The sequence below is a fragment of the Adiantum capillus-veneris genome, chromosome 24 (assembly GCF_014529385.1).
Source record: "Adiantum capillus-veneris isolate H3 chromosome 24, ASM1452938v2, whole genome shotgun sequence".
NCBI lineage: Eukaryota > Viridiplantae > Streptophyta > Polypodiopsida > Polypodiales > Pteridaceae > Adiantum > Adiantum capillus-veneris.
Window position 1 is genome coordinate 41,793,097 of NC_140954.1, and position 144,179 is coordinate 41,937,275.

At 41.4% G+C, this 144,179-nt stretch overlaps 1 protein-coding gene across 8 annotated transcripts; it reads right to left on the reverse strand.

The window, feature by feature from the left end:
- Positions 1–63,823: 63,823 nt before the first annotated feature.
- On the reverse strand, positions 63,824–101,586 carry LOC147426269 (uncharacterized). Of its 8 annotated transcripts, XM_086499202.1 has the most exons (6): positions 100,942–101,586; positions 99,212–100,521; positions 78,365–78,462; positions 77,165–77,357; positions 66,014–66,148; positions 65,185–65,862 (listed from the first exon to the last, which is right to left on the reverse strand). In XM_086499202.1, the coding sequence occupies exons 1-2, from the start codon at positions 101,281–101,283 to the stop codon at positions 99,274–99,276; spliced, it is 1,590 nt and encodes a 529-aa protein (XP_086355328.1). In that variant the 5' UTR covers positions 101,284–101,586; the 3' UTR covers positions 65,185–65,862; positions 66,014–66,148; positions 77,165–77,357; positions 78,365–78,462; positions 99,212–99,273. The 8 variants fall into 8 exon arrangements, with proteins under 8 accessions (XP_086355331.1, XP_086355332.1, XP_086355328.1 ...); XM_086499205.1 differs by lacking the exons at positions 77,165–77,357; positions 78,365–78,462 and adding an exon at positions 63,824–64,252 and having other exon boundaries at positions 65,785–65,862; positions 100,942–101,585; XM_086499206.1 differs by lacking the exons at positions 77,165–77,357; positions 78,365–78,462 and adding an exon at positions 63,824–64,252 and having other exon boundaries at positions 65,785–65,897; positions 100,942–101,585.
- Positions 101,587–144,179: the final 42,593 nt, after the last annotated feature.

Genomic DNA, 144,179 nt, shown 5'->3' on the forward strand with positions numbered 1-144,179 from the left:
ATCATTTCCTTGATAGTAGATTTTAGCTTCCAATAGTCGTTTAGGAATCCACCGCCATGTTTTCTTAAATTTCTTGGAGCGAGTGGGACGTTTCTTACATGGCTTCTGTTTTTTAGCATCAGCCTTGGTCGCTAAAGAAGATTTAGGGACCCCCTTGTATGTTTTCTTTGTTATATGAGGATGAGTTTTGTCAGAAGCTATATGCATTGCTTCTAGCATATTTAAGGGCACGGGCATTTCATCCCCCTCAGGTGTTACCCAGGTTGTCCCCCTGTTTCCCCAAGTGTCTATGGTTGCTGCTAGGTGGACCCAATCCACATTGTCCGACTCAGTCATCCCAGGTAGTACATCCATATAAGGAGAATCTTCCCCAACACAAGTGTCTGCTTTACACGTGTAACAATACTGCAATGGGGCCGAGTGAACTGTGGTGTCAGATCTATGATCAATTATGAACCTATTTCTTAGAGGACGTGCTCGACCAGTTACAAGACCCACTCGAATGACAGAATCTTCGAATTGCAAGTAGACATGGTTTTTAGACTAGTCATGCACCATTTTTGCTTCCCTCATGAAAGGACGTCCTAAGATCATCTCCGATGCCATAGTGTGTTTAGAGAAATCCAAAAAAATGAAGGTAATACTTATTTTATGTCCAAATACCTTGATCTTGAAATCTTCTAGCATCCCAATAGGTTTAACAATAGACCCATTGGCCATCTTCACTACTATAGTTGTGGTCGCAAGGTGAGGTCTCCCATAGTTTCCCAGCAATTTTTAGTCACAATGCTAACCCCAGCACCACCATCAAGGATTCCCTTCACAGTTAATGCCTTAGTGGTGATTGGTATGGTCGCATTGGATTCATCACCCTCAAAGTATTGTCCCAACTTGTTAACAGGTATCTCTATAACAAGGTTCTCATCTAGGTTGGGTTGTGGGTCTAAGTGTTCCTCCTCTATTGGCATCTCCCCAGCTGCATCCATCTCTGCAAATTGCGGTAGCCCAAACTTTAGTTCTTGTTTGAGGAAGGCTCGAAGAGCTGAGACTAGCTCAGGGTCTTTATATAGTTTGGACATGATGGTGGTTCTAACTTCTGAAGACATGAAATCCATCAATTTGGCAATGTTTAACGGCACCTTTTGGACTTCAGTCCCTTGACATGGGGAAGATGGGATCTCCATTTCTTTGATAGGATCAAGTAGTCCCTCTGTAAACATTCTTTCCATCAAGAAGTGAGTACGTCCACTTTGCCATGACTTTAAGTCACTTTCTTCTTGGATGACACTAGGTATGGCTAAGGGTCTATGGACTTGGTGAGGTTGTTGTTGCGTAGGGAACATGGTGTCTAGAATCTGGATCTGCCTAGGTGCTTGTTTTAGATACCTTTGGGTATCTTCTACCAAACTCCTTAATTGCTTGACTGGCTCGATCTCCTCTGCAGGGTTTGGGTAAGTTCCTATCTTCTTTTTGGATCCTGGCCATTGTGGCTCATGAAGATCTTCCTTGTTGGTTTCTATCTTAGTGGTCGTTTTGGTCTCCATGGTTTCACCTGAATCAGAATCCTCTTCAGTGTCGTTCATATATACGGGGTTGTCATGATTCCCTATGTTGGTCTTTGAACTAGGGTCTGACTTCGCTGCTTTTTGCGATCTCTTCCTTTGTGTTTTCTTCTTTTTTTGAGATTGGGCAATTGATGCCGTGTCTCTTTCCTCAAGAATATAATTTTGTTTTTGGAGCATCGATCGTGTGAGTATGTTTACTGGTACCACAGGTGTACTTTGTGATGGCTTCTCGGTAACTTCAATCAAGTTTAGTGCCGTGATCTTTGGTGCATTTGGATTATTTGTACATTGGGCAATCAAATGATCTATGCCACATCGATTACACATGAGTATCGGCATTGTAGACGTGCTCGCTTGATTGGTTTGCATTAGTGTGGCATTCTTTTGTAGCCTAATAGGACAATCGGCTACACGATGTGGACCTCCACACTCATAGCATTGAAGAGGTGGTCTCTTAGCAGTGTAATTAATATTTTGGCCTCTTGCCGCAAGAGCAGCTACTTGATATACATGTTTGACTTGTCCCCGATAGCCCTCCATGTGTATTGTGGACTTTCTTCAAGCACATCCATCCCATAGGCAATATTAGGATCTATATCTTCCTCACAGCCTTCCAAACAAGAAATAGATGACTCACAACCCACTTGATTCACAGAAGTGATTCTCGGATGTGGTGGTTGCGGTCCTAGCATTGGAGGTGGTAAGGGTGTTGTTTGAACAACATTTTCGGCCCTATGTGTTGTGCTGTTTGTTCAAGAGGTGGGGCCGGCATCAATGCAGGCACTCGAGGTGTGTCTGTCCATGCTAAGGTTGGTCTAGTGGCCATCGCGCGCTTAAATACTATGCAATCCTTAGCTTGATGGCCATACCTCCCATAGGCATTGCAGTTCCCATTGAATTTTACTCTAAAAGTAGGGCATTCACTAGTACTATGCGGTCCATAGCATACTGAGCACCATTGTTGCTCCCTTCTTGGATACATATGATTGTTTTATGGAGCACGATTGTCTCTAAGACTCTCTTGAATAGCCTTGGTGAGATCTATTAAAGTCATCTCAGATATCTTTGGCTTCTTAGCAATAGGCTTTAGGGTCATTGGCTGATGCCCTGATGCTTGCGAGCTAATAGATTTAGGCTCAACAGACACTCTTTCTCCTTGAATCATTAAATTATCCTCCAATTGGATCGCATTGGTGGTGACTGCTTCCCAAGTGGTGATACCTCTAATGACTAGGCCATTGTAGATATCCTCATGTCGTAATCCCTCAATGAATCTAGCAAGCAATTGATTATTATTGAAGCTTTCATTTGGATTACAACGAGAATTCAAATGCTTCAAGCGACTAATAAAGTCTCTCACCGACTCTCCTTCCTCTCGTTGGGCTTTCTGGAGCTGAGAAGCTACTCCCCAAAGCACTCCCTCTCGTATGTATTCTTTCAAGGACACTCTCCTAAGAGTAGGGTAAATCGTTTTTTCTTCCACCCTTAGGGTTCTATACCAATCCCCTGCCTTCCCACTTAAGGTTAGGCTTAAAGCATTGCTCTTATGTAGGTCATTGTGTTCTCCTAGAGAATCGTATATTTGTTCAAACACTTCGATATGCTTTCTCACATCCCCGTCTCCACTAAATTTTTGTGTGAGCTTGGCTATTTGTACTGCCTTACTTCTAGGTTCCTATCAGGCGTGCTACGCATATTCTCAACAATAGATCGACCAATAGCTCGAGCAAATGTTGCCAAGTCACCTAAGTGAGCAGGCACGTGGGTGAAGGCTCTCCAGAGACTACATGTGGAGTAGGTATTGGCATTGGGCTTGGCGCATAGGAAGCCCTTGGGTTCCACGTCGGGTACGATGTTGTGCCATGTGGTGGCCCAAAGTTCATATGTGTGGCCCTAGGCATAGCAGACGTCATATGTGACATGCTAATGCTAGCCGGTATGGTCCCATGGAAATAAGAACTTGGGTGTTGTGGTTGTGGAGCATAGGTAGTTGAAACCATGGGAGGAGTAGGGACTACATGAGTACGATGACCCATGGGTGTATACGATTGGTACACACTTGTAGGTACTGTTGCAGGCATTGAGCTACCATGTAGCGGTGCTTTACTAACAAATGAGGTCCATGGTGTGTTTCTTGGCATGCCCATCATTGGGGTAGGCATGGTAGCTATGGTGTCATCAAGGGAAAGATGAGCTAGACTTGGAAAGGTAAAGCTATCACTTGTGGGATCAGATTGCACTGAGACCCCTGGAGAAACAACATATGGAGGATCCATCGGACTTACCGAGGGAGTCTCCATTTGCGATAAGGTCGGTTGTTTAGCCTTTCCTGTATCGAAGAATCTCATGAGACCCGTTGAAGGCATGTTGATCCCCTTGTTTTGTCTTTCGAACTCAATGACCCTATGGATGACCTCACAAACTCTTTGTTATTGATCATCCACACTAGTAGCACCCATCGTGGATTGTAGGACATCTAACCAACCCACGTGATAGGTGTGACTTGTGTATAGGTCCGTCAGAGTTTCTGTTTGTAGTTTGTACTCCCACTTCTCATTTAAGAACGCTCCATCTATGATTGAGGTGCTAGGGGTGTCCTTTGAGCTAGATACAATGTTTCTTTCTAGGGGTTGGCCCTTAGCGGTTGCTAAGTCAGGAGCACTCGATTGCTCTCTTAGCAAGGATATTTGCATAGAGGCTTTCGCTTTTAACTCTCTTCGTTGCTCCGCCTTGTGTAAGCTCTCAATTTCCTTTTCCCTTGCTGCAAGGATATATCGCTCAACCTCTTGCAGTTTGGCAAGGCTTCTACCATCAGGTAATATGACCTCAGAGGGGAATAGCTCTGAAGAGTCAAGAGGTGCAGTGAATGAAGTATTCACTTGCACATTCTCTAAGGGCATAGGGTCTATGTTGGTCATGAATGGAGAATTTACTTCCCCACCCCCTCATTTACATCATTAGCTCCATGTTCGGAGCGAGTGGCTCTACTAAAGATTTCCTTCAAGCGGCTAAGCACGCTCGGCCCGGACCGTGGACCCATGTCATGCATGTCTTGGCTTGAGCTATCGGGATTAGGCATTGGGAAACCCTCCATGACGTCGTAGTCAGAGGAAGAGTCACTAGCCGCTATGTTCGGGTCTTGGTTTGTACTACCTTGGGTCCCCGCCGAGGGCCCAGAACCTAAGGTAGGTGGATATTGAGAACTCGCGTAAGTCGAAATTCTCTCTAGTTGCTCCGTCTCTAGCACACGACCAGAGTGCAGATGCATGTGCTTTTGACAACCTACAAGCATCGGTGAATAACCTCGAAGGTTAACCGCTTACTTTTTTAGGCGTCCGTTTTCACTCGTTTTTTTTAATAATGTTTTTAATATTTTTTAATGATCGGTTTTTTTGATTAAAGTGTGTGATAGCTCGAAACAAGCGTATCACTTAGAGGGCCGCTGTGTGCTTTACAACACAATCTTCGGTCATCTGAAGTTCCGTTGGTCCTCAAAAATTTGATTTTTAGCTACGTGGAAGCTAAAATTCATAATTTTAAAGAGCGATAGATGTATATGCCTGAGTGTGAGCTTGGGATTGGGTCTGGGAGATATTCCCAATCCCGATCCTACCTTTAATTTTTTTTTGGGATAAGGTCGCTGTTAGGAAATAAGACGTAGCTAAATAGATAATTGAGTAGATTACTTAATGGAGAGAGACAGATTTATATACACGAGATTATAGAGTAGAGAGAGAGAGAGAGAGAGAGAGAGAGAGAGAGAGAGAGAGAGAGAGAGAGAGAGAGAGAGAGAGAGAGAGTACACACGATATACGTGGTTCACCCAATGTGGGCTACGTCCACGGGAAAGCAGCCATTCAATGGCTTTAGTACTTCAAAACAAGAAGTAGTTTACAAAGGGATTATACCCTTAATGGAGCTCCCGCCTTGCTTCACTCTCACCACCTCACATTCACCTTGTTGCATCAACTTCACACTATATAAAATGTGTGTAGAAATGGACTCCTTTTATAGGCCAAAAGGGCTTCCCTCTCTTATGAGAGACAGCCATGTGTAGCTGCCCTTGTGCGAATAAGTCCAAATCGGACCCTCCAATCCGCCCATGTGTGGACGCCCTTGAGAAGACAAGTCCGCTTTTGAATTCGGCCACCGGCCATTAACTTCCGACCACTGGCCATTGACTTCCGACCACCGGCCATCGGCCATTGACTACCGGCCACCGGCCAACCGACCGGTTGTTTTCCGACCACTTTCCGGCCGCCGTCTGGCCATAATATTCCGGCGAAAAAAAAGTCTCGGGGGCCTCCGCCCTCGAGGCCTTTAAAGTTGCCCTTGATTCTTGTCCGTGAAAATTTTGGTTTCCGATGAGTAATTTTCCTTCACGCATGATGGCTTCTCCTCATAATGGGGGCCTTACAAATGTGCGCTTTTACCACAGAAAATTACAAGGGTAGATCAGGCTCCATACTTAACAATCTCCCACTTGGAGACTGATCTCCAAACCAAACCTGTGACTGCTTTCCATTCTGGCTTCTTATCCTTGAATGCCGATTGAAGATGAGCAAAAGCTCAACTTCTCCTTGTTGACCACCTTTGTAAACATGTCTGCAGGATTTTCACTTGTATGCACCTTTCCTAGCTTTAGTTGTCCCTCTTCCAAAAGAGTGCGTATGAAGTGATATCTCACCTCAATGTGCTTTGTCCTTGAATGAAACGCTGAGTTCTTCGCAAGATGGATAGCGCTTTGGCTATCACTGTACAAGACACAATTGTCTTGTTTGAATCCAAGCTCTTCTAAGAATCTGTGAAGCCACATAATTTCTTTGCTTGCCTCCGTCATTGCTACATACTCTGCTTCTGTGGTAGAAAGTGAAACCACTTTCTGCAGCTTTGAAGCCCAGCTTACTGTTGTGCCTCCAACCGTGAACACATCTGCATCAGCATACCCTTCTAGAAAAATATCAGTTCCTCCAAAATACAAAGCATTTGTTGTTGTCCCTTTTAGATACCTAATTATCCACTTCACAGCTTGCCAATGCTCTTTACCTGGGTTGTCCATGAACCTACTCACAACTCCCACTGCATGTGCAATGTCTGGCCTTGTCCAGATCATAGCATACATTAGAGAACCTACCGCTGCAGCATATGGAACTTTAGACATATAGGCTATCTCCTCTTGTGTCTTTGGACACATATCCTTCGTTAGTTTAAAATGACCAGCCAAAGGTGTAGAAACTGGTTTTGCATTTTGCATTGCAAACCTTTCTAGTACCTTCTTGATGTAATCTTCTTGAGATAGCTTTATTGTCTTCTTCGTCCTGTCCCTTGATATTTTCATACCAAGTATCCTCTTTGCAGCACCTAAATCTTTCATTGAAAAAGATTTGGACAGCTCCTATTTTAGGTCTTTGATGTCCTGCATGTTAGCACTTGCAATCAACATGTCATCAACATACAACATTAGGATGATGAATTTCCCATCTCCCAAATTCTCCGTGTAGACGCAGTGATCCGAGTTGCATCTTGTGAATCCATGATCCAACATCCATCGATCAAACTTCAAGTACCATTGTCTTGATGCTTGCTTTAAACCATACAAGTTCTTCTTTAATCTGCAAACCATTTTCTCCTTACCTTTTACTTCATACCCCTTTGGTTGAAGCATGTAGATTTCCTCCTCTAAGTCACCGTGAGGGAATGCCGTATTTACATCCATTTGCTCGAGATTTAGATCATGAGCAGCCACAAGGCTTAAGACAAGCCTAATTGAGTTCATTTTTACAATAGGAGAAAATATTTCATTGAAGTCAATACCTTTCTTTTGAGAAAAACCTTTTACCACAAGCCTAGACTTGTACCTTTTCTTCCCACCTTCTTCTTCCTTTAGCTTGTACACCCATTTGTTTTGAAGTGCCCGCTTACCTTTAGGCAACTCAACCAACTCCCATGTTTGGTTGCGATGTAGTGAGTCCATCTCCACTTGCATGCTCTTCGTCCATTCTTCTTTGGATTCATGTTGCATAGCTTCTTCATATGATTCCGGCTCTCCAGAATCTGAGATCAAGAGATGGTTGAAGGAAGGAACAAACCTTTCTGGAGGTCTACTTGCTCTTGTAGATCTTCGGGGAATAGGTTGAGGCTCCTCATTCGGTTGACGTTGTTGCACATTGTCACCGTTTGCAGTCCTTGAGTCTTCACCGTCCTCAAGCTCCATGTACTCATCACCTGTTTCTTTTGTTTGTTTTCTTTCCAATTAATCTTTGTACATATTTTGTTCGTTAAAAATTACATCCCTACTCCTTAAGATTTTACCATCTTCAGGATTCCATAGGCGATACCCAAAGTCTCCTTCTCCATAGCCAATGAAGAAACACTTTTTGGACTTTGCATCTAACTTTGATCTTAGGCTTCTATCTATGTGCATGAAAGCCTCACACCCAAACACTTTGAGAAATGCATAATTCACCGGTTTACCTGTCCATGCCTCTTCTAGAACTCCCCCATCCAATGCCGTTGAGGGTGACCGATTGATTAAGTACACAGACGTACTTACAGCTTCCGCCCAAAGCTCAAGCGGTAGGCCTGCATGTAGCCGCATGCTTCGTGCTCATTCCATGATTGTCCTGTTCATCCTTTCCGAAATCCCATTTTGTTGAGGTGTCCTTGGGGTTGTCCTTTGCCTCCAAATGCCATTGCTAGCACAAAATCTTTCAAAAGCTTGGCTGCAATATTCGCCTCCATTGTCGGATCTGAGGCATTTAACCTTGGTACCTGTTTCATTCTCCACAAAGGCTTTCCACCTTTGAAATATGAAAAATACATCGGATTTATTCTTCATGACATAAACCCATGTTTTTCTAGTCGCATCGTCTATGAATGTTACATAGTACAATGAGCGACCAAGTGATGGTGTACTTGCAGGACCCCAAACATCAGAATGAACCAACTCAAGTTTTTATTGTTTCTTTCATTTCCTGATTTTTGAAATTTTACCCTCTTTTTTTTACCATAAACACAATCTTCACAAAACTCTAAGTCCACTTCTTTCAAACGTGGTAGAAGCTTCTTTGTTTGAAGGATTTGCATTCCTTTGGCACTCATATGCCCAAGTCGGTAGTGCCACACCGCACTGTCAACTTCTGTAGTTGCTGCACAAGCTGAAGGTTGCGTGCTAACAGTACACAAGTAAAGTGTACCGACTTTTTCACCCTTGGCAACCACCAAAGATCCCTTTGAGATTTTCCACCGTTTGTTTCCGAATGCAATGTTGTGACCTTCATCGTCCAATTGTCCTGTAGAGATCAAATTTTTGCGAAGAGAAGGAACATGCCTAACATCTTTAAGCTTCCATTCATTTTCGTTAGCAGTTTTGACAGAAACTGTACCTTTGCCGACAATCTCACAAGCTTCATCATCTCCCAAGTATACATACCCAAAATTACCTTTGGTGTAGTCTTGGAAATGTTGCTTGTGTGGTGTCGCATGGAATGAAGCCCCGGAATCTACTATCCAGGAATCAGACACATTGTCTAATGAGAGAATTAGAGCATCTTGCTCTACTTTACCTGCCACATTGGCCTCCGATGTTGGCTTGTTGTCTTGAGACTCTGTCTCCTTCTTCTTCTTGGACCAGCAATCCTTCTTGACGTGGCCCTTCTTGCCGCAGTTCCAACATTCAAGAACTGACTTTGTGTGTGACTTGTTCCGCCTTGAGCGATCACGACCCTTTTGGTTTTTGAACCTCTCCTTAGGCCTTCCTCTTGTTTCCACTGATAGTGCAGCACTTGAAGATTCTCCTGTGCTTCTCCTTCGCATTTCCTCGCTTAGGAGAACACCCACAACATCATCAAACTTAAGAGTATTTGTGCCAGAGATAGAATTACTTATAGCCATCACAAGGCTGTCCCAACTATCCGGTAGAGATGATAGTATAAGGAGAGCTCGCACTTCGTCATCGAAATTGATTTTCACTGATCGAAGTTGACTTATGTTTGTGTTAAAGTCATTTAGGTGTTCTACAATTGAACCATTCTCTGCCATCTTTAGATTGAACAAGCGCTTCATAAGAAATACCTTATTGGATGCCGATGGTTTCTCGTAGAAGTCGTCAAGTGACTTCATCAAGTCCTCCGTGGTCTTCATCTCCGAAACATTGAAGGCCACCGTTGACGCCAAGCTTAACCGGATTGTTCCCAGTGCCTTTCGATCAAGGACAATCCATGCTTCATCTGCCATTGTTGCGGGCTTCTTCGCAAGACCGCCTAGTGGCAAATAGAGGTCCTTCTGGTAGAGATAGTATTCAATCTACATCTTCCAATGTTGGTAGTTTTTGCCGTTGAACTTCTCAATCTTGAGCTTCCCTTCCTCCGCCATAACTCCCACTCAATTCAAGGAATCCTTTCCTTGAGATAATTTAGCTACGAGAAAACCTTGCTCTGATACCAGTTTTTAGGAAATAAGACGTAGCTAAATAGATAATTGAGTAGATTACTTAATGGAGAGAGACAAATTTATATACACGAGATTATAGAGTAGAGAGAGAGAGAGAGAGAGAGAGAGAGAGAGAGAGAGAGAGAGAGAGAGAGAGAGAGAGAGTACACATGATATACGTGGTTCACCCAATGTGGGCTACGTCCACGGGAAAGCAGCCACTCAATGGCTTTAGTACTTCAAAACAAGAAGTAGTTTACAAAGGGATTATACTCTTAATGGAGCTCCCGCCTTGCTTCACTCTCACCACCTCACACTCACCTTGTTGCATCAACTTCACACTATATAAAATGTGTGTAGAAATGGCCTCCTTTTATAGGCCAAAAGGGCTTCCCTCTCTTATGAGAGACAACCATGTGTAGCCGCCCTTGTGCGAATAAGTCCAAATCGGACCCTCCAATCCGCCCATGTGTGGCCGCCCTTGAGAAGACAAGTCCGCTTTTGAATTCGGCCACCGGCCACCGGCCATTGACTTCCGACCACCGGCCAACCGACCGGTTGTTTTCCGACCACTTTCCGGCCGCCGTCCGGCCATAATATTCCGGCAAAAAAAAAAAGTCTTGGGGGCCTCCGCCCTCGAGACCTTTAAAGTTGCCCCTGATTCTTGTCCGTGAAAATTTTGGTTTTCGGTGAGTGTTTTTCCTTCACGCGCGATGGCTTCTCCTCATAATGGGGGCCTTACAAATGTGCAATTTTAAAACAGAAAATTACAAGGGTAAATCAGGCTCCATACTTAATAGTCGCCCCGGCCTGCGTGCGAGCACACACACACTCTATCTACCTACTTACAACTAATACACCTACTGTTGCACACTAACACACTTCATTAGCTCTCACAGATCTACTTCCTACTTACTGTACTTTATATTACACAAAACTAACAACCTTAATACTAACACCTTACATAGAGAAAAAAACACAGTACCTTTGAAAACTCCATTAACAAAGAAGTGCACAGTAGCAACACAAAATCCTTCTTCTCAACACACACACCCTCCTTCCTTACCTTTCCTATAATTAAAATTGCACCACAAAAGAAGCACAGAGTGCCATTCAAACTTAGTGTATGGCATTCCCCAGCAACGGCGCCAAAAATGTGCGCGTCTATCGCACGTGTCAATGCAAGGAACTTGCCAATACACTGTGTGCTAGCCACAAATGGGTCCAAGCACACAACAAGCCTAAACTAGTAAGCTCAAAGATGGCGTTGGTGGGTCACTCACCGCTCTACGCTTCCTGTCGTGGAGGATTCCTCGCCGCGAAGAAGAGGGAGACGCCGCTACCCCATGCTCAACTGCCTCTCCGTTGTCGTGCCGCCGCAATGCTCGATCGCACACACACACTCTCTCTCTCTCATGCATACACACACACACACACAAGGAGATCAAGAAGAAGAAGATGGAGATGGAGCAAGAGCACTCTTCAATTGCACAAATGAGAGAATGAGTGAATTTTAGGTTTAGTTGACTTTTATATGAGCTCGTCACATTCACACTTAGGCGCCCATGCTTAGCCAACTAATCCCTTGAATGTTCCAGTTAGAGTGCACCTCTCATCGGCGATCACTCTTACCCTTTTCCTATTGGATCGACAAGCCCGGTACCTGACTCTACCAAGTAAATAATACAACATCCGTCGTAGGTAATAGGGTGTCCGTGAGCCGTGAGGGTTAACAACATGGCATGATAGAAAGCCTTCTATTGACCACATACGTGTTTTTGGCTGTTTGGCATATGCTTTGGTGCCACAAATATAGTGCAGAAAATTGTATGATAAGGCTGTCAAATGTATTTTTGGTTGTTATAGTGCTGAAAGAAAAGGTTACAAGTTGTATCATCCGCAAACAAAGCGTATTTTGGTTTCACGGGATGTAGTGTTTGTGAAAGATTCTGCCCAACCCTTGTTGTCATGTACTAGAGACAGTAAGCTCACAAGACATTTATGACACTTTGTTGCCTCTTTTCAATGGTGGAAATACGAATGTAAATTCCAATGAGGTACAGCCTATGGGGGTTTCCAAAAATGTTATAGATCAGCCTATTACTGATGCAGATGTACATGATGTAATTGATGAGGAAAGGGCTGAAAATGAGCAGGCTAGAGGTATGCCAAAATGGATGGTACATACATTGCGTGATAGTAAATTGGATGCACCTTTGTGTAGTCGTAATCGTTCAGGCTCTCGCCATGCATCTTATGCATCAGATTGTTATGCTTTGGCTGTGTCTAGCTTACATGATGTTGAGGAACCTCTGTCTTTTGATGAAGCACAAAATTGAAAAAATTGGATGGCTGCCATGCAATCAGAATATGATGCACTTATAGAAAATGACACATGGACTTCATGTGATTTGCCTCTTGGCAAAAAGGCCATTAGTACGAAGTGGGTTTACAAGTTGAAACGCAAGCCGGATGGTGAGATCGATCGCCATAAGGCTCGACTTGTTGCAAAGGGTTATGCACACCAAAAAGGCATAGATTATGAAGAGAATTTTGCTCCCACTTGTCATATGACTACTGTGCGTTTTCTATGTGCATTGGTAGCTCATTCTGGTTGGGATGTACATCAATCAGACATTGTTACTGCTTTCCTGAATGGTGACATATTTTGAGGAAGTTTTGTAACACAACCTCGCGGTTTTTTCAAGAAAGGACAAGAGGACAAAGTGTGCACATGTAAGAAGGCTTTGTATGGGTTGAAGTAATCTCCTCATGCTTGTTATGAGAAAGCTACACTCATTTGGTCAAACAAGGCTTTCATAACAGTCCAACAGAAAGCACATTGTATGTAAAGCGTGAGGGTGATGTACTTCTCATTGTGGTTCTTTATGTCGATGATTTGCTGATCACTCGACCAAATGAAAGACATTGTTGAATTTAAGACTGATTTGAATTCTACTTTCAAGATGAAAGATTTGGGGTTGTTGCATCATTACTTGGGTATACAGCTTAAGCAGTGTGATGGTGATATTGCCTTGTGTCAGAAAAGTTACATAGAGACATTGCTATGTAAGTTTGGACTTGAGGATTGCAAACCTATTGCCACTCCCATGGAAATAGGTTTGAAGTTGAGTCTACATGATGATGGTGATCCTGCTGATGTCACTCTTTACCAAATTGCTGTTGGCTGCCTCATTTATGTATGCAACACGAGGCCGGATATTTAATTTGTTGTCTCACAGGTCAGCAGATTTATGCATAGCCTAGGGTCTAAGCATTGGCAGGCTGCCAAGAGGATTTTCCATTACCTTAGTGGCACTTTACATCTTGGCTTGTTTTATTCCAAGGGGGGATCATTGCTGCCAGACTTCCATGCTTTTTTGGACTTAGATTGGGCTGGTTGTTTTGACAACAAGTGTCCACAAGTGGCTTTTGTTTCATGCTTGGCAGTTCATGTATATCATGGTTGAGCAAGAAGCAACCTACTGTAGCCACTTCTAGTTGTGAGGCTGAGCACAGGGCAATCTTCACAACTACGGTTGAGTGTGTATGGCTCAGACGCCTAATGGCTGATTTGGGTGTTGGACAGGACACTGCCAACATACACTGACAGACAGAGAGCATTGGTAGTTGCGAGGAACCCAGTTTTTCATGCTCGCACAAAGCTCATTGAGATGCATTACCACTATGTCAGGGAGAGGCTCTCAACAAGAGAGGTCGGCTTGGCTTTTGTGCCAACAGAGGACAACCTTGCTGATCTTTTCACAAAGGCATTGTCTCGTGAGAAGCTTGAAGCTTTCTACAAAGCTTTGGGCTTACTCCCCTTTGTGGACTAATCATGTCCTCAAGGCATGGCACTTCCCTTTACTCATGTGCTAGCTCTCGTTCAACACATCACTCCAAGGGGGATTTGTTACCATATACATGTGGTAGTGATGTGTGTGAACACATTAGGACCATCGGGGCATTTTTCCCCTCTTTAGGAGCCTTTTTCCCCCATGCATTGTATAGACACCCATCACTCTAGGGCTATCTATCTTTCCATTGCACACTAAGTAACACACTCTCTATTGTGTGCCTTGAGCTTCCTTCGTCTTCTCCAAGCTGTGTGTGTTTCTCTGCAACCCTAATTCCAACAATGATGAATAACATGCAAGAAGCACCTATGAGGAACCAGGGCAAGGGATACCTTAACAGGGACAACCAATTAGGCCACAAAAATGGTGTTCAATTGAAGGTAAATGGACCAATCATGAGATCAATGAGTGCTATTACCGACCAAAGTATGATGGGAATGTTCAATATGTGCCTATGAGGCCACAAGGACAACCCATGTATAGATATTAGCCTTATATGACCCTAGCTCAAAGACCACCAATGGGTATGGAAAGACCTCAACCCGTGTTGGGTCAACAACCTCCATATCCTGGACATAATGCAGTGCCAGTAAAGTACATGCATCCTGAGGGAATCATATATGAACAAGCACTTGTGCCTATTACACCCTATGTTGAGCCTAGTCCATCCACAGTAATGGTAGAAGGAGAGTGGTATATTTCACATCCACCATCAATGGAAGAAACTACAACTTATACTACACCAGAGCTTGCAGCGATGTACTATGTAGCTAATCAAGGTCTTAGACCTCCGATGGTAAGACCCATGATTAAGCCAAGAACTGGAAATTGTCATAACTGTGGTGCAGATGATCACTATAAAAATGAATGCCCAAAGCCTGGCAAGAACATTACGCCAATTGAATCTTTTTGTATACAATGTTGCAAAAAGGGAAGACACTTCCCTAAAGATTGTCCAAAAATCCTTTAAACAAGGGTAAAACAGTAGTGAGCTGATACCTAGTAGCTCATCGGAGAGTAAACCTTTTGTTCGGAGCAAGGTAATCACCAAAGCCCAGGCAAAGAAAAAGAAACATAACTCCTTTGCTGACTCAGGGAATACTAAAATTTCTTCTCAAAAGACCAAGAGAAGAAGAAGTCAAAGGTATGAGATAAGAAAACAGAAACAAAGGGCTGAAATCGAGGAAAAGCCAAGAAACTATTCCAAGAAAAAGTAAAAGAAACTGGAAGTGAAATCAAGGAAACCACGGTGAAATCTGAAGGATCAATTTTGGTAGACAAAATTTTTGAGCCAATCAATGCAACCTTGGAAGCTTACCAAGCGGGACTTAAAGCAGACCAAAATATGGAAAGCAAATGGAAAAACTATCCTTCTCCAGATATGGAAGCAGCTAAGCTTGAAGCTTATCAAAATATGATAAGAATTACTCAAGAGATGTTGGAAAAACAAAAACCCAAGCTTGAGAGTATAGCAAAACCTAAGGAGCTTGTGGTAGGAACCAGTAAAGAGAAATCCGAAGTGGTGGTAGAACCCCACCTTGAAACTGAAAAGCTAGAACTCATAGTGTCTAATAGTGAAGATGCCTTAGATGGAATTCTATTCGTGGAAGAAGACTGGCCAAGACACTTATGGGGAGAAGTTAGAGAGATTGATAATGGGAGCTTAACTTTGAAGTCAGCTCCTATAGAGGAAGTTTGGTTAGACAATCTACCTCCTAATATGGACATGGATGTACAATCCTTGTATGGGGATTGTGGCTCTAAAGCTTCAGGACTGTCTAAACCAATGACTTTGAAAACACTACCCTCTAACTTGGGAGATAACGAAGACAAATCCATAGTGTGTTAAACCACTCAGGTGAAAAGAGCGGAACAGACCCTAGAGGTAGACAACATCCATTCAATAATGTCTACACCCATTCAATGCACTCTTACCTTAGGAGGACTGTTAAAAATTAGACCATATTTATGGAATGATCTACAAAAAACTCTAGAGAAGGTGGGGATAACATGGCTAATAACAAAAAATTTGAGAAAATTGAAACACGAATTGGATAACAAAGAGATTAGATCCGTCCCAATGAACAAAGTCGGAGAATACTACGAAGGGGAAGAAGGAAACACAACCCTTCCGATGAGATATAATGATATAGAAACCATGGCAATACTGGATAGTGGGGTAGGCATAGCCATAGCCACGGAAGCAATATGGGAATCATGGGGAAAACCATCCATTAGACAAATTCGAATGAAACTACAATTGGTTGATGAACACATCGAACAACCCATAGGGCTGCTTGAAAAAGGGATAGTTAATTCCCGTGGAATTGATTATCAACATACTTTTTCAATAGTGGACTTTGGAAAGAAACTCAATTATGGAATCATCTTGGGAAGACTTTTCATGCTACAAGTACAACTCATCCAGGATTGGGGAAACAATTACCTGTACTTGAAGCAAGTGGGATCAATAACAAGGGTTAATCTAAAAGATCACACTTATAGAGATGTTATGAAATTTCCCATACAAGAATTTGACTCAGTCTCTTCGGTTGAAACAAAGCTTCCATCTTGGTTAAACAAAGACACACGTATTTGGATGTGTGTAGCCTCAAAAAACTGGAGCTTAAAATGAGAAGAATGTATCTTAGAAAGGGATTGCACAGATGAAGCCTATATACCTAAACCCTTTCCGGAGCATTTGTTTGAGCCATTTGAGTGGACTCAAATTTTAGCAACAGTGGATGTGTGTGTAAATACGTCTAGGCCTACTCAATTTTGCAATGAGGACGGCTATGACATAATTCCCATACAAATGATCTCAACCCTTCACATTGAAGACAAAATTCAAAAACCCAAGGACTTAATGAAAGTTCAACAAGTCTTTTCAGACCTCTACTATGATGCAACAGACGAGTTAGAAGAACGTTTAGCTATCTCAGATAATTCAGGGTCATAAAAAGAACATGTGAGAGCTAAACTACTCATGAAAGGAGGGGAGGAAAAGTTTTTTGACTTTCCAAACCAAAAATCGAGAAGACAGATATGGTATAGAAGAAAAAGAGACACCAGAAACTTGACATCTAAACCCATGCCATCAGTCTCTAGAAGAACACAGTATCTGATGCAGATAGATGCACATGATTGTGTCAAAGACAAAATCACGGGTAGATATCCTTCAGACAAAAAGTAAGAAATATAAAAAACATCGAAAAAAACGAGAAAGAAAACTCAAGTAACACATAAATACCAGGACAAAGATTCAACCATGACACGAGTTGAATGAAAAAAGAAATATCAAGAGTTAAACAAAGCTCTAAAGGAGATGTACACCACGGAAATGGAAACCATCGAGGAGGAAGGTAAGGATGTAATGAGTGTTCCATCCCATTACAAGAAATATACTCTCCAAGATTGAAAGATCATAGTTGAACAACCTATCAGGGAACTAAGAAAACAGGGCGAGTCCTACGAAGGACTTAAAAATGCAAAAAAGATAGATGTGGTCAAACCAGGAGAAGAGCCTAGACCTACCTACATTGCAAACGACCTGACGAAAGAAGAAGAAGAGCTTTTGTTAAGCTTACTAAAAGAATACCGATATATTTTTTCTTGGTATTACAAGGATCGCAAGGGTGTTGATCCAGAAATCTGTCAGCATACCATACCTATGAGAGATGATGCAAAACCAAGCAGACAGAGGCCATATATTTATAATGAAACATTTGCCAGAAAGATCAAAGAAGAGATAGAAAATCTCAAGTGTTAACCCTCACGGCTCACAGACACCCTATCACCTACGACGGACGTTGTAACCTAGTGCGGATATTGTATTATTTATTTGGTAGAGTCAAGTACCGGGCTTGTCGTTCCAATAGGAAAAGGGTAAGAGTGATCGCCGATGAGAGCATGGGCGCCCAAGTGTGAATGGGGCGAGCTCATATAAAAGTCAACTAAACCTAAAATTCACTCATTCTCTCATTTGTGCAATAGAAGAGTGCTCTTGCTCCATCTCCATCTTCTTCTTCTTCATCTCCTTGTGTGTGTGTGTGTGTGTGTATGCATGAGAGAGAGAGAGAGTGCGATTGAGCATTGCGACGACGGCACGGCGGCGGCGAAGCGGCGGCTCCTTCTTCGCGGCGAGGAATCCTCCACAAAGCAAGCGTAGAGCGGTGAGTGACACACCATTGTCTTCTTTGAGCTTACGAGTTTAGGCTTATTGTGTGCTTGGAGCCGTTTGTGGCTCGCACACGGTGTATCGGCAAGTTCCTTGCATTGACACGTGCGACATACACATACATTTTTGGCGCCGTTGGCGGGGAATGCCATACATTAAGCTCGAGTAGCACTCTGTGCTTCTCCGTGGTGCAATTTCTATTGTAGGAAAGGTAAGGAAGGAGGGTGTGTGTGTTGAGAAGAGGGATTTGGTGTTATACTATGTGTTTTTTTGTTAATGGAGTTTTCAAAGGTACTGTGTTTATTTTGTGTGTATTAAGGTTGTTAGTTTTCTTTGTTAATGGAGATTTCAAAGGTACTGTGTTTATTCTCTGTGTATTAAGGTAGTTAGTTTTCTGTGTACAGTAAGTAGGAAGTAGATTAGTGAGAGTTAATAGAGTGTGTTAGTGTGTAAGAGTAGGTGTATTAGTTAGAAGTAGGTAGATAGAGTGTTGTGTACTCTCGCGCAAGCCGCGGCGACCTTATTCGTTTTTTTAAAAAAATAATAATAATAATAAATTTTAAAGGTAGGACTGGGATCGGGAATATCTCCTAGACCCAAGCCCAAGCTCACGCTTAGGCCTATGCCTCAGTCGCCTTTTTAAAAAAACGAATTTTAGCTTCACACGTAGCTAAAAATTGATTTTTTGACGACCAACAGAACTTCAGATGCCTGAAAATTGTGTTGTAAAGCACACAGCAGCCCTCTAAGTGATACGCTCATTTTGATCTATCACACACTTTAATAAAAAAATTCAAACATTAAAAAATATTAAAAATGTAAAAAACACGAGTGAAAACGGACGCTTAAAAAAGGTAAGCGGTTAACGTTCGAGGTTATTCGCCGACGCTTGTAGGGTGTCAAAGGCACATGCATCTGCACTTTGGTCATGTGCTAGACACGGAGAAACTAGAGAGAATTTCGACTTACGCAAGTTCTCAATATCCACCTACTTTAGGTTCTGGACCCTCAGCGGGGACCCAAGGTAGTACAAACCAAGACCAGAACTTAGCGGCTAGTGACTCTTCCTCTGACTACGACGTCATGGAGGGTTTCCGAATACCTAATCCCGATAGCTCAAGCCAAGACATGCATGCCATGGGTCCTCAGTCCAGGCCGAGTGTGCTTAGCCGCCTGAACGAAACCTTTAGTAGAGCCACTCGCTCCGAACATGGAGCTAATGATGTAAATGAGGGGGGTGGGGAAGTAAATTCTCCATTCGTGACAAACGTAGACCCTATACCGTTAGAGAATGTGCACGTGAATACTTCATTCACTGCACCTCCTGACTCTTCAGAGTTATTTTCCTCCGAGGTCATATTACACGATGGTAGAAGCCTTGCCGAAGTGCAAGAGGTTGAGCGATATATCCTTGCAGCGAGGGAAAAGGAAGTCGAGATCTTACGCAAGGCGGAGCAATGAAGAGAGTTAAAATCGAAAGCTCCTATGTCAATATCCTTGCTAAGACAACAATCAAGTGCTCCTGATTTAGCAACCGCTAAGGGCAAAGCCCTAGAAAGCAACATTGCATCTAGCTCAAAGGACACCCCTAGCACCTCAATCCTAGATGGAGTGTTCTTAAATGAGAATTGGGAGTACGAACTACAAACAGAGACTCTGACCGATCTATACACAGGTCACACCTATCACGTGGGTTGGTTAGATTTCCTACAATCCACAATGGGTGCTACTAGTGTGGAGGATCAACAACAAAGAGTTTGTGAGGTCATCCATAGGGTCATTGAGTTAGAGAGACAGAACAAGGGGATCAACATGCCTTCAACAGGTCTCATGAGATTCTTGGATACAGGGAAGTCTAAACAACCGACCTTATCACAAATGGAGACTCCCTCGGTAAGTCCGATGGATCCCCCATATGTTGTTTCTCCAGGGTTCTCAGTGCAATCTGAGCCCACAAGTGATAGCTTCACCTTTCCAAGTCTAGCTCATCTTTCCCTTGATGACACCATGGCTACCATGCCTACCCCAATGATGGGCATGCCGAGAAATACGCCATGGACCTCATTTGTTAGTAAAGCACCACTACATGGTAGCTCAATGCCTGCAACAGTACCTACAAGTGTGTACCAATCGTATGCACCTATAGGTCATCACACTCATGTAGTCCCTACCCCTCCCATTGTTTCAACTACCTATGCTCCACAACCACAATACACAAGTTCTTATTTCCATGGGACTATACCGGCTAGCATTAGCATGTCACATCCGATGTCTGCTATGCCTAGGGCCACCCATATGAACTATGGACCACCACATGGCACAACATCGTACCTAACGTGGAACCCAAGGGCTTCCTATGCGCCAAGCCCAATGCCAATACCTACTGCACATGTACTCTCTGGAGCACCTTCACCCACGGTGCCTGCTCACTTAGGTGACTTGGCAACATTTGCTCGAGCTATTGGTCGATCTATCGCTGAGAATATGCGTAGCACACCTGATAGAGAACCTAGAAGTAAGGCAATACAAATAGCCAAGCTCACACAAAAATTTAGTGGAGACGGGGATGTGAGAAAGCATATCGAAGTGTTTGAACAAATATACGATTCTCTAGGAGAACACAATGACCTACATTAGAGCAATGCTTTAAGCCTAACCTTAAGTGGGAAGGCAGGGGATTGGTATAGAACCCTAAGGGTGGAAGAAAAAATGATTTACCCTACTCTTAGGAGACTGTTCTTTAAAGAATACATACGAGAGGGAGTACTTTGGGGTGTATCCTCTCAGCTCTAGAAAGCCCAACGAGAGGAAGGAGAGTTGGTGAGAGACTTTATAAGTCGCTTGAAGCATTTGAATTCTTGTTGTAATCCAAATGAGCAATAACCAATTGCTTGATAGATTCATTAGGGGATTACGACATGAGGATATCTACAATGGCCTAGTCATTAGAGGTACCACCACTTGGGAAGAAGTCACCACCAATGCGATCCAATTGGAGGATAATTTAATGATTCAAGGAGAAAGACTGTCTGTTGAGCCTAATTCTATTAGCTCGCAAGCATCAGGGCATCAGCCAATGACCCTAAAGCCTATTGCTAAAGAGCCAAAGATATCTGAGATGACTTTAGCAGATCTCACCAAGGCTATTCAAGAGAGTCTTAGAGACAATCGTGCTCCGCAAAACAATCATATGTATCCAAGAAGGGAGCAACAATGGTGCTCAGTATGCTATGGACCGCATAGTACCGGTGAATGCCCTACTTTTAGAGTAAAATTCAATGGGAACTGCAATGCATGTGGAAGGTATGGTCATCAAGCTAAGGATTGCATAGTATTTAAGCGCACGATGGCCAATAGACCAACCTTAGCATGGACAGATACACCTCGAGTGCCTGCATTGATGCCGGCCCCACCTCTTGAACAAACAGCACAACACATGGTCCCTAGGGCCCAAAATGTTGTTCAAACAACACCCTTACCACCTTCAGTGCTAGGACCGCAACCACCACATCCGAGAATCACTTCTGTGAATCAAGTGGGTTGTGAGTCATCTATTTCTTGTTTGGAAGGCCGTGAGGAAGATATAGATCCTAATATCGCCTATGGGATGGATGTGCTTGAAGAAAGTCCACAATACTACATGGAGGACTATTGGGGACAAGTCAAACCTGCATATCAAGTAGCTGCTCTTACGGCAAGAGGCCAAAATATCAACTACACTGCTAAGAGACCACCTCTTCAATGCTATGAGTGTGGAGGCCCACATCGTGTAGTCGGGTGTCCTATTAGGCTACAAAAGAACGCCACACTAATGCAAACCAATCAAGCGAGCACGTCTACAATGCCGATACTCATGTGTAATCGATGTGGCATAGATCATTTGATTGCCCAATGCCCAATGTCCAAATAATCCAAATGCACTGAAGATCATGCCATTAAACTTGATTGAAGTTACCAAGGAGCCATCACCAAGTGCACCCGTGGTACCAGTAAACGTACTCACACGATCGATGCTCCAAAAACAAAATTATATTCTTGAGGAAAGAGACACGGCATCAATTGCCCAATCTCAGAAAAAGAAGAAAACACGAAGAAAGAGATCGCAGAAAGCAGTGAAGTTAGACCCCAGTTCAAAGACCAACATAGGGACTGGTGATGACCCCGTATATATGAACGGCGCTGAAGAAGATTTTGATTCAGGTGAAACCATGGAGACCAAAACGACCACTAACATAGAAACCAACAAGGAAGATCTTCATGAGCCACAATGGCCAGGATCCAAAAAGAAGATAGGAACTTACCCAAACCCTACAGAGGAGATTGAGCGAGTCAAGCAATTAAAGAGTTTGGTAGAAGATACCCAAAGGGATCTAGAACCAGCACCTAGGAAGATCCAGATTACAGACACCGTGTTCCCTATGCAACAACAACCTCACCAAGTCCATAGAGCCTTGGACATACCTAGTGTGATCCAAGAAGAAAGTGACTTAAAGTCATGGGAAGTGGGCGTACTCACTTCTTGATGGAAAGAATGTTTACAGAGGGACTACCTGATCCTATCAAAGAAATGGAGATCCCATCTTCCCCACGTCAAGGGACTCAAGGCCAAAAGGTGCCGTTAAACATTGCCAAATTGATGGATTTCATGTCTTTAGAAGTTAGAACCACCATCATGTCCAAACTATATAAAGACCCTGAGCTAGTCTCAGCTCTTCGAGCCTTCCTCAAACAAGAACTGAAGTTTGGGCTACCACAATTTTCACAGATGGATGGAGCTGGGGAGATGCCAATAGAGGAGGAACACTTAGATCCACAACCCAACCTAGATGAGAACCTTGTTATAGAAATACCTGTTAACAAGTTGGGGCAATACTTTGAGGGTGATGAATCCAATGCGACTATACCAATCACTACTAAGGGATTAACTGTGAAGGGAATCCTTGATGGTGGCGCTGGGGTTAGCATTGTGACTAAAAATTGCTGGGAAACTATGGGAAGACCTCACCTTGCAACCACAACCATAGTAGTGAAGATGGCCAAGGGGTCTATTGTTAAACCTATTGGGATGCTAGAAGATCTCAAGATCAAGGTCTTTGGACATAAAATAAGGATTACCTTTATTGTTATGGATTTCTCCAAACACACTATGGCATCGGAGATGATCTTAGGATGTCCTTTCATGAGGGAAGCAAAAATGGTGCATGACTGGTCTAAAAACCATGTCTACCTGCAGTTCCAAGATTCTGTCATTCGAGTGGATCTTGTGACTAGTCGAGCACATCCTCTAGGAAACAGGTTTATAATTGATCATAGATCTGACACCACAGTTCACTCGGCCCCATTGCAGTATTGTTACACGTGTAAAGCGGACACTGATGTTGGGAAGATTCTCCTTATATGGATGTACTACCTGGGATGACTAAGCCAGACAATGTGGATTGGGTCCACCTAGCAGCAACCATAGACACTTAGGGAAATAGGGGGACGGCCTGGGTAACACCTGAGGGAGATGAAATGCCCATACCCTTAAACATGCTACAAGCAATGCATATAGCTTCTAACAAGACTCATCCTAATATAACGAAGAAAACATACAAGTGGGTCCCTAAAGCTTCTTTAGTGACCATAGCTAGTGCTAAAAAACAAAAGCCTTATAAGAAACGTACCACTCGCTCCAAGAAAAGTAAGAAAATGTTGCGTTGGATTCCTAAACAATTATTGGAAGCCCAAGGGTACTATCAAGGAAATGATCAAATCTGGGTGCCAAAACGTAGACTGTGTTCTTATTGGTCACCTGACCCATGTGAGCCCAATCTTGTAGCTCCAAAACGAATCAGCAATTGCGGAAAGAAAAAAATCACAGAATGCTACACACACTCTCCAGAGCTAGTTTGGGTACGGAAGAAAGAACGATTTGTTCCACCTAGCTCAGGAACAGGGAAAGCAAATGAAGCTTCTTGCTCTTCATGTAGTTCCTATACGAAAATAGAAGCTTCGACACAACCTCCACCTACAATAGTGGACCTCCATGAAGCTACAAAAGAATCCACACCTCCCAGTGTTCAAGAATCACCTGATGAACCAATTCAACTTCGATCCTGGGAGAGTACCTTACCACCCTTGTAACTCGATGAGGCACCTAAGGTAAGAGAAAACTACTGGCAAAAATCCTCACCTATTACCAACTACAACGATTGGTTTCAAAGGGTGATGAGCTCATTTCAAACGGTATGATCTACCCAAGGAAGGGGGGAGTGTTTGTTGACACCCATCATTCACTTGCTTCCCTCTCAACCTTCCTCCCTGACCTCTTAATCTCCCAATCTTAGGGAATGTACATATAAAGCCTTATACTCACAAAAAACAGAAAAAAAGTAAAGAGCAAGAGCAATTAGCAAACGAGTATGCACAATAAAAGTCAAAACATTGACTCAAACCTACACATTTGCATTTGGTACACTGAAACAGAAACCTATGCCATAAAACACCTTTGATCCTCATCACTCGAGTGATGGAGGGTAGGTAGGATTAGTACGATAGGAGTGTTTCTATTAAAGAGTTGAGTGATTAGCAAAGTTCCTTTTTCCCACTGATGTGCCTCCTAGAGGTATTCTTGTGTTTCCTAGTGTGTGCTGGAACGTGTTGCTGTTGTTAGGATCTGAACCTTCATGGAATCTTTATCTCGACTCACTCTTCAAATCAAGTGCAATTATCAACGCAAACAGGTGTTTCTTGTCCATTAGCATTGTCCCTTATCTTTTTTGCATCTATGTTTGCTTGCTTTAATTGTGATTAGTAGCAGATTATTCATTGCATTTGCTTAGTATCAAACATTAAATTCAATGTAATTTTTTCGTCATAAGCACTTGTCTAGGTTTAAAAAGAAAGCAGCCCGACTAAGCTAGTTTGACCAAGTTAGGTGTTACAGATCTTCTCTTAATACCATGGGGAATGCCTTCCTAATAATGAATGGTTACTTAGGTTCTTAATCCGATTTAGGCAGCATTGTGTGAAATGTGCTAGGGCTTTCTAGTGGGCTTGACCCTATTGACCTTTAGCTTAAGTATTATAAAGGGAGTTTACTTGTGTGATGAGCCTGGGAGGTGTATCAGTGTTATATGACCCCCCAAAGTTACAAAATTAAAATGTTGAAAATGAACAAAAAATCAAAGTGCCACAATGTAAATTCTTAAGCTAGAAGAGAAATCTCAGCTTGATTGGGTACTTCACTCACATGTATCGCCTATGGTACTAGAGCCCTAGAGGTTCCCAGTGTGGGCGCTTTTCCTTGAAAAGCAAAAAACCCAAGGCATACAAAATAAGCACACACATCAAAATTGAATCACTGTGAAAAGACTTTGGGGGTCAAAGAAAAGGTAATCAGTCACGCGATGATTTCATGAGAAATTCCTTTTATCGTAGCTTAACTATAAGGTCTTCTAGGTATAGCCTCTAGTCAGCCCTCGAACATGAAATACTTGGCTCTCGCGATTAAACAACTTAATTGACCAGAGAAAATTAAGAAGCTTACCCATGGTATTAATAGTCGATCTCTAGTGCCTTTCGATCGTTAAATTAGCGATCCCAGACTTGTTTAATTTTTTACCTTTACATCTGTTTATGCATTTGATTATATTGCAATTTAATCTTTATTGCTGACAAATGGGTTAAAATTCTGTTACCAATCACATTGTCTGCCTATAACTGCATATGCTTTTTAATTCTATATGAGAATGCAATTACTCTGCCAATGTTGTTTGATTTTGTAGTGACTGAAGAAGGCTAAGGACATTCATCTCAAATGCTCGTCCACCTCGACGAACGAGCTTCAACTCAATAGCTTCCGAGGACGGAATCCACATCAGGAAGGGGGGCATGTTAACCCTCACGGCTCACGGACACCCTATCACCTACGATGGACGTTGTAACCTACAGCGGACATTGTATTATTTATTTGGTAGAGTCAGGTACCGGGCTTGTCGGTCTAATAGGAAAAGGGTAAGAGTGATCGCCGATGAGAGGCGCACTCTAACTGGAACATTCAAGGGATTAGTTGGCTAAGCATGGGTGCCCAAGTGTGAATGGGGCGAGCTCATATAAAAGTCAACTAAACCTAAAATTCACTCATTCCCTCATTTGTGCAATAGAAGAGTGCTCTTGCTCCATCTCCATCTTCTTCTTCTTCATCTCCTTGTGTGTGTGTATGCGTGAGAGAGAGAGAGTGTGTGTGTGCGATCGAGCATTGTGACGACAACACGGTGGCGGCGAAGCGGTTGAGCGCGGCGAAGCGGTGGCTCCTTCTTCTTCGCAGCGAGGAATCCTCCACGAAGCAAGCGTAGAGCGGTGAGTGACACACCATCACCTTCTTTGAGCTTACTAGTTTATGCTTGTTGTGTGCTTGGAGCCATTTGTGGCTCGCACACAGTGTATCGGCAAGTTCCTTGCATTGACACGTGCGACATACACGTACATCAAGTAAGCCGAATTCATTCATGAGGTTGAATACACAGACTGGGTATCTTCAATTGTGCTAGTACCCAAGAAAAATGGAAAATTAAGAGTGTGTGTCAATCTCAAGAAAGTGAATGCAGCTACCATTAGAAAAAACTTTCCTCATTTAATCACTGAGCATGTTTTAGAACGAGTTGCAGGAAAAGAAGCTTACAGCTTTTTAGATGGATTTCAGGATATAATCAACCTTTTGGGTTAGCTAATGCTCCTGCCACCTTTCAAAGATTGATGAGCCATGCTTTTAAGGAATATCTTCAAAATTTCTTGGAAGTATATATGGATGATCTATGTGTACATTCATTAATCCGGGCTGATCATTTTGAACACCTCAAAAGGGTATTCAAAAAATGTAGACTTTATAGGATTTTCTTAAATCATGAAACGTGCACATCAAGGAAAAATTCTTGGACATATAGTGTCTAAAAATGGCATAGCTACTAATATGAGTTATTGATGAATTGCCTAGACCGACAACAGCGAAAGGGGTTCAAGCTTTCATGGGACATTGTGGATATTACAGACGATTTATTTGCATGTACGCTATAATTGCAAAACCCATGTACAACTTAATTACACTCTTTGAATGGACCGATGAGTGTGAAGAATCCTTCATGAAGCTAAAGCAAGCTCTCACTTCAGCCCCAATATTGAAAGCACCAGATTGGAATAAGATATTCCACATACATGTAGATGCTTCCAATTTTTCCATTGGGTGTATACTAGCTCAACCAAGAGATGGAAAATTTGATTTTCCTATTTCTTATGCTAGTAGACAATTGAATATGGTAGAGAAAAACTATACAGCCATCGAAAGAGAAGGATTAGGAATGATCTATACCGTAAAAAAGTATAGACGTTACCTATTAGCCAACAAATTTGTGTTCTTTGTGGACCACTGAGCCTTGTTGTACTTGGTCAACAAGCCATGCAACACAGGAAGAATAGTGAGATGGTTCATCATTCTTTTGGAATTTGATTTCACTATAGTTGTGAAAAAGGGCACCACTCACCAAGAAGCAGATCATTTATCAAGGATTATTTCAGGAGAACCACCAAAAGGGGTAGAGGATTATCTACCAAATGCATATCTATTCTCTGTGGAAATGATACCCGATGTCAGGAAATATGGTTTCAATGATGGCCATAGCTCAAGTGGATTCGCAAAAACCACTTCCTATTACAACCAAATTAATTGGGCAATCAGCTATGTATCAATTACTAGCTGGAAGGCTATACAAAAGAAATCGGGATGGAATATTGCTTTTGTGTATTACTCCAGAAGAGAAAACCCAATATGTAAGTCAAGCACATATTACCATAGTTGGACTTCACTTTGCAAAAGACCAAACTATGCAACGGATCTTGAGACTTGGAGTATTTTGTCCTACCATGAGGAGTGATGTTCATTCATCTGGAAAAAAATATCCTCAATGCCAGAAACAAGCACCCATACCTCATGTAACTTTGTTCCAAATATCACTCGTTCCTAAGTGGAGTAACTATCTAGTTACTTACTTATCAAGCCGAACATTTCCTAAGTGTTAGAAAATAAGACGTAGCTAAATAGATTTTTGAGTAGATTACTTAATGGAGAGAGATAGATTTCACACACAAGAGATTATAGAGTAGAGAGAGAGAGAGAGAGTACACACGATATATGTGGTTCACCCAATGTGGGCTACGTCCACGGGAAAGCAGCCACTCAATGGCTTTAGCACTTCAAAAGAAGAAGTAGTTTACAAAGGGATTAAACCCTTGATAGAGCTCCCGCCTTGCTTCACTCTCACCACCTCACACTCACCTTGTTGCATCAACTTCACACTATGAAATGTGTGTAGAAATGGACTCCTTTTATAGGCCAAAAGGGCTGTCCTCTCTTATGAGAGACAGCCATGTGTAGCCGCCCTTGTGCGAATAAGTCCAAATCGGACCCTCCAATCTGCCCATGTGTGGCCGCCCTTGAGAAGACAAGTCCGCTTTTGAATTCGGCCACCGGCCACCGGCCATTGACTTCTGACCACCGGCCATCGGCCATTGACTACCAGCCACCGGCCAACCGACCGGTTGTTTTCTGACCACTTTCCGGCCGCCGTCCGGCCATAATATTCCGGTGAAAAAAAAGTCTCGGGGGCCTCTGCCCCCGAGGCCTCTAAATTTGCCCCTGATTCTTGTCCGTGAAAATTTTGGTTTCCAGTGAGTGATTTTCCTTCACGCACGATGGCTTCTCCTCATAATGGGGGCCTTACAAATGTGTGCTTTTACCACAGAAAATTACAAGGGTAAATCAGGCTCCATACTTAACACCGAGGATATGAGTAAACGTTGCCAAAGAGCAATTGAAAACTGAAGCAAGAGACTATGTTCTTATTGGAAACCAATTGTATCGAAGAGGGAAGGATCAACATATGTGTCTTTGTGAAAATGAAGATGAATATATTCCCATTATAGAACAAGCACATGCTGGATTAGCTCGAGGTCACTTTTCTAGTGAAACCACCGTGAGAGAAATCTTGATGGCAGGCATATGGTGGCCAACACTTTTTGTAGATGCCAAAGATTATGTTCAAAGGCGTGATGCATGTCAACGAGCAAAAATGCCAACCCGTGTAGATAGCATTCTTTTAAGACCAATGATGGGGGCTAGAGCTTTTGCAAAATGGGGAATATATTTTGTCGGGCCAATACAACCACTGGCTTATAGAACCCAAGCTCAATATATCATTGTAGCTACGGATTATTTGACCAAGTGGGCAGAGGCTAAGGCAACCCAAAAGAATGATGCCAGAACCACAGCCGCATTCTTGTATGAGAATGTGTTCGGAAGATATGGACTGCCAATAGAGATTGTCAGTGATAGAGGAACTGATTTCCTTAATGAGGTAATTGAGTATCTGCTTATTGAATTTATGGTCATCCATAACAAATTGGCTTCCTATCATCCACAAGCAAACAGACAAGGTGAGCACACAAATAAAATCCTTAGCTCGGTATTAACTAAAGTGGTTAGTTTAGGATGCATCGATTGGGAAATGAATCTCCATGATGCTTCTCTATGGGCTTATAGAGTTTCATTCAAGACCGCTTTAAATGCTACACCCTTTAACCTTGTTTATGGTCTTCATGCCATACTGTCGATAGAATTTCTATTGCCGACACTAAGGGTAGCTAAGGATCTTCAGTGGATTGGACATGAATTCTCAGAGAGGCTTGAAGATTTAGAAAAGCTTGACGAGCAAAGGCTAACAGCTGTAGCTCACATCTATGCACAAAAGCAAAAACAAAAACAGTTTTTTGATTCCCATCTAGTCACAAAAATCTTCAAAAAAGGGGACTTAGTTTTAGTTACTTCCTTAAACAACACATTCCCAAGTTTAAGAAAAAGAAAAATGGACCATTTATCATTGAAGATGTATCCCCAAGTGGAGCAGTTAAGTTGTCCACTCTAAATGGTGAACCAATGGCTAATTGGATTAGTGGATGCCGTTTAAAGAAGTACAATTTTCCACTAACCAATGAATTGCTAGAAAAGACATATGCAGCAAAACAGATAAAGATGAAATGATAGCAGGTCATTGATGAAGCACAAGAGGAAGCTCGGCTTTGAGTAGCAGCAAGCAAGAACACACATCCAAGTGTATAACAACTAAGGTAATTTTACTTAGGTGCACGATTACTTGTCTTCACAATATCTTGCAGGGCTAGAAAAATACATTTTCCCTAACCAGTGAAGCACAATGCAAGAGTGGAACACGACATGAGCACAAAAGTGGAGGGAGGGGATTTCTCGTGAGCATACACATCAATGGAACCACTCTTTGGCACGGAAGCATGCTCTTCTACTCTCTCTCTCTCTCTCTCTCTCTCTCTCTCTCTCTCTCTCTCTCTCTCTCTCTCGCACACGCGCAATGACCAAGCTGGAGGCAATAGGTGCAAAGGAGATGTGTAGCGAGTAGACAAAGAATAGGCAGAAATGACAATTTTTTAATGTGAATGGGCAAAAATGACCAAATATTTTTGAAAAATAGGAGGCTAGAGCCCTCCCCATCATGCACGTGCGCACGGATGATGGGGGGCTCTAGTCCCCTTTTTTTAAAATTGTGAAAACGGGCAAAAATGGTCGAATATTTTTTTTAAAAAATAAACTGGAGCTCCCTCATTGTCCGCGTGCACGCGGACGATGACAATGAGGGAGCTAAATTAATTTTCGTAAAAAGGAAGCCTCGAGTCACCCCACATCTGCATGCGCGTAGACAATGGAGGGGCCCCTGCGCCTTTAAAAAAAAAGTTTGATCATTTTTAAAAATCATTTTTGCCCTTTTTTACAAAGGTTTCATCCGTTACTGATGAACATGAGTTTATTCAAAGCGCACGAAGGATGAGGAGAGTCAAGTGCTACTTTTTTCAAAAACTTTTTGACCATTTTTACTTATTTTTGCCAATTGTTTTGCCCACTAGTAATGAGCATGAGATTATTCAAGACGGATATAATCTAGAATACTAAATGATATCAATCTATGAGGTTGTCTAAGAAGGCTCTTCATATTTCTCTTCGGGATGCTTTAGAATTGGTGGTGTTGGTAGCATCCCTACGAGTAGTTTGAAAAATGGCATTATCAAGCGCAATATGCTTGTGGCTTTTCCTCCAACTTGGTCTAAAAACTGAGGTGAGGTCTAAAGGCACCATGAATCCTTCTTAAAGATCTATTGTGATCTACTCTCACCGTGACAAAGATTGATGGGCTATCAAGTAAGGAACATGAGAAGGAGCCATTGTACCTATAGAATGATGATGCTACATTTACTAGGTTTTTCATATGATTTTGCAGAATATCTAACAAAGGTGACCAAGTCTGCTGCCAAGAACACATAACTTGCAGTTCATTACAAAGGTGTTAACATCCCTTGATTAGGTTTTACTTTTTCAGACATCAGTGACATGGTCAGTCAACTTGGCAAATGTCTCATGTGTGTTTTTGAGTACCCTCTAGTTTTGATGTAAGTACGACTTTGATAATGCTTATTGGTTTTCTCATAGTGTCATCTCTCTCTCTCTCTCTCTCTCTCTCTCTCTCTCTCTCTCTCTCTCTCTCTCTCACACACACACACACACACAATAACACACAATCCTAGACACACTCTTAATTTTTCTTATATCAAGGACCTCCCTTACAATGTATTTACAGCTTAACTCTTCCTACCTATTTCAATTTTTTCTAACTCTTCCTACCTTTTGACCTTTATTGGTGATAGTAATGTTTTTTAAAGATACTAATCATGGTGGTTTCCCTTGCTATGAGATGGTGACTGCCCTCCAGACATTTTTAACTATCTCCATTGTACACACTAGTTAGAGTTGACCAAAGAAATATCATTTTACTTTTGGTAACTTGGTGCCGCTTACTATAGACGATGGTTATTTGTGAATCAATGGTTTAAGGTAGTTCCTTGTGGCATGTAGCTTTATGAATGGTAATTTGGGGATTAAGACTATCAAAAATAACCTTACAATTATGTACTACTAGGGATGTTAGCTATGGAACTGCATATTGAGCTAAGGAATGTTCTAACAGGCCTACATTTTGCGATTGACCTTTGGTGGTCTGATTTGGAGATCCAAAAGAAAAAAATGTGCAATGTGGACTAACACTGAGTGGATGGCATGTGAAAAAACATCATCCTCATCACCATACCATTGGATGGATGGTGCCTAAGTACTAGGTTCAAAGTGCAAACCTATATGGCTAAGGGTGACAATGGGAAGTCATTAGAGGTGGTCAGTTGTTGTGATTGACAGAATACATGAAAATAATAGCTAGCTAGACATATGTAATGTGCCAATAGCCCTAAAATTGATTGATCATATTGAACACTATTAAAAATATGTAGCAAGAGAGGAAGGACATGATTTTGAGAGAGAGAGAGAGAGAGAGAGAGAGAGAGAGAGAGAGAGATTGAGAAATTTGTATTTCTAGGATCATAGGATAATACAAAGATTTTGTTTTGATTTTCAGATATACATGTGTTTTAACAACACAAATTGGTAGGTGATCATAAGAGAGAAAAATCTAACACATCATATTTTCAGTGTTTCATCTTGAGTGACTATTATGGGTTGTGTGTATTTGTGCCAAATCCTTTTTCAAAAGGCAAAGTTGGATAAGGTTGTGGCAAAGGACTCCATGCCTTATTTACATGAATTTTTTTGTCATAAAGTATGTTTCCATTCCAATGGACATGTTCCAATCAAAGTTGAGGTTAGCATGAAAATTGCATTGAGCTAGAGACAAAAAGCTCGAAAGCACTGCTATGATTACAAAAGCACGAAAAGAAAAGCTCACAAAAACTAAATCCCCGTTGTAGTTGTTTGGTTTTAACATGCATAATTTGTCGATTCGTTGCACTTTTTTAGCAAGAGGATTTCTCTTTTCAATATCGACCATTGATCCATTCAATCATTTAGAACTTTGTTCCACCACATGACCAAGCTTAAAACTGGACATTTTCATGACGGGGGAATTCTTCTCAAAGTCCACGATTTCTACGTATTTTTCCTTCTTCTTTTTTTTTTTTTGGGGGGGGGGGATTCTCCAAGCAAGGCATTGTCATGGGGATTTTAGGTCCACCACTTGTCCAAGCTACATTATAATATACCAAGGGGATTTTGATTTCAAGATCCATCACAGATCTAGCCCCTTCTTCAACACTATTTCCAATAGTTTGCCTTACGCATTGGCCATTAAAACTAAGTCCACAACTTTGTCTAAGCTACACTCTAATATAGCAAAGGGCTATTGGTTTCAAGGTCCACCACTTGTCCAAGCTACATTCTAATATAACAAGGGGATTTTGGTTCCAATATCCATCATAGGTCCAACCCCTTCTTCAACACTATTTCAAATAGTTTTCCTTACGCATTGGCCCTTAAAACTAAGTCCAGAACTTTGTCTAAGCTACAGTATAATATAGCAAAGGGCTATTGGTTTCAAGGTCCACCACTTGTCCAAGCTACATTTAAATATACCAAGTGTTAACCGCCAAGTCAGACAGTGAGTTAGCACTAGGCGACTAGGAGGCTTGGGGACTGCCCAATGCCACCTATCGCTTGGTGTTGACCTTGGTGTAACAGACGATGGACAATTCATGCACATGAGTCAATACTAGGCAAATAGGAAGCTTGGGGACTACCCAATGCTACCTATCGCTTGGTGTTGACCTTGGGAATAAAGACATTACAAGAGGCAGTAGAGTCGATACTAGGCGAATATGAGGCTTGGGAATTTCCAAACGCCACCTATCGCTTGGTGTTGACCTTGGTGATAAAGACATGATATGCGTCAGTGAAGTCAACATCGGGCGACTAGGAGGCTTGGGGACTACCCAACGCCACCTATCGCTTGGTGCTGACCTTGGCAAATAGGTGTTGTTACATCCACGAACTTTACATTGTTTTGAGTCATGGGCCGGGCTTGTCCGTCCAATAGAAAAAGGGTAAGGGTGATCGCTGATGATAGACGCACTCTAACAGGAACAATCAAGGGCTAGTTGGCTAAGTATGGGCGCCCAAGTGTGAATGAGGCGAGCTCATATAAAAGTCACTTAAACCTAAAAAACACGTATTCTCTGATTTGTGCAATTGAAGAGTGCTCTTGCTCCATCTCCATCTTCTTCTTCTTCATCTCCTTGTGTGTGTGCGTGTGTGTATGCCTGAGAGAGAGAGAGAGAGAGAGAGAGAGAGAGAGAGAGAGAGAAAGAGAGCGGGTGTGTGCAATCAAGCATTGTGACAACGGCACGACGGTGGCGGCGAAGCGGTTGAGCGCGGCACGGTGGTAGCTCTTTCTTCATCGCGACGAGGAATCCTCCACAAAGGTGAGCGTAGGGCAGTGAGTGACATACGCTTGCTCTCTTGAGCTTGCTAGATTAGTCTAGTTGTGTGCTTGGAGCCATTTGTGGCTTGCTCATAGTGTATCGGCAAGTCCCTTGCATTGACATGTGCGACAGACGTGCACACCAAGGGGCTTTTGATTTCAATATCCATCATAGGTCCAACCCGTTCTTCAACACTATTTTCAATAGTTTGTCTTAAGGCATTGGCCCTTAAAACTAAGTCCACAACTTTGTCTAAGCTACAGTCTAATATAGCAAAGGGCTATTGCTTTCATGGTCCACTACTTGTCCAAGCTACATTCTAATATACCAAGGGGCTTTTGTTTTCAATATCCATCACAGGTCCAACCCCTTCTTCAACACTATTTCCAATAGTTTTGCTTAAGGAATTGGCCCTTAAAACTAAGTCCACAACTTTGTCTAAGCTACAGTTTAATATATCAAAGGGCTATTGGTTTCAAGGTCCACCACTTGTCCAAGCTACATTCTAATATACCAAGGGGGTTTTGATTTCAATATCCATCACAATCCAACCCCTTCTTCAACACTATTTCCAATAGTTTTCCTTAGGCATTGGCCCTTAAAACTAAGGCCACAACTTTGTCTAGGTTACAATCTAATATAGCAAAGAGCTATTGGTTTCAAGGTCCACCACTTGTCCAAGCTAAATTCTAATATACCAAGGGGCTTTTGATTTTAATATCTATCACAGTTTCAACCCCTTCTTCAACACTATTTCCAATAGTTTTCCTTAGGCATTGGGACTTAAAACTAAGTCCAAAACTTTGTCTATGTTAAAGTCTAATATAGCAAAGTGCTATTGGTTTCAAGGTCCACCACTTGTCCAAGCTACATTGTAATATACTAAGGGGCTTTTGATTTTAATATCCATCACAGATCCAACCCCTTCTTCAACACTATTTCCAATAGTTTGTTGTAGGCATTGGCCCTTAAAAGTAAGTCCACAACTTTGTCTAAGCTACAGTTTAATATAGAGAAGGGATATTGTTTTCAAGGTCCACCACTTGCTCAACCTTGCTTCCATTGTAAGAAGCTAGGGCTACTTGTACGTTAGTGGGAAGGTGTTTTGGTTTCAAGATCCACCACTTGTACAACCTTGCTTCCATTGAGAAGCAAGGGTTGGACATTAAGAAGTAAGGTCCTCTAGTTGTCTACCTTGGGTATTGACATTAAAACTAGGTCCACCACTTGTCCAAGCTACACTCTAATATAGCAAAGGGGCATTGGTTTTAAGATCCACCATTTATCCAACCTTGCTTCCATTACTTGGACATTGGTAAGCAAGGTCCTACAACATCTCACCTCGAGAATTTGCCAGTAAAACTAGGTTCACCACTTGTGCAAGATACACTCTGATATAGCAAGGGTATCTAGTTTCAAGAACCACCATGTGCTCCACCACTTTTCCAACCTTGCTTCCATCAAAAGAAGCAAGGGTTACTCAGGCATTGGGAAACAAGGTCCTATAATAGTTCACCTTGGGAATTGGGCACCCAATAATAAGTCCACCACTTGTCCAAGGTGCATTGTAATATAGTGGGAGATTGTGGTTTCAAGATAGACCACTTGTCCAACCTTGCTTCCATTGAAAGAAGAAAGGACTACTTGGACATTGGCAAGCAAGGTCCTACAATAGGTCACCTTCAATACATGGCATTAAAACTAGATCCACCACTTGTCCAAGCTATGGTCTAATGAAGAAAAAGGATTTTGGTTTCAAGAACAACTAGTTGGACCACCACTCTGGACCACCACTCATTCCACATTGATTTCATTGCTTTCTTTTTATCTATTGGTGTATCAAGTGTGGTTTAATCACAATATATGATGCCACTTGTCCAATCTACCTAGATCTTTTACATGTTGTAACTTGGGGAGTTTGAACTTGAGATCTCCCACCAGCCCAAGCTAAGCCCCATAGATGCATGGATAGAAGCAAGGTCAACCACTTGTCCAAGCTAGACTTGATTGGGCTCATTTCTTTGAGACTAAGTGGAGTTATAATGCTTATAACCCTCATGTATTTTGTAAAATGAAAATTATAATTTTTTGTTCAAAGGGAATTTATTTATGACTATGAACTTGACAAGGCCATCTTTTTCACTTACAGGATGGATTTTGAATCTAGGGAGAAAGTGCATATTATACTTGATGATGAAATTGTTGGTGTTGGTTGTGTGTGTAGAACAGATCTAGATTCCACTTGTGGGGGTACAAAGATAGGACCAAGAAATGTATCTATACTAGTGGAGGAATGTTTGAAGGATGTAGTTCTACCTTTTCCTAGAATGGATAGTACATCTCTCCGCAGTTCATTATGGAGTGTCGTTCAATGGCCTAAGCTTCTCTTGTAGTCTTTCATAATAAATGATAATTTAATTGACAAAAATAACAGCTATAGTGGTGATGAACAAGGGAATCATTTTGATCTTCTAGTTACAGATGCAAGAACTATAACAAGCCCAAAATTTGAAACATTGATTCGAGAATCTTGGAGAAATTAGAGGGTCCTATTAAAGGATGACACAATGATGCAGATTGTGAATGAAGGGACCATCTTATATATATTTCCACATGATTATGTCAACTTTCAAGAACTTAGTAATGATTTTGTTGGTGTGCTTATTGAAAGGGCAAATACAATCACTGAAAATATGGTTGAAGTGGATAGCATCACTTTGCTAAAGTGGCCCATCAAGTAGACAACAATGTTGAATGGGAGCCCATTACAATGTTGTGTTCCTATTGATGGTATGTATACTAGATGTGAGGATGTATCCAACAATAATAATGTTGGAAAAAATCTTGATGGGAGTAACATTGTCCCTTTGTCAAGGAAGAGACGATATACTTTCATCAACAGGACTCAAAAAGCAAAAGTAGCACCAGCTTGTGCCTTTTATCTATCAAGCGAGTCAATTCAAAGGGTTTCATTCATTGATTGTTGTGGACAAAAATATTTTTAGTTTGCAGATCCTGATATGGTGACAGGGTTACGCAAAGAATTTTGGGGAGTCTCAGAAAGCACGCACTAACTATGTTTATAATGTTCTTTCTATTTGCTATCAAAAAGATGAGAAGATGCGATATCAATTCCGGCTAAATGGCTCTATTGTTTGTTGTAGATCATGGTATGAGCTACATGGAATACCAAAGACATCATTTTACCACTACAAGGAAAATTTTGAAAAATGGTGTGTACCAATATGTGTATGGGAACACATGTACATTGAAAAGAGGACTTCAACATACTAGTTTAGCAAGAGCATTGCTAAACGAGTTTGTGGATAACAAATTTGAGAAGATGCCACATAGAAGTAGAACACTTCTAGATGGCTCAAGAGAGACGCAATTAGTGATTCCATCAACATACAAACCAGTAGATATTTTAAGCGAAATCAACATGACACTTGACCAAATGGGCTGTGAGAAGAAGTTATCTCAGTCTTCTTTTGGTAGAATCTGGAACAAAAAAATACCCACATGTCACTTTAACAAAGACGAGTGAGTTCTCTAGTGCAATATTTGTAGTTCAATCAAAGTAAGGTTAGAAGCTAAACCTTCTCTTGAAAAGAGAGCTCTTCTCTTCAAAGAGTGAGAAATTCACATGGCACAACAGAAGAGATGTAGGAGCTTATATTATGCATGGTGCACATATTCAGAAACTCAACCACAAAAATATGTGTGTATAATTTATGATAAGATGGATCAAAAGAAGACTGCCATTTCTCGATTATGTATTGTTCCTAAGGGTGTGGATTTAGGATACAATATGCAGGTGGCATTGATAGGTATGATAACTCATGGACATGGAGAAGGTCATTACGGACACTTTGTCTTGAATGATTTGTGGCCAGCTGATCCAAATCTTAGAATTGGCTCAATTGCTAATTGTTTACATAACCCAAAGAGGATAGATAAGCATCCTCTTGGTGATCTTGTAACAAATGGTCTTTCAAGGAGTAGTGTTTCACTACTACTTGCTTTGAACTGAAGGGATGCATTGGACTACCACAACTTGTGTGATGGAAAAGAGCCCATTGTGCAACCATCAAAAATTGCAGAAGAGGAATTAAGGTCAACATTTTGAAAGCTACCGAAGAACTTGCTACTACAGGTAGATAATTGTGCAGGGGAAAACAAAAATCGATATCTAATTTCCTATTTGTCAATGCTTATTGCAAGAGGGGTTTTCAAAACCATCGGGTTAGGATTTTTTATGGCCGGGCATACACATGAGGACATAGATACCATGTTCAATAGGTTTTTAGAGAAGTTGAGGGTAACCCAAACATATACTTTTCCGCATTTGATGGATACATTAGGAAATAGCTCATCTTCATCTCCAACTCCATTTCTGCTTACAAAGGTCCCTTATTTCAAGCAATATTGTGATGGTTATCTTTGTGATGGACAAGACATACTTGTTGGCCATTCCAAACCACTTCAATTTAGGTTTTTTATGCAAGATGAGACACCAGTGATGCAATATAAAGCACATGTAGGTGTGTCAAGTTGGAGTGGAAGTATTCATCTTTGGAAAACATATACAAAAGGCAAACCAATGTTACCACATGGAGATTCACCTTTGGTACCAATGAGTATGTCAAGGCTCATGAAGAAGTGATTTGACGGCTGAAGAATTATATAAGGTTTTGGAAAAATTGAGGGAACAGTTCAAGTGTGCCACGATGTTAAAGTCTTGTGACAGATTATTGAAGTAAGGTAATTAATGAGATTGGAAAAGCAATTAAATCAGAGGGAGTCTTGTATGAAATTTTTTGGCCAAAAACTCAAGAATCTTGTCTCCTACAAAGCACTACAATGAATTTACAACAGGAAGCAGAAAGATTCCTTGGCCTTGAAGAGTTGAATGATCATTTTTGTGGTCCTCGACAAGATAGACCAAGGAAAGAGTTTGACCCTATGACTGATGTGCACCAAGGTGATTTTGTTATGTTAGTTCCAAGTGACACAGAAATCTATCCGGTTTGGCTTGCAATGGCTTTATCCGACATTGATAATGAGCCTACATCACCAAACTACATATAAATTTTGATTCATTATAGGGCACCTTGCACAAGAAAGAGCAAGATGATAGATGCTTAAGCTTACACTAACTGTTGGAAAGGTTTTTGAATTGTCAACTATAAGGACCCACAAGTGTGAAAAGCTGTAGATGCAATTGTTTGGTCATGGAGACCTAGCAAAGAAGGACCATTTCGTAGACTTAAGATCCCAAAAAGGCATCCTCTAAAAGCCAAATCAGGCCTTGATCATGCACATCAATCACACTTGGATCAGAGTTTGGATATGGTATCAATGTTTTAGTAGATTATGTGCAGCTTCTATTGTGACTATAATAGTCAATTTTGAAAGCAGGGTCTTTAGTTGTACCTTTCTTTGTTTTATTTGATCAATAGTATTTCTTCAAATTCATGTGTTGTGTGTACTCTTGACTTTTGGTGTTTATCAACACCACAATCCTATAAGATTTTCACTCTTTTTTTTACCAACCATACATCAATAGCTTATCTCATTTTTTTCCCACTTTAAGTAGAAAATTCCCAAATTACACGAATTCAATCAATCCCATAATGTGGGATTTCTACCAAAATACCTAATATGGTCTTAATAGATATCTGGTTTCAAGGTTTGAGGATTTGTTTGATTAACTAAAACACTCATCCCACTTTTTCACTCTTTTTTTTACCAAACATACGTCAATAGCTTATCTCATTTTTTCCCACTTTAAGTGGAAAATTCCCAAATTACACGAATTCAATCGATCCCATAATGCGGGATTTCTACCAAAATACCTAATATGGTCTTAATAGATATCTGGTTTCAAGGTTTGAGGATTTGTTTGATTAACTAAAACACTCATCCTACTTTAATAGAAAAAGACATCAATGTTTTAAAATGTTTAAGTCCAATTTTTTGTCTCTTTCTTTGTTCATTATCTTCATTTTGTACAATCATCTTAGTATGCATACAATGTTTTCATGTTTAAGGCAAGTATTTACTTCTCAAGCATCAAATTGTAGAGCATACTATTCTAAAATGGTGTATGGCTATTTGTTTTGATACCACACTTGCGACAGTAGAAACGCTTGCATTGTTGTGAATGCTCCTCCGTTTGTTGCAACTGCTATATCTACCATTGCAAAGGATGAGGCTAAAGCATTGTATGGCAAGCAACCTTATAATCAACTATTGAGACACTTGCAAAGTCAATTGATCTTCTCATGACGACCACCAAGGGCAGCAAGTGGAGTTGCAGAGGGACATTATCTCGTGTTGGATGGGATGTAAGTCACTTTTTACTTTTCTTGTAGTCTTTATAATTAAAACGATGTTCAATCTTTTAATTATGGCTATATTTCTTTTTAGGCTTTTCTTAGATTGACAAAAATGAGTGCAAGAGCAAGTTGGATTGCTAAACAAGTGCACATGGTGACATATTCTAATGAAGTTTATGATTCTTGGTTAGAAATCATTGAAACACTAGAGGAGGAGAACGTGAAACCCCCAACAATTACAACTAGATTCCTTTGCCGTCTTGGAATTAGAGGTAAAGACTATTTAGCAAGAAATTAAAGATGAGAAGATTCTATTGTCAAAGAGTGCAAAAGATGGTGATGTAACTAATATGTATGATCAAATTAAGCAATTCAGGCAAGACAAATTGATTCAAGATGCACTTCTTGAGGGCTTCAATGCTTTAAATGTGGTGTCACCATGCACAAATTGGAAAGAAGTTGCCAACATGTATAACATCAATGATACAGTTCATAAAACAATTTTGGTGCTATGTGAGGAACGGCTCAAATCTAGCTTGAAGCGTGGAATAAAGAAAACGGCTTTTCCAGATGAAGCAATAAAAATATATGCAGTTGCAGTTCAACTCAAGAGCAAAACATTGAGTCTAGAGATTTTCCATGGTCTATATATGTGGTGAGCCTACAGATGGAAGGAAATATCTACTTGAAGCGCCACTTCAACAACAAAATGCCTATCGGCTTATATGTTTTAAACTTTACAAAACACTATGGGGGTAGTTTGCAGTGGAGTGAGGAGACATTTAACAATGCTTTGGATTGGATCTTGGCTATTGGTGGAGGGTCAACAGATCATGGGTTTGTCTTTCTTGCATTTGTGGATTTCACTAAATTCGCAGATTGGCAATATGCATTTCAAAGATTGGGAGATAATTTGAGCTACCATCGTTGTGGTGCCTTGCATCACTTTCCATTAGCTCCTTGTAAAAGAGCAATTCAGTTCCTAGAAGTTGTTGCCTTCTTGGAACAAGGTAATGCTTTTGAAGAATTAAGAATAATATCAAAGTAACATCCCATGCGGATTGATTGTTCATTGCTTCACGTATCAAATGAAGGCATGTCAGATTTACAATATTTGGAAGCCAAAAAAAGCGCTTTGGTCAAGCACTACATTCATACGTATTGTTTTGAAGACCGCAAGCTTGTTGATCTCTTTGGTGATGACTCCTTGGTTGCACAAGAAGGGATAAAACAAAAAAAAAAATTCCTATGCTTGGTTGAGAGTGTGGAGGAGCAAAAAACCTTAGCAATCAAGCTTCTAAAATTTGCTAAGGCCCATGCTGATATAGAAGAGTGGGTCGATCTTCAAACCCAACAGTCCACGTTGCAACTAGATGACAATGTGCCTAGTAGAAAGGAGATTTCTCCACAAGAAGAAGAAGAAGAAGGAGAAGAAGAGAGTCATTTATCATTGGAGGACTATATGGAAATGGACAAACGTATGTTTTGAACTTCTTGTATATATTAGTGGTTTTATTTTTGGCAATTTGATACTCTTAGTGTTAGATTTTGTTTTATATAGTATTGCTTGAGTCTATCTTTTTCATATCAAGTATTTAATGTTTAAACATGGTGAATCTTTAGATTAAAAATGTAAGACTAATCTAAACTTAATGGATTAAGATCTTGACTTTCGTAAGTTTTAGACCTCGTATTAATATCCCCTTCATATGCTACATTGGAGCCTAGCTCAGACAAGTGGTGGACCTGCCATGGAGTCTAATTCAGACAATTGTGATAGACTTTAAAACAACACCAATTTGTTACATTAGCTTGGATAAGTGGTAGACCTTGCTTCTATTTATGTTTCGATGGAGCATATCTTGGCCATGTGGTAAACCTTCTTTCTCTCCATGCTTCAATGAAGTGCGCCTTAGACAAGTGAAGTACCTTGAAACCAAACTACCCATGTATAGCTTGGACAAGTGGTGAAACTTTCTTGTCTCATGTTTCAATGGATCCTATCTTGGACTAAGGTATATCTTACTTGTCTCTATGCTTAAATGGATTCTAGCTTGAACATAGAGTGGACCTTCAAATAAAACTCCACATGTTACAGCATAGGATATATTGACAAATAATGGGCTCTGTGGAAGTTCCCCATGCATATTTAGGAAAGCTAGTGTTTCTTATCTTGAAAGGATCCTAGCTTAGATTGGTGGTGGACGTTGCTTTTCTCTATGCTTCAATGGAGCTGAGGTTAGACAAGTGGAGGTGGATAAGTGTTCAACTTTGAAATGAAACCTCTCTTGTTACAACCATCATAGAATGTACACATGGTGGACCTTGCAATTCTTTTATATTCCTATATTGGAGAAGTTGTGGAACCTTGATTATCTTCACACATCAAGCCAAGGTTGGACAAGTGGTGAAGCTTGCTTCTCTCCATAATTTGGTGGAGCCTAACTCGGACAAGTGGTAGAGCTTGACCTCTCTAAATGTTGCAAAGTATCCTAAATCAATCAAGTGGTGCACCTTGAAAAAAAACTACCCATGTACAACATATCATGGGTTTTTCATGTTTCAATAGAGCCTAGGTTATACAAGTGGGTCGATGGAGCACCTACCTTGGACAAGTGGTGGACCTTGAAACAAAAACCCCATGACAACATATCATGGATCTTTGACGTGGTGTAAAAAAGTACTAGCTTGGGTGGTGGACCTTGCTTCTCCCTATGATTCAATGGAACCTTAGTGTTGGAGAGGAGATGGTAGACCTTGAAGTAAGACCTCGCATGTTATAGCCCCTCATTTGTTGTGCACGTGGTGGACCTTAAAATTGTGCTATAAGCTTATCTTGGAGAAGTGGTGGACCCTTGATAATCTCTATATATCAACAAGCCAAGTTTGGAAAAGTGGTGGACCTGCAAACCAAAATATTTACACTACATTAGAGTATATATTGAAGATGTGGTGAAATTTGAGATCAAAACACCCATGCTACTAGAGAAGATAAGTTGCACATATGGTGGAGCATCGTATCAATGTCCTATGTTTAATTTTGACTAGTGATGACTTTGAAACTATACCCCTAGTCTACAAGAAAACATATATGGACCAAGAGGTTATTCTACCTGTCATAATAATCAATATCTAATTCTCCTAAATGATTTTCTCATATTAAACTAATCATTTAATGTGGGGAAGTGCCAGAGGAGAAAAAGCTAGAATATTGGTTAAGCTAGCAGACCGGCCACAGTAGGGATCCAAAGGAGGGAAAATAGGGATCCAAAGGGGGGGCCATTTGCAAAAGATCCATGTGCAACAATGGGCTAAAAAGACCCTAAGGTTTAGCCCATTAAGACTTCCAAAATGCTAAGGTTCCAAAATTCAAAGGTTGTGTCCAAAGGTCAACCCTAGGGGAAATTGGATGCTTTGTGTGTAACTAAAAAGTCTTTGCATATCCCTACATGGGAGGGGGCGAGCCCTTCTTCTAGGGGATGAGAGAGAAATTCACACACACACACACACACACACACACACACACACACACATAGGCTCCCTTTACACAAAGGGAATTAGGGACACATGTCAGCTCCCTAGCCCAGATGCCCACAAGGTGTGCCCAATTCCTATTGGATGGCCTTGGAGGTGGACCAATGAGAATTAGGCTAGGGTAAATCTAGTTTAATTAATTTAAAAACACTTAATAAAAGAACCAATGAGAATTAAGTCTCCTAGAAGACTATTGGACAGTCTCCCAAGGGGTCCAATGAGCATTCAGGAGCCCAATGGCTTGCCTGATTCCTAATGGCCAGGAGGCAAAGGGGTCCAATGAGAGTTTAGTTTAATTTTTAAATTACCTAAAGCTCTCACAAAAGGGGAAACGGGGAAACATGTCAGAAGGCTATCACTTATGCTGCTTAATAGCCATTGGCTTGACTTGGGGAGGTCCAATGGGGAGCCTGCAAGAGCAACTAGCAAGAGGGCTCGCCCAAGAGAGAGAGGGGGCTGATTTTTGCAAGGCATTATCACACACACACTCACACAATCTCATGTGTGAAGAAAGAGAAGACTATCTCTTCCCAAGATTTAATGGAGAGCTCATCACCTACTCCGAGCTTGTGAGATAGAAGCCTACAACAACACACTCTTGGCATGTGGATGCAAATCCAACCAAGAGCCAAGCTTCAATGCATGCTCATCTCCTCTACCAAGCTAATTACTAAGCTAAAGCTATGCTAATATGAGTGATTATGTGAGGATATGTACATCTTTCTCGTAAGATACTCCTTCTTCCTCTCAATCTACTCTCATACCCTGCTAGCTGTCACCATCTTCGAAGGTGTGTGAGGTCTTAGGTCTGAGAACGGGGATAAATAAAGTTGTGTTTGCTAAGTGTTTTGCTTAGTGCATGAAGCTTTCATCTTCATTGCACTAGATAGTCTTGAAGGAACACAAAGAATTGTATTGTACAATGTCTCTCTTCATGGGAGAAACCATAATACAAAGCCTTTTGGAGGGGGGACCGGCTCCATGCAAATCCGGTCCTCAACTGTTGTCAGTAGCGTAATTTCTCTCTTTTGAAAGTATTGTTGATGCTATCTAACTAGGTGTTATGCTTTTTGTTGCTCTCTCCACCCAAGCACTCTTGTAATTCTCATTAGGAATCTCTTCTAATGAAATGCCCACTATGTTCATGCTAATTTCCGCTACACATAAGTTTTTAGGCCATTAAATGTTACATTGGTATCAGAGCACAAGGTTTCTCTTTTCTTGCTCAAGAAGGGAGGTCCTCAAGCTAGCTATAAATGGTTGGTATTATTAATTGCCTGTGAGTAAGTAGAATAGGGATTTTTCAGCCTTGCAGTGCGCCTGCCTTCGTGTAGTTAACGGGGCATCACCGTCGAGAGCTATGGTCTTAATAGTGGAGTCCTACGGGGCTTGCCTACGGCTTAACCACTATTGAGCTATTAGAAGCTTGACAGGAGCCGGTGTTGTTTTGGTGTCGAAAGATCCTCTCTTCTATTCCTTGCAATTAATGGTATTTGAGCCGTAGGTACAGTAGCTTGAGTGCTTTTTCTAAAGGGGTAAAGAGGAGTAGCAACTAGGGCTTGAAGTGCCAAAGTACACCTAAAAGTTGTTAGAATGGCTGACAATAGTAAAGAGAGTGAAATTAATGTTGATAACTTTGATTTTGCTCATGAGCAAGCTACTAATGATGCTTCAATGCTTGTTAAATATCTTGTTTCTAGGCTTCAACAAGCCATGGGCAATCCATCTCTCCAAAGCGAAGTGCAACGGCAGCTCCGTGCTCACGGGATTCTCCAAGCTCATCACCATGACGAGAGAACACCTAGGAAACCTCCTTGTGAGACTACCAAAAGAGGTCTCTCTCCGATTAGGGAAGAAGAAGAGAATCCCTACAAAGGGCTCAAGAATTTAGTTCTTGATGATGCATCTCCTTCCCAAAGGAGAACTCAAGAGCCTCCATCGAAGGAACGAGAAAGAAGTGAGTCTCCCGCCACCTCGGCGGAGATGGCTCCACGAAGACGGCGGGCTAAACGCTCTCCATCACCACCAAAGAGGAGAAGACCATCGCACTCTTCTCCACATCATAATTCAAAGAGGGATGATAAAAAGCAAGAGAAGAAAAAGGCGAGAAAGAGGACACCCTCTTCTCCATCTTCTTCATTCTCTTCCTCTTATGAAAGTGATGGTGAAGACGACAAAGATCAAGAAAAAAAAAGGTGAGAAAGAGGTCACCCTCTTCTCCACCTTCTTCAAATTCTTCACCTTCTGAAGAAAGTGATGGTGCAACCTTTGAACCATCAAAAAGAAGACGCCATAGGAAATCCTATGCCGCATGGAAGAGGTCGTCCAGGTTGAAGAAATTCAAAAAGGGAGGGAAGAGCATCTCTTTCCTTACCTATGATGGTACCTTTGGTGCTACGGACAAAGTCTTGGCCTTTATCCAGCAATTCGATGCGGCGTTTGGAGATGAGGGCTTCACGGAGTCCTTTAAACTACGCCATGTAGCTATGCACTTTCAAAAGTCCGCCAGGCAATGGTGGTCTAGCCTACGAGCCAACGGTGAAGCTCCACGAACATGGAAAGCTTTAAGAGCTTCCATTATGAAGCAGTTTTTGCCCACCGATGCCAAAGACAAAGTACTCACCGAATGGCGAAGCTTAAAGCTCTCTCCCAATGAATCCATCCACAAATATGTAGACAAGTTTTGGGACCTACAACTCAAAGCCACTGTCTTTAAAAAGTTGGATTTTGGAGAACAAAAGCAACAATTTTGTGCGGGCTTAACCGAAGAAATGGCGGAGTATGTCAACTCCCAAAGGCCACGTACCATATCGGCGGTAATACACCATACTATGGTGGCCTCTCGAATCAATTTCCAAACGGGGGCTAAAAGAAATAATAAGCCCCCGGAAAACAAGGGTTCCAATGAGCCTAAGGGGAAGGACAATGTCCAAAAGTCTCCTAAGGGCAACTCCAACAAAGCTAAAGAGAAGGGAGTTTACAAAGGTAAGAACAAACTCTCTCTAGAAGAGCTTGAGCGTTATCGCAAGGATAACCGGTGTTTCAAGTGCGGCGAACAAGGGCATGCGTACCGCGCTTGTCCCCAAAAGAACAACCGCCAAGATCCTCCTAGAGCTTCCTTGGTTGAAATCCAAGAGGAGGAGACTCACCAAACTCATCACAAAGGATCTCCTCTATGCCATGCTTGGGGAAAGGTAAGAGAACATGATGCTTTTATTCTCTTTGACCCTGGTTCTACTCACAATTTTATATCTATAGAGTTGGCCACCAAGCTAGGCATACAATCCTACGAGATGGGAGATGTCGCAGACAGTGCCTTCAAGGGGCAAGAAGCTTCAGTCACTCCCTTAATCGGGAAATTGAGGCTTCATGTCCAAGGCTATGTGGACAAAGAGGACTTCTTTATCTCTCCTCTCAAGCACGAGGATGTAATCCTAGGGGCACCATGGTTTGACCGCCTGGCTGCCGATGTTAAATTTCCTGAAAGGAGAATCTCCTTTAAGTTCAGGGAAAAAGACATGTATATAGATGCTAAGGAAATGGGTAACACTATCCCCATTGTACATACACCAGCTTTCAATAAGTCAATAAAGAGCTCTATTTCTGTGTACATGATTTTTGTTAAAGATTCTCAAAATGAACCTAATGCTTTAGCAAAAGAAAATAAAAGCAACCAAAAGGAATTAGAGTTATCCAATTTTCCCAATTAGACGACATCCCTTGTGAGCTACCTCCTAAACGAGGTAATGATGACCATGCAATTGAACTTCTTCCAGGAAGTTCACCGCCTAACAAACCTCCTTATAGAGTTTCTCAAGCTCAACAAGAGGAGACTATGCGGCAAGTGCATGAGTTAGTTGAGAAGGGCATGGTTAGGCCTAGCTCATCTCCATTTTGCTCACCTATGCTATTAGTGCAAAAGAAAAATGGCACATATCGCATGTGTGTCGACTATAGAGCACTAAATAGGATCACTATCAAGAATAGGTTTCCCGTTCCACGGGTAGAAGACCTATTTGATAAGCTACAAGGATCGACCTACTTCAATAGGATTGACCTAAAAAGTGGATATCATCAAATAAGGATAGTTGATCAAGACATTGTAAAGACCGCATTTCGCACCACCTTTGGTCTTTACGAATACAATGTCATGCCTTTTGGCTTGACCAATGCACCAGCCACATTCGACCGCTTGATGGAGAAGCTGTTTAGGCCTCATCGAACCTTCACTGGAGTGTTCTTTGATGATATTATCATCTACTCTAATTCATTAGACGAACACAAGCAACACCTCCAGGTAATATTTCAAGTTTTGAGAGAGAATAAACTTTATGTTAATCGAAAGAAAAGTGAATTTTTCTTGCAAGAGATTCAGTATTTAGGTCACATTATCTCTCAAGATGGCATCCAAATGGATCCATCAAAGTTAGAGGTAATAAAAGGATGGCCTCAACCAAGGAATCTTCATGAACTAAGAAGATTTATAGGTATGTGTGCATACTATAGACGCTTCATAGAAAAGTTCTCACAAATTGCGGGACCATTACATGACCTAACAAAGAAAAGCGTTAGGTATACATGGTCTGCTAAGGAGAACAATGCTTTTGAAAAGCTTAAAGAAAAGCTTATCTCTCACCCTGTGCTTACACTACCGGATCTCTCAAAACCATTTGAGGTCCAATGTGATGCTTGTGGTGATTGCCTTGGAGCTGTTTTTCTCCAAGAAGGGCACGCCATAGGCTATGAGAGTCGAAGGCTCGACCCTTTTGAGCAAGCTCTAGCCATATATGAAAAGGAACTCCTTGCAGTTCTACATGCCTTAGACTCATGGAAGCACTATTTATTGGGGACTCCTTTCATTCTACGAACGGATCACCAAAGTCTTAAGTACTTCATGACGCAGACCAAGCTCTCCGACAAACAAATGAGGTGGGAAAATTTCCTTTCGCAATTTCATTTTCATATTGCTCACATTGCTGGCAAGCATAATCAAGTAGCTGATGCACTCTCAAGACGTCCGAGAGTGAATGCGGTTTCCGTAGCAACTCACAATGATCTATCTTCAATGATAGATGAGTACACTATTGATCCCGATTTTAGAGATGTGATTTGAGCCCTTGCATTAGGGAAGAAAGAAGAACCATTTACTTTACAAGATGGTTATCTTCTCTATGGCAATAGACTATGCGTTACTAACTCACTACGTGAGAAAGTAATGTATGAATCTCATGCTCCACCTTATGCGGGGCATAGAGGGATTCAGTCTACCTTAAAGGGAATTGAAACATATTTCTATTGGCCTACCATGAAAGTGAACATACAAGAGTATGTTTCTAAATGTGTGGTATGCCAAAAGACAAAATTTGATAGAGGGAAGCAACTTGGATTGCTTCAACCCTTGCCAATCCCTAATTCACCATGGGAGAGCATATCCATGGATTTTATCTTTGGATTGCCTTAGTCTATCCATGGGAATACGGGAATATGGACGATAGTAGACAGGTTCAGTAAACAAGCTCATTTTATACCTGTCAAAAAGACTATCAAAGCCCATCAAATGGCAACCCTCTTCATTTCAAAAATTTTTAAGTACCATGGCTTGCCAATGTCCATAGTGTCGGATAGAGATCCTAGAATGACGAGTAATTTCTGGAAGGGTCTCTTTGAGAATTTAGGGACAAGGCTAAACTTCTCTTCAGCCTATCATCCACAAACGGATGGCCAAAGTGAAATAGCTAACCTAACCATTCTCGATCTACTAAAAGCCTATGTAACGGAAGTAGATCAAAGATCCCAATCGGAGAAGTACTTACCCTTAGTGGAGTATGCTTACAATAACACTGTACATACTTCCACGGGAAAAGCACCTTTCGAGGTAATTGAGGGAAGATCAAAAAGTCCCTTGCTACTTAAGGTACATGGGAAGATCTTCGCTGCAGATGAGTATAGCCGAGACCTACAAGAATCTTTTCAAAAGATTAAGGATGCTATCTCTATCTCACAGCAAAGGAAAAAGGTTGTTGCTGACAAGCACAGAAGAGCCCAAGCCTTTAAAGAAAATGATTGGGTCTTATTAAAGTTTCCCAAGGCTCGATTAAGGCACACGACGGGCAAGAATCCTACGGGCCACCAAAAGTACTATGCTAAACTAGCAAAAAGGTACTATGGTCTCTTCCAGATTCTTAGACCAATCAATGAGATGGCCTATCAACTCAAGTTTCCCAATCATTGGCTCATACAAAATGCTTTCCATGTGAGCCTATTAAAGCCTTACAAAGGAGAGCCACCTCAAGAACCAACTATTGAAGACCCACCGGAGATCGAGGACCAAGAGGAGGTACTGTAGCCCGAGTCCATTCTCCGACATGAAGACAAGGTATTAAGAGGCAGTAAGACTATCCCACGATATCTTATTAAGTTTAAGAATTATCCTTTTGAAGATGCTAGATGGATGCAAGGCATACAATTAAAGGATAACCTAAACCTTGTCAATGCTTACAATGCTTCCCAAGAGTAAGAAAATGTACAAAATTTTAAAGATGAACAAAGTTTTTTTGTCTTATAAGACTCTCTTTTTCTTTATTGTGCACAAAAATGAAGTAGTATGCATGCTTAGATCAAGTTTGCGGAGACGACGTCTCCCAAACACCAAGTAGAGCTTGTCACTCTACTATGGAAGACTGATAGGACTAATGTGCAGACATGCTTGCGGCAGCCTTAGGCTCTCAAGCGCCAAATGGACTAGTCATCCATTGTGAAATGATGTCGTAGGGTAACATAGGGATCCTCTACCCGCTAAGAAAAGGGCTCATGAATATGCTTTATCTTCTCTACACCATAGTCGAGGACGACTATGATTTCAAGAGAGAGGTACTTTCATAATAATCAATATCTAATTCTCCTAAATGATTTTCTCATGTTAAACTGATCATTTAATATGGGGAAGTGCCAGGGGACAAAAAGCTAGAATATTGGTTAAGCTAGCAGACCGGCCACATTAGGGATCCAAAGGAGGTAAAAGAGGGATCCAAAGGGCGGACCATCTGCAAAAGAGCCATGTGCAACAATGGGCTAAAAAGACCCTAAGGTTCAGCCCATTAAGACTTCCAAAATGCTAAGGTTCCAAAATTCAAGGGTTGTGTCCAAAGGTCAACCATAGTGGACTTGGATGCTTTGTGTGTGTCCAAAAAAGTCTTTACACATCCCTACATAGGAGGGGGCGAGCCTTGCTTGTAGGGGATGAGAGAGAAAGTCACACACACACACACACACACACACACACACACACACACACACACACACACACACACACAGGCTCCCTTTACACAAAGGGAATTAGGGACACATGTCAGCTCCCTAGCCCAGATGCCCACAAGGTGTGCCCAATTCTTATTGGATGGCCTTGGAGGTGGACCAATGAGAATTAGGCTAGAGTAAATCTAGTTTAATTAATTTAAAAACACTTAATAAAATAACCAATGAGAATTAAGTCTCCTAGAAGACTATTGGACAGTCTCCCAAGGGGTCCAATGAGCATTTAGGAGCCCAATGGCTTGCTTAATTCCTATTGGCCGGGAGGAAAAGGGGTCCAATGAGAGTTTAGTTTAATTATTAAATTACCTAAAGCTCTCACAAAAGGGGAAAGGGGGACACATGTCAGAAGGCTATCACTTATGCTGCTTAATAGCCATTAGCTTGACTTGGGGAGGTCCAATGGGGAGCCTTGTGTACCAATGCTAACAATGGTTGCAAGGATTCTAATATTGATTTCCCCTGGAATAAATTTGTTACTTGGAGCTCTACATGTAAAAATGGTGTTATGTGTGCTTTCTTAGATTCAAAGATTGGGATTGACAAAGCCCCTGTGAATCAACAATTGTAGAATCCATTGATTCTCTCATTTTTGAAGTGCCCAACACGGATGATATTTCTATACCAGAGTCTAGCAATGTGAAGCTTGAGAAAGCTTGCAGTAATCTTGACCAAGAAATCAGTTCCCCAACAATCCAACCTACTTCAAAAGAGGCTGAAACATCTGCTCCTAAGCCATTTCCACTTGTTTCTACTTCATCTAGTATAGATGATGATAAATCCATGCTTACAATTATATTGGATATAAATGGTCTATTACTGAAGTGTTCCCCTCAGCCATCCTCACACCACAAGTCAATGCAGATAGATTCAAAAAGATATAGTATACCCATGCCACGTTGCATACAATTCTTGATGACTATTTAATGTTGCAATCTGGTCGATAGCTACTAGGGATAATGTGCTTCAAATCCTTAGAGCAGTAAACAACTTAGCTGGGGATACATTACCTTTCTTTGAAGTCTAGTATCAAGAAGGTTGCTACACCATTCAAAGCCAAAAATTATTTAGACTTGACAATCCAAATGTTGAGGCAATGTTCAAGCCTTTGGCCAAAATTGCCATGGGGTTTGAATGTGATCCACAGAGAACAATGCTTATTGATAACTCTCCTTATGAGGGATGTATTTCACCTACAAACAATTGCATTTTTCCACCACAATTTGATGGTGATAAAATGGTTGACAATGTGCTCTTGGGGAAGCTGCTTCCCTACTTGCTTCAGCTTGATGAGAGAAGGGATGTGTGCAATTTAATTGCTTCTAATTGTTATGGACAACCTGAAGTGACAAATAACATTGAATACTAAGAAATCTAGAGTATTGGAAGCCTAAAAATTATGCCTGGACAGTTAAGGTGTTCTTTACAAGAAGAATACCACCTGCAAAATATGACAAAGGTGAAACTACCCTTTAGGAAAAACTATACTGAGCAAGTGACACAAGCCACCACAGTGAAATAAGAAGAGCCCAAATATAAGAAATATTGGCAAAGGAAGGTACACCCAGTGAAATCATGAAGGCATCACAATTGTATCTCTTTAGCTAGGCAATTGGGTTGTAGCACAAAAGGACCATTGAAGGCAAGCACTGCAAAGGCGTATATAAATAAGGTGAAATCATAAAGGCACCACAATTGATCTCTTTAGCTAGGCAATTGGGTTGTAGCACAAAAGGACCATTGAAGGCAAGCACTGCAAAGGCGTATATAAATAAGGTGAAAGCTGAGAACAATCTTCTAAAGCTGGCTTCTAAAGCTGGATAGAAAAAACCCCAAGGTACTATTGAAATGTCTTAAACATTGATACACATGTTAGCTTGAACATTCATATCCATGGTATCTGATCAATCTTTCTTTTTATTCCTAATTGCAGGTTTTTACTGAGGGTATATCTTGATGGAGCTCAATCGATACAAGTTTTGATATGTTTTCTCAAATTAATAATGAAAACACCTAGATTTTGTTTATCAATTTCTTGAGAGATGTTTTCTCAGTTTGTATTCTACAACATATCATAAACGGTGAACAAATTGCTCTCTATGCTCTAAGATAACATAGTTTGGACCAATGGTATCACACAACATAGGTTGGGACCAATGGTGTGAGATCCTCTTTTCCTTTCCTAGCTTGGTCATTTGTGAATCTTGCTTATGCATGTGTTTCAATATTGTCTAGCTTGGACAAGTGGTGGATCTTGCTTCTCTTTGTGCTCCAATTGTGTGTAACTTAAAATTGGGTACCTGAAAATGACACTTAGCTATCCATTTGGACTCAAAAAAGTTTAAAAGTGTGGACATTCCTTCTGCCCACATCTTAAAGGATCCTCTAGTTTGGACAAGAGGTAGACCTTGAAACCAAACCCCCAATGTTATAGCAAATGGTGAGAGAAAATACCTTCCATACTATAACTTAATATAGGCTCAGGACCCTCTATCAATTTTCCTTGCGTAGCTTGGACAAGTGGTTTGGTTGACCTTGATTCTTTGTATGTTTCAATAGAGCGTATCTTGGATAAATTTGCAATATTGCTTCTATCTATGCTCCAATGAACTCTACCTTGAAAAAGTGGTGGAACTTGATACCAAATCTCATGTTAAAACATATCCTAATGGACCATGTAGTGGTTTCTATTGCTTACTTTTGACATTTGGTGAATCTTGTTTCTCTCCATGTTCAATGGAGAATATCTTAGACAAGTGGTGGGGCTTGCTTCTCCCCATGAAGAAAATATTGGACATATGGTGGGCCTTGAAACTAGAATTTATATACTACAATGGAATGAAAGTTAAACAAGTGGTATACCTTGAGATCACCTACCCATGCTACTAGAGATAATAGGTTGGCCATGTGCTAACCTAGCCAAGGGAAATTAGTTAAAGGTCCACTATTCAATCTCAAATCCATTGCAGTCCTAGTGAAGTATGAAGAGAAGCAAGGTATACTTAATCCAATTGAATCATGAAGAAAAACAAGGTATATCACTAAATAATCAAAGGCATGAGAAAAAAATTCAAGGTCCACCACTTGTTCAACGTATACAATGTTGTAGCATGGAGCCTACAAGATCTATCACTTTTTTTAATTGAAATCCTTAAGTTTCAAGAATCAAGAGAGGCAATGCCCATTAACATTAGCCATGCATTGAAAGCTTCTTTAATATCCACCACTTTCCCAATCTTAGATCTATGAATGCACTAAGAGGATCAAGGTCCATCGCTCGTCCAAGGTTAGCTCCACTGAAACATAAGGATAAACAAGGTATCTCACTTGTCTAAGTTGGGCATGGAGAATGAACACAATATCCACCACTTGTACAACCTATGATATATTGTAGATGGTAGCTATAAGGCTCACCATTTTTCCAAGAGAAGCTTCATTGAAACACAAATAGACAAATACCATGGATGCAATGTTACCATCATAGGTTCAATCATTTATATTAGCATGGTAGGTTTAATCTTAAGCTCCACCACATGCTTTCTTTTTCTATAATATGGAGATTTGGTTTTCACGGTCACTACCTACCCAAACCTTAGTCCATTGATGCTTGAAGAGAAGCAAGGTCCACCACCTCTCCAAGCTATGCTTCCTTAAAACACATAGAGAGTAAAGTCCACAACTTCCCCAAGCTTGAAGAGAAGTAAGGTCCACCATTTGTCCATGATATGCTTCCTTAAAACACATACAGAGACATGGGCTCTAGCACAGATAATGGGTGATGTTTTTGTCATCATTGTTTAATGAATCCTAGCCTAGATTATTTGTGAATCTTGAGACTAAATTCCCATTTTATGATTGAGAATAGGGCCATGGACCTTGTATTAATGTCCCATGCTTAGGTTGGACAAGTGGTGGAACTTAATTCTATATATGCTAAGATCGAATCCACATTATTCAAAACCCTGTGCTACACGAATCAAGATTTAAACTTCATTTGATCGCTTGCACAAGTGGTTATGAGTTTATCTTTCCGTATCCACATGGATCTTATATTGGAAAAGTGGTAGACTTGATACCTAAGCACCAATTCTACATTAGAGAATTAATTAAGAACTTATGCACTTCAAGCATACCTTTGATAGTAGTACTTACTAATTGACTTAGATCTAATTGAAGTTTATGATATTGAGACTAAGAGAGAGTGCAACATAAAAAAGGTTAGGTTTTCAATTTGACTTTCTTTATGGAAACAATGAGTATATTGGTAGATGGTTTTTTCCATCTAATATCACCATATGATATACAATGTAAAACTCGCGTTTATTGTTTCATCGACATTAAATGTTCTTGTTCTTCAATTTTAGAGTCATTACGAGAAAATGGATTGGCTATATGCATGAATGATTTGATGAAAACTATTGAACTACCCAAACAACCTCATCCAAGACCTTGTCCAAGGATTCAACCACCTCCTTATCACCTACCACTTGCTATCAAGAACATCAAAAGAGTACTTATCTTGGATCTAGAGAGATTGCTTCTCAAGAAAATTGAAACAAAACATGGAAATTCTATGCCAAGTTGGGCTCAACAAAATGCGATTTGTGGAGGATAAAGATGAAATTTTTCATGTGGTGCGACCAAATGCAGATTTTTTTTTGGATTTTTGTAGTAAATAATTTGAGCTATGGAAATGGAGTTGTTATAACTTAACAAGAGTGCAACACATCATACAAAAATGCTTCCCTAAGCATTATACCAAGTTCAAGATGCTTATGAGTAACAAGAATTGCCAGAATCCGAACATCGTGCTAGGATTAAGAAGGGTTTATCACAAAAAATTGAGTCATATTTGGAAGATGTTTGAGAATTTGGATGCAAAGAATACCCTAATTTTTTATGACACTCCATACAGGATGATGTGGAACATGCTAGGGGATATATCTTATATTTCCAAAGATGTGGAGGCAAACAACTAGGCAACTTCAAAGCTTCTTGCAAGAAACAATGATGCCATGGTTGGTAGATGGTTGTTTGCAAGAGACAAGAGATAATATACGTACAACACAATTGTGAATCAGTACTATGATTCTGAGACAAGTTATGTCCTTGTTGTGTACGTATTGATGCAAAAGCATTGATTAACAATGATCTATTGGGTGTCCACAAGATGTCTCCTTCATTTTTGTAATGGGTATCTTTCAATGTTTTTGTATAATTATATGATATATTTTTAATCTTAGAGAAAATATGTGTCCATGAACACTTTAATAAAGTGCACCCTACTCTAAGGGAACTTTAATGTATTACTAGAATGTATCCTATTCTAAGGAGACTCCCATGTATTGTTAGAGTGCACCATGTTTTTTGGGGAGTTCTTTTTTATTTAATTGGGATCTATGTTCGATCAATTAGTAAACAATAATTAATTTTTGGTTCTTGAGAATTTTATGTGAGTCCATCTCAAGGTTTCATCTATTTGTAACTAAAAGAAATTGATATTTTTATGTCAAAATAAAACTTGCAAGTGTGGAATGGAGAACTCGTGGACTTTGGATGTGTGAGAGAGATCTCTTTTATGGATACACATTTTTTCTTCAAGTATTCTATCACTAGATCCTTCATGAAAAAGAGGTTTAGATAATTTAAAAAACTCTGAAAGAAAAACTATGGAATCTAACTGCATGTATTCTTGAGTTGGCCTAGAAGTCAATGCATGCATGCATGTCTTAATGAAGGTTTAGATTTAATCAGATTCTTCTTGGAAATTACTTTCTCCTATTCAATATGAAATAGCTTATTTTAACTTTTTTTCTTTTAGGTGGAAAATATTTCATTATGTGTATTTTGAACCTAATTGCTTGACCTTCAAATCAAATCTCATTTGTTGCAATAGAGAAGCACATAAAAAAGGTCAATGATAATCATTTTAACTAACTTTATCACTTTGAGTGTAGCTTGAATAAAAAGTGAACTTTGCATTCATCCATAAGTCAAGGGAACCTAGCTTGGACAAGTGGTGGGCTTTGCATTCCTCCATAAGTTAAGGGAGGTTAGCTTGGATGAGTGCACCATAAAACCAACACTCCTATGATGCAACCAAGCATATGCTACATGTTTTATGTATGCTTCATGCCTCAAATGAGGAAGTCTTAGATTAGCAGTGGACCTTGCTTAAATATCATAAAAAAGTCGGTTGTATTCCTCAATGGGTCCTAGCTTGGACAAGTGGTGGGCCTTGAATAAAAAATTTAGTTAGTCACTTTGAACTTGGCTTGGACAAGTGGTGGGCCTTGAAACCAAGCTCTTCACATTGAGATAAGTCATAGGTAGGACAATAAACCATAGACAATGATAATGGATGTAACGTATTAGTTTCTTAAAGGTCTTGATGTACAATGTTGTTCTCAATGTGTAATCTACGTGCTTAAAGTGGAATGAGACCTTAAGCAAATTGACGTCTTTGACAAAAATCTCATTACCTTATACATGATATGTTGAAAGTTGTGCAACCTGGGAATTGGGATTTTCCCACTTTACCTAATATAGCCTTTATTCTTAACTACATTTTTTAAAGTGTGTGATAGTCCATACATATTCAGTATGAACCATCCATCTATTGCACTAAAACAATCGGAGAACGGAAAGGAGATGAATTTGGTTTAATGTTATGCTTCTCTAATAGTTCATTGACTTGTGTCATAGTCTCTTCTTGTTGTGCATAAGAGGCTCAATAAGATGGTTTGTTAGGAGGAGGGTTTCCAAGAAAAAACTCAATGTTATGGTCATCTTCCCTCGAGAAGGAAGGAGTTCGACTTGAATATAGTTAGTAAACAAAAAAGCATGCACATCAAGCGATACTTTTTCTTCATATAAGTGTCGGGGTTATGAGGAGAGAGTAGCTTCATGTTAGCTATACACTAACATAAATCGTATATGAAAAAATAGACTTCTTTTTTTATTTATGAAAAGCTTATTGAGATACCACTTTGAATTGTGCTACCCTCTTTATTTTCATAAATGGCTCTCTCTCTACCTCTATGCTAAAACATTTAACTCTAAAGATATTGTAAATTGACTAAAATGTGTGTTAACCAAGGAGATCTTAACTCTAAAGAAATTGTAAATTGACTAAAATGTGTGTTAACCAAGGAGATCTTAACAAAACATTTTAATGCTTCAAATGTAGAAGTCTTCTTGATCAGTATACCCTTAAACATGAACTTAGAATTTTACAATTAGAGGTCTAACTTGAGCTTCTTGTCCTTCAAAATCTTCAACTGCATCTTTGGAGAGGCCCATTTCAGAAGAGTGAATGCTCAACTTGATATCACAAGAGTTGAAATTATGGGTAGAGGCGTGATCAGTTGTTCGTGTCATTCACACATAGAGTTGACGGACAGTTGACTCAGATGCGGGTGATACAAATTTTGCAGAGGAGCCAGGTCCATCGGTTGGAGTGCATGACTAACTTCAAATGTTTCAAAGTTGAGTCTTTTGTGTCACTGTGTCATTTTTAGTAGAATTATTAGTGATTGCCTTGTTTTGGTAGACTACAGTGGACTATGGAGTGATTTTGATTTCATTTTATTTTCTATCGTGTATCGTATCTACCATTTATTTATCTATGTAGTATTCTATGATTTCATAGTTTCAAAAATTAGAATATCAATGTTATGTTTCTTGAAGTCTAGTTCTTAATATTTTGTCAAGTCTTGTTATCATGAGTATAGTGTTGCTAACTGCTAAATTTTCAAAACTTCATATGAATTCTGATGTGATATGGATATTAAGGTTTAGGAATGGTTGTCTATGGAGCAAGATGACTAATGTCTGTAAAAATGTAGAATTTTTGTAGACATTAAAGACAAGAAAGATTAGGCATTGACACAGAGAAGAGGATTGGATTTTCTAAGCTTTGTCCCCTCAAGAGGAGAGTTCCATTATAATGAGAATTACAAGTACATGCAACAAGAAATGCTAATCTACTAAGCTCTTTGTTGATTATTGCCCTCTATGAAGGTTTAGAACTTTACAAATTGGGTAGTTAGAATCTTTCTTTTTTCTATTTTGTACCTATAATATTAATCTTCCTCTCAAAGGCATCTGATTATGCGAATCGGGTAGCTACGGAAAGGGGGGGAGGTCATACTCAAAAGGTCGATCATAATTATGCAACTCAAACAAAAAGATTTTGGGATTAAAATAATTCCTCTTCTTCGTTGTCTCATGATAGGTTAATTACTTAGTGTTGGGCAGAGAGAGATGGAGCTTGGAGAGGCTTTACGATGAGTGTAAGCATGACCAATGAGCCTAAGAGCGCTTTGCACATGCACGCACGTGCACGTGCACACACTCCCATGTAAAAAGATGGTGTCCCACATAAGCCACAAAGTTGTAGTATCTAGATACCTTGCTCTTCAAGTTATGGCATCTCAAGTGAATAACCCAATGTGATCCCAATATTTATTTTGGCTTGAGGTATTTATTTTACTTATTTGTCAAATCTTGGGTAGAGCAATTTGGTAAGGTGAGAATATAAGAACCACCTTGATCCCATTGGATTAGCATCAATTCATTGCCGTGTTGGTTGGTTCAACATTATCTCTCTCTCTCTCTCTCTCTCTCTCTCTCTCTCTCTCTCTCTCTCTCTCTCTCGTATTCTCCCCATTTATCTACGCTTTTGCATTGTCGACTTTGACATGGTATTAGAGCTTCGTGCTCCCTAAGCGCAAGGTGAGAGACATTTCTATATCGGTGGTAGTTTTGGCATCCTTTTTAAAACATAGAGAGAGCCGCCATCTAGAGTCTTACAGAGGTACTACTATCTCCAAGCACCAGCATTTTGAATCGCCAGTGCAACGATAGGGATGTGACTCCTTTGTTTTGGTAGTATTTTGAGAGGCGACTGTTTGGAAGGGCCCTATGCTACCCTTTTGAGTGTGTTTTGAAACGCCTTGTCCTCGGAAGCTTGTGAAGGAGAACCTTTTTTGTTTGGTGCGGTTTGGGAGGACAAAAGTTTTGGACACTTTGGAAGTTTCTTTAGTACAAGGAGAAAATCCAATGTAGGCTTTATCCAACACGATGGTACCCCCCTTGCTCAAGCGACAAAAATGAAAAATTTTACCCTCGAATGACCATCACCAACTAAAGACTATGGAAAGTAGATTGGCCAACACCCAGATAGCAGCCTAAGCACGGACGAAGTTCTCAAGGAAGCTGTCCATTTGTTTGGCTCGGGATTGTGAAGCCAAAATCAAATGCATGAGCTTCCTAGAGGAAAGAGGCAAAGGCATGCTTGACAAGGAAGGCAGGACTAGTGCTCAGATAGTGGCCCCGGTACCCACGAGGTCCGATCGGCGTTGTTACCAATTCGAGAAGACGCTTTGTTTGGCTTAGGATTGTGAAGCCAAAGGCAAAAGCAAGAACTCACAAGAGGTCTAAGGCAAAGGCAAGTTGGATAGAGATAACGGTGATAAAGAGCTGACAGAGAAGATCGGCATGGCACACGTGGTAATGGCCACAATGGCCACGACACCAGCTTTCTAGTCAATTGGCAATTGTAGCAACTAGCTTGAGCTAGGGAGAGGCTTGTGAACGACGAAGAGGGGCAAACAAAGTCCCCTCTACAAATGATTTGAATCCATGTGTTGGAGTTCAAGTTATCGGTGTTTGAACCCGTGGGAGTTCAAGGCACATGCATCTAGCAAGAAACCAACACTGCACACCAATCCATTGTTGTTGGCCAAATTATGGACACGATCTGTTTTAAAGTTCATTTTCTAGGAATGTTTGGACGTGATGTGTTCACAGTTCACGAATGGGGATTCTGTTAACCGATGTGTATTTAATGGAAAGGATCCTCGACTGGGGTGTCTATGGTAGCTTCTTCATAGACTTGGTTTTCCTACATATGTCCACTATGAGCTGTAGAGAGGGTGTTAAAGTTATGGAATCTCAAGTGAATAGCCCGATGTAATCCCAATATTTATTTATGCTTTAAGTATTTATTTTACTTATTTGTAAAATCTTGGGTAGAGCAATTTGCTAAGGTGAGTAGCACCACCTTGTCCCAATTGTGATATCACTAATCATTGCGCAATTGGTTGGTTCAATAGTCTCTCTCTCTCTCTCTCTCTCTCTCTCTCTCTCTCTCTCTCTCGTATTCTCCCCATTGCTCTACGCTTTCACATCGTCGAGTTTGACACTTGCATGTCAAGCATGAGCCTCGGTTTTTTGCTTCTTTCCTCTACTTTTTGGGTCAATTTTTCTTTTGTGGGTTGTGTATGAGTGGTCTATAGCTCATGTGTAGCTTATGCACTTATCATAAGCTCCATCTCTTGTGGTGCTTTTCCGTGCACTTCTCCTGCTACCCAAAAACACTCAAATCAAGGTTTGGAGGTTCTTTTGAACCCCTTTTGATATCAAAAAATTATATTGAATTCCTTAAATTCTTTTCCTCCATCAACATTCCCACATTCCATGAGACTTCTCAGACATTAAAAATATAATCTTGGTGTCATTTTTAAGCCATTTTGTTCCCATAAAAGTCTGTTTAAATCTTAGCGACTTGTGAATTTTTAGAAGCTTTTTTAATTAGTCTTGGCATGCTCACTTACTTTGTAGCCCATTTTAAGTCACATATAAAAATAGAGAAAAAATTACTTACCTAGCCTTAATATTTCATTTTGATCACTCTAAACATTATGGCTTTTATTGCTTGTAGAGTAGTTTTAGAGTGTTGCCAAAAATTAAATTTGGTAATAGCACGTATGCGTGAGGCCAGGTCAATAGTGCATCGTGTCAAGAGTACACAACGACAATGGCTTGTGTGTTTGTGTGTGTGTGTGTGTGTGTGTGTGTGTGTGTGTGCGCGCGCGCTAATAAAGAGCGGAAAATGGTATAACCTGTCTATCACCCAAGTATGGTAGATTGGTTATTCCATTTCCCTCTTGAATAACAAGTCTTGAGTTCAACTCCTCGTCGGCTAGATCTTTAAGGTCTCTTGGGATAGTTTCCTACGACGTTAAAACTCTCTTCTTCTCGGGTGTGTGTGTGTGTGTGTGTGTGTGTGTGTGTGTGTGTGTGCGCGCGCGCGCGCCAATAAAGAGAGGAAAATGGTATAACCTTCCTATCACCCAAGTGTGGTAGATTGGTTATGCCATTTCCCTCTTGAATAACAAGTCTTGAGTTCAACTCCTCGTCGGCTACATCTTTAAGGTCTCTTGGGATAGTTTCCTACGACGTTAAAACTCTCTTCTTCTCGTGTGTGTGTGTGTGTGTGTGTGTGTGTGTGTGTGTGTGTGTGTGTGTGTGCGCGCGCACGCGCTAATAAAGAGAGGAAAATGGTATAACCTTCCTATCACCCAAGTGTGGTAGATTGGTTATGCCATTTCCCTCTTGAATAACAAGTCTTGAGTTCAACTCCTCGTCGGCTACATCTTTAAGGTCTCTTGGGATAGTTTCCTACGACGTTAAAACTCTCTTCTTCTTCTCTCTCTCTCTCTCTCTCTCTCTCTCTCTCTCTCTCTCTCTCTAAAGTGGGGCCAATACACAAGAAATATGGGAAACACCCCCACAATCCCACAATTCCATAATAAGATACATCCAAATACCTCTAAAATTTGTGGAAAATCCCAAAATACCTCCCTAATTTTGAAAATCCCCAAAATACCCCTATACTTTCCTTACCAAGATTGCTTCCATTTTCACATTATTGGTTCTCTGCAATACTAAGAGTACACCCATAAACCTATGTTAGAAATACTAAGAGTACACCTATAAACCTATTTTAGAAATACTAAGAATACACCCTTAAAAATCCTCATTCTAAATTGCCAAATCACTAGAGCACATCTCATTCTTAGAAATACTAAGCATACACCCTTCAAAAACCTCATTCTAGAATGCCAAAACACTAGAGCACATCTGTTTTTTCAAAAAGTTTTAGAAATAATTTATCAAGAGATGTTTTTCAAAACAGGGGCAATTTGGAAATTCTAAAAATTATAGGTTTTTTTTGGGAATTTCCATAAATTTGAGGGGTATTTTGGTAACTTTCACTACATTCAATCATCAGAGGTGGTGTAGAAGCCATTGACTGCATGAACCATACATAAATCTCACTACATTCAATCAACAAAAGTGGTGTAGAAGCCAATGGATGCACGAAACATACATAAATCTACCAAAAGATTTGACCATCTTTGGTAGTGCGGCGAAACCGTGATAGATACCAAAGGTGACTTAGCATTTACTCTAAGAATGATCTTGTAACATCTCATAAAAACCATGGGATTGAGAACCCTATGATGAGCCTCCAAACCCCTCTGTACCACTCCATCAACTGCTACAGACCAAGACTATAAGAGTAGTGGGAGGAATCCACTTGTCCGCCACTAGGAAGGGCAAGGGAAGATACCAAGCTGAAGATCTCTCTGACCATACCAGCTTTCCCACGGCATCCCAATCCGGGACTCATATAAGTGAGAAAACTATCTTAAGTCTATGAAATTGGTAGCCTCCACCAATGCCTAGTCCTGTACAATATCATACACAATAATCTCTCTCCAGAAGAGCTCATGCAAAGGTTGTAACCTATATCCAATGTTAAAGGCTCTCTTTGGACCTGAAAAATGTCGAGCCGCGTCCAGAAGAAGCCTGCAAGAACGAATTATCAACACACGATGGCCCATCCCACAGGAATGTATTAGGAAATCTCTACAAGCGAAGAACATAGAGGTAGACTAGCAACCACATGCGCAATGAAACATATGAAGGTGAAGCTAAACGAGGAGGTTCGATATCCTGCTGCCCCATAGTAGTGCCTATTGTGAGAGGCACCTATGACTGGATCTCCAAAGAATCAATGGACTGTTGAACTAGCCTCTCTTAGCACCTCAAGCTAATCCCAAAGTGCTTGCAACTGCTAATTCTCACGCTCTACTTGCACGTCTAGCTGCTCCAAATCAACTTCTTGAGCCAATCATATTTTCATATATCTTTAAACTTTTTCCCTTCTCGCTTCTCACATAAACTGTGCAGGAATATCTAGAAGAGTAATTTTTACAAGATATTTCAAAATTTATCCTCAAAGCTGCCAATGCAGATTCCTCATACCACAGTATCATTCTGTTCGCAACAGTGAGAGGAGCGCAGGTGACCAATGTAGAGGCAAGCTCTTGCGAAGAGAGAATAGCAATAAAGACACCTCTACCCAACAAAAAGATGTCTCCACTCAACCACAACCATCAATGGCTAACGACACCATTAGTCATTCCCGAATCTTATGTCAGGAGTAAGAGCATCCCACTAATCGCCCCACGACAACTCCATGAGAGAACTTCAATACTACCAATCTTCTGCTTGTTTTTCAAGAATTGAGTTCAAGCCTTGTCAGATACATGATGGCCTCTTGGGATAATCTCCTAATGTTAAAATCACTCTCTCTCTCTCTCTCTCTCTCTCTCTCTCTCTCTCTCTCTCTCTCTCTCTCTCTCTCTCTCTCTCATAGCATTCACTACACCTTGGCATAGACAATGAAAATCAAACGCTGCTCACATCAAAACTCATACTTCCGTGCAGGATCAGACAATCACAACTTACGTAAATCCTCATACCAATGTGGTAGCTTGTTTACACAACCAAAGCTTTTGTTTCAATTGGCCATTGCCCCTTGACTTTAAGAAGAATTTTCAAAGGAAAAGGTGAAGAAAAGAGCCTATATAAGAAATTTGCAAATTGGACAGCTGAAACCATTTTTTGCATCCGTTGTTGACAATCAAGAAGTTAGACAAACACACGTCGTTGGCATGCATCATTGACAATATCTTTGACACACAGATAATGACCTCCAAGCTCAGGTTTGGGGACCTCTGTGGGTCAGAACGCGGCCTAGGCAGTGGATCAACATCAGTTCCTATTTAAATTGTTGCTAATAAGAATTGAAGCGACCAACACAAACCAAAAAAAAAATCATGTTAGCAAGAAAAGACAATGTACAGTTATGAATGGCCAGCCGGGCAAACATCAACGGTTTGTATGGCACTAACAAAGCCAATTGAATGGAACAACTAGTTGTTCCATGCAGCTGTGGAGCCGGAGGATGTCAGGCCTCCTAGGGTTGGAATACATGATTAATTGGTTGCCACTTTTTTCAAGATAACATTGTGCATCTAGAGAGAGATTCTTACTCAATTGGTTGCATTGTGAATCTATAGTGATGAGAATCTTCAGCTCACAGAGAGTCGGGTAGATCCACAGGTCGTAACCTGCATAATGGCATAGGGAGGGCTTATTAGCACCACTGCAAAAGAAACCAAAACACAGTCATCGTCAATGCCAGACTCAATAAGAGAAAGATCAATGGCACCACGGTTCTTATAAATCAAGGCACAAATATACGAAGATAAAGACGCATACATGAAAATAAGCAAAACTGATAGATGTTTCAAAGCCTCTCCCTTGTTGGACCTCTTCAATTATATGATCCAAAGGAGCTTTCTATCCTAGATGTTTTGCCAACCTTCATTTCCATTATGCCATTTAAGAAAAAACCTGCAACACCACACAATACAACCATGATGCTTTCATTGTTAGATTCCAGATGCCACTGTAACCCAAAGCAATGCTAAAATTGAAAATTTCACGAACTGTCAAGAGTTACAAGCCATAAAGAGCATTATACTAGAGCATTGAATGGTGTTCTTCAAGATTTTTTAGTCTAAAAACATGCTGTCAATTTTGAGGTTGAAACTAATATCCAAAATCTGTGAGCAGCAATACAATAAACCTCTTTCAAACTTTCTTGTGTCACCTAAAATAAAACCAAAATCCATGAAACGCACTCAAAATAATAAGGACTTGCCATTGCTTAATTGGCTTTTGGCAACCTTATCATATTTGTACTCAATCATATTTGTCATCAGTAATACAATAAGACCTCTTTCAAACTTTCTTGTGTCACCTAAAATAAAACCAAAATCCATGAAACTGCACTCAAAATAATAAAATAGAGAAAGAATTCTACGGGTTTGGTAGGACTTGCCATTGCTTAATTGCCCTTTAGCAACCTGATCATATTTGTACTCAATCACATAACCATTGGACAACCTCCGTAGGTCTTTCTCCCGCTCCGGATCAAATACAAGCTACTTGCATGTGCCCTGCAAGTACACTGTCACAGGTTGCAAACGAGTGAGAGATGCACACATGTACTGGACAGCGGGGATACCAATTCTGAGTTTGCATCTGCAGAAACTTATTCATCTTGCCTGCAATCTCCTCCTCATCACAATCTGCTCCCAACGGCCCAGCAGCCAAGACTTGAACCTAGTTGACTTAACACAGTGGCACCACGGCTTCAACCTGACTACAAATGTGCTTGAGGAGGAGGCAGATCTCCCTATCTCAGTCTGCTTTCCAAACTGAGGCGGGAGTATCTTCCCTTACTTTCCAGGATTGGCTCAATGATTGGGACAGTCCTGGAGACCCCGCGCACTTCAGCATCAGTTGTGGCCAAGGCTACAGGGTTACCCATTGTGCGGGTTCTTGCTCGGGACACACACCCGAAGGTGGTTTTTCTGCCTTGATGAATGTGCAGTATTCGGGCCTCCCAACCCAGTGCCGCATGTGAGAGTGCACGTTTGCGGAAGCGTGAGAGAGAGAGAGAGAGAGAGAGAGAGAGAGAGAGAGAGAGAGAGAGAGGGAGGAAGATAGAAGTCAAAACGCTAGAAGGGGCCTCATCAGCCCCCCATGACCACCATCAACCACAAGACCTGTAATACAGCGTATCAAATGTGTGGAAGTGGGTACCCCCCTGGCCCCATATATAGGTGCCCAAGGGGGAGGTCGAGCATACCAGAAGGATGCCCAGCGTTTTGTGCTCTCTCTCTCTCTCTCTCTCTCTCTCTCTCTCTCTCTCTCTCTCTCTCTCTCTCTCTCTCCGCGCGGTTTGTTCAGCATCAGGTGCTAAGAAGGGGTGTTAGATTTACACCACTCTACTGCTTCACTCAGGTCTAGGGCATACACGTACAGCTAGTATGTCTCCAAGCTGCCCACCCACTGCATTGTCCGGACGCCCACTTTTGGGCCGGCCGCTTGTCTTTGTTCGGGTGTCCTACATATAATTTTTCCTTGTTGGGTCGTGGGGTTTTCTCTACATTTCCCTACCTCCCCTTCGGCACCTATATATGGGGCTAGGGGGTACCCACTTCCACAGATCACAGATCTCATCTGATCATTGCACAGGTCTTTTGGTCTGGTAGTCAGGGGGGCTGATCGCCCCCTCTTCCCGACATCTAGCGTTTGTGTTCTCTCTCTCTCTCTCTCTCTCTCTCTCTCTCTCTCTCTCTGATCTTGTCTTGATCTCTGACTCACCAGAGGGTATGCAGCGACAGTTGGATGCATTACACAGTTTTGCAGAGGATAGTGGATTGTCTGTAAACCTTGGTAAAACCAAGGTCATGGTGTTTAACACCACACCGCAGTGGATCAGGAGATCGGCACCGACCTTCACGTATGGTCAAGAGATTGTGGAGTATACAGATGCATACACTTACCTTGGGATAGTCTTCACTGGGCCGAGGTTTTCTTTGGGGAGAGCAGCAAAGACTAGACTGACCAGAGCTTATGCGGCCTTGGGAGGCTTGGAGAGGATGTGTTCGCAGGTTCAGTTCCAGGAACCTCGGACAAAGTTATGGCTCTTTGATACTTTAGTAGCCTCAGCTATGATGTATGGGGTACAGGTATGGGGACCTTCTGTAGGCCAGGATGGTTGGAGAGGTATGGAGAGGCCCTTGGTATCTATGATCTCCCGATTGATTAGAGCCAAGGCCTCCGTACCTCACGCGATCATTCGAGCAGAGCTAGCTGCCCCCCCCATGGAGATTGAGGCGCTTACCAGATCAGTGTCCTTTGTGCACAGCCTATGGGATACTACTAGAGACAGATATGCTAGATTGGCCCTTGAGTCTTCCAGACAGTTAGCTCTACAGGGGGACACTTCATGCTGGTATGCACAGATGACTTCATGGTTTCAGACGCATGGCTTCACCATGGACAGGTTGCCCCCTTTCCAGTATTCTCTTCAGGCACCCTCGCTGTCTCTTACACGGGTGGAGATCACTAGACTCATTCGTCAGGACCTGATCCAGCTCGACACTAGGAGGACATGGATAGAGCCGCCTCAGGAGTTGAGCACAAAGATGGCTTTCTATAGAGAGCATCTTCTCCACCTCACAGGAGATAGGTTTGTGATTCGACCCAGCTACATGGACACACATATGTCTCATGGTTTGCGTTGTGCCATTGGTCAGATACGCACATCCTCACATCAGCTCGAGATTGAGACCGGTAGATTCAGAGGGATACCAGCAGACAGCAGGATATGCCGATTATGCCAGAGAGAGCCAGAGACAGAGTTGCACTACATATGTCATTGCACAGTGTTCTATGAGATACGGGGGCGTTTCCACTGCTTATTCAGAGAGGGTTTTGGTCCTCTATCTAGGGTCATGAGTTATGAGGATCAGAGATGTCTTGGACTATATCTACTTGAGTTACACAGGTATAGAGACACTTTACTGGGGAGAGCTAGAGAGAGGCAGTCCCAGAGACACATTACAGATTTCTTTTCACTAGATATGGGACAGCCAGAGGAGCAGCCACCACTGCAGAGCTCGTCCCACACTCATTCGACCACTACTGGCACTCTCATCGACCGAGCATTGGAGCTACAGAGATACAGACGACCGCGACTGAGGAGAGGAGCTACACAGCATCGACGGAGACTACAACAGAAGATTCGAGCCATACTCTCTCGACATCCAGAGTGCAGATGAGGATGGATCCTCACCATTTCTTCCATCTTTGTTTCTCACACTGTTACATCCAGTTTACCGGGTACCTATTGTATCAGCTGCTACACCCACGTAGTTTTAGATTGTAGTAGTAGTAGTAGTATTTTGTTCCACTTCTAGTTCTTTTGTACCCAGACATGGTATTAGATTCACTATTTTGTAACTGATTGGTCTCATAGGTCATTTTGGCCTTTTGAAGACGTTAATATAACATTTCATTTCATTTCTCTCTCTCTCTCTCTCTCTCTCTCGCTCTCTCGCTCGCACACGCGCACTCACATTGTTAGATTTGCACCACTCTGTTGCTTCACGCAGGTCTAGGGCACTTCCTTGTACGGCTAGTGTCTCCGGGCTGGCCACCCATAGCATAGGTTGTACCTTGTCCAACCCCCAAGTTTGGGGCCGGCAAGAGATAGTCATTGTACGGATTTTCTTGTTCAGGTAGTCATGGGGGGCTGATCGCCCCCTCTTCGCTACACCAGCGTTTTGTGGTCTACTCTCTCTCTCACTCTCTCATCTCTCACGCTTCCGCACACGCGCACTCACATGGTATCGGAGCTCAAGCTCTCCAGAGTCCATGGTACAGGTCCACCTTCCGCATCAAGAACTCCACTCCTCCCAAGAAGAAGATCAGCCAGTGTTTTTTCAAGGAGAGGCCAACGCTCAACCTACAACAGCGTTCCATCGCGAAAAACATGCCTTTTCACCCCATCTGCCTTTTGGGCAGCAGAAAACCCTAGCGTTTTTTGGAGGCTGCTTGCGTTTTTGCTCTCCCTTGGTGGCGATCACCTCCTGGCCGCCAATGCTGGCCCTTTTGGGCACTTTCCTCGCTGGAAATCCCCTCCCTCCACCTACGTTTTTGGATAGATACAGCTGCGTTTTTGGACAGATACAGCTGCGTTTGCAGCAGAGGAGGGGGAGCGCTAGTCTTGGCCCATCTTGGATCTCGCCAGATTACCCCTCCCACCCGGCTTGGCATCCGGTGCCTTGCCGGCGACAATCCTCTTCAATCCTTCAGATTTCAGTCATAAACACCTAGTCTCTGTTTACAGCCCATCAGGGGTAGTGACTTTGATTCACCACCATCACCAGACCCTCTGCACCGCTCTAGACCCTGCCGGGAGCCTACAAGCACGCTGAAAATCGCTGGACAGCAGCGTTTTCATCACCTCGCAGTTGTGTTTTTGGGTGGACAGCAGCCTCTTGGCTTGTGTTTTTCACAGAGGATGAAGTTACTTCCTGCCAGACACCATCCGATGGTGGTCCGTGCGGCCCTTAGTGACTACTGCAATACACGGTATCTTTGACATCGGCTTGATCATCTATGGGCGTACAATCCTTGGGAGATCCATTCATTCCAGCCATCATTCGGCGATTGCACATTCCAGAGGGGGTGGTGAACACACCTATGCATTCATCAGAGGAGTTCACACGAGATATGGCCATGCTCATGGCATATGGGATCACGACATTCCCAAAGAAGACACCACCATCTTGGGTGGACAGACACTTACCACTTGACCTCAATACGTCATATCACTTGCTTACACAAGAGCATCTACATGGACGTAGGAGAGGATCTTGGATCTCTTCTTGGACAGGTTCATTGCTTGGATCTACAGAGTGAAGTGGGATTTCAATGCTTTGGACTCACTTGGAGAGTTTAGCCCCGAGATGCGGGAGATCGGGCATCATTACGCCACTACATCCAGAGTCACCTGGAGCTTGGCTTGGATGGTAGTGCAGTTGCTCTTCTACACTTATGATCATTTGGATTGCTACCTTCAGAGCTACTTACACTCACCCTCGGTAACCTCACAACAGACTTATCCCTCGACCTGGGCAATAGGCCACTCCCAGCTCATTCACATTAAGAGCCACACCGAGATGCGGTTTGGTGGCGTTGTTGGCGTGGATTCTGTTTTGGTTGACACCGAAGGATTGGAGGCAGGAGATACAGGCAAGACGGCACAGACAGATTGGTTTGTCCTTTCCTCTTCTCAAAGATTATTCACAGTGCAGACTGCTCCGTCTGGCATCCCTTCTTCATACAGGATGATTACAGTGCAGACAGCTTGGTTTGACCACACCTCTTCGTAGAGGCCCTTCACAGTGCATACTGTTGAGTCTGGCTTTCCCCTCATCTTGGATTACCCTACCTACTAGTGGTGGTCCGTGCGGTCTCTCGGTGACTGTTGCAACTTACAGTAGCTTCTACAGTGTAGTCTGTTTAATCAGGCTTTCCTTGTTTCGGAGGACGTTTATGGCGCAGATTGCTACATCTGGCCTTCCTGGAGTTTTTCACAGCTTAGCCACCTGGCCACCTTGGGTTGCAGGTTCATGCATTGACAGGTTTCCGGTCATTCTCATGACAATTCCTGGGCTTCCCTATTTTCTCCAAACGGTTTGACTATAGACACCACAAATCCTATTGGGCAAGACACCTACAGGTCTATTGCCACTTCTTTTACGACAAGCAGTTGTTTTTACACTCAATTCGGAACCTTCACGCACTATCTTCACCCTGTATCGACAGAGTACAGCAGTTTGTTACACTGCTCGTGACGGCACTTTACCATGGAGATCTCTCGAAGGTTGGGACACCCTAGACTGTTATAAACATCGCTCTGTTGCTTCACACAGGTCTAGGACACTTCCTTGTAGCTAGTGTCTCCGGACTGGCCACCCATAGCATAGGTTGTACCTTGTTCGACCGCCCAAGTTTGGGGCCACTTGAGTTGGGCGCACACCTTCGGCACTCATATATATGGGGCCATGGGAGGGTACACATATACAGATATCGTTTGATCATAGTACGGGTCTCTTGTTCAGGTAGTCATGGGGGGTTGATCGCCCCCTCTTCCCTACACCAACGTTTTGTGGTCTCTCTCTCTCTCTCTCTCTCTCTCTCTCTCTCTCTCTCTCTCTCTCTCTCTCTCTCTCTCTCTCTCTCTCTCATGCTTCCACACATACGTGCGCTCACAAATATTTTTTTTGGGAGAAGGGGCGATCAACCCTCCATGACTTCCAAAACAAGAAGACCCGTACAATGATCAGATGATATCTGTATATGTGTACCCCCTTGGCCCCATATATTTGAGTGCCCAAGATGAGTGCCTTGCCCCAAACTCGGGCGGTCAGACAAGGTACAACCTATGCTATGGGTGGCCAGCCCGGAGACACTAGCCATACAAGGGAGTGCCCTAGACCTATGTGAAGCAACAAAGTGGTGTAAATCTAACACCCCCTCTCAGCACCTAATGCTGAAGGAACCGTGTGAAGCCGAAGATGTGAGGCAAAGGATGAAGATGTGTGTTGCGATGTCTGTAGCAATCTGGGGTGTCCCAACCTCCGAGAGATCTCCATGGTAAAGTGTCTATCCAAATGTGAGTGCGTGTGTGCAGAAGCGTGAGAGAGAGAGAGACAAAACGCCAGAGATAGGAAAGGAGGCGATCAGCCCCCCACTGACTACCAGAGCATGAGAACCTCGATAAAATAGATATGAGTATGGGCGGCCCAAGGAGAGGTAGGGAAATGCCAGATAAAAGCCCACGACCCAGCAAGAGAAAAAAGAAATAAAAGGGCGCCAACATAAGTGGGCAGCCGGCCCAAAACTTGAGCAGCCGAAGAAGGTAAGGCCGCCGGCCCAGAAGTGGGCCGCCACCGGCACAAGAAGGTAAGGCCGCCGGTCCAGAAGTGGGCGGCCCGACAATGCAGTCTATATGCATATGCAAAGCGTGGCCAGCTGTTAACCCTCACGGACACCCTATCACTTTCAACGGACGCGCACACCCTATCACCTTTAACGGACGCCTTATTATTTATTTGATTGAGTCATGGATCGGACTTGTCGGTCCAATAGGTGTGTAAGTGATCGTCGATAAGAGATACACCACTTATTCCATTTTTACATGATTTTTACTATGATCGGCCATTGTGGACACCCATGTGTGAATGGATCAAACTCCTATAAAAGGTCCATTTGACCTAAACTCCTCGTTCCTTTGAGGTGCAAGCTATGAAGTGTTCTTGCTCTACCTCTGTCTTCTCCATCGTGTGCTCACATGTGTATGTGTGCGTGTATGCTTGAGAGAGAGAGAGAGAGAGAGAAAGGGAGAGAGAAGAAGAAGAGAGTTTTAACGTCGTAGGAAACTATCCCAAGAGACCTTATAGATCTAGCATTGCGGCGACATCGACGACGGTGGCAGCTGCTTCTTCTTTGCGGCACACGATCCTTCACCACGGAAGCATTGAACGGTGAGTGACACACCATTGCCCCTTTGAGCTTGCTAGGACTGTCTAGTTGTGTGCTTGCAGCCATTCGTGGCTCACACGGTGTTTTGGCAAGTTTTCAACCTCCGACACATATGGCAAAGTGCACAGTTTTTACGACGTTGCCTAGAACGATAATAAACTATTGGTCAAAGTGTTCACCTATAACAACTTGGAACAATTAGTTTCATAAGAAGGTGACGACATCGTTCCAAAAGGTATGATCTACCCAAGGAAGGGAGCAGTGATTGCTGACATCCATCATTCACTAGCTCCCCTCTTAATCTTCCTCCCTGACCTCTCAATCTTCCAATCTTAGGGAATGTATATATATAGCCCTATACTCGAGAAAACAAAAATAAGAGCAAGAGCCACCAAACAAAAAGATTGAGACCTACAAATTCTAGTACAAATCCCAAAAATCATAATAACACATTATGCACAAAGATACTACGTTTTGACATTACCCTTATAATATTTGCACACTAACTAGCATCTATCTGTGTCTACAGATATGGCTAGTACGCTAGTCATCCACTCCTACCTTAGGTGAGAGGTACTCTCTTTATTTTTCACGAGTGTTTCACATAGTCTATCCGATGCTTGTCTTTGAATGAGATTTGGTAGATACGCTAGCGTGTGAGAAGAATTTCGAGGAATTAGAATGGTTGATACGTCTTTTGACCACGACTGATCCCTACTTAGTAGAGAACGTCTCTCCGATTGCACAAGCTTACCTTTTTGACCAAGATGACTATAGACGTCTAATGACGTTCTTAGTGACATTTGTGCTTCTATGATGAGGAAGAGTTATATGATTACACAGATGGCACGTATGGTCTCACGGATGATGACTTTGTTTTTCTCGACGATGACGAGGATAAGGGTCTAGACCTAAGACTACCCACCTATCTATTCAATATCATGTTCCCTTGACTCTCTAGGGAGGTGCAAATAATAAGGTTAGGGTTCCTTATGTTGTTTGATTGTGTTCAATAAAGGTTGGTGCCTCTTCCCACTGATGTGCCTCCTAGAGGTATTCCTTGTGTTTTTTAGTGTGTACAGGAACGCATTGCAATAATTGCGATTTTGAACTTCATGCAATCTTTGTCGTTCACTCTTCAAATCGAACGCGATCATCAGTATGAACATGTGTTTCTTCTCCATTAGCATCATCTTGTCTTTTTTTTTTAGCATCCATGTTTATCTGCTTTAGCTATGATCGGTAACACAATATTTATCACATTTGCTTAGTATTAAACATTAGATTCGATATAATTTTCTGTCATAGTCTCTTGTTTAGGTTTATAAATCAAGCAGTTTGACTAAGCTAGTTTGACCAAGATAGGCGTTAGAGATCTTCACTTAATACCATAGAAAATACCTTCCTAATTGTCAATGGTTACTTTAGATTCTTAATCCGATTTAAACATTGTGTGCAATGAACTAGTTAGTGCGCTTAACCCCTCTTGACCTTTAGTTTAACTATTATAAAGAGAGTTTACTATTGTGATGAGCCCTAGGAGGATAACAGTGTCAATATGACCCCCCAAAGTTACAAAATTGAAAAACAATGAAAAATAAAAACAAAAAACAAAAGTGCCAACAATGTAAAATCCTAATTTGATACTTCACGCACATAAATTGTCTATGATACTAGAACCCTAGAGGTTTCCAGTGTGGACGCTTTTTCTTGAAAAACAAAAAGCCCAAGGCATACAAAATAAACACACACATCAAAAATGGAATCAATATAAAAAAAACTTTGCAGAGTCAAAGAGAAAGAAATAATTCAGGCAATGATTTCATAAGCAATTTCTTTTATCGTAGCTTAACTACAAAGACTTTTAGATATAACCTCTAGTCAACGATTGGACGTGAAATACTTTGCTCTCGCAATTAAACAACTTAGTTGACCAAAGAAAATTGAGAAGTTTGCCCATGGTATTGATGATTGACCTCAAGTGCCTCTCGACCGTTAAATTAGCGACCACAGACTTGTTTATTTTTTGACTTTTACAAGTGCTTATGCGTTTGATTATATTACAGTTTAATTCCTGATAAATTGTTTAATATTCTGTTACCAATCAATTTGTGTGTTTATTCACTGCATATGCTTTTTAATTATATAGGAAAATCCAATTACAGTGCCATTTTTGGTTGATTTTGCAGGATTTAAGCAAGCTAAAGACATTCAATCTCAGATGTTCTTCCACCTCGACGAACGAGCTTCATCTCAATAGCTTTCGAGGACGGAATCTACATCAGAAAGAGCGGCATATTAACCCTCACGGACACCCTATCACTTTCGACGGACGCGGACACCCTATCACCTTTGACGGAAGCCTTATTATTTATTTGATTGAGTCATGGACCGGCCTTGTCGGTCTAAGAGGTGTAGGAGATCGCCGATGAGAGACGTGCCACTTATTCCATTTTTACATGATTTTTACTGTGATCGGCCACTGTGGACGCCATGTGTAATGGGTCATACTCTTATAAAAGGTCCATTTGACCTAAAATCCTCATTCCTTTAAGGTGCAAGCTAAGAAGTGCTCTTGCTCTATCTTTGTCTTCTACTCCTTCGTGTGCTCACGTGTGTATGTGCGTGTATGCTTGAGAGAGAAAGAGAGTGTATGATCGAGCATTGCGGCAGAATCGATGACGACAGCGGCTCATTCTTCTTCGCGGCACAGGATCCTTCACGACGGAAGCATTGAGCGGTGAGTGACACACCATTGCCTCTTGAGCTTACTAGGACTGTCTAGTTGTGTGCTTGCAGCCATTTGTGGCTCGCACACGATGTTTTGGCAAGTTCCCACTCTCCGATACGTGTGGCAAAGCGCACATTTTTTAAGCCTCCCACGCGTGCGGCAAAGTGCACATTTTTAACAAATGTACGCTTGGTCGCACGTGTCGGAGGCTGAAAACTTATCAAAACAACGTGTTTTAAAATATGCGATTTGTTTGCACGTGTCGAAGACTGGGAACTTGACAAAACACCGTGTACGAGCCACGAATGGCTGCAAACACACAACTAAACAGTCCTAGCAAGCTCAAAGGGGCAATGATGTGTCACTCATCGCTCAATGCTTCTGTCATGAGGATCCTGTGTCGCGAAGAAGAAGAAGCCGCCGCCGCAATGCTCGACCACTCTCTCTCTCTCTCTCTCTCTCTCTCTCTCTCTCTCTCTCTCTCTCTCTCTCTCTCTCTCTCTCTCTCTCAAGCACACACTCGTAAGCACACGAAAGAGAAGAAGATAAGAGGTAGAGCAAGAGTACTTCTTAGCATGCACCTCAAAGAATAAGGATTTTAGATCTAAATAGACCTTTTATTAGAGTCCGACCCATTCACACATGGGCGCTCACAGTGGCCAGTCGTTGCAAAAATACTGTAAAAATAAGATAAGTAGTGTGCCTCTCATCGACGATCACCTACATACCTATTGGACCGACAAGCCCGGGTCCATGATTCGATTAAATAATGATAATACGTCCTTCGAAGATGATAGGATATCCGTAAGGATTAACATGTCTCCCTTCTTGATGTAGATTCCGTCCTCGAAAGGTAGTGAGATGAAGCTCATTCGTCGAGGTAGAAGAGCATCATTGAATGTCTTTAGCTTTTGTCGAACGCTGCAAAATCAATCAAAAATGACACAGTAGTTACATCCTATATATAATTAAAAAGCATATGCAGTGAATATACACTGATTAATTGACAACAGAATATTAAACAATTTACAAAAGTCAACATTAAACTGTAATATAATCAAACGCATAAGCACTTGTAAAGGTCACAAAATAAACCTGAGATCGCTAATTTAACGATCGAGAAACACTAGAGGTTAACTATCAATACCACGGGCAAGTTTCTCGATTCTCTCTGGTCAATTAAGCTATTTAATCACGAGAGCAAATATTTCATATTAGAGGGTTAACTAGAGGCTATACATAAAAGATCTTCTAATTAAGCTATGATAAAAGAAAATTGCTTATGAAATCATCGCCTGAATTATTCCATTTTCTTTGATCCTCCAAAGTTTTTTCACATTGATTCAATTTTTGATATGTGCTTATTTTGTATGCCTTAGGATTTTTGCTCTTTAAACAAATACGCTCACACTGGGAACCTCTAGGACTCTAGTACACCATACGTAATACATGTGAGTGAAGTATCAAATTAAGATTTTACATTTTTTGCACTTTTATTTGTTTTTTTGTTTTTCTGTTTCGCATTGTCTTTCAATTTTGACATTGTTACCATCCCCAAGCTCATCACAATAGTAAACTCTCTTTATATTACCTAAGCTATATGTCAATAGAGATTAAGCTCACTAGAAAGCACTAATACATTACACACAATGCTGCCTAAATTCGATTAAGAACCTAAAGTAACCATTGACAATTAAGAAGGCATTTCCTATGGTATTAACAGAAGATGTTTAACGTCTATTTTGGTCAAACTAGCTTAATTGAACTGCTTGATTCATAAACCTAAACAAGAGATTATGAGATAAAATTATATTGAATAATGTTTAATACTTAGGAAATGTGTTAAATATTATCCTACCAATCACAGTTAAAGTAGACAAACATGAATGCTAAAAAGACAAGAGACGATGATAATTGACAAGAAACACCTGTTTCTCTTTATGATCGCGCTCGATTCGAGAAGTGAACGAAACAAAGATTTCATGAAGTTCAAAATCGCAAATACTGCAATGCGTTCCTGTACACACTAGAAACACAAAGAATACCTCTAGGAGGCGCATCAGTGGAAAGAGACACAAACCTTTATTGAAAATAATCAAACAACATAATTATTTGCACCCCCCTAGAGAGTCAAGGGAACAGGATATTGAATAGATGGGCGGATAGCTCTAGATCTAAACCCCTATCCTCGTTATCGTCGAGAAAAACAAAGTCGTCATCCGTAAGACCATACATGTCATCCGTGTAATCATGTAAATTTTACTCATCATTAGATATATATATATATATATATATTCACTAAGAATGTCATTAGTCGTCTATAGTCATCTTGATCAAAAGGGTAAGCTTGTGCAATCGGAGAGACGTTCTCCACTAAGTAGGAATCAGTCGTGGTCAAGAGACGTATCAACCATTCTAATTTCTTGAAATTCTTCTCACGCTAGCGTATTCTACCAAATCCCATTCACAAGCAAGCACCGGGTAGACTATGTGAAACACTTGTGAAAAGTAAAGAGGGTACCTCTCACTCAAGGCAGGAGTGGATGACTCTAGCGTACTAGCCTATCTGTACACACAGATAGATGCTAGTTAGTGTGCAAATATTATTGAAGTCATGTTAAATTGTTGTATCCTTGTGCATAATGTGTTATTATGATTTTTGGCACTTGTACTAGAATTTGTAGGTCTCAATCTTTTTCTTTGGTGGCTCTTGCTCTTTTACTTTTTTATTTTTGTTTTCTTAAGTATAAGGCTATATATATACATTCCCTAAGATTAAGAGATTGAGAGGTCAGGGAGGAAGGTTAAGAGGGAAGCAAGTGAATGATGGATGTCACCCTCTTCCTTGCATATCTTTTGGAACGATGTCATCACCTTTTGAAACCAATTGTTCCAAGTTGTTATGGGTGAAGACTTTGACCAATAGTTTTCGACCGCCCTAGGCGTTTCATCTAGCTGCAAGGGTCGTACGGTACTCTCTCATGATTTTACTTGCAACGTTGTTGTAGGTGGTGAACTTACAACGGGAGATGAAAATTCTTTCTTGTTTGTATGGATATGTACAATGATAGGTGGAGGTTGTGTCGAAGCTTGTATTTCCATACATGAACTACATCAAGAGCAAGAAGCTTCATTTGTTTTTTCTATGTTTCAGTTGAGCAAAACAAGCCTTTCTCGCTTGGGTATCCAAACTAGCTTCGAATCAGGTGTATAGTGTTCAGTGATCTTTTGTCACAAAGTGATGACGTGGCGGACAGCAGAAACCCTAATTTCTGCCAAAAACCCTAAAATTCCTGCAAACCCTAATTTTTGCCAAAAACCCTAATTTCCGGAAATCGCGGAGGCGGATTATTTTTTTTAAAAAAATTTTTGTTTTTTTTTTTTGGAAAATGATGAGCAACGCGAATTTTGCTTTTGCTTTTTTTTCTATAAAAAAAAGAGAAAAGACTCTCTAAGAGAGAGAGAGAACTGATGCTTTTGATTTTAAAAGCTTTTGGGGCTCTGCTTTTGGGCATCCCTTGTAACCTTTAAATTAGTGGTGAGGGCCTCACTTCTCAGAGCATCTGGACGCAGAGTCTGAGAGTGAAACCCTACCGCTCTCTTGTACTTTGATGATTGATTAATATAAAAAGAAATACCGAAAGGGGCGCCAGTCTTTGGGGCCAATATCTCTAGGCACGGAACTCCGCCGGGCCAGTGCAAATCTATTGTGATCTATGAATTGTTTTGAAGTGGTTATTTGGTGCTGTCGCGGTTGATTCTTGACTTGGAGTGTCCAAGTTTGTTACAGTGGTATCAAAGCACAGCCGATTTCTCTTCTACGGGAAATCCGATCCCCGAATTTTTTTCCGCGGCACCTATGGCTTCAGGCAATGATCAGTCGACTCCCTCTACATCTGGAGATGCGGGCTGGGATCACAACGAAGATTCAGGCAGAGAGTATGGCCCGCCTCGGCCTACTCAGGCGGAGCAAACAGAGATGGAGTGTCGTCAATTGATCGGCGATGCAACAAAGATGATGCTCAATTTTGCCAAGGACCCGAAGATGGCAAAATATATGAACCAGACCTCTTTGGAAGAGGTACAGACGGAGTGGAAGAGAACCACAACACCACTCCCGAAACCCGCTCTCAAGAAACCTTCTGCCTCCAAGAAATATACGGAGAAGGAACTGGAGAACGTGGTTGATGCACGGATTGCTCAGCTTTTTGACACGCAAAAGAAAGCCAAAAAGCACGACAAAAAGCAGAAGAAAGGCACTGACTTCCCGGGATATTTGGGTCGTCGGTTGACATTTGACAAGGCGAAGAAACGGAAGAAGCGTGTTCGATTTGAAGGAGTACCCAGTTCTTCTTCTTCTTCTTCTGACAGTTCTTCTAGCTCCTCGGATTAGAGCGAAGAAGACAGAAAAAAGCAAAAAGCGAAGCAAGACACAAAGCTTCGGAACAGGCAAGAAAAAGGCAAAGAAGGCTACATCTTGCCCAGAGACTGACAGTTCTACTGAGGACTCGTCTACAGACAGCTCAGATTCCGATGACGGAAAGTTTTATGCGAACAAGAAGAATTTTTACAAAGCCAACCAATATGACTTTCTCGAAGATAAAAGCAAGAAAGTCCGAGTGTTTAAGGAAGGTGGCCACTCGATCAAGTTTGATACTTTTCACGATACTCAAATGCTTCGAAGGCTTTGTCTTTTATACAGCAGTTTGACATCGCTTTCGCGGGAGGACGCTATTCAAAGCACTCCAAGATTCGGAGAGCTGCCTCTTACTTTAAGGGGAATGCTCATACTTGGTGGTCCACGCTTCTATTAAGCAAGACTGTGCCAGTTACATGGCTGAAATTCAAGAGGCTTTTTATTTCTTCTTGGTTGACTCAAGAGTTTGAGCAAGATATACGAGCTGCTTGGAACCATCTCCGGATGACCAAGAGCGATACAGTGAATTCTTATTGTGAAAGATTCTGGAGCTCTTTTCTACCCACCTCTTCATTCAAGAAGATCTCGTTCAGAGAACAGATTGAGCGGTTTACCTTGGGTCTACCTACAGAGATCCGAGATCACTGCTTGGAACAGAAGTCAGCTTCTATTCAGGAGTTGATGAGTCATGCGAAGCGGGGCTTTGCCATTCACTCTGGCAGTCTGACCTACCCCACAGATGAGGCAATGACACAACAAGCCGAACAGACTTCTGGGAATGAAAGTAGAATGAAAAAGAGCAACCCAGAGAAAAAAAAAAAGGATGCACGACCCAAGCTTACTCCTGAGGAGAGAGCTCGCTTCATCAGAGAGGGGAAGTGCTTTGGATGCGGAGAACATGGACATATTTCCGCGAAGTGCCCTGATAAGGCACAGAAAGAACAGAATGATAAAGACGACGACAGGTCTGAGAGTTCGAGAGCAGCTGAGGAATGTGGCAGAAAAGGCAGATAGAAAAGTAGAACTGGTACCACATGGCGTGGGACTTGCACCGAATCAAATGAATGAAAGTACAAACTTTGCCGTTTTTTTTAGGGCAAAGTGAAGGATCAGGAAGCTCTTTTGAAGGAGCCAAGGCCAACTTCTTTTCACTTGGAATTGGCGGCTCGATTTGGAACTACGCCCGACAGACTGACGCCACAGACGGAGGTAGTTCGACTGGCACCCGGATGGGATGTTGCCATTACACCGAGCATTGGCAAACTTCGTTTGCAATGACAGGGGTGTTCAGGGCACGTGAGTGACGTTCTACTCGGGATCCCTTGGTACCACAAGAACTACGCCGTGGTTGACTACCGGGCCGAGAAAGCGACTTTGATAAATGAAGGGCTTAGAGATTGTACTTGATGAACTTCAGTTTTCTTACTCATTCTTTTGGGAGAACTGAACGATGGATAAGGGTTGAATATGTTTTGACCTGAAGAAAAGAACGCCAAGATTTTTTTTTTTATTTTTTTTTTCTCCACGCTCATGCCGATTGCTTTTGAGAGGGCTTGAAGATCATACCATTGATCTGATATCTGGAAGCACGCCACCGAATCGGCCACCTTATTGTGTGAGCCGAGTACAGAATGAAAAGATTATGAACTCAGTGAAAGACGGATCTTGGAGAATGTGCATCGATTATAGCACTCTCAACGAAATCACCATCAAGAACAGATTTCCGATTCCTAGGATCGATGATATACTCGACAGGTTACAGGGATCCTCGTGCTTTAGCAGGATTGACTTGAAGAGTGGATACCATCAGATCAGGATAGCGCCAGGAGATGTCTACAAGACAGCTTTTCGGACGACTTTTGGGTTATTTGAGTTTTTGGTGATGCCTTTTGGCTTAACCAATGCTCCTGCGACATTTAACCGGATGATGGATAGGATTTTTCGAGAGTACAGGCTATTTGTTGGCACTTTCTTTGACGACATCATTGTTTTCTCGAAGAATGAGGCAGAACACAGAGATCATCTGCTTCAAGTCTTTAAGGCATTATGAGATCACACATTAGTGATTAATGCTAAGAAAAGTGAATTTTTCCTACCAGAGATACACTTTTTGGGACACATTGTGTCAACAGCAGGAGTGCAAATGAAGCCAGCCAAGATAGAGACTATCCGTGATTGGCCCGATTTGAGGAATGTCCATGAAGCTAGAAGCTTCTTGGGACTGTGTTCGTACTACAGGCGGTTCATACGAAAGTTTGCAGAGGTTGCTTCCCCTTTGCATACCTTGACACAGAAAGGAGTACCTTTTTCGTGGGGACCCACAGAGGTGACTGCCTTTCGGACATTGAAAGAGAAATTGACTACGAGACCTATTTTGACTTTGCCAGACTTGCAGAAGTCATTTGAAGTATATTGTGATGCTTGTGGTCGTAGTCTGGGTGCGGTCTTGATGCAAGAAGGCCATGTCATAGCTTACGAGAGCCGTTTGTTCTCTAGGCCGGAGATGACAGCACAGATTTATGAGAAAGAGCTTTTGGCGGTTATCCATGCTCTTACTCAGTGGCGGCATTACCTACTCGGAGCGGATTTTTCTGCCTTTACAGACCATCAGAGATTGCGCTACTTCTTGTCACAGAAGCAGCTTTCGGAAAAGCAGATGCGATGGGTGAACATCTTGTCACAGTTCCACTTCCAGATTGTCCATGTGCAGGGACAGAAGAATGTGGTGGCAGATGCTTTGTCTCGGAAACCGTTGGTTCTGGCTATTTCCGCGATACATCATAGGAGCTTCGAGGATATGGTCGATCAGTGTGCCACAGATACAGATTTTGCAGATATTTTCACACGAATACAGGATGGGGAGACAGTAGCTGGATACTCCCTTCGGGAAGGCTACTTGATGAAAAAGACTATGTTGTGCGTTACACAGCCGTTGAGGGAAAAGGTTATGATTGATTGCCACTGTCCACCTTTTACGGGTCACCGCGGCATTGCTACCACCATGAAAGGGGTAGAGAGAGATTTCTTTTGGCGGAGACTGAAGAAGGATATGGAAGAGTTTGTGCGCAGTTGCTTGGTATGCCAGAAGGTCAAGTTTGACAGGCATAAGGCACAGGGATTGTTACAGCCTTTACCCATACCCACCCGCCCCTGGGAAAATATTGAAATGGATTTCATTTTTTGATCTCCCGAGAGTACAGAATGATCACGATGATTTTCCGATTACATGGCACGTCTGAGACGATTGTCTCCGACAGAGACCCCAGATTTATGAGTTTGTTTTGGAAGGCAATTTGGGAGAACATTGGCACGCGATTGCAGTTCTCGTCATCGTTCCACTTGCAGACTGACGGGCAATTTGAGATTGCCAATTCAGTGATTTTAGATTTATTGAAGTCTTGTATCTCGCATCAGAAGACTCAATGGGAAAAGAACTTACCTTTGGTGGAATTGGCCTACAATAACACGATACACTCTTCGACGGGGAAGACGCCATGTGAGATTGTTGAAACTGTTGCGAAGGTTCCATCCTTCCTGAGCACGAAAGATTAGAAATTTGAAGCGGATGAATATTCGCGAGATTTGGATACGGCTTTTGCCAAGGTTCGCGAGACTTTGCAGGAGTCTCAAGAACGACAGAAAAAGGCAGCGGATCGCCATCGTCGCGACTGGAAACTGAAGGAGGATGATTGGGTGCTCTTACTTTTGAGAAGGCACGCCTAAGAAAGAAAAAGGGAAAGGAGAGGCTTTTTCCAAAGCTTAGTATGTGATACTACGGACCTTTCCAGATTACTGACAAGATAAATGATGTCTCCTTCCGATTGAAACTGCCAGATACTTGGAGGATTCACAATGCATTGCATGTGAGTCTCTTGAACCCTGTTAAGGGTGATGTGCCTGATGATGGGGAGCCTGATGAGCAACCCGAAGTGGAAGAAAACGAGGAGATCCTTGTTCCTGAACAGATTTTGGCACATAACGATACGAAGAAAGGTAAAGTCCGAAGGCGGTTCTTGGTTTAGTTCAAGAACTTTCCTGCATTTGATGCGAAGTGGATGGAGGAGGAGGACCTAGCAGATACTCCTCAGATTGTGAAACTTTACCTCGATGTTTTGGTTTAGCATAGTCTACTCCAAACGGAACCCAGAAACTCAGCTTGGCCGAAGATCTGGTGTAGTGGGATGCACAAGAGGGGAGTTACTCCGCTCCTTTGTCAACAGATGCCTCGATTTTGATACTAAAGTCACTGATGTCTCTTTGAGCTTCAGGGATACTGAGAGCTGACAGTATTCTGCTGGATGACTTTATGAAATGGAATTCCTGATTATGATACTGAGTTGTTCTTGACTTCTTGTGAGTGCAGGAACTGATAGCCGAAATGACTGCAGCATTTTGGTCTGATTGATCTCGAATAGACATGGTTGCAATAGGGGTTAGTCAATCGGACATCGATGAGGTCCCGATTGGACCTAGATGTGATTGCTAGCTACATTGCCGATAAATCATGGTCTAAGATCCGAATGAATGTTGAATGTCATGTGATGTCCTGTGATGTCTGGTGATGTCCTGTGATGTCGTGTGATGTGACTGTCGATTTTGTACATGTGCTAGATGTGCGTTCCTAGTACGTAGGTACTAACAGTCAGTGTCTGCTAAGACGGTTTATGGCTTTTGTCGGTTTTGCAGGCGTAATCGCGGTCGATTACAATGCTTTCAAGAGGGGGGTATGTCACAAAGTGATGACGTGGCGGACAACAGAAACCCTAATTTCTGCCAAAAACCCTAAAATTCCTGCAAACCCTAATTTCTGCCAAAAAACCCTTATTTCCGGAAATCGCGGAGGCGGATTATTAAAAAAAAAGAAAAAAAAATTTTTTTTTGGAAAATGATGAGCAACGCGAATTTTGCTTTTGCTTTTTTTTCTATAAAAAAAAGAGAAAAGACTCTCTAAGAGAGAGAGAGAACTGATGCTTTTGATTTTAAAAGCTTTTGGGGCTTTGCTTTTGGGCATCCCTTGTAACCTTTAAATTAGTGGTGAGGGCCTCACTTCTCAGAGCATCTGGACGCAGAGTCTGAGAGTGAAACCCTACCGCTCTCTTGTACTTTGATGATTGATTAATATAAAAAGAAATACCGAAAGGGGCGCCAGTCTTTGGGGCCAATATCTCTAGGCACGGAACTCCGCCGGGCCAATGCAAATCTATTGTGATCTGTGAATTGTTTTGAAGTGGTTATTTGGTGCTGTCGCGGTTGATTCTTGACTTGGAGTGTCCAAGTTTGTTACATCTTTCCCTTTCCACGATCTTCAATCGGCTTTATCGTTACACGATTTCACTCACATAGGTCTATAGGTGACAGATAAGAACACAATTTACGTTTTGGCACCCAGATTTGATCAAAATTTCATGGTAGCCTTGGCCTTCCAATAGTCTTTTAGGAATCCAACGCAACGTTTTCTTACATTTCTTGGAGCGAGTAGGGCGTCTCTTACAAGGATCCTGTTTTTTAGCATCAAAAATGGTCGATAAAGAAGCTCTAGAGACTTATTTGTATGTTTTCTTTGTTATATTATGATGGGTCTTGTGTGTCTCAAGCTTTGTTTCAAGTACACAAGTTGAAGCTCTAGAGGGTTTGGCTATAGTTACAAATGGTTCAACCTCTTGGACATGCGCTCTTTTAGGTTGTATTTTCTCGGGAGGCGATATCTAAGGGACTCGCTTGAGTGGCAGGACTAAGAGTTGATTTCTATGTTGACACTCCCAGTCTCCCAATGGGCACGGCCCTCACTTCCCAAGGCATCTAGACGCAGAGTCTGAAAGTGAGAACCCTCCCACTCTCTTATACTTTGAACATAGATTAATACAAAAAGAAATACCGAAAGGAGCGCCAGTCTTTGGGGCCAATATCTCTAGGCACGGAACCCGATCGGGCCGTATCGAATCAAGTGTGAATTGTGAACTGTTTTGAAGTGAATTTCTGTTGTATCGAGGTAGAATCTTGACTTGGAGTGTCCAAGTTTATTACAGTGGTATCAGAGCGCAGCCGATTTCTCTTCTATCGAGAAATCCGATCCTTTTCTCGCGACACTTATGGATTCCAACAAAGAACAGTCGACTTCCTCTACATCTGGGGATGTGGGCAGAGGTTGCTTCCCCTTTGCGTTTGTTGACACAGAAAGGAGTCCCTTTCTCGTGGGGACCCACAGAGGTGACTGCCTTTCAGACTTTGAAAGAGAAATTGACTACAGGACCAGTTTTGACTTTGCCGGATTTGCAGAAGTCATTCGAAGTATATTGTCATACTTGTGGACGTAGTCTGGGTGCGGTCTTAATGCAAGAAGGCAATGTCATTGCCTATGAGAGCCGATTGTTTTCAAGGCCGGAATTGACAGCACAGATATATGAGAAAGAGCTTTTGGCAGTTATCCATGCTCTTACTCAATGGCGACAATACCTACTCGAAGCCGATTTTATGGTCTTCATAGATCATCAAAGTTTACGCTACTTCTTGTCGCAGAAGCAGCTATCGGAAAAGCAGATGCGGTGGGCAAACATCTTGTCACAATTTCACTTCCAGATTGTCCATGTGCAAGGACAGAAGAACTTGGTGGCAGATGCTTTGTCCAAGAAGCCGTTGGTCTTGGCTATTTCTGCGATACATCATAGAAGCTTCGAGGATATGGTCGATCAATATGCCACAAATCCAGATTTTGCAGATGTATTCGGTCGAATACACAATGAGGAGGTAGTGGACGGATATTCCATTCGGGATGGCTACTTGATGAAGAAAACGATGTTGTGCGTTCCGCAACTGTTGAGGGAAAAGGTTCTAACCCAATGCCACTGTCCACCATTTACGAGTCACCGCAGCATTGATACCACCTTGAAAGGTGTGGAGCGATACTTCTTTTGGCCGAGACTCAAGAAGGACGTGGACCATTTTGTACGCAGATGCTTGGTATGCCAGAAGGTCAAGTTTGACAGGCATAAAGCACAGGGATTGTTACACCTTTACCCATTCCCACCCGCCCCTGGCAAAGTATTGCTATGGATTTCATTTTTGATCCACTCGAAGACACAGAGTGAGCACGATGGTATCTGGACTGTTATTGACAGATTTAGCAAACAAGCCCATTTCATTCTAGTGAAGAAAACAGTCAAGCCGGATCACTTGGCGAGACTGTTCATTGCCCAGATATTCAGATTACATGGCATGTCTGCTGAAGCTGCCCGATACTTGGAGAATTCACAATGCTTTTTATGTGAGTCTCTTGAAGTCTTTTAAAGACAATGTGCTCGATGATGGGGAGCCAAATGAGCAACCCGAAGTGGAGAAAAGCGAGAAGATACTCGTTCCATAACAGATACTGGCACATAAAGAAGAAAGATAAAAGGTAAAGTGATAAGGCGGTTCTTGGTTAAATTCAAGAACTATCCCACATTGGATGCGAAGTGGATGGAGGAGGAGGACCTGGCAGATACTCCTCAGATTGTGAACCTTTATCTTGAAGCATTCGGTTTAGCATAGTCTACTCCAATAGAACCCCGATTTCAGCATGGGCGGAATTTGGTGCAGCGGGCTTGCACAGGAGGGGAGTCACTCCGTTCCTTTGTCAACAGATTGCCCCAATTTTTGATAATAGTCACTGATGTCTCTATTGGGTTTCAGAGATACTGTGAGCCGACAGTAGTCTGCTGTAACGACTTTAAGATTTGGGATCCCTGATAATATGATATTGATTTGTACTTGACTTGTTTAAGTGCAGGAACTGATAGACGAAATGATTGCAGCATTTCGGTTTGATAAATCTCTATAGACATGATTGCAATAAGGATTAGTTAGTCGGACATCTCTGAGGTCCCAACTGGATCTAGATACGATTGCTCAATACGTTGCCGATTAATCATGGAAGATTTTTTAATGTGATTTTTCATGTGATGTCTTGTGATGTGACTTTCGATTGGTACATGTCCTAGATGTGTTGTTCCTAGTGCATCGGTACTAACGGTCAGTGTCTGCTAAGACAGTTTATGGTCTTTGTCTATTTTGCAGGCGTAATCGAGGGCAATTACAATGTTTTCAAGAGAGGGGTATGTCACAAACCAGTGACGTGGCATGCCCGGATACACTCACTGAGCGGGACAACAGACCTAGTGGCAGTGACACGTGGCAGCAGTACGACAGGCCCAAAAATTGCGCCGCTTTTCACGCCGACTTGCTGATGTGGCATAGCGTACGGATTTCCGCTTTTTACGCTGCTGCTGTACGGAAATTATCTTTTTGCGCTAGCTGAAAATTTGGCAGCTTTTGGGAATAAGTTGCTTTATTTTAGAGATGCTTTTGATTACTGCTTTTGGGGCTCTGCTTTTGGGCATTCCTTGTAATAAATAAATAAGTGGACACAGCCCTCACTTCTCAAGGCATCTGGACACAGAGTATGAGAGTAAGAACCCTCCACTCTCTTGTACTTTGAACAAAGATTAATACAAAAAGAAATACTGAAAGGGGCGCCAGTCTTTGGGGCCAATATCTCTAGGCACGGAACTCCGTCGGGCCGTGTCGAATCAAGTGCGAATTGTGAATTGTTTTGAAGTGAATCTTTGCTGTGTCGAGGTAGAATCTTGACTTGGAGTGTCCAAGTTTGTTACGGTTGTTGTCGCTCTTTAGCCTCAGCTTGGGCTTGTATCTTTTTCAATTTTGCTTGTGCCTTGGCTGCCTTTTTTTTATGGATGGCACGTAGGTCCTCTTGGCTTAAAGGATCATAGTATCTTTTAAATTTACTCCCATTGAGGAATCCAATGGTTTCAACTCCATCAAGAGTTTCCACACAAATGGTACCTTGTGGGGTGATTTCGCATACTCTATACGGTCCTTTCCCGTATATTTCAACTTCTTCTTCTCGTTACGCACTCCATACATAAGGACTTTATCCCCAACCTTGATATCCTTGTTCTTTAAATGACGGTCAAATGATTTATTTCTCCTATTTTTCTCCACAGTGCATTTTGCACAGCCAATTGTCTTTCTTCATCTAATCTCTCATGGATATATAAGCGCTCAACTAAAGGGTTACTATCCCAACCTTCTTATGAAGCTACCTACAGATTAGGAATTACAAACTCCCATGGCATAACTGCTTCTTGGCCATATACCATTTTAAATGGTGTATAGCCACTTTGTAAGTAGTACGATAAGCCCATAGAGTTGACGTCAGCTTCAAATCCCAATCTGTGCGTGTAAGGTGCAACGGAAGTGAATGTTGAACTTTGCTCAAGATGAGTGCTCCGAATTGTGCTCAAGGTTCCTTTTACTTACGGAAGGGAGAGCCTTCCGTTCCTTTAGTGAGAGAGTGCAATGGACACAAACAAAGTGGGTGAACAATGTGAATGAAAGTGCTCAGACTGAGAGATAGGGAGAGAAGAATACGACACCAGAATGTTGTCAAAACCCACCTCCGAAGGCCCCACTCTCTATGGCGAGAGCGGTCTACTTATGATTGCACAAATCTCTACAATGCTTGGGCTTGCCGACGATGTCGACAACGATGAGGACGACGACGAGACGGGCTGAAATCTGAAAATGCTTATCTGCTGAATTCTGACTCTATGTCGATGACGACGATGCGACGACGACGCGCTGAAAACGCAAATGCTGAAGTCTGCAATTTCCGGGCTGAATCTGCAAACTTCGCGGGATCTGACCGTGCGGCGAGGATCTACTACGGGAAGGTGAGATCTGTGAGGTTCAGGACTTCTTCTGCTGTGTCTAAATGCTGAAAACTGAAAACGCTGGTGCTACTGTGGATCTGGTCGCGATGGAACTGCAAAACGCCAAGGGACTGATCTGCAACCAAAAACGCTGGCTGATTTGGAGTCTTCTGCAAAAACGCTGGTGGGTCTGGGGTCCTGCTATCGCCGGTTGTCTTGCAAATGCAAAACTCTAGGCTGATCTGCTGTTCTACTATAGCCGGGAATCTGCAAGTGCAAAAACACCAGGGCTGGTCTGTGGATGCAAAAACACTAGTGTCTCTTGCTGATGCAGAAAACGCTAGGCCTACTAGGGGTCAACCGAGTTCCTGCTACCTCTTCTGCTGTGGAATGCTAACGCTAGGTTTCTTATATACAAGCTTAGCAAAATTGCCCTACCTAGTTTCCAACAAAAGTCACTAAAAAATAATAAGTGAAAATTGTCAAAAATAGGAAAAATATGTCTATGTACTGTAAAAGTGCTCCTAATGGGTTCTGACTGTAATTTGATGATCATGCTATGTGCAACCAGAGGATATGCATCTAATCTAAGTGTCTGGTCATGCACGGTCTGCGAACACACTCACAAAAGTGCCAGATCACTTCCTAAGCTAATTGAACTGAACCCATGTGATGAAGTAGCTTGTCCACGTACACAGAGGGTTAGATGTGCACGTGACAGTGCGATGAGCTTCCACTGTTTTTGTCAAGATAGAAATTAAGATCTTGTTAGTGCTCTCAGCTTGGCCATTTGCTTGTGGATAATAAGGCGTGGACTTATGGTGGGCTATCATGAAGTTTGTCGTGAGTTCCTTTATCACTCCATTTATAAAATGAGTCTTATTGTCACTCACAATCTCAAAGGAACAACCAAATCTTGTAAAAATGTTCTCAAAGAGAAACTTAGCAGTTGACCTTGCATCTTCTTTGCGTATCACCTTGGCTTCTGCCCACTTTGTCACATAGTCAGTGGCAACAATAATATATCGAGATTGAGTGTTACGAGCTGCCGGACTAATTGAGCCTACAAAGTCTAAACCCCATTTTTCAAATGGTTGAGTCACCTTAATAGGATGTAAGGGCATTTTATCCTTTCGTTGTGTGATCTTGTAACATTGGCATTCACCACACCCTTTTGCAAAAAGTGATGCATCCTTGAATAAGGTAGGCCACCAATAGCATGATTGCAACACCTTTCTAGCAATTAGTTTCCCTGAAAAATGTCCTCCGGCTATACCCATGTGGGCTTCTTGCAGTATATATAGGTACTCATCCTCACGAGCACGTCTAAGAATATCGTCCTTCCCTAGCTTGTAGAGAGTTCTTGCAATTAGAGAATAAGGTTCACATTCTTTTAACAGTTTTCGAGCTATATCCTTACAAAGCTCTTTGGGTGGAAAACCATTAACTAGAAAGTTCACAATCTTCTCACTCCATTGAGGCATGGTCTCCATTAGGAACAAGGAAGTATCGGACAATTCATCATCGATCCCAGTAGGAGCTTCACCATTGGGTATGCGAGACAAATGATCCGCCATGACATGTCTTTTACCAAGTCTCACCACAACGGTAAAATCAAACTCAAGAAGAATTATCAACCATCGTGTAATTCTTACCATGGAACAAGGTTTATTTACTAGATACAAGAATGCTTGATGATCAACATAGAAAACAAACTTGTTGGCAAAAAGGTTACTGCGTAAATCATAGCTAAACCTTTCCGCTCTGTAGTAGTGTAGTTTCTCTCAGCATCATTTAATTGACGACTTGCAAAGCTAATGGGGTAGTCCAATTTACGTTCTCTTGGTTGAGCTAAAACACACCCAATAGCAAAGTTTGATGCATCAATATACACATGGAAAATTACATTCCAATCGGACACTCGTAGAATGGAAGCACTTGTTAAGGTCTTTTCTAATAAAGCATGGTCACACTCCGAAGTCCAATGGAACTCAATAAGAAGATTGTACAATGGGCGAGCTATCTCGGCAAAGTTTAAAATAAACCGCCCGTAATAACCAACATGGCCCATGAACCTTTGAACTCCCTTATAGTTTGTAGGTGGCTGCAAATTGGAAATGGCTTTAATTTTGCTCTCATCTGTGGAAATCCCATTTTTGGACACTATATGCCCTAAAATGACTCCAGACTCCATTACTTTCATTGATAGATGTCTCTGGGCCTTTGTATACACAACCTTACGCTCCTCCGTGGTGTAAGATTTGAAATGATCAGGTGCAGGGTGTAAGTCCGTGGGATCTTGTTGTTCTGTGGACTGTGATTTGTCTTCCGCTTCCTTTTGTTATTGCGCTAGCTCTCGATTTTGTCGTCTCCTTATAGTACGGCTCAACTTTCGCTTCTCTGTAGCTTCTAGTGTGCAATGTCACGTGACACATCCCAACCCTATGTGTCCGTGGACAAGCTACACCACAACAGGGTTCAGTCAGTTCAACCAAGTTTAGATTAGGAGTGATCTGGCACTTTTGTGAGTCTATTCGTAGACCGTGCATGCCCAGTCACTTAGCATAGATGCATATCCTCCGGTTGCACACAGCATGATCATCGGAATTTCCATCAGAATCCATTAGCATCAGTTAGGGGAATTTTCCAGTGCATTTAGCCTATTTTCCTATTTATTGGGATTTTCACTTATTATTTTTAAGTGACTTTCCTACAAAAGTAGGTAGGGCAATTTTGCTAAGTTTCTATATAAGCAAACCCAAGTTAGCACTTTCTGGCAGAAGAGGCAGCAGGAGCACCTTGCTCAACAAGCAACTTCTCAGCAAGACCAACCCCCGCGACTACTCTGGCGTTTTCTTCACAGAAGACCTAGCGTTTTTGCATCAGATCAGCCTTAGCGATTTGTGCACAGCAGATCAGCCCTGGCGTCATCACGACACAGCAGATAAGCCTAGCGTTTTTGCATTTGCAGAACCCCGGCGACAGAAGGACCAATTTCAGCCCTGGCGTTTTTGGATTTCAGCAGCAAATTAAGACCGGCATTATTCACCTAAAGTGCAGCAGATTCAGCCCGTAAAGACCATCAGTTTTCAGCCCTAAGAAACCTCATTTTTCAGCCAAGAAAACACAGCCAAAACAGTCATTTTCAGCCACCGAAACAGTCCCGAAATTCAGCGATTAGAAGATCTCAGATTTCAGCCATCGTCGTCATCGTCGTCGTCGTCGTCACCGTCGTCGTCGTCGGCATAGACCAAGTTGCATAGTCCATTGCATACGCATTGTACACCTTTGTGCAATCAAAGTAGACCACTCTCGCCGACGAGAGTGGGGCCTTCGGAGGAGGGTTTTACAACGTCTCCGGTGTCGTATCTCTTCTCTCTCCTTCTCTTAGTCTCATTCACTTGCACGCACAATATCCACTCACTTTGTTCATGATCATAGCACTCTCCATAAGACGGAAAGCTCTCTCTTTCCCTAAGAACTAAAAGGAACCTTGAGCGATAAAGATCACTAATCTTGAGAAAATACAACATTCATTCCGCTGCACCTAACATGCAATGTCAATGGTTTGTGAACTACACCACATAACACTTTGAAGGTATTTACCCTAATTATCTACCAATTTTCGATGAGCATCACATGCCCCGCCCCTATATAATTAAGCCATTCTACGGTAGATTTCTTTTCATTTATCCTAGCACGCACATTTGCTCGATATCATCGCCTCTTGTCTAATTTTCGATTACGACTGATCTCTAGTGAAGAATCACAAGAGGAATCTTTGCTCGTATCTTCTCCTCTCCTAGATAGATTGTTACCTAGGGTATCATTGGGCCTTGAATGGTTTGAACTTTGTCTCCACATTTGCACCAAGATTTAACTCAGATTCTTCGTCTTCGGAGTCAATTTCAATTGATGATTCTGACTCCGAATCCTGTGGGTTATAGTCTTTTGAGACGCTATTGGTTCCAATGTCAGTCAAGCCTTCATCTGGTAGGTCATCAGAAGCTATATGCATTGCTCCTATCATATTTAAAGGTACAAGTGGTGGCATTTCATCCCCCTCAGTTCCCCAAGTGTCTATGGTTGCTGCTAGGTGGACCCAATCCACATTGTCAGACTCAGTCATCCCAGGTAGAACATCCATATAGGGAGAATCTTCTCCAACATTAGTGTCCATTTTACACGTGTAACAATACTGCAATGGGGCCGAGTGAATTGTGGTGTCAGATCTATGATCAATTATAAATCTGTTTCCTAGAGGATGTGCTCGACCAGTTACAAGATCAACTTGAATGACAGAGTCTTGAAACTGCAAGTAGAAATGGTTTTTAGACCAAGTCATGTACCATTTTTGCTTCCCTCATGAAAGGACGTCATAAGATCATCTACGATGGAACTATGCATACCTATGGGGGATTAGCAATTAGCTAATCCGGTTCCTCTACAGAAGGCTCTTGCCTTGGCAAACATGCATAAAACCCCCAGAACTGTACATGGTCATCTAAGAAGCCCGACTAGTGAGACATTACCATATGTGCAAAGGGGAGAGAGAGCCATTGTAGTCACTGTGTAGCCAAAAATCAGCCCTCTCAAAATGGGCACCCCCTCTTGATACGAGCCTAGCAAGTTGCTATGGAGTCGCCAAGTGTCCAATTTGCCTCTTTTGAGTTAATTCCTAGTACCCACCAACTTATTAAGTGTAGCGAGGGGTCTAAATGCCTTTGAACTGAGCCTAGACACCCTTTTAATGTTCAACTTTCAGGGCCGACACGCACAACCATCTCGTGGAAGCCTGTCCTTCCCAACTACGGCTGAAACTCTCCTTCCCGACTACGGCTGAAACTCTCGGCCATCGGCCGTTTCACATTGGCCAAACAAAAGAGGGTCCCAAAAATTGAAGAAAAATCAAGGGAAAGAAACCAACAACTAAGGTTAGTGGTTGCCACAACCTCATGACACAGGTGACCTTGGGATCACAAATTTGTTTTGCAATCTTTATGGCCGTTGGCCAAGTTCACGGTGACTTTGCCCGATGCCATAGGCTACAGACAATCTTGTCCACTTTTTTGCAGACACACAGCCCCTCCCCTTGCTATGTTTCCACTCATGAGGACTCTTGGGCAGAGGATATGGCTCAGAGGACTACACAGGCATCTTGGACATGGGCAATTATCTCTTGAGGACTCTTGGGCAAAGGATGTGGCTCAGAGGACTACACAGGCATCTTGGGCATGGACAATTATCTCAAGGCCGATCGGATGCGGATTACTCCCCATCCAAACCGGCCTCCAAGATTGCTCGCTTGACTCCTGCGGCAGCATCGGATTTCTCTCACTGAACCCATGAGGAGTGTCTCATGGAATATCCAGGGCCTTGAGGACCACAGTTTGTATGCCAATGGGGTCATTTGAGACAGGAGCTTCAGAGATGCATTGTGGGTGGACCTATTGATATTCTTATGCTACATGAGTATCATCTGTGTTAAAGCCGCATTCGACGATGTGGAACCATTCTGTGAGGTAGATATGAGACTTTTTGGTCAGCTGCTTTTGGGCCTAACGGCATTCAGAGAGGTGTATGTATGACTTTTGTGCACTCATGGCAACAGGCCATTGTGGGTAGAGGTATCATTGTGCAAGGCAAGGCCAAGTGGGTCACCATGCAGGTTCAAGGTAGCGTTGTGGCCTTCTTGAACATTTATGCGCCCAACCATGCAAGTGCACGGGCTGAGTTTTGGTCACATATTGGGGATTCTTTGCTTCCAGAGCAGCGGTGCATTAGGTGGGGACTTTAACATGCTCGAGAACCCCTTGCATAGGATTAGAGGCAGCCATGCTACTGTTTTCGAAGCTGAGTTGGCTATTTGGGAGCGCCTATGTATGACTATGAGGATTTCCAATGTATGGCAGCATGCAAGCTTTGCATGGCCCTCAAATAGCCTCTCTTTTTTCGGTCAGACTGTCGGACAGAGGGCGTGAATCTATCTAGGATAAATCAATTCTATGCTAGTGACCACTTTTGTGACATGGGCGGTTCAGTATGTATCTTGGCGGGGACTACTTTTTCCGATCATGCGCCAGTGATTCTTAGTGTGTCAAATAGACAGAGGAGTGGAAGTGTCATGCTACGCACCCCAGAGAGGAGTTTGCTCAATACTGAGCTCAGGGAGCAAGTTTTGTCACTGTGGACAGAGAGTTTGGACAAGAGGGGGACCCTACTTCTAGAACCTCTGGCACGCTTCTGGGTGAAGGTGCAGAGGGTGGAGTATCAGCTTGTACTGAGTTGAAGCAATATAAAGAAATACCGAAAGGGGCGCCAAGGCTTGGGGCCAGTGCTCTCTTGGAGTGCAACTCCACCACTCCCTGTCTTGTGAGTCGTGCATCTCTTTCAGTTCAATTGTTATTTGAAGTGCTTAAAGCTGTTCAGACTGTTCTTTTCCGTTGACACGTGGTGCCCGTCCCCGTGACACCTTCTCATTTCCGCGGTTTGATGTGCCATTGTGGGCTCCAGCCTCACCCCCTCTCCAATTAGGCTTTAGCCGTTTTTGTCTCTATCACTTGCCATTTTGAGCCCATGAGGCATGTACTTATCTGCTTGTATTCTCCATAATGCCATCGATGTTTTATTAGCAAGTCTTTTTCCGTACAATTCAATGCTTTAAGTGGTCTTAACACTATGGTACATACGTGTAGCTCAAAAAAATCAAGATTTTTGCCGTTTCGGGCCTCGTCCCACCGTTCCCTAACTTTTGCCGTCCCGACCTTGACCCCGTGTCCATACCATGTTTCTATGTGTTAAATAATGATCATGCTTTGTGTCTAGAATCTCGACAAATCTGTAATGTCATTCTTTAGTGACTGAGGTCTTTGTTCAAGTGCTAGATGTATTCAACTTGGTGCCTAGGATCAAAGGGTCAGTGTCTACTGAACCAATTTTTGTCCTTTGTTTGTTTTGCAAGCGTAATTGAGGGCGATTACTCCTCTTTTAAGAAGGGGCATGTCACAAGTGTGATGACATGGCACGCTGGCCTACCTATGGCCTAGAACCAAGGTGGTACCAAACGTACTGTACGTGGCGTATATGTACGTACTGTACGTTGTTCCGTACAGGAAAAAAAATTATGTACGTAAAAATATGTACTCTTGTAAAAAAACCACAAAGTACTAAATTTTCTAGGACATTTCCAATAAAAAACAAGAGAGAAGCCAACAACTTATAGACATTCAAAGACGCGTTTTACAAGACAACCACATATTGTGTAACTATTGCAAGAGACTTGGATTTTTATTTTAAATCAGCACCGCACGGGCTTCCCACACCAAAAAAAAAAAAACAAAAAAAAGACTTACGGATCGTTTCGTACGGTATGGATCCATACAGAACGTCCATACGGTACGGAACCGATCAGTACGTACGTTTTGATCCAGCCTTGCCTAGAACCACTAGAACTTGGGGAAAACAAAGCAGTGCAAAAAAAAACCAAAAAAATTGATGACCTGGCATGCTGCCGCAATTAGCAAAAATCTGCTAACGTGGCAGATTTCTGTACGGCCAACGTACAAGCAGATTTTTGCGCAAGGTTTTGCTAGCACTAGCTCTTGGGAGAATAGATTTTACAATCTGATGCTTTTAAAGGGTTCTGATTTTAGACCCCAATCTCTCAACACGGAAGCTGTGAGAGCTCGTGCAATGAAGGCCCCTTTGGGGTTGAGATCAAGCAGTAGAGAGAGAGATACCGGAAGGGGCACCAGACTTTTGGGTCAGTGCATTTGGAAGCAAAACTCTGCCGCTTCGTATCGCCTCTCCCCTTCTCTCTCTCTTTTCAAGTTAAATTTGTTGCAGTTTGTCCTGCTATTGATTTCTCGCTTGGGTGTCCAAGCCTGAAACACACGACCCAAAATGAGTGGAACTACCTTAGATAGGCCAGGCAGAGCCACAAAACGACCCTCAATCCATACATCTGCCCATAGGAGATATTAGGGCACTGGGAGCTCCGCCTAGTGAATTTGAGAAACTCAAACAGCCCCTCTGAACTCCCAGATGAAGATCACAATTGTAGGGCCGCTAGGTGATTGCCATCTCACGTCCAGACTACAATAAAGCATAGTGCGCATCTTTTTGCCTTCCATCAGCTCTACTATGATGTAATTTGCGTCTACCGAATTCTTAACAAAAAGTGCGACTAAGAGAGCTCATTTCCTCCAAAAAATGAGTGTCTATTTTGGCTAACCTGGTTAACCATGTGCATTGCCTTCCTTGATGGCTGAAATCCCCACCGTTGAACAAGCACACGAGACCCCTACGTATTCTAGTGTCTTAACATAATGCTTTAAGGTCCTCAAGGACTTGAACTCCACACCTTGTAAAGCACACTCACCACTTAGGCCTACCCATTTTTGACAGTGTTATCTTTCCAATACAAATTTGAACTTAATTACCCATTTAGGTGACCACCGAGAAAAAAAGAAAGAAAGTTTCGGTGTGCTTAATAAGAAGCCCATGAACTTATTGAGAATAGACTCCATCTTGATCCCAAATACAGTGTGAATGCACAAGACAACATTGCCAAGAAGCCACTTCAATACAAACACAGTTACACAAAATTCAGCTTTTCAATCTTAGTAAGAAAATATAGCAGATTTCAATACCTGATCCACGAGCTCTGGAGATGGAAGGGCAACACTTCATATAGAGATGCTTTCCAAAGATTCTAAGGGCTATAGAGACCTCTTTCTGTCATCAAGTTCACGACATTCTTGGAAGCCGCTTCATTTGCATTAGTAAGGCTACCTACAAGCATTTTAGAAAGAGATGCTCGCAAGTCTTCTTCCAAGCCTTCTATTGCAGAGAAAAGCTGCTGCCAATAGTTTTGTTGGTTGAGCTCAACTAGTCTTGGAAATAGAGCAGAAAAAGTACATTCTTGGGGGCAGATGTGTTCTTCATGCACCATTTGACACAATAAAGATAAAGCCATTTCTATATGGCCTGCATCTACACAGGACATAATAACTGTAGTGTAGAAATTTGCATCTATGTTGAGTCCTTGCTTTTTCAAAGTGTCTGAAAGCAATGGACCTGCTCGCCATTGGCCTTGCTTTGGGGCGCATTGAATCACAGCTGCATACAAACTGGCATCAGGTGACAAACCTGCATTTACCATTTCTATCAAAAGCTTTAGAGCAATCTCTGCATCCTTTTGCTCACAGAAGCCTTTAATAAGCATTGTCAATAGATCCATGCTCGGGGTGATTAGCTTGTCCTTCACAGCATCTAGATAGTATGTATACGCTTCTGTCAATCTCCCAGCCTTTGTGCTCCCAGAAATCAGGCTTATGTACACATTTGCACTAGGTTCGAACCCTAGCTCATACATTTCAATAACAGCTTCCTCAGCATAGTCCATCCAACTACCTTCACATAAGCCACTTACAAGCCGATTACGAGCTTCAAGGGAGGTCCGGTTGCTATACTTCATAGTTTCTAACAGCCTCCGAGCCTCTGATACATTGCCTGCTTTGCCCAAACCCCACAAAAAAAGTGACAATGTAGTCTTTCCTGGAGAACACCATTTGTCTTTCTTCATCTGCTCGAAAACTTCAATCCCTACATCAATGTGGCCTGCATCTAGAAGAGCTTGCAATATCATATTGTATGCGTCTTCATCTGGCCTAGAACCAAACTTGGCAATGCTTTGGAAGACTTCAAGTGCAAGCTGCACCATTTTCTTATCTACAAAGACCTCCATTACAAGGATGAGGACATATAAAGGAACAAAGCGTCCACTTGCCTCCATATGTTTTAGCACTGGGCGCAAGCTCTCTAAATGGACATTCATAGTGCCTTTCAACATCTCAAAGCATTCAGCAGTGTGATAATGTCCTCTCTGTTGATCAGCCCAAATGAAGAAGTTGAGGGTATGTGTGAGATTATCCTTAAGCTTGTCTAGGATAAGCAACACCTGCAGTACTTGTTTGCCAAAACTGTACATTGAGAAAAAATAAGCACCACAAAGGCGAACAAAGCCAACAAAATCGCAAGCAAACATACACCAAACTTGAGAAACAAAAGAATATTTAGCAAGAACAGGCTACACATAACCACAATAATAACTTTAAACACAAAAATCATAAAACGATGGCTGCATGGTGGCTGCACCCAACCATTGAATTTTTTACTTTAGCATCTTAGCATAAATCAAAAACTCAAAAAATCACCCTCTGAAAAAGTTGTGTTGAAAAATTTGTCTATATGCGAAACCTAGTTACAAAATCAAATTTACGTATGCAAAGGAAAACAGAAAAATTTACACAAAAGTAGACCCTAATTTTCCAAATCCATTGAAAATTTTGGATAAAAGATTGATCCATGAGGCCACTACCTGATGGGTAGTCAAGCCGAAATTGCGGCGCCGAAGGTGCAGTTCAACAGAAGGAGACCAAGGGATGTGCTTGAAAACATGACAGAGAATATGAATGTCTGCCACAGCGGGACGTTCTGAGCCATGAAAACCCGGAAGCCCACGAAGCATTGTCTTCTCTTTCCCTAATGTTTTTTCCTTTGCCTGCTTCTGCTGCTGGTGAGCAGCAGAGGATGAGCCGAGTAAGTCCACCAAATTTCGAAATGCGTTTCTGCTCCATATCCTGCATGCCCAGCTCGCGGAAGGAGAGGATAAGTGTAGCAAAACCCCTCTCCTGATCGCTCTCCCTCTCATTCTAGTCATCTCTCGTTATATGCACTCGCGCATATTTATAACCCAGATGTATGTTGATGAGCAACAGTGAGTTCTCTCTCCTTCCTCCTCCCGAGTCCTCCTCAGCCACACTGACTTTGAGCTTACAAGCTTCTTGTTGTTTTGCTTACGTAACCCTGGGGTTTTTATTCTTTTTGCAATTCTGTGAGTATTATATTTCTAAAACATAAAAAATACATCATGACCTCGTGCCAAATCGGCCATGAGGGACAGACAACACAGATAATAAGGGAGCCACCTTAGCATAAAGGAAGATACAACAGACACTCAGATGGCTCTCCTAATCGGCACCACACTCCATAGTATAGGAGATTATTAACTATGTTGTCTTTCCCTCAACACGGTTAATAAAGGAGTCACCTTAGCATAAAAGAAGATACAACAGACACTCAAATGGCTCTCCTAATTGGCACCACACTCCGTAAGATAGGAGATTATATTGAGCTCTAGTGTCCAATAATGCGTTATATAGCACTCTCTCATAGGAGTTGTTTAACTCGATGGGGTATCATAGAGGTGGGTTTGAGTCTACCAAATTGTCCTCTGTGTCAACTTGAAATGCATGTGTAACTCCAAGTTTAGACGCTTGTTGGCGCTTAGTATGTTGTTGTCGCTCATGAGTCTCAGCGTGAGCTTGTATTTTTTTCAATTCTGTTTGTGTCTTGGTTGCCTTCTTTTGATGGATGGTATGTAGCTTCTCTTGGCTTAAGAGGATCATGGTATCTTTTAAATTTACTCCTATGAAGGAATCCAATGGTTTCAACTCCATCTAGAGTTTTCACATGAATGGTACCTTGTGGGGTAATTTCACATACTCTATATGGTTCTTTTCACGCATATTTCAATTTTTTCTTCTCGTTACGCACTCCATACATAAGAACTTTATTTTTAATATTAATATCCTTGTTCTTTAAATGACGGCCAAACCATTTCTTTCTCCTACCCTTGTGCACAAGTGCATTTTGTATAGCCAATTGCCTCTCTTTATCTAACCTTTTTAGGATATATAAACGCTTAACTAAAAGAGACTAGGAATGACAAACTCCCATGGCAAAACTACTTCTTGGCCATATACCATCTTGAATGGTGTACAATTAATAGCCACTTTATAAGCAGTATGATAAGGCCATAGAGCTGACATAAGCTTCAAATCCCAATTTGTGTGATAAGCCTCTACCGTTTTTGTTAAAATAGAGATTAGAGACTTGTTGGTGCTCTCAGCTTGGACATTTGCTTGTGAATAATAAGGTGCAGACTTATGGTGGAATATCATGAAGTTTGTCGTGAGTTCCCTTATTACTTCATTTATAAAATTGGTACCATTGTCACTCGCAATTTCAAAATAACAACCAAATCGTGTAATAATGTTTTCAAACAGAAACTTAGATGTTGTCCTTGCATCAACCTTGCGTGTCGCCTTAGCTTTCATCCACTTTGTCACATAGTCAGTGGCAACAATAATGTATCAAAATTAAGTGTTACAGATTGCTGGACTAATTGGACTCTAAGCCCTACTTTTCAAATGGTTGAGTCACTTTAATAGGATATAATGGCATCTTTACTTGGTGAGCCAAAGGCTCTTTTTGCACTATTTGGACGCACAAGCCACCACGTGGCAAATGCTTCAAATTTTAAAAAAAGAACGTCGTGAAAAACTGCTAAATCACTAAGTAAAAAAATGCCGTCATGAAGCAAGTTTGCAGAGGCAGTTTGCAGCTTCTTCAGAAGTAGTTTGGAGGTTTCTTTGCAGGTTTGTCTCTGCTAGAGAGAGAGAGAGAGAGAGAGAGAGAGAGAGAGAGAGAGAGAGAGAGTGGAAGAGTCACAACGCGAGAGAGACACGTGTTCTCAACCACTGCAATGGAGGCGAGGAAAGTCCATAATTGACGTCCAAAGGTTGCAACCGGTAGTAGCAGGTTAGTTACGAGTTGTCGGAGACTTTAAAAGTCGAGAAGTAGCATGAGACCACATAGTTGTCACGGTAGCTGGCGTTGCAGTGAACCACGGTGCAGCGAGTGCCATGTTGCTCCACTTCAAACTCCATCACCTCTAAGCCAGCACGCACTAGGTAAATGCGACAGTCGTCGCCCATGAAAGCCGCTAGATAAAACAGCTCACTGGAACAAATATCTCCTGGCCAATGCTAAATGACATCGGAGGATAGGAAGGAAATATCCATCCACGGGGTGGAAAGTGGGGGACATATGGTCTTCCAAGTTATCGACAAAACCCTTCAGAAAAGGCGTGCTCATCACTCTGCCCACCTCCCATGGCCCCTCCTTTTCTGCTACCTTTAGGAGCCTCCAGTGTAGATGGTACGTGAAGAGGTAAACGCCCCAGATGTTATCGTCTCGGTAGTACTCGGGGCTTGTTGGCTCCCATGTACTCTTTGAAGTGCACTCATTCTTATTGAAGGATGTGGTCCTTTTAACATTATGTAGCTACTGGTACATAAATAATTGTTGCACTTAATTTTGTGTCTTCCCATAAACATAATAACGTACTTTTCTTGAAATGTATATGCTTCTTTAAAACTCAACTAACTCTCTCAAAAATCATCCCTGCAATCTTTATTAATTAATACACGTAGCTTTGTGTCCTGTCATAAACATAATAATATCTTAGTGACGGTCTTGTTTCATTTAGTGTTAAATGCTTGATGCCAATTTTCATATGACCTGCTATATTCTATAGATGTTATATATCAATGCCCACCAAGCAAGACTAGTTATCTTTTCTTTGTGTGGTTTTGTAACATTGGCATTCATCACATCCCTTTGCAAAAAGTGATCCACCCTTAAATAAAGTGGCCACCAATAGCCTCATTGTAACACCTTTCTCGCAGTTAGTTCTCCTGAAAAATGCCCTCCAGCTATGCCCATATGTGCTTCTTTCAATATGTATAAATACTCATCCTCACGAGCACAATGTCTAAGAATATCGTCCTTCCCTAGCTTGTAGAAAGTTACAGCAATTAGATAATAAGGTTCATGCTCCTTGAGTAGCTTCCAAGCTATATCCTTATGAAGCTCCTTGGGTGGAAAACCATTTACTAAAAAGTTTACAATCTTCTCGCTTCACTCGGGCATGGTCTCAACTAGGAATAAGGAAGTATCGGGCAACTCATCATCAATTCCAGTAGGGGATTCACCATTGCGTATGCGAGACAAATGATCAGTCCATGACATGTCTTTTGTCGGGTCTCGCCACAATGGTGAAACCAAACTCAAGAAGAATTAAGAACCATAATGTAATTCTTCCCATGGAGCATGGTTTGTTTACCAGATACAACAACACTTGATGATCCGCATAAAAAAACAAACTTGTTAGCAAGAAGATATTAGTGAAATTCTTTATTGCATAAATCAAAGCTAAATCTTCTCACTCTGTAGTGGTGTAGTTCCTTTCAGCATCATTCAATTGGCAACTGGCAAAGCTGATGGGGTAGTCCAATTTATGTTCTCTTGGTTGAGTTAGAACACACCCAGTAGCAAAGTTTGATGTATCAAGATGCACATGGAAGATAACATCCCAATTAGGTACCCTTTAAATCGGGGCACTTGCTAGGGCTTTCTTTCTTCAATAGTTCATAGGCCTTATCACACTCTTCGATCCATTTAAATTCAATGAGAAGCTTGTATAAGGGACAAGCTATCTCAACGAAAAATAGAATAAACCGTCGGTAATAACCGACATGACCCATGCATCTTTGAACTCCCTTATAGTTGGTGGGTGGTGGCAATTCTAGAATTACTTTAATTTTGCCTTCATCAATGGAGATACCATTCTTGGACACTGTGTGCCCTAAAATAACTCCATGCTTGAACCAACTTGGCATTTGAAAGGGTTCAATGAGATACGATATAACCTACAATTTTCAAACACCTTTCATAGACATGATAGATGTTCTTTCCAAGAAGAATAAACACAAAAGTATCTAAAAAAACTTCACAAAATTCCCTTAAATATTCTTTAAAAGTAGTGTTTATTACTCGTTGGAACATAGCAGGGACATTAGTTAAGCCAAAAGCCACAACGCAAAATGTGAAAACCCTGAATTTCGTTATGAAGGCAATTTTAGCTTAGTCCTCTAGTGCAGTTGTGATTTGATTGTAACCTGAGTACCCATCTAGAAAAATGTAAGCCTCTTTGCATGTTACTCTTTCAAGCACATGTTTAGAATAGGGTAATGGATAATAATATCTCCTAGTGGCGGCATTAACCTTTTTGAAGTCCATGCACACTCTGATTTTCCCATTCTTTTTTGGCACGACGACTATTGGAGACACCCATTCTGAGTACTCTATAGGGTATATGAATCCACATTTGATAAGCTTTTTGATATGGTGCGAAGTCTTTGGATCTCACATGTTTGTCATGAAACTCTTTCATGCATCGTTTTTGGGCGTATATTGCGACTACAACCTTTACTCTAATTTCATTCAACTTTTCTTGTTCATCCAGACGATCGGACCATTCATGTCCAGTCCATTTGAATTTTTTGGCTATCCACAATGTTGGAATAAAAAATTCTATGGGTAATATTGCACTTAGTCCAAACACAATGTTATAAGGTATGGTCCCTTAACCTGTTTTGTATGCAACTCTATAAGCCCGAACAACAGAGTGCAACTTTTGATCCCAATCCAATCTATTGTCGTTCACAATTTTAGTGAGAACTGTGCACAAGACTTTGTTGGTGCTTTCAGCTTGACCATTAGCTTGCGGGTAATACGTGGCTGATTCCTATGTATAACCATGAATTCATTAACAAAATGGGTCGCTCGATCACTAGCAATTTCTATAGGCAAATCGTATCGTGTAAAGAGGTTTTCATACAAGAATTGTGTCGTTGTGTGCATGCCATTTTTCTATGAAGCTTTGGTTTCAACTCACTTGGTTAAATAGTTTGTGGCTACAATTATATAATCCGCATGAGTTCTGTAAGTCGGTGGTGCTATGGTACCAAAATGCATGTACACCTATCGTGGGTCTCATGAACATTTTGTCCTTTTTGGTCGAAACTCACCACAATGCTTGACAAATGCTTCAACATCCATAAAGAATGTAGGCCACCATATTTTGGCAAACATTATAGACTTAGTTGTTTTATTTGCTGAGAAATGACTTCCTGCTTGCCCGAAATGTGCTTCTTGCAAGATCAATATGTACTCACTTTTTGATGCACAAAGTCTGAGTTGATTATCTTCGCAATGCTTGTAAAGCTGGTTACCAATCAATTCCCTGGTTCAAACAGTCCACAATTTACTTACTCCAATGTGGGGCCATGTTCACATGGAGCAGTGTAGCGTACACTTTAGGGTGCTACCTGCACATGATTTGCAATTCTTAACACACATGTGTGCATCGAATTTCATGCTAAGCAAGAAAACTCCCATTCTCATCAAATTTTGATATGTTTTTATTTTCCCATGATGGATGAAGTCGATGGTGATATGTGCTTCTTTTAGGTGCAAAGGAATGTTAGAAGCTTTAAAGCACAACGGCAAGACACCATTTGATCCCCTATAATATATTGGATCCCTATAATATATTTTATTTCTAAGTAGTTGAAAAGGAATGCTTTGCTCAATCAAGCAATTGTCAACTAGTTTGGTCCTGCCTAGTGACAATTGTCCTATAGAGAAAAGTGGAATTATATTCTCACTGCATCTAGGTATCATTTCTAGGTTAAAGAGATATGCATATGTCAAATCATATTCCACTCCATCTAGATTCTCTCCGTTTAGTAGTCTGGATAGGTGATCAGCTCGTTGATGAGTTATCCCCATTTTAACCACAACTTTGAAATCAAATTCAAGTAAGATGATAAATCACCTCATTATCGGGCCCGTGTGGCATGCTTGTTGACCAGACTCGGCAGTGTTTAGTGATCCACAAAGAATATGAATTGGTTGGCTAGGAGATGATGCCATAATTTCTTCACAGCATACACCATCCCTAAGCCTTCCCTTTCCGTAGTTGTATAGTTTTGTTTGGCATTTTGCAATTGACGGCTGGCATAACAAATCAAAAAATCCATGGTCCCCTCACCAGGTTGTGCCAGAAACATATCCAATGGCAAACATAGAGGCATCTACACGAACATGAAAGATTTTACTCCAAACCGGTGCCTTGAAGATTGATGCTGATACCAAAGCATGCTTTAACTTTTGAAATGATTTCTCGCAATCTTCAGTCCAGTCGAAGGTTGCAATCAAACCATAGAGTGGCTTAGTAATAATTGCATAAATGTAGATAAAATTCTATAGTATTCACAATGTCCCATGAATGATTGAACCTCTTTTACTATTCTCAGATGTGGCATATCCACAATCACCTTGATCTTGTTCATGTTTGTTGATATTTCATTGGCGGATACAATATGCCCCAGACCTTGTCTTGTCTAACCATGAAAACACATTTCTTTGGATTCAAGCAGATCCAATAGGTGCGATATTTTCCAAGTACCTTTTTTAGATTCTATATGGTCTTCACATAAAATTGAGTGCACACATAAGTCATCCATATAGATTTATTTAAAGATAGCAAGTATTCTCTGACGGCATGAGCCATAAGTCTTTGGAAGGTGGCTGGTGCATTTGTCAACCCAAAAGGCATCACCTGGTAAACAAAAATGCCCCATTCGATTGCAAAATCTATTTTGTGCTGATCTTCTGGTTTAATCGCCAGCTAATTATAACCTAAAAATCCATCCAAAAGCTATATGCTCATTTTTCAACTACTCTTTCCAAGAGATGATCAGTGATAAGGAAGAGGATAATTGTCACGGATAGTAGTTGCGTTCACTTTTTTGAGATTGACACACACTCTTAATTTGTCGTTCTTCTTAGGTACCACCACAATTCGGGATACCCAATCCGTGTGCTCAATTTTGTAGATGAATTCAACTTCCATTAGATTGTCATTTTCCTCTTTGATTTTCTTTGCAAATGTTTTCTTATAAGTGTAAGGGCGTTGTTTGCTTGGCTTAGCATCAAGCTTTAGAGGAATTGTATGCTGACAAATGGCATGATCAACTCCTTTCAACTCCTGATAAGACCAGACGAACACATCCTTATACTCTTTGAGTGTTTGAATCAACAACTCTTCCTCGTCCTGGTGATACATCCGCAGCAATGTAAGAAGGTTTAGGCTCCTCTTATGGTTCTGCTAGATCTATTCTTTTAGCATCCTCAGGTCTATCATAAGATTTCCCTAGTTCAACCTTCTCTCTAATTGGCTGTTCAATGATGATTTTGCGATCTTGAATAATGTATTTCTTGCAATGTGAGGGTGAGTGAAACTATGACACCCTTGACTCCCAAGGATACTTGCAGCTTAGTGCAAATGATGAAATTTTTTTCATCATTTGCACTAAGGTGCAAGTATCCTTGGGTGTCATACTTCTTGTAATGTTTAAGACCACTCTCATGGTCTTCTAATTTTTCATCATTTGCACTAAGCTGCAAGTATCCTTTGAAGGTGCGGTTTGAATCACTTTCCATGGTAAGATAATAGAAATCTCATCCTGGATGACAAACATTGCACGTCGGTTTCAACACCTTGTACTTCACCAGTTTTTGTTGTTTCTTGATGATTTTTGCTTGGATTCACTCTAACCATGCATAAGGGAGCTAGACGTAAGCCATTCTTATCACAAAACTTGGTGGGTGTGATCTCATTAACATACACATCTAATGTGGTAAAAATTTGAGTCCACTCCAAGGGCTCCATTCTCTCTTCAGAAAATGGCTCAGGTAAATAGTCGGAATCTTCAAATGGTCTCACTTTCTTGTATTAGTCAACGAAATTGTCGTAGTTAGAGTCTCCACACATCCACATGTGAGCTTTAGAGTTCAACCACACAGGTACTTCAGACTATGTAGCAATTGCACAGTCAAAATCCTCTACGGGTGTTCTTGATACATCTTTGTAGCTGTGGTCATTTAAGTTGATGCATGTAGTGGTCTCCATGTGGTGCAAGTAAATATAATTTTAATCCAAGTCCTAAACCATATTTAACTAACGCATGAATGGACTTCCTAGAATAACATCATAGTTATTCTTAGTACCAAAATCTACTATAGCGAACGAAGGTTCATAGTCAATTCCACAATAAGTCATCACTATTTGTTCCAGAATTCCGATAGTCTTTGCAATATCACTGTCAGCTGCAGTTTCATCCTAGTTTTCCTAAGGGTAGGTTTTTCTCATTTCTCCCAAATTAATTTTGTAGCAATGGAAACCCCCGCTCCACTATCCAAGATAGCAATGGTTTCTACTCCATGGTGTTCTATGGATAATGTAGTGTTTCCTTCTTCTCCTTTGCGGTAATTTCCAACCTTGGTACTGGTTTAGCCTTTCCTTTGGGTTGGTTCAGCTTCTCCATTTCTCAGTCCAAAATTTCAAATTAATTTTCTATTTCCATTTTCTTAAGACATTTTTCAACGTCATCCCACATATGCGGTCTGATTTTTAGCAATTTTGCCACAAGTAAAGTGCACCTCATTGGTGTGGACATAAGCTCTTGCAATCCTTGAGAATCTATGATTGGTCGTAAGGTCCCTTGTTGTGATGGTAGGACCACACCATCATATTTTCTTCATAAAGGCCCAAGTAGGGAGGTAACTGCTTAAAACGTCCTCTCGACTATCCTCCAATTTCTTTGTACCTTGGTTGCCATACATAAATTGAATGTCGACGTCAATCATGCCTTTGTCAAGGTATACTATTAGACCATGGGGGACTGGATCATGCAACTCTCCACCCAACCGTGCCATATATAAACTCCTAGTCTCTAAATATAGCACCCCTTGATCGCATGTCCGTCCTGGCCCTTGGCCTGACATTACTCCCCTCTTGGAGAAGCGTTTTTGTCCTCAAAAACACAAGTGATAGTATCTTCGTAAGAACATTGATGTTTTCCTTGTTGGAATTCCATACGCGGGCCAATTGTCCATATGATTGATACTTGGTGCAATGAGGAGGTTCAATGAAACCAAGAGCAGCATCTTGATTTTCAACATTGTTGTCCTTTTGCAACCACTTGTATCTAAATGGTAATTCAATTTATAACTCACTTGAGTACTTTAAAGGAGTCACGACAACTAAGAGGTGTCTAAAGGCATAACCAGTTTTCAGACTTTCTAAAGGTACTGGAATAATGCAAGAAAACCTTGGCGCAACTTTCCATGAAGTTGTGAGACAAATTTCCAACTCGCATGAGTATCTTGAAAAGATCATAGCTACTAAGGGATAGAATAGGGAGTGTCCTCATGTCCGACTTCTGAACATTTTGGAACACACAGAACTACATGTTTGCCCCTAATGAAGGTTACATGCCAACATACTTTGTTAGCACACCTACTAAAGTCCTTGACTTATGAAAGTATTGAATCACTATCCAACCCCACCACAACAGGTGTTCGAAGTTGAAAACCTAACCTAAGAAAATTCTAGAATAAAGAGAGAATCACCCATTTAGAATGCTTTGTTCTAACGTATGCGCTTAGCAGATCCTTTAGCACTAGAAGGAATACTTGTAAGCTGCCCATCCAATGCGGGATGAATAGCAGTAGCAAGAGTGAGGTGCTTTCCCCAATCAATTATAGACAGTCTTCCATGATTGACGATAACCTATGACTCACTACGTGAGGTTCCAATTGTGTACTTGATGTGAAGTTGAGCGAAGTAAACTCATAGAGTTTAGATCATCCAATCACAAACACCCATACTAAAACATTATCGTGTATGGCCGGCTGTGAACTCATACTAAATCTCCTGTAGAGGTTGCACTTGAAGTGCAAACACTTGCAAAAACAATAAAGTCCATGAATTTGCATGCCACTCCGGACAAATTTGTGTTAAACACTAGGGCCCATAACACCTAGTGTGCATGCAATTAGAACAAACAAATCCAAACCGCAATTTCATGACGAGACTTTCAACGATACGTACGTAAAAGCCTTGCCATGAAAGTTGGACCATAACAGAATGTGAAAATGCAGTCACACCTAGGTACCAACCATGAGACATTCTCATTAACATAGCACACTTGGCTGTACATAGAAACAACCCTTCGTTAAGGTGTTTTACAGCACTTGTCATCGTAACAAGTCTGTACTTAGTACATGTCAATTTTTGGCCACTAAAATTGTTCCTGATACTATGTGCTCAAAATGGTCTAACAAATGGATGCGACCATCACCTAAGGACTTTGTCATGACACATCATTAGGAATTAGGCACCAATGTCAATCTTAGAGACTCATATTCTCCACATGTGGAAAATAAGGATGTCAACAAAAGCAACATCCACCAAGTACAAGATGTACTTGTGTGTGGAGGTATGTGCATGAGTGAGAGGGACCATCATTATCATTGCTCCACACTAGCTAAATCAAACTCCTTGAGTTCCTAGACCATGTTGTATCCCATGTGACAACATGTGCCAAACAGAACCGTACCATGTAGGTCTGTAACTGTCGCAACAAGAGTCAAAACCCATCACGGTATCTTGATGAACAGGGAAAATAAAAATATCAATATTTTCTCAAAATGCTATGCTCGTACATGACCTTGTCACGTGGCTAAAGAGCAAGCTGGATGAAAGCCTTCTAGCTCAAACATCCCGTTTATAGAACTTAACCAAACTTAATTGGAAAGGAAAATAAATCCAAAAAACATATATATACAATGAGGTGGAAAATACCTGATACTTACCCAGAGATCAAGTGCATCCCTCAACCTGTAAGTGTACCATATCAAAATTACTTTGACTTGCTAATCACTAAAATTAGAGATTAGTGAAGATAAATAAATTGAACTTGTAACCTTGGGTGTTGCCTTGGCAATTCAAACCCCTTGGTGAGCTGCTAGAAAGAACTTATGTACTACATAATTTCTTTCCCCACGTGAATACAAAAGTGTGAAGGTATCCAGAATTGACCATCAACATGTATTTACTACCCCTTGGTAGATGGAGAATGTCTTTCCCCTCAAAATTGTGTTTCTATAGACATGCCTAGTGCTATAGAGAAAACATAAGTTCCAGCAGGGCAGGACTCCTAGTTCGTGTGGACAGCCATGCTGTTTAGAATTCTTGTTGCATCTATACGTCGGGCTATAGATCAGTCGATGCGAGTGTAAGTGCAACAAAAACTGAACTCAATCTGTGCACGAAAAACATGTAGTGCTAAAATGACACCCAAAACATTAATAATGGCAAGACTCTTACTTGGCAAGTGACGTTGATGGGTACTCCTGTGGGTAAATCTGTTCAAGCTGGAGAACAATCACCCAAAGTGCTAATGACAAAAGCACCTGCCAGAGAAAATGGAATGCCAAGAGTTGGGTCTTACCCTAGATCTGACAATGGCTCTTAGCGAGCCTGTGTGGCTCATAGCCCTTATGTCAAATAGTGTTCAATCAACAAACCGATAAAGACTAATTTGGGTGGCATCTTGGCCACTCTTGAGCTGAGAGTTAGAGCACCTTGGTTCAGGCTGACTCACAAGCAATGAATGTATCAAAAGCTTCTTAGAAAGTTTTCATTATTCTTCAAGAGAAATAAGAAAGAGAGAAGGAGAGCATGCTGGGCTAAGGAACTTTCCTTAAACGAGTATGATGTGTATAGTTGGTTCCCATGCTCTGGTGCATCTTATGCCTAGCATGCACCTTATCCTATAAGCATGCAACAATCTGCCCATATGACGCTCTCATCGAGAGAGGTAACAAAAAGCCTCAAATCACATCCGGACACACCTACCTTGTAGGGGTCGTGATTGTACAAGGAGGACTTAAATATGGCACTTTGCCAGTAAGTTAAGTCCTAGATTAAGGTTTGTTTAGTGGTGTTGTGTGGTGGCAACAACTAAAAATCATCTGAAACAATCCAAAAATTATCTTTTCCTTGATAGAGTTTTTGGTGTTATAGAAGAAGCGTAATCCATAGGGTAGTGAATTTCATTCCACCTGGCTAGCATGCCTTGCATGCAAATTGTAAGCCCTTGGCTACAGTGACGGGCTCAAACATAAAAGCCAAAATCATAAGTACCTTGCACAGTCGGTACTGGTAGGGATGCTGTGAGGTGATATCCCAATGTTTGCCAGTGCCCCAAACTTGTGTGCCAATGCCCTTGATGCCCAGTCAAGAGGTAGTATCTTAGCACGAGTTAGAAGCCTTGCTTCACATATAACTGGCAAAGCTCTTTGCTTTGCATAACTGACAATCCTTTCCAACGGAAATGCATAAGCATGAAAAATCAAGCAAATCTTAACATAGTCTAACCTAGTGTTCCGACTGTAAGCAGATGTCCTGAACTTTTGAAGGAGAAACTTGCTCGAATCTAACTTATAGCCAATTTGAATGAGCGAGAGAGAGTTGTCACTAGTGTATCATATACACTCTCATATGGCATTCACGCCCGTCTGGTACGTAATGCAAGATCCTGCAAGCATAGTGCCAAATCCCTCCCAAGCTTGTATGCTCATAGCATATGCCAATCTTGGGAAGTCCTAATGCAAAATGCATAAATTGAAGCCGTGCTACACATAAGTAATGTGTAGCCAACAAATGTTGCTTCGATCCACATATATCGTGGCAAAATTGAATTGACCATGTCAAATATCTCATCCTTGACAATGTGCAGCTAATGAGCAAGTAGATGGCCTTGCCGATCATGTGTGCTGCTGTCGGTTGTCTGAGACATGGGAAAGAGAGCTCTGTCGGGCTTGCAAAGAGTCGGCCATGTCGAACAATTTGGCATTGTTCATGAAGTCTAGGTACATGCCTTGCCAAATGCCATGAGTTTTGGCTAGTCTTACCGTTTAATCTTCGACGAGCGTATGCTTGATACGAGTTTGTAATCTAATTCGTGGGCGTTAACCAACAATGTATGCAACAAAATGTAAATGCTTCAAACTGTCACAAACCGTGCTTGTGCTTGGAGTGCTGAACGTGCAATTATGCAGAAGAATCTCCCAAGACATGTCGTGCATGCCTGCTTGTGCCACAAAAGCTTGCGCGACAGAAGCACCTTGTGCTTGCCGTCTCAGTAATCACGCGAATTGACATGCCATGCTGTCAATATCTTGCATGTTGCATGACCATGCATGCCAAGCGTGTTGTAGCCTTAGCAATTTCGTACACTGCATAATTGTAACTAATAAAATAAGAAAAGTGAACAAAATATGCATACCATGTCTGCTATTTGTGTGTAAATCGCCTCCCAAAACCGAGGAGCTTCCTTGCCACATAACTGGCAGAATTTTTGATTGCATGTTATTGACAGCTTCTGAGGACGAGGTTGAGTCCGTGGTCATGATGTCCTACATTATGCCGATGGCCTTGCAAAGCGGCATTAGCCATTGAATCTGTGATATATTTGAGACTTTGCGGACTTGCCCTCCTTGCTTTGAGACCCTGCGGACTTGCCCTCCTTGCTTGACCTGGGAGGGGTGGGTCCTTGGCACTCACAGCTGCAAAGTTGCTCTCTTTGACCTTGCAAAACTGCCTGCTAGCCCGTGGGTCAACACCCCTAATTGGGGTGTGGTAAAAAAAAATAGGGCAATTGAAATTTAAAAAAAATTGACGAAGCTTCATTGGCATGCTGCCGCCATAGCAAAGGAGAAAAGAGGAGGCAGGGGGAGATGGGGGCCTCCCCAGGCCTTGCGCTTTCGTTGAAAGTTGCTGCTCATGGCTCGGTGATCCTATTTGGAACTAGCACCATGCTTTTTGCTATCGCTGCGAATGTGGTCCTTTGTGTGTTGGGGGCGGTGCCCGCGCCTGCTTGTAGAGCTTTCATGGCCACCGTGACCATGTCGAAGTTAACCGACCAAGGCCTACCTTCCTCCATGATTACAAGGTTCTGCATACATCCCTCATGCACGCCCTCATACCCACTTTCGATGCCACCATAGCCGGGCTTTCCCCTTCTCCTTTTTGCCATGCGAATGTTCACGAACGAGAGAGAGAGAGAGAGAGAGAGAGAGAGAGAGAGAGAGAGAGAGAGAGAGAGAGAGAGAGAGAGAGAGAGAGAGAGAGAGAGAGAGAGAGAGAGAGAGAGAGAGAGAGAGAGAGAGAGAGAGAGAGAGAGCATGCAACCTTCATGCGTCACCATGCGAGACCTCTTTCTCCCCTCTTCCATAGCTCCCTTCTTCCTTCTCCCACCTTGCTCTGCTACCAATGTTAGACGCGGGGGACTGGACCATGCAACTCTCCACCCAACCGTGCCATATATAGACTCCTAGTCTCTAAATATAGCACCCCTTGACCGCATGTCCGTCTTGGCTCTTAGCCAGGCATATACTTCTGGAATGGGTGCTCTCTCCTCATTTCGATTCTCATCTCTTGCTTTTCTAACCATCTTACAAAGTGGTTACATAATCTTATGAAGACTAAACTTCAGAGTCTTCGTCTTACCAACTTTGCAGATATCCTTGATGCGGGAAAACCTATTGAGCTAGAGTTAATTAATAGTGAGAAGAGGAAAACAAAACCTGCTCCTGTTCCTGAAGTCAAAAGACCGCGTCCCAAGGAGGAACAAAGGTCTGGAAATTCACAACAAAGAAGAGAGATCTTATTACATATGAAGGCCACACAAGATCATTTGTTTTATACTGTCTTGATCTTGACCATCAATCCAAAGATTTTCCATTTAACAATTCTTGACCATTAATCCAGAGATTGTCCATTTAACAATTCAAGCTTCACAGGATTGGTGGACAATTATGATACCAGGAACTTCAATCCGAATCGGAACTTCAGAAATTTTAGACCTAGACCGCCTACAGCTCAATGGAACTTCAATTAACAGAACTTTTACCAAAGTCAGAGACAACCTCAAAACCAAGGGAACTTTAGACCAAGAAATCCATCTTTTGTCTGAAACAAATCGCCCGTTAATAACAACAACAACAACAACAACAAAGGGAATAACTTTAACCATCAACCTCGTCCAGGAGGAGAGGGGAAATCAAAGTCCTCAAGGAAGACCTCAAGTTAATAGAGCTCAAGGTGCTAGAGGTGAGGGGAATCAAGAAAATATGTATGTTCATGCTACAATTGAACATCGGGGAGCTAATTAACAATTTTAAGTGATTCAAACCCCATAAGAGTATCAAGGTAACCATATTATCTTATTGATTAATTCTGGGAGTACCCATTCTTTCATATCTCCTAGGCGCATTAGAAACCTCATTTTGCATGAACACCCTGATTCATACCTTAAAGTGGAATTAGCTACCGGTAGGAAGGTTAAGTCTTCTACTTTAGTGTGTAACTTGAATTTTATGTTGGATGGTCACAACACTTTTGCAAACTTTAGAGTCTTACCCATAGGAGTCCATGATGGAATCCTAAGAAAGATTAAGGTCAATGATGCTCACATGTAGATAACCAAAACTCTAGAGTTACAATTACTGGGAAACGGAGGAAACCTAAACTCAAACTAATGAGCTTTACCAAACTTATGAAGAGTCATAAGAAGAATGAAATGATTTATGCAGTAAATCTTAACCCTAAGGAAAAGAAGCTAGGTTTACCTGAACCTGAATGGCTAACAAAATTTGATGATGTATTTTTTGAAGAACTTTCACAGATACCACCTAAGCGTGAAGTTGATCATGCAATAGAGCTTATTCCAGGAGCTCAACCAAAATACATACAAAATGTCGGTACTAGAATCTGAAGAACTCAAGGAGAAACTTAACTTCTTGAACAAAAATTCATTCAACCTAGTGATTCTCCATGGAGTACTCTTTACTCGGAAGAAGGATGTTTCTTTACGTCTTTGTATTGATTATCACGGATTGAATCAGTTAACAATCAAGAATAAATATGCAATACCAAGGATTAATGAGTTACTTGATCGATTACATGGAGCTTCTATCATCACAAAAATTGATCTTAAGTCAGGGTATTACCAAATCCAAATCAAGGAAGAGGATATAGCAAAGTCAGGATTCAACATTCGTTTTGGACATTATGAATTTACAGTTATGCCTTTTGGACTTACAAATGCTCCCGCAACTTTTAATCGTCTCACGATCGATGTGTTTCAAGAGCATCTTGATGATTTTGTTCTTGTCTTCTTTAATGATATCTTGGTTTACTTAAGAAACAGAGAAGAACATGAACAACATGTGCGACAAGTACTTGAACTTCTGCGTCAAAAACAACTTCATGCTAAGCGTAGTAAATGCACCTTCTTCATTGACAAGGTGGATTATTTGGGATTTATTATATCCAAGGATGGTGTTCTACTTATCCAAATAAGATCAAAGTTGTTGTAGCTTGGTCGATGCCAAAATCAGTATGTGGCTTTCTTGGTTTAATAGGATGGTACCATACTTTTATTGAAGGCTATGCTAAGATTGCATCTCCATTGACTAATACACTTAAGAAGACAAAAGTGTTTACTTGGAATGAGTGTGCTCAAGCTAGTTTTGAGAAACTCAAAGAAGCTTTGATGAATGTTCCAATATTACAACTTTCGGACTTTTCAAAGACATTCACTTTGCTCATTGATGCAAGTGGATAAGCAATTGGTGGCGTCCTATCTCAAGAAGGAATGCCGATAGCTTAGGAATCTCGTAAGTTACATATGCATGAGTTGAATTATCCTACGCATGACTTGGAATCATTGGCCATTGTGCACACTCTTAAAGTATGGCGGCATTATCTTCTTGGAAGGAGATTTGAACTACATACCGATCATAAAAGCTTGAAGTGGATCTACACCCAACCTGACCTCAATATGCGGCAACGAAGATGCATGGAGTTATTATGCAAATATAATATTGGAATTGAATATAAACCTAGAAAGGAAAACCTTGTGGCCGATGCCTTAAGTAGAAAGAGTACTGTAGCAGCTGTCACAATCTCTACTACCTCCTTAATTGACCTCATTCAAGAAGGTATGCCTCAGGACCCATATTACATAAAAATCGAGTACTTGATGAACTTAAATAATTGCACGGAGAAGCAAGAGAGGCAACTCAAAGGCTTCCACGTTGAAGGCAATGATCTTACTTCAATCACCATCTTTGTATCCCAAATCAATGTGGGATCAAGCTTCAAATACTATACAAAGCTCACAATATAACTATTGCAGGATACCTCGGATACATTAATACTTATACTACTGTAAGGAAAAGTTTCTTTTGGCCAAGACTAAAGCGTGATGTGTTGAACTATGTTACAAGATGTTTAACATGTCAACGTATTAAAGTTGAACGATTTGATACCCCGGTAAGCTTCAACCTATTGATGCACCACAAATGAAATGGGAATACATATCCATGGATTTCATTACAGGACTTCCTACATCTTTGGGATATGAATCTATTTTTGTGGTTGTTGATATGCTTAAAAAATGACCCATTTGTTTTCAGTCAAAACAACATTTACGGCTAAGGATATATGTCAAGTCTTCATGAAAGGTGGCTTCATGTATCATGGTTTACCTCGTTGTATAATTTTTGATCGTGATGCAAAGTTCACCTCAAATTTTTGGAATGGTTTATTCTCAGCTCTACAGGAACCCAGTTGGCCTTTAGTACTGCTTATCACCCTCAAACTGATGGGCAGACAGAAAGGACCAATCAAATCATTAAAGACATGTTAAGAGCTTATTGTATGCATGAGAAATATAAATGAACGAGATATTTATATTTGGTTGAAGTTGCGTATAATTTCTCATTCCAATGCTCAATTGGGATGTCTCCTTTTCAAGAGTTGTATGGACAAGAGTGTCTTACTCTATTCAAATGGACAGACCCTCTCATACGAGTTCAAGCATCCAAAGAAATATTGGATGAATTGCAACTTTAGAACGATCTTATACGACAAGATATTAAGACTGCTCAAGATAAACATAAAAGTTATGCTGGTCCTAAACGATCTACCAAACTCTTTGAAGAAGGAGATATGGTATGTTTGAGAGTGAAACCCAAACATAGCTCTTTATCAATGGGTAAATATAAGAAGCTCAGTGCCAAATATTGTGGACCTTTTGTAATCACAGAAAGGATCAATAATCAAGCTTACAGACTCTTGTTACCACCACACATAAAGGTACATGATATTTTTCTTGTCATCTTGCTCAAGAGGTATGTGCCTGATCCACATCACATTCTTGATGATTCTCTATTATCTACCTCTATTGATGGAACTTTTGAGGTATATCCTGAAGTGATACTTCAAAGTAGAAATAAGCCTCTTCATAATCGGACCATTATTGAGCACCTTATAAAATGGTCGACATATCCTGAGGAAGATACTACTTGGGAACGTGATGATGTAATGAAACTAAATTACCCAGAATTCATGTCAAGATGTGGACACCTCAAATTTTTCAAGCGTGGGAGGATGTAAGATTCCCAAATTTTGGGTCTCTTTTAAAAATAAGAAAAATAGATTCCAATGTTCGTTTTGCTAGATTTTGATTTTAAAATGCTTGTTTGGCAATATTGTAAGGTTCTAAAGTAAAAAGCAAGGTCGTTTCCATGTTCCAATAGATCAGACGTACGTTTTGTTCAGTTTTGAAAAAATCCGCTATTTTCAGCTTTTTCATGCTTTTTTGTGTTTTTCGATGGCTTTTTACAAAAAGTGAAGGCCGGATCCTTAATCTACAAGTTTCAAGGAAGCTATGGTTCAATTTTATAAAAATTTGCTTTTGGAGCACTTTTCACGCTATTTTTAGCTTTCTATGATTTTTAATGCTTTTTAGTGAAAAACGAATCCACTTTCTTATTTCAGTGAACGAGGGGAACCCGTAATACAATTTTAGAAAATTTTACTTTTTTTAATACTTTTTATGCTATTTTCAGCTTTTCGTGCTTTTCGGTGTTTTTTTAAGAGCAACATGCTTTTTAGAACGACCTAGATATAAAAATATTATTTTTCATCTCCGTTGGATTTAAAAACGATCACCCAGAGAAAACGAGATTCAACAAAAAATTTTACGAAAATTATTTTTATAAAAAGAAATAGTATAAAAACGTTGGGGCAGTATGAGAAAGCCATAAATATGTTGGGCATCCTGGTGCGGCATGATCTAGCCTCGATTTCCTTAGTTGCCCGGATACTGTTCAATTAGTCAATTTTACTGTAAAAATTGAATGGTAAGTGAGAGAGTTAACTGTCAAAAGCTGTGTCATGTTTTTAGCAAAGTGCCCAAAAGCTTGTAGCTAATCCAAGTAGAAGAGGTAGCGGTAGCTAATGGCTTGGGGCTCACTCCAGCTTCTTGTAGTGCCTATAAAATCACCTGCAAGCCTTAATTTTTCAGTGACGTCAGTTGCGTCTACTATCGCAAGGCAATACATACCTATTATACGAAGTGGTGCAAGCTCTTCATCACCATCTCTATAAGCTCTTCTCTCTTTTTTACGAGAAGAAGAAGAAGAAGAAGAATACTTTCTCTCTACTTGCGTACTATCTCCTCTCTCGTTTCACGGTGTACGCTCTATCCGAAGGTTCTCGTGGTGAAAACCTCTACGTAGCTCTCATTACCGCTCTCTTGTGGCAAAGCAAGAAGCATTTTGAAAGCCCCTAATCAATTCTACATCACGGTGAGAAGCTCTAAACTCCATAGCCATCATCTCTCTCTCTCTCTCTCTCTCTCTCTCTATGTTGTTTTTCTGAGAAAATACCCTCTTGATGGTTGCTTTTTCATATACGAGTGCACGAATGGACTTGCCGAGTGTATATGAAGTTACTCCATGATAATTTTATTATGTTTAACACCTTGATTTATGCACATGATGTGTTTATGGTCACGTGTGTACATAAAAAGTGCTTTTTGGTTCATGTCACGTAAGCGGTAGGAACACTGTTTTGGTCATAACTCACAAACCATTATGAATCAGTCCAAATGCTTCAATCCAAAGAGAAAACACATCATTTAGAACATTTTCTCTCATGGTTTTCATGTGAAAATCATGCATGAGCTAAGAGTTATGATAAAAAAACAACTTGCTGCCCATTGCACAAGTCAAATTTTTGGACCCCATGCTCCTTGGAGAACCACTATATAGATTCACCGGATGGTCAAATCCACTTAACCAATTGAAAGATTGATTAAACTTGATAATAGATGTATTTAGGTCTCCGTTATAACTTTGGGAATGCAAGTTATTAACTATTCTACAACCGGGTTTACCTAGGCATGTAGGGGTGCTACCTAGGGGGAGTACCATATGACGTCGTGAGTTGACCGAGCTGTTTATATATGATTTATGGTTTATTTTGGTGAGTTGATTTCAAGTATTATATGTCTATAAACTTATGTGAGGGTATATGGTTAGTCAGCCAGAACTGTATATGCATATATGTCATTGGTCTCATCGACATTTCATCCTTTTTAATTGGAAGTTTTGTTCTCTGACACTCATCACACCGCTTCACAAATGTTTCAGCATCCATAAAGAGTGTAGCACACCATATTTTGGTAGACATTATAGCCTTAACTATTTTATCCATTGAAAAATGTCCTCCTGCTTGCCCAGAATGTGCCTCCTGCAAGATCGGTATGTACCAACTTTTTGATGCATGAAGTCTAAGTTGATTATATTTGCAAGGCTTGTACAACTGGTTGCCAATTAATTAGTATGACTATGCTTCAATTTAATTGCCTTTATTATTATTTTAGACATGTTCTCAAGGAAAGAAACCTTGTTCAAACAATCCACAATGTACTTACTCCAGTGTGGTGCTATGTTACGTGGTACAATATAGCATACTCCTTTGGTGTGTTGTTTGCACACGATCTGCAATTCTTAACACACATCTATGCATCAAACTTCATACTAGACTAGCAAAATCCCATTCTCATCAAGCCTTGATATGTTTTGATCTTCCCATGATGGATGAAGTCTATATTGTGACATGTGCTTCTTTTAGCTACAAAGGAATTTTAGAGGCTTCATGCACAATCGTAACACGCCATCCGAACCCCTATGATATAGTCCTCCACTAAGCAATTGGAAAGGACCGATTTGCTCAATTAGGTGTTTGTCAGCTATTCATTTCTGGCCCATCGACAATTGTATTCTGGACAAAACCAGAATTATGTTCTCACTCCACCTAGGTATCATTTCTAGTTAAAGAGATATGCGTATAGTAGATCATTTTTAACTCTTTTTTAACTCCATCTGGGTTCTCTTCATTTAGTAGTCTGGATAGGCGATCAACTTGTTGATGAGCTATCCCCTTTTTAACCATAATTGTGAATTTAAATTCTAGCAAGATGATAAACCAGCTCACTATCCGGCAAGTGTTGCATGGTTTTTTGACTAAATACAACAACAAAGAAAATGAATTGGTTGGCTAGGAGGTAACGTGGGAATTTCTTCTCAGCATAAACCATGCACAATCCTTCCCTTTTCATACGTGTGTAGTTTTGTTTGGCATTTTTGAGTTGACGGCTGGTATAGTAGATTAAAAAATCCATGGTTCCCTCACCAGATTATGCTAGAACACATCCAATGGAAAAAGCAAAGGCATCTACATGAACATGAAATATTTTACTCCAATCTGGTGCCTTGAGGATCGGTGGTGATAATAAGGCCTACTTCAACTTCTGAAATGATTTCTCATAGTCTTATGTCCAGTCAAAGCTTACAATCAAACTATAGAGAGGCTTAACATGAATTGCATACATGTAGATAAAATTTTGATAGTATCCACAATGTCCCATGAATGATTGTACCTCTCTCACTATTTACGAGGATGGCATATCCAGAATCACTTTGATCTTGTCTATAGTTGTAGATACTATATTTGCTAACACAATATGCCCTAGGATCTTTCCCTGTCTAACCATGAAAACACATTTTTTTGGATTCAGGCAGATCCAATATGTGCGGCATTTCTCGAATATCTTTTCTAGATGTTCTATATGGTCTTCGCATAACATTGAGTGCACACATAAGTCATCCATATATATTTCTAAAAATATATGCAAGTATTCTCTGAACGCATGAGCCATAAGTCTTTGGAAAGTGGCTAGTGCATTTGTCAACTTGAAAGGCATCACTCGGAAAGCAAAAATGCCCCATTTAATTGTAAAAGTTGTTGTGTGTTGATGTTCTGATTTAATTGACAACTGATTATAACCTAAAAATCCATCCAGAAAGCTATATGCTCATTTTCGTGCTACTCTTTCCAAGACATGATCAATGATGGAAAGAGGATAATTGTCGCAATAGTAGATGTGTTCACTTTTTTGAGGTTGAGGCACACTCTTAATTTTTTTGTTCTTCTTACGTACCACCACATCAGGGATACCCAATCCGTGTGCTCAATTTCTTAGATGAATTCAACTTCCTTTACTTTATCGATTTTCTCTTTGATTTTCTTGGCAAATATTTCGTTGTAAGTGTAAGGGCATTGTCTGCTTGGCTTAGCACAAGGTTTTAGGGAAACTGTATGCTAACAGATGGCATAATCAACCCATTTCAAGTCCTTATAAGACCAGATGAACACATCCTTATACTTCTTGAGTGCTTGAATCAACAACTTTTCCTTGTCTGGTGATAGATCCATAATGATGTAGGCATGTTTAGGCTCTTCTCTTGGTCTCGCTAGATCTATTCTTTTAGCATCCTCAGGTCCATCAAAAGACTTTCTTGATTCATAGTTAGAGTACCATTGCTTTGGCAAAGAATCCCAAGTTTCATTCGAAAACAATTCACAGAGGCGTGAGCTATTATTTCATTTGGGATGTGCTGGTATATTAACAGATCGAGCTTATCAAGCTTCATACAGATGTCAACCTTGCAGATCTCTTATGAAGAGCTTAGTGTGTTGGGTGCAGATTGCATAGAGTTGATGGGTGTAGGGTGAAGCAACTGTTAAAATTCATGTTTGTATAGGTTTTGTACATAGTTTTGGTTTCTGGCCACTTAGGCCACATTGGCCTTTAAATAGGAGGTTGTTGTGATAACGACCATGTGGCAAGCCAACCTACTGACATCCAACTAACTGGACTAACCTTATTCTTATACACAAATGAATAAGGGTTCAATGAGGGTTATTTCATTACGGACTCCAACACATACTGTGCTCTCTTCTTTTTCCTCACCGCACGAGCACAGACTCATGCATCCACACTCATGTATTCATCAATCGCCAACACTCCCCTTCTCACTTTCTCTAATTTGGGAGAGCTTTGGCAAGCCTTAGTAGGTTGGTAAATACTTTGGGATGTCTTGTAGATATCGATGTGCTCAAAATTTGGTTCAAGATCATTTTGGTCTCCATTTATGCTATCACAATTATTGAACACGCAATTTTGTCCTATTGTGCAAAATTTCCTCACTGCAAATTTTCACATAACACGTCTTACTGTGGCTTGTGCTATTAGCACGTAAAGTTTCCCTTTGATTTCTACAACTATCCATTGTGGGATTACATGATGCACATGTACTTATATCCAAGTTTTATGAAACATTGTAATAGGTTTTTTGATGTATGCCAAGGATTCAGGTTTTGTGGAGGATTTTGCAAGTTCTAGCAATTCTGCTCCAATTGCTAGTTATGTTTTATGTATAACTAAATAGGCTCATTGAGATAGTAGAGATGCATTGGCGCATGCATTGATTGTGCTGTATGTCAAGCGCACCATTACTCCTCACATTTATTCAACCAAAAAAGCAAAACAAGCATAGGACATTCTAATTGGCTTGTATACAGGTTGCAATAAGCCGAATATATCATTTTTACACCTATAGATATAATTGAAGGTCATTCATGAGGAAGATGAAATGGAAATTTTTCTTGCTAAAGTCAAAGATATTAATGAGCAACTTATTTCCATAGCTAAAGTCAGTCTTGATCATTCCCTCGTGTAGACTATCCTAGATGCATTACCAAATTCGTATCCGACTTTTTGATTCTACTCTTAGGCTTGTTGCATAGGGCAATGATAATTCTCTTAACTTTGATGGGTTGGTCACTTTGATATTACAAGAGACTATGTCAAGAAGAGGTAGCAATATGTTATTGATCAGGCTTTTCTTGCTACACAAAAAAGAGGTAGCAATAACAATGTTGTAGCACCCAAGGTTCCTTCTTTAGATAGCAAACCATCTGTGACAAACGCCTCCCATAACAACAATACATATGGTAAATATACTAAAAGAGGAAATAAAAGTTTGTGTTCAACTATTGCTGAGCTGCTAATTACGTGATAAAGCAATGTCCTAAGGTAAAGGCTAAAGAGGCACGTAGGAAAGAAAGTGAATCCTCTTCAAGAACAATCACTACATGAATGTATATTAAAAATCATTTATTGAGGCTTGATATAGTTCCTCGTGTTTAGTTGTTGATGCAAAATGGGCTTTTAGTTTGCAGTGTCAATATGATCCTTCTATCCATGAAGCATGCATGATTGAGGCCACATATTCACATGTGTTTTATTTTGACAGCGGTGTTACAAAGCACATTACATGTCATTGTGACTTATTCACATCTCTCAATTATATCCCCAATGAGAATACTCTCACTTGTGCCAAATACGCCTCTTATCTAGTTCAAGGAGATGGAAAGATTGTACTCACTACAATAAACGACAATTCCTTCAAACTTTCAGATGTAAATTTTTTGTGCTTGGGATCAAGAAGAATTTGTTGTCTATTTTTGCATTAGCAAGACTTGGTCTTTTTTGAAAATTAGCTCTTATGACAAGTGTGTGGAAAACATTGAAAATGCAGTTATAGATTCTAAAGATCTTATAAATGCTAAACTATGGCTTGTAGGTTTTGGACATCTAAGTTTTTCTAGTTTGATGTGTTTGTAGAAATCTAATACAGTTGCCTCATTGTCCTCTTTGGAGGCATCATCTAAGCTTTGTGAAGGCTATATTTTGGGGCAAATGCAACGTTCTAGTTTTGAAAAGATGGCTCAGTGCAAAGCTAGCCACAAGTTGCAACTTGTTTCCGGTGATTTTTGTGGCCCAATGCACACTCCTTTTAATAATAATTTGTACTTTGTGTGACTTTCATTGGTGGTTACTCACAACATACATATGTATTTCAGCTTAAGGCTAACATTAAAGTATTTATATGCTTCAATGTTTTTTGTGTTTTTGACTGAAAATATATAAGGTTACAATGTGGGTACCCTCCATTTTAAGAATTTGATGCATTTTTGGATGGTCATCAAAAACCAATGTAAAGTGCCTTATACACCTCAATAAAATGGTGTTGCTGAGAGGAAAACCATGTCACTTAAGGAGATGCCATGATGTATGGTCAAAGTCTAAGCTTTGCTACATGTTCTAGAGGTTGTCACTTTGCAGTCTATGACTCCATATGAGGCATGGCATGAGAAGAAGCCATCTATTGGTCCCTTGCATGTTTTTGGTTTCTTGACTAATGATCTAATGACGTAACAACTTGCAATGGGGTTAATTGTTCTGTCATCTACTGCCAAAATGTATCTTGAATTTTTGAGATACTGTTTTTGTGGAAGGTGTAGTTTAGCCCCTTGTTGTTATGTACTAAAGAGACATGTATAATCTCACATGGCATTTTGATACATTGTTGCCTCTTTTCAATGGTGGGAATACAAATGTAAGTACAAATGAGGCAAATATTCAACCTACATGAGCCTTAACTAATGTCATAGATCAACTTATTTCTAATGCAGATTTGTATGATGCACTTCATGAGGACATGGGTTCAAATAAGGAAGTTAGAAGTATGCCAAAATGGCTGGTGCAGTTAGATGCATCTTTGTCTAGTCGTACTCATTTGGGCTCTCATCATGCTTCTTGTGATCACATTGTTAATATTTGGTTGTGTCAAGTATGTGTGACAAGGGTAAACCTTTTATCTTTTTGAAGCACAAAATACAGAGAGTTTGATGGTTGCTATGCAAGATGTATATGATGCGCTTGCGAAGAACAATACATGGTCTCTATGTGACTTGCCTCCTATTAAGCAGGTCGTTGGTACAAAGTGGATTTATAAGCTAAAACAAAAGCCAGATGGTAATATTGATTGCTACAAGGAAAGTCTTATTGCAAAAGTATATGCTTAGCAAACATGCATTGATTATAAAGAGACTTTTGCTCCCACTTGTCATATAACTACAACTTGTTTCATTTGTGCAGTGGCAGCTTATTTTGGATGAGATGTACACACTGTTTAAAGTGCTTTCTTAAATGATGACTTGTATGAGGAAGTGTATATAATGCACCCTCGTGGTTTTGTCAAGAAAAGACACGAAAAGAAAGTGTGTAGATGTAATAAAGCATTTTATGGTTTAAAGCAATCTTCTCATGCTTAGTATGAGTAAATGGATAACCATTTGACTACACATGGCTTTTAAAATAGTCCATTTGGGAGCACTTTGTATGTAAAACGTGCGGATGATGTATATCTTATTGTTGTTGTGTATGTGGTTCATTTACATTTCATTGGTTTGAAAAGATACATATTGCTGAATTTAAGGTTGATTTGAATGCCACCTTTGAGATATTAAGTTTGGGGCTTTTGCATCATTATTTGTGTAGTCAGTTCAAGTAGTGTAATGAGAGTATTGAATTATGTCAGATAATGTATGTGCAAACTTTGCTAAGTAGATTTGGATTTCACAATTGCAAATCAAGTGCCATTCCTATGGAAACAAGTTTGAAGTTAAATCTACATGATATTGGAGATCTTGCAAATGTTATCCTCTACCAGAAAACTGTTGGTTACCTCATTTATGTATGCAATACAAGGCCACATATTCAGATTACAATCTCACAAGTGAGCAGATTTATGCATTGGAAGTTAAGAGGATCTTTCACTAATTGAGTGGCACTAAATATCTTGGGTTGTTTTATCCCAAGGGGGACAATTGCCACTAAATTTACATGCCTTTTCTGAATCCAATTGGGCTGATTTCTCTGACACATGAGCGATTTTTTTTCATGCTCAAGAGTTCATGCAGATCATGGTTGAAAAAGAAGCAACCCACTGTGGCCACCTCTAGTTGTGAGGCTTAGTACAAGACATTGTTCATAGAATGTTTGTGGCTCAAAAACCTTATAGTAGCTGATTTGGAAGTTGGATAGGAGTCTAACAACCTTATCTACACTGATAGTCAGAGCACATTGGTAGTTGCAAGGAACCCAATCTTTCATGTTTTCACAAATTGAGGTGCATTATCACTATGTCAAGGAGAGACTCTCACCTAGAGAGATCAGCTTGGCTTATGTGCCAAAACAAGACAACCTTGCAAATCTACTCACAAAGGCATTGTTTTGTGAGAAGTTTGAAGCTTTTTGCAAAGCTTTGAGCTTGATTCCCTTTGTGGACTGATCATGTTCATGTTGGGGTTGTGGATTTTGACACACCTCATACCCGCAAGAAAACCCCTTAGCCTAGAAGTCATGTGGAGCACGTGTGTGCCTTTATGAAGGCAAGAGGTGTGTGTCAATAAAGGAATTGCCTCGTGAGAAGTTTGAAGCTTTTTGCAAAGCTTTGGGCTTGATTCCCTTTGTGGACTGATCATGTCCATGTTGGAGTTGTGGATTTGTCACACCTCACACCTACAGGAAAACCCATTACTCTAGAAGTCATGTGGAGCATGTGTGTGCCTTTATGAAGGCAAAAGGTTTGTGTCAGTAAGAAGCTTGTGTGTGTGAGAAGCATGCATAGAAGGCAAGGTCCATGTGGCAAGCTTGTATATAAGCAGCTCTTTGTACTCTCTTTTTGTGTGCAATAAACAACATAATTTGCACCTACACTATTGTGCAATTGTCTCTTTCTCAAGATTTACACTAACCTCTTCAAGCATGACATTGCCATGAATGGCACACTAATCTATCCTCCTTAACTTTAGACGTGGTATCAGAGCATGGCTTAGATTAGCATTTTCTAATCTATTGAGATCCTAGGCATTCTCCCTATGGTAGATTGCATTGGCCTTCTACCTCTTAGCCATTGCAATTTCTAATCATAATTTCCCATGCATTTGCATATTAGATTATAATTAATCTATTCGCTAATGACACTAGTTTTGGGCATGCTCTTTGAATACACCTTGAGCTACTACCCTTCCTAGAGTGATTGCCATAGGTTATATGCTCAATTAACAAGCAATTGTTTTCAATACCAAATTTTTGTTTGATATTTTCTATTAATCCCATTCCAAATTTTCAATTGTATGTGCACAAAGTTCTCTACTCTCAGCTTCAATTTGAGGCCTTAATCTCTCAATTTGGTGGAGACTAGACCCCTTAAACAATTTGCATTATTCTGTGTATATGTGTGTTCTATGGAGACAAAAGAGGTAGGATCGATCTCTTAAAGAAGGGAAGAAAGGCTAAGTGGACCGGTTAGAGGGGCACAATTGGCCATCTATTATCACCAAAAGCCTTGAAGGCCAAACACATGCACATGCGAGCTCTCCATATCTGGGTACCCTACTCGTTGTGCCATATCCTCTTGCCTCACCATCAATTTCTTGTGCATAACATCCTTGCTATCAAGCCAGAAGCTGCTTCGAGTCATTGCTTACTCCCAAGCTCTCGACTCCACCAACACATCCAATCGCTGCATCATTAGCTGCCCCCTGGCCCTGCTGATGCCGTAGCCTGGCCACCTGCAGGCTCACAGCCTGGTGATCGTCAGCCATAACCACTCCGCCTATAGACCCTCGAGTTGCTACCCTTGCTCCCACTCTACTTGTATCCTACATTGAAACACAAGCCCAACCTCCACATCCTGCCTTGGTGGAACTAGTCTAGCCAACTTGGCGCTGCTCTGCTTGCCCAAAGCTCCTGATGTCAAGTCACTAAGAATAAGTTGCTTTGCATTTGTCGATGTTGGTTATATTTCGGCCTGCATGCCATCATGGCAAGAAAGCACAAACCGGTCACCCACTAGAATGAACCAGCTACTGTGAGTTTGACCAAAATGGTCAACACTTTTCACACACAGTGGTCTTGAACCTTGGGCCTTCGGCTTACGAGAGCAATGCTCTACCACTACGCCCGTACGCATGATTTGACGAGTGATTGTTCACAATGATACATATCAAATGAAAATGACAGTGGCCCACAAAAAACTCACGTGACCGGCATGACCAGTCATCTCCACCTACACGGTGGCTACCAGGCCAAAATCTATACAGAGCCCTACTTGTCATCAACTAGTTAGCCCTACAAGCAGCCAATTGAAATTCAAACAAGCCTGCCATAACCACGCACACTAGGCCCCCTTGCTCGTGTCACTGTCACGACCACTACCCATCCCTATGGTGCTTGTTGCCCACCCTAAAGCTCGCACTTGTTTTCTCTATCTCGCTATGGTGATGACATGATTGCCCACCAATTGACAATTGTCCACATGTTACCTGGTGCAATTCCCAACTCCCTTTCACATGCCTCATTATCCTTAAGCTCAAAAAGCCTCTTAAGGCACTGTTCATGCACCGCAATAGCTACTTTCAAACCCCACTTGTTATAGGATTATAATCACTTTGACCTAAAACACCCCACCTTGTACTTGATATATATGCAATCATTGCACACTTAAATCACTGTAGGCATCAAGCCTCCCACCAACCACAGGAAAAACATCTCCCGAGCTTCAAGTTTTTTCCATGCTTTGTGAAAAGGTGTTTCACAATTGTGAAAAGTGACTTCGCACTTGGTAAAAACACTTAAATTCATTGAGAAATAGGTGTACAACCTCACACAAGGACTAGACACTTCCCAATTATTCGGGCCGCAAGACCTTCCTCTCACCACACAAAGGGGACACACCATCATGGCACGCGAGAAAAACCTCGAAATTTTTTGTGGCAAGGGCTTTCACTTGGTCTATTGTTAAACCCTATGGTCTATTGTTAAACCACTTGAACAAGGTGAGAGAGTAGAAACACGAGCTTCACAGGCATATTATCAAACATGAAATGAAGAGGCACTTGGCCTTCTACTCACATCCCTAGATGAAAATTATGTACACTTCTTGGATTCTTGCACCACTGCAATTGATGCTTGGAAATATTAGAGAATTTGTTTTGGAGCCAAAGCCAAATAATAAAAAAATTCTCTAAAAATGGAACTCTATAGAGTAAACATGGAACCTAATGAAGACGTCGCATCATTAGTCCTCAACAGGCGTAAGAGTATATGCACATAGCTCACCTACATCAATGTGCTGTAAATGGAGATGATCAAGTGGTGGTGCTTCTCAAAGCACTCCTAGATGAAATGTATGGACAAATTGTGACTGTACTCATGGAGAAGGATCCTATACCCTCTCTTGAGGATGTTATAAACTCTTTTTAGAAAGAAGATAAAAGGCACCAACAATAGCAAAAATGGAGGGACTTACATTGTATGTTCTTCAAAGAAAGGTATACTCAAAACAGACTTCAAGTGTACACACTGTGCCATGGACAACCACCTCTCTAACAATTGTTTTTCCATCAACCGTTGTAAAAATAGTGGACGAACCAACCACTCTACAAAATATTGCAGATGTCATGCCGAGGGTAGGACCAGGCACGACCAAGGGCCAGGACGGACATGCAGTAAAGGGGGTCCCTATATTTAGAAGGCCAAGGGCCTATATAGGGCATGGCTGGGTGGTGATGAGCATGTTCAAGTTCCCTTGCCCTTTCATTGGTATCAGAGCCAGGGGAGAGGGGAGCCAAGGAGGAGGGGAAGAAGCAAGGTCTCGATTCTCTCTCTCTCTCTCTCTCTCTCTCTCTCTCTCTCTCTCTCTCTCTCTCTCTCTCTCTCTCTCTCTCTCTCTCTCTCGATTTTCCTTGGCATGGATCGTTGTTCTTGCTTGGGCTTGATTGTCAAGGTTCCATGGAAGCAAAAAGTGTGGTATCTCATCTTGCATGAAGGCATGCAAAGCCATGCAAAAGGTCGGGAAGGAGAACCGTGGGCAATAGCTCTTGACAAGCGGGGAAAGGGGAGTCTCATGTGTAAGGCCGCTTACGGTGGGGAGGGAGCAAAGATCAAACAGAGCCAAACCACTCGCAGGCAGACTCTATGGGAGCGCAAGGGGGATACCATCAACTCCCGACACAGGGCCGGGGTTGGGCGAGCACTACAGGGGGCGCGATTCCCTCCACAACAGACGGCGCATCAATTTTTGCCATCGCTCACAGTAAGCTGCTATTTTAAAAAAAAAAAAAGTATTTTGGTTTTTATTTATTTATTAAAAACTAGGGCATCCACTCCATGCTAAGAGGCACACTCCATGCGGACTGCCGGGAGCAACCGGTTGTGAGCATACGAAGCATCATATTGCTCCCGCTTCATCATGGGACTTCATCTTTATCATCTGCAGAAGAGCATTACCTTTTGCATGCAGTTCTTACGTAGAATGTGCATACAGTTTTAATTTACGTCTCGACTCATGCACGAAGTCAAACACGGATGGTGACGGCCTTTAGGCCCGCACGCGTGGTACAAAAGGACCGTCTTGACAATGGTACGGTAAGAAATTGAGCATCAACCACATGTTAACGCTATGCATGGCATGGTAGGCATAGAGGACGCTTTCGCGACCCTTATACCTGCAACAACGACCATGATCATATAAGAGAGCTTAGCTACAACTCAACTATGACCATGGTCAATACATTATGTCCACTTTTCTTGCGCATCAGGCAAGGCTCTCGATAGCAGAAGTAGATCATCTATTGCAGCAAGCAACAATGTCTAGAAAATCACTGAACGTTTTTCTTACTGCTTCCAAACCATTCAATTTTTGGGTCGGAAAGATTGGTCGGCAGGTGTACTTACAGAGGTACGCAATTGATTTTTATTTATTGAGCATCTGCTTGCTCGCTATAATATGTAGCAGACGTGCATACACTTTAGGCATGCAAAGCATGAGCATGGCTTGTGAAACTTACTGTAAGCACCAAAAATTGGATTGATTAAAGATCGGAATCAAGCATGGCTTGACTGCCAACCACCTTGCTCCGCAGCACGGCTTCTCAGTGGTTCACTTTTGATGAAAAAGCATAGCCAAATTCCAATGTTTGGGGATCTCAAGGAGATTGGCACATTCTATTGCTTGACTTGCTCAAGGGGGCATATTGCTCGGCATGGTTGACTCCTTCTTACTATTTCTTGAGGCTGACGGAGAATGCTTACCACACAGTATTGTTAATTTCAATTGAAATTGCTCGACACGGTCGATTCTTTTTGTCATGATATCTATCGCCACATACGTTGGCTCTCAGCACAGACATATTTATGTGAAGCAAGGCTTCAATTTACGACTCTTGCATTGAGATTTTTACCGTTTCGGGTATGCTATGAGCACACGCCTCTGGGGAATTTCTCCATAGGACTGCAGGATATTTCAGGCCAACTTTCTCTCGCGCAACAGAGACGGTTATGATCTACATTTGAACGAGCTTTTCTTCCAACATCTCCAAACAACTGGTTGCAGCAACATCGACAAGGTTAGCCAAGTTTAAGTTTTTCTTGTTTTTCCCTATTTACACTTTACTTGGCAATTACTGTCATTGTGCAAAGCAAAGTGCTTTGGCAATTTTATAGGAGGCACGGCTTCGGGGGACTGCCAAAATAGGGAATATCAGCTCACAGAATCCCTATCAATCTAAACTGTGCAAGGCACTTACGGTTTTGGTTCTCATGTTTGAGGCCATCACTCTCCACAATGGCTTACAATTCTGCATGCACGACATGCTAGTGAGGTGGATTCAATTCTAGCGCTTCATGCATTAGGCTTTCGCTATCCCACTCGCAACTCTGTCAAGGAAAAGATAAGTTCGGGACTGTTTAACATGATTTTTGGTTGCTGTCAACACACACCAAAATTAAAAGGAACCTAAATCTAGGGCTTCTTTCACAGGCAAAGTGCCATTTTTAAGTCATTCTTGTAAAGTCACGACCCTTACATGGTAAGTAGGTCAAGCTATGGCTTGTGTTTTCTGTTACCTGGTTGCATGCTTATAGGATAAGCTGCAAGTCATGCATAAGATGTGTAAGAGCACATAGATTGGGCACCCACTCTAGAAATTTACAAAAAGTTCCTCAACCCAGCATGCTCTTCTTATCTCTCCTTCTCTCTCTCTCTCTCTCTCTTTCAAAAAATAAGGAAAACTTTCTAAGAAGCTCTTTGATACATGTTTTGCTTGTGAGTCCGTTTGAGCCAAGGTGCTCTAATGCTCAGCTAAAACTTGGCCAAGATGCCATTCACATTAGTCTTCATCGGTTCATCGATTGAACACTAATTGCCATAAGGGCTATGAGCCACACACAGGCTATCTACGAGCCATTGTCAGATCTTGGGTAAGACCCAACTGTTGGCATTCCTTGGGTGATTGTTCTTAAGATTGCACAGATCTACCAAGTGGAGTACACATCGACGTTAATGGACAAGCCAGAGTCTTGTCATTACGGATGTTTAGGGTGTCATTTTTGCACTACATGTTTTCAGTGCGACAATCACGTTGAGTATTTGATAACCATAAACTCATATCAGCCGATCTCTACCACGGAGTCTAGATACACCAAACCGTTGTGACAGCATGTCTGTCCATAAGAGCTAGGCATTTCACTTGTGTTGATATCCTGCTCTCTCTATAGCACTACGAGTGTCTATGGAAGTACATTTTGGGGTAAGACCCAGCGGGTGCTTACTAAATCACCCCGTAGGCATTAAGGATCACAATTTGATATGTTTGAGTTATACTTTCAAGGAAAGAATTATGCAATCTACCATGCGGTAGCGGACAAATTCAACTTTTCAAGTTGATTCCCCTCATTCTGTACACGGTAAACTATGTTGGTTATGGTTACCTGCTAGTTGAGCAGTTTCTACAAAGGGTCTTACCAAGGGGTTTGACTACGTAAATTCTAACCAGCGGGTTTGGATTGCGAAGGTAACACCCAGGGTTTCCATTGCAATGTTGCTTAGATTTTTTCACAGGTGGGCGACGTGCTCCTTTACATTAAAATACGGGTAAGTAAACATTAAGTTCAACTCTCCAGGTACACATCTCCTGATTTGGTGTTATTCCATTTTTTAAGTATGTTTTTCTTGGGTTTTTCAAGTCGTATAAATATGCTTGAGATTGTTTCAAAGACAAGCCAAGGGCATGTCAAAACAAAGCATTTTAGGCCATCAAGTCCCATATATTTTTCTGCATTATGCTGTTACGAATCCACATGTAGGGTTCGATTTGGCACATGTTGTCACATGGGATACAACATGGTCTAGGGACTCAAGGAATTTGGTTTGGCCAGTGTGGAGCAAGGCTAATGAGGGTCCCTCTCACTCCCGTTGTAGAGTGTTTGCAGTTACCTCCACACACAAGTACATCGTGTACTTGTAGGATGTTCTTTTTCCAGACATCCTTAGTTGAGACATATTCCACATGTGGCGAATATGAGTCTTTGGGACTGGCACTGACGCCCCCTATTTCAAGTATGTGTCACAACAAAGTCCCAAAGTGCTAGTCAAATCTGTTTTCTAGACCATTTTCGCACGACGTATCAGGAGCAATTTTGTGGCAAAAAATTGTCAGATACTTAGAATGACTTGTTCAGGTACAAGTACTGCTAAACAACATTACAAATGGTTGTTTATACATATACCAAGGCTCTAAGTTGTTAATGAAAAAGTTTCATTGTTTGTACCTAGAAGTGATCAATGTTTCACTTTCTATTATGGTTCAGAAGTTTCAGCAAGGCTTGCAAAAGATTGCAACTGAAAGTATTTAGTTTCTTTTCATAACTACTTACGTTCCTTTTTAATGTGTGCTAGGCGCATCACATTTGCCATAAGTATTGGCAAGGATCACCAGGGATATACAAGTTCGGATCTGTTTTTTGCTAAATGCATACACACTAGGTGTTATGGGCCCTAGTGTTTAGCAAAGGCTGATTTGGAACGGCATGCATATTTCTCAAGTTGTTGCTGATGAAGCATTTTGCACTCTATGTGCAGTATCTCTATGAGATTACTTTTGCATCTACTAATCACCAATGGAGGTCATGGCTCGGTTTGGGTGTTTGTGGATTTTTCAAGTTAACCACGATGGTTATTCCGGACATTTTTGATTCCTCAACAATGTTACACGATATTGTGATTCCCATTTACCAGTCATCTGGGAAGATTGTCTGTAAATCGTGAGGGAAAACACACCTCAGTACTGTCATTTATCCAAGGGGATAGGAAGATTACAAAATGTAATCTTGTGTTGAAGGATATGCAAAGTGCATACGTTAGCACCAAGCGATCCAATCAGTAAGAATTTATTGCTCTACTTGGAGTTTTCTTACCATAAGTTAAAGCATGTTTGCGATTAGGTGTAGTCTCTTCATGTATAAATCAAGTTCTCAACCTTGAACACTAGTTATGGTGGTGTTCTTTACTGCTTGAATTGGAAAACAAGTCAAGGACTTCAACTTGGCTGATGAATTATGTTAGCAAGTTATTTCATGGAAAGTGAAAAGAGGTACTCTTTAGGGTACATCTTTGTGTGATAACTCGTTTTGCATACTCATGTGTGTTCTAAATGGAGTCTACACACTATGATTGGATATGAATCGGCAACACAAGACGGTTGCAAATGGACAACAATGTGGAAAATCAAGATATTACTCTTGGTTTCGTTGAACCTCCTACTGAACCGTGTTCCGGTAAACCAAACAGTTGGATCCATGAAGGATGCCACTATAGAAAAACATTAGTGTATCATCACTCTTGTTTTCGAGGACGAAAACGCTTCTCTAAGGGGGGAGTAATGTTATGCCAAGGGTAGGACCAGGCACAACCAAGGGCCAGGATGGACATGCAGTAAAGGGGGGCCCTATATTTAGAAGTCCAAGGGCCTATATAGGGCATGGCTGGGTGGTGATGAGCATGTTCAAGTTCCCTTGCCCTTTCAAGAGATATCCATCCAAGCCACCAAGAACCTCAAGCAACAAAAACAACTACAAAGACAAGGGAAAGACAAAATCGACTTGGCTTCTTGTGATAACTCAGATGACTCCGACGAAGACGAGACAACATAAAGAACAAAGGTCACCTTGGGGTTGTCTTCATTGTTGATGACATATTATGAAAATATTCAGTTTGTGTATTCTTTATACCCTCATTTGTGTTGTAACGGAGAATTGGTGTGATCCCACATCGTGTTTGGGAGATTTTGTGTTCCATATCCTACTTTGTTCCAGGGGAGGTTTGTGCACCTACACCCTTTCTGTCAAGAGAAGGCAAAATTGTGTACCTATCTCCTAGTGTGTTTTGAGGGGAGAATATTCCGTGTGAGTGCTACACTACAAAACCCACAAAGGGAGGGTTGTTGGGGTTGTGGATTTTGTTGCACGTCACATCCATAGGAAAACTCCCTAGTTTAGAAGTCATGTGGATCATGTGTGTGCTTTTATGAAGGCAAGAGGTGTGTTTCAACAAGAAGCTTGTGTGTGTAAGAAGCATGTGTAGAAAGCAAGGTCCATGTGACAAGCTCGTATATAAGAAGCACTTTGTACTCTCTTTTTGTGTGCAATAATCAGCTTATTTTGCATCTACTCTATTGTGCAACTGTCTCTCTCTCAAGCTTTACACTAACCTCTATAAGCATGCCATTGCTATGAATGTCACACTAATCTACCCTCCTTAACTCTAAGGTCCAAAGGGCATGACAATTTCCTATACTCTATGTACCAAATCTCGTTCATCGCATCTCTCCCAAGGGGATTTGTTACCATGTATATGATAGCAATCCTGCAACTCTAACTCCTACATGTTAATGTTGGAGGTTGAAGATGTATATCTCCTCCCACTACGGACTATTGTATCTTTCATCCAACTAAAGAAAGAAAATTTAAATTTCTCTAAAGTAACACTTTTACAAATATGTTGTTTGTTATCTCAAGCTTTTCCTTGCTCATTTACATGGCTTTAGCTACAAGTAGTGTAGCTTGGTAAAAAGGCGTTAAGATGGTAGGCTAGTAGGTATAAATAGAAATCAATGTATTACGTGACGGTTTGCAATCTTGCTTGTTATTCAATTTTCATAAAGAAATTTAAGAAAATGAAAGAAAACATTTTGTGTGCATGTATTGATACAACCCTGGTTCATGTCATAATAATCAATATCTAATTCTCCTAAATGATTTTCTCATGTTAAACTGATCATTTAATATGGGGAAGTGCCAGGGGAGAAAAAGCTAGAATATTGGTTAAGTTAGCAGACCGGCCACAATAGGGATCCAAAGGAGGGAAAATAGGGATCCAAAGGGGAAGCCATCTACAAAAGAGCCATGTGCAACAATGGGCTTAAAAGACCTTAAGGTTCAACCCATTAAGACTTCCAAAATGCTAAGGTTCCAAAATTCAAAGGTTGTGTCCAAAGGTCAACTTTAGGGAAAATTGGATGCTTTGTGTGTGTCCCAAAAGTCTTTGTCAAGCCCTACATAGGAGGGGGCGAGCCCAAGAAGTAGGGGATGAGAGAGAAACTCCTACACACACACACAAGCTCCCTTTGTACACAAGGGGAAAGAGGGACACATGTCAGCTCCCTAGCCCAAATGCCCACAAGGTGTACTCAAATACTATTGGATGGCCTTGGAGGTGGACCAATGAGAATTAGGCTAGAGTAAATCTAGTTTAATTAATTTAAAAACACTTAATAAAAAACCAATAAGAATTAAGCTCTCTAGAAGACTATTGGACAGTCTCCCAAGGGGACCAATGAGCATTCAACAGCCCAATGGCTTGCCTGATTCCTATTGGCCAAGAGGCAAAGGGGTCCAATGAGAGTTTAGTTGAATTATTAAATTACCTAAAGCTCTCACAAAAGGGGAAAGGGGGACACATGTCAGAAGGCTATCACTTATGTTGCTTAATTGTCATTGGCTAAGCCTAGGGAGGTCCAATAGGATGCTAGCATGAGTAATTAGCAAGGGGGGTCGACCAAGAGAGAGAGAGAGAGGGCTGATTTTTGCAAGGCATTATTAACACACACACTCACACTATCTCATGTGTGAAGTAAAGAAGACTCTCTCTCCTTCTCAAGCTTTAATGGAAAGCTTATCACCTACTCCAAGCTTGTGAGAAGGAAAGCCTACACCAACAACTCTTCGCTTTGTGATGCAAATCCAACCAAGAGACAAGCTTCAATGCATGCTCATCTCCTCTACCATGATAATTACTAAGCTAAGCTATGCTAATAGGAGTGATTATGTGAGGAGATGTACATATTTCTCGTAAGAATACTCCTTCTTCCTCTCAATCTACTCTCATACCCCGCTAGCTCTCACCATCTTCGAAGGTGTGTGAGGTCTTGGGTCTGAGACCGTGAGGGAATTGATGTTGTGTTTGATAAGTGTTTTGCGTAGTGCATGAAGTTTCCATCTTCATTGCACTAGCTAGTATTGAAGGAACACAAGAAATTGTTTTGTAAAATGTCTCTCTTGATGGGAGAAACCATAATACAAAGCCTTTTGGAGGGGGGACCGGCTCCATGCAAATCCGGTCCTCAACTGTTGTCAATTGCTTAATTTCTCTCTCTTTTGAAGTATTGTTCATGCTATTTAACTAGGTGTTATGCTTTTTGTTGCTTTCTCCACCCAAGCACTCTTGTTATTATCATTAGGAATCTATTCTAATGAAATGCTCACTATGTTCGTGCTATTTTCTGCTACACACAAGTTGCTAGGCCATTAAATGTTACATTGGTATCAGAGCACAAGGTTTCTATTTTCTTGCTCAAGAAGGGAGGTCCTCAAGCTAGCTATAAATGGTTGGTACTATTAATTGTACCTGAGTAAGTAGAATAGGGATTTTTCAGCCTTGCAATGCGCCTGCCTTTGTGCAGTTAACGGGGCATCACCGTCGAGAGCTATGGTCTTAATAGTGGAGTCCTACGGGGGTTGCCTACAGCTTAACCACTATTGAGCTATTAGAAGCTTGACAAGAGCCGTGCTATTTTGGTGTTGAACGACCCTCTCTTCTATTCCTTGCAATTAATGGTATTCGAGCCACGAGTACGGTAGCTTGAGTGCTTTTTCTAAAGGGGTAAAGAGGAGTAACAACTAGGGCTTGAAGTGCCAAAGTACACCTAAAAAGTTTACACCTAAAAGTTGTTAGAATGGCTGACAATAGTAAAGAGAGTGAAATTAATGTTGATAACTTTGATTTTGCTAATGAGCAAGCTACTAATGGTGCCCCGATGCTTGCTAACTATCTTCTTTCTAGGCTTCAACAAGCCATGGGCAATCCATCCCTCCAAAGTGAAGTGCAACGGCAACTTCGCGCTCATGGGATTCTTCAAACTCCCCACCATGACGAGAGAACACCTAGGAAGCCTCCTTGTGAGACTTCCAAAAGAGGTCTCTCTCCGATTCGGGAAGAAGAAGAGGATCCCTATGAAGGGCTCAGAAATTTGCTCCTTGATGACGCATCTCCTTCTCAAAGGAGAATTCAAGAGCCTCCACCGAAGGAACGAGAAAGAAGTGAGTCTCCCACCACCTCGATGGAGATGGCTCCGCAAAGACGACGGGATAACCGCTCTCCATCACCTCCAAAACGGAGAAGACCATCACATACTTCTCCACACCATACTTCAAAGAGGGATGACAAAAAGCAAGAGAAGAAAAAAGCGAGAAAGAGGACACCCTCTTCTCCATCTTCTTCATCCTCTTCCTCTTATGAAAGTGGTGGTGAAGACAAAGAAGATCAAGGAAAGAAAAAGGCGAGAAAGAGGTCACCCTCTTCTTCATCTTCCTCAAATTCTTCATCTTCTGAAGAAAGTGATGGTGCAACCTTTGAACCATAAAAAATAAGAGGCCATAGGAAATCCTATGCCACGTGGAAGAGGTTGTCCAAGCTCAAGAAATTCAAAGAGGGAGGGAAGAGCATCTCTTTCCTTACCTATGATAGCACTTTTGGTGCTACGGACAAAGTCTTGGCCTTTATCAAACAATTTGATGCGGCGTTCGGAGATGAGGGCTTCACGGAGTCCTCTAAGCTACGCCATGTAGCTATGCACTTTTAAAAGTCCGTCAGACAGTGGTGGTCTAGCCTACGGGCCAACAGTGAAGCTCCACGAACATGGAAAGCTTTAAGAGCTTCCATTTGAAGCAATTTTTGGCCACAGATGCCAAATACAAAGTACTCACCGAATGGTGAAGCTTGAAGCTCTCTCCCTATGAATCCATCCACAAATATGTAGACAAGTTTTGGGACCTACAACTCAAAGCCACTGTCTTCAAAAAGTTGGATTTTGGAGAGCAAAAGCAGCAATTTTGTGCGGGCTTAACCAAAGAAATGGTGGAGTATGTCAACTCCCAAAGGCCACGGACCATATCGGTGGTAATACATCATACTATGGTGGCCTCTCGAACCAATTTCCAAACAGGGGCTAAGAGGAATTATAAGTCCCCTGAAAACAAGGGTTCCAATGAGCCTAAGGGGAAGGACAATGTCCAAAAGTCTCCTAAGGGCAACTCCAACAAAGCTAAAGATAAGGGATTTTATAAAGGCAAAAATAAACTCATTCCTGAAGAGCTTGAGCGTTATCGCAAGGATAACCGGTGTTTCAAGTGCGGCGAACAAGGGCATGCATACCGCGCTTGTCCCCAAAAGAACAACCGCCATGATCCTCCTAGAGTTACCTTGGTCGAAATCCAAGAGGAGGAAACTCACCACAAAGAATCTCCTCTATGCCATGCTTGGGGAAAGGTAAGAGAACATGATGCTTTTATTCTCTTTGACCCCGGTTCTACTCACAATTTTATATCTATAGAGTTGGCCACCAAGCTAGGCATACAAGCCTACGAGATGGGAGATGTCCTACCCGCAGACGGTGCTTTCAAGGGGCAAGCAGCTTTAGTCACTCCCTTAATAGGGAAATTGAGGCTCCATGTCCAAAGCTATGTGGACAAAGAGGACTTCTTTATCTCTCCTCTCAAGCATGAGGATGTAATCGTAGGGGCACCATGGTTTGATCGCATGGCTACCAATGTTAAATTCCCTGAAAGGAGAATCTCCTTTAAGTTCAGGGAAAAAGATATGTATATAGATGCTAAGGAAATGGGTAACACTATACCCATTGTACATACACAAGCTTTCAACAAGTCAATAAAGAGCTCTATGTCCGTGTACATGATTTTTGTTAAAGATTCTCAAAATGAACCTAATGTTTTAACAAAAGAAACTATACACAATCAAAAGGAATTAGAGTTATCCAATTTTCTCAAGGGGTTTCAAGATGTATTTATTGACGACATCCCTTGTGAGCTACCTCCTAAACGAGGCCATGATGACCATGCAATTGAACTTCTTCCAGGAAGTTCACCGCCTAACAAACCTCCTTATAGAGTTTCTCAAGCTCATCAAGAGGAGATTATGCGGCAAGTGCATGAGTTAGTTGAGAAGGGCATGGTTAGGCCTAGCTCATCTCCATTTTGTTCTCCTGTGCTACTAGTGCAAAAGAAAGACGGCACATATCGTATGTGTGTCAACTATAGAGCACTAAATAGGATCACTATCAAAAATAGGTTCCATGTCAGCTCCCTAGCCCAGATGCCCACAAGGTGTACTCAAATCCTACTGGATGGCCTTGGAGGTGGACCAATGAGAATTAGGCTAGAGTAAATCTAGTTTAATTAATTTAAAAACACTTAATAAAAAAACCAATAAGAATTAAGCTCTTTAGCAAACTATTGGATAGTCTCCCAAGGGGACCAATGAGCATTCAACAGCCTAATGGCTTGCCAGATTCCTATTGGCTAGGAGGCAAAGGGGTCCAATGAGAGTTTAGTTGAATTATTAAATTACCTAAAGCTCTCACAAAAGGGGAAAGGGGGACACATGTCAGAAGGCTATCACTTATGCTGCTTAATTGCCATTGGCTAAGCCTAGGGAGGTCCAATAGGATGCTAGCATGAGTAATTAGCAAGGGGGGTCGACCAAGAGAGAGAGAGAGGGCTGATTTTTGCAAGGCATTATTGACACACACACACACTCACACTATGGCATGTGTGAAGTAAAGAAGACTCTCTCTCCTTCTCAAGCTTTAATGGAAAGCTTATCACCTACTCCAAGCTTGTGAGAAGGAAGGCCTACACCAACAACTCTTGGCTTTGTGATGCAAATCCAACCAAGAGACAAGCTTCAATGCATGCTCATCTCCTCTACCATGATAATTACTGAGCTAAGCTATGCTAATATGAGTGATTATGTGAGGAGATGTACATCTTTCTCGTAAGAATACTCCTTCTTCCTCTCAATCTACTCTCATACCCCGCTAGCTCTCACCATCTTCGAAGGTGTGTGAGGTCTTGGGTCTGAGACCGTGAGGGAATTGATGTTGTGTTTGATAAGTGTTTTGCGTAGTGCATGAAGTTTCCATCTTCATTGCACTAGCTAGTATTGAAGGAACACAAGAAATTGTTTTGTAAAATGTCTCTCTTGATGGGAGAAACCATAATACAAAGCCTTTTGGAGGGGGGACCGGCTCCATGCAAATCCGGTCCTCAACTATTGTCAATTGCTTAATTTCTCTCTCTTTTGAAGTATTGTTCATGCTATCTAACTAGGTGTTATGCTTTTTGTTGCTTTCTCCACCCAAGCACTCTTGTTATTATCATTATGAACCTATTCTAATGAAATGCTCACTATGTTCATGCTATTTTCTGCTACACACAAGTTACTAGGCCATTAAATGTTACAGTGCACATAGAGAGTTCATTGCTAGAGATAGAGAACCAACATTGAAAAAAATGGTGGGTATCTATATTACTTGTGCATAAACATATGAAAACTAGGCGAAGATATAGAGCCTTATTAGAAGTGCACACATGTAAGCAAATGAACATGTTTGGAGGGCCGCTTGAGAAGGACCCATCCTTACAGAAC

Excerpts from the sequence above, each read along its gene's own strand:
- LOC147426269 (XM_086499205.1), bottom strand. The coding sequence starts at position 101,283 with ATGACTAGAATGAGAGGGAGAGCGATCAGGAGAGGGGTTTTGCTACAC. Across the intron at positions 100,522-100,941 it reads TCGGCTTGACTACCCATCAG|GTGTTGCTTATCCTAGACAA; the intron begins GTAGTGGCCTCA and ends CAAGTACTGCAG.